This window comes from Pongo abelii, chromosome 2 (assembly GCF_028885655.2).
Source record: "Pongo abelii isolate AG06213 chromosome 2, NHGRI_mPonAbe1-v2.0_pri, whole genome shotgun sequence".
Classification (NCBI taxonomy): domain Eukaryota; kingdom Metazoa; phylum Chordata; class Mammalia; order Primates; family Hominidae; genus Pongo; species Pongo abelii.
In genome coordinates, this window is record NC_085928.1 from 143,410,973 (window position 1) to 143,554,683 (window position 143,711).

The 143,711-nt window shown below is 48.2% G+C and overlaps 2 protein-coding genes across 2 annotated transcripts; both read right to left on the reverse strand.

Moving 5' to 3' along the window:
• Nucleotides 1–2,566: 2,566 nt before the first annotated feature.
• Nucleotides 2,567–3,173, reverse strand: LOC100446304 (uncharacterized protein C3orf36). Its single transcript, XM_024245140.2, has one exon. It carries the CDS (start codon nucleotides 3,114–3,116, stop codon nucleotides 2,619–2,621), a length of 498 nt encoding a protein of 165 aa, XP_024100908.1. The 5' UTR covers nucleotides 3,117–3,173; the 3' UTR covers nucleotides 2,567–2,618.
• A 3,878-nt stretch (nucleotides 3,174–7,051) lies between these two features.
• Nucleotides 7,052–104,316, reverse strand: SLCO2A1 (solute carrier organic anion transporter family member 2A1). The gene is made up of 14 exons (XM_054552655.2): nucleotides 104,144–104,316; nucleotides 53,999–54,136; nucleotides 48,191–48,353; nucleotides 29,255–29,482; nucleotides 27,971–28,069; nucleotides 25,516–25,652; nucleotides 23,205–23,283; nucleotides 22,848–23,012; nucleotides 21,573–21,762; nucleotides 19,417–19,582; nucleotides 16,911–17,074; nucleotides 12,758–12,822; nucleotides 10,098–10,221; nucleotides 7,052–9,156 (listed from the first exon to the last, which is right to left on the reverse strand). The coding sequence occupies exons 1-14, from the start codon at nucleotides 104,237–104,239 to the stop codon at nucleotides 9,039–9,041; spliced, it is 1,932 nt and encodes a 643-aa protein (XP_054408630.1). The 5' UTR covers nucleotides 104,240–104,316; the 3' UTR covers nucleotides 7,052–9,038.
• Between the last annotated feature and the right edge of the window lie 39,395 nt (nucleotides 104,317–143,711).

Genomic DNA, 143,711 nt, shown 5'->3' on the forward strand with positions numbered 1-143,711 from the left:
GAAGACAAGGAGCTCAATGTTGGATTTGATTCTGTAGCAGGCCACAAGCAGTCACCTGGCGATCACCACTTGTTCCTCACATCTTCTGCCCATCCATCCTCAAGCACGGCCAGTCTTCCCTGGTCATTATTTCTCAAACAGCCTTTCTTTCCTTCTGGGCTTGTCTTTTCCAACATCCACCTGGATTTCTGGTGTTTTAACTTGACTCTTTGAGGGTGTGTGTGTGTGTGTGTGTGAAAGTTTTAAATACCTACAAGGGCCAGGCAGATGATGTGGGAACCGCAGCCACCCTGAGAGGACAGGGTCCATCTGAAGGACTGCCCTCTACTCAGCTCCAATCCATTGTTTTTGGGCTGGAATGCTGCAGCAGCGTTTTTCAAGAGAAAACCCGAGTCAAACTCTCCCAGTTTTTGGAGCTAACTTAAAGACATGCAAATATCTTGTAGGCCAACTAGAACCCTTGTGCTGGGCCCAGGCTCAGCCAGTTTCCAATGCCTGTTTTATAACAAGGCAAGTTCTGGTGCTGGGATGGGCTCCCGCATGGCCTTTTGCTAACCCTGCATTCTGCGCTGGCTCAGCCTGGCTGCCAGGAGCCTGTGGGTGCCTGGGATGCTCCTGCTGCTCGGCTCTGACAGTCCTGCCCTCGGCTCTGACGTCTCCCGCTCTAGTATCCCAGTGGCCATAATGACAAGTAGGCCTCCCTCCTAAGGACCTTTGCCAGCCAGGTTCCCTCTTCCAAGTACACATGTAGCCCCAGTGGCCTTTTACACCCTGAAATCTGGTTGCATCTTGCCTCTGTTAAAATTCTGTCAGCGACGCCCCATCATCCACCAGCAGCACCCTGCTGGTTACTAAAGGAGATGTACATGATACACTCTCCCTCTAGAATCCACCGCTCACCACGCTCTGCCTGAGGCACCTTGCAACTGGGGGCGCTACTTACACACTGCCCTCCAGGCAAACATGGTCCAGTTTTCTCATCTCTTGAGTCTTCACTCCTGCAGTCCCCTCCGCCCAGAACACCTTCTCTAAGGCCCCTGTCAACAAACTTACCCCATCCTTCAAGGCACAGTTAGAGCTCATCTCTGCTCCAGATCTCCAATCCCCTAGGGAACGGGCCTCTTTCACCTTTGTTAATCCACCACATACACCGGCTTCCCCCTGCATTTCCATGCAGGCATCTGTCTGTCTGTTTGCACTTCTCCTTCGTGGCACTATTGCACCCGTAATTGATCAGCCAATTGCAGCCACAGTTTGGATGTTTTCTTGGTTGTCTGTCTGCCTTCTGTTTGTCTTGTTCACCTCTATAGGCCTGGTGCCCGGCTTGCCCGGGTACCTGAGTCTGTGACGGGATGGGTACCTGCCCCTTCCTGGGGTGGACAGTGCCTGAAATGCTGACAACAGTTTCTTTCCGACATGCACGCCCATCTCAGGGCCAGGCCCCAGGAGGTGCTCTGGTGGTTTTGGGAATTGGAAGGAGGAAGCAGAGGCTACCTAGCCCCCTGCAGTGGCTGAATAATGGTTCCCAGATGGTGCCAGTGACGCAGTGGGGAGACTGACAGCTTCTGGGTGCGAATGGCCCCACAATACGGCCGGGGACCACCCTGCCCACGGCCGGTCAGAGAGCCTGAGGAAGCCGTGTGTGCCCGCGGGCCCTCTCGGTGCCTCGTGGCACCTTACCCTCTACTCCCCTTGTTCTCTAACGTGTTTAATACACTTTCGTGCAGAAAATATAAACAGACTAAACGGTGCTTTATCGCGGGGTGGCAGAGAGGAAGTTTTCTCGAGGCTGTGTCCCGTGAGCAGGCGCCGGTGGGCTCAGCCCCCGGGCCCTCCGGGTAGGGGGAGGCGTGCGTGCGGTGGGCACGGGGAGCCCCGCAGGCCCGAGGGCGCCCTGGCGGGGAAGCGGGCTGTCCGAGGCGCGCTGAGCCGGGTGGTGGAGTCCCGCCCGGCTCGCTGTGGCGCCGCGGGGGCGTCCCGTGGGCGGGCTGGGCGTGGCGCCTCCCCGGGTGGCTTCCCCGGGCCGCGGCGGAGGGGCGGCGCCCCCTGGTGACCGAATGCGACTCCAGGGCGCAAGGGGCCGCCCACCCCGCCTCGCCCACCCGGCGGGGGCCTCCGCGCCTTCTCTGAGAAAGCCGGAGGAAAGGAGCCGAGACCGCAGTCCTCTGGGCCCGTTTCCTCGTCTGTGGAATGGCATGATTATTGCATCTCACAGGGCTGTCGTGAAGATTCAAGGAGCAAATGTATGTAAGGCGCTTCGGATGTCTGGTACATTCTGAGCCTTCAACCCACCTGAGCTGTTGAAACTCTGGGATTCAAGCGGTTCGGGTCAAAGAGGAACGGTGTGACACCTGCCTCTGTCCTTTCCAATGTGGACTCAAGGGATTGCATGCGTCTCGTCCAGAACCCCCAGTCTCTCTTTTGTAAGCTGGCGGTCATGAGATGTAATGAGGAAAAGGTTTAAACAAATGTTGGTCCCTATCTGGGACCTCTGAAGTCACTTTTAATGGATTTAGGGATTTTACAGATTTAAAAAGGGGTGCCTACTGTGGCCCATTTATAGACCTGTAGAGCGAAGAGAAGTAGTCGTCACACTGGGGGCCGGAGTAGAAGCCGTTTTAAATTAGTTGCCCCGCTCTGCCTTGAGACTGAGACTTTCTGACTCTCAGTTTCACGCTTGGGTTCCAGCACCCAGATGAGAAGAGAGAGAAGGTGGAAGAGGAAGAGAGGGAGGGGATAGAGCAGCGGCCACCACCTCTCCCTGAGAGGGCGCAGAGTGGGTGGTTCCCCCCAGGTGAGCAAGGTGGGGGCCCCATGGGTGTGCTGGGCAGGGGTGGAGTGTGCTGGGAGTACGCGGGAGGACTGCGCCTCTGCTCCTCGGGGTGTGGCGCGGCCCACTCAGGAGCCCCTTCCAGTGTAGACTCCAGGAGGGTACTCTGAGCTAGGAATGCCTTCCTGAGCCTGGTTGGTGGGGGCTCTAAGGCCATTCCTCCAGGCCCTGAGTGGGCAGAGCGGCACGTGATCACTAACCCAGGAGCCGGGACTAGGCTGAGCCCACTACTCACAGCCTGGGGTAAGCCAGCCTCAAGACCCTCCAGGATGGTCTCAGCCTGCATCCGACTGCCTCTCCTGCCTGACCACTGCGCTCCTTCACAGGCCTCTGGCCGGCGAGTTCTCAGGATGTGCACAGGTTTCCTGCTTCCTTACCTTTGCACACCTTTGCTTATTCCTTTTGCCCAGAAAGTCGTTCCCAGCACATTTGACTCTTGAATTCCAGTCTCTCCCGCGTGGCTAGGATCAAGCCCCTTCTCCCATCGCTCATCAAATGAACTCAGAGCACTAGTATTTTGCCCTGTGTTAAGGTCTTGTCCTAGCTCTGGATTATATGTCCTTGAAGGGTAGGGACCATGTGTTTGTCACCGCTTGTCCTTATACACATCAGGTACTACATAAATCAAGGGAGGTGAGAGGGACAACTGGAAGGGGCCTCGTCTTCTCCATGTACAGGATGGGACTAGTCATAGCGGCCGCACAGGGCTGTGGGAACTCTGGTGCGATTCTGCCATGAGAGTCACCCCATCTCCTCCTTGCCCGCAGGGTCTCGCTCCATCAGCTGTCCTCTTGGACCCCGCAGCCTCCCCATCCTGTGGCCTTTTGCCCCAGCAAATCTCTCCCCTCTGAAGCCATCCTTTCCTTGACCCTGCATCTCTCTCAGCCACCACCCCATCTCTGCCTCCTCTGAGCAAAATCGTCTTTCCCACCTCCCCAGCCCTCTGCAGACTGCCTCGGCCTTGCCTGGGCATCATCCCCTCAGCTTCAGGGACCCACAATTGGTGCTTCCTCCATTGGGAAATCTTTCCAGACTGTGCTTCCCGACCCCAACAGCCCTGCAAAGCTGGTTTAAGTGTCCCGGTGAGCAACTGTGTCCACCTAGGTTCACTACCCACAGTAGAGGGTTTTAGTGCTCAACCATATCTGCTCTTTCTTCTTCTGAGCACACAGAATATTCTGTTCCACTCTTGTGGCAGCTAGGCTGGGAGCAGAGTGAAGGGTGTTACTTTGGGACAAAGCATTGCTTAGCAGTGCGGGATCTTCCAGGACTTTCTTTCCCTGCCCCATCCATCATGGCAGCTTGTAATGAAATGGAGGTACCTCAGGTTCCAAACAGTCTGGGTTACTGAGACACTGTTTGGGGGGGCTCTGAGGTCAATCCTCCAGGCCCTGAGCAGGTAGAGGGGCACTACTGAGCCACTGACCTGAGAGTCACCCAGATCACCGCAGGTTCTGTGAGCGAGATATCATCTTTTGTTGTGTCAAGTGACTAAGATTCGAGAGGTCTGTTACCACAGCATAGCCAAGCCTTTCCCCACCGATTTACTGATTAAAGAAGTGTTTTAAATGGGTTAATGGCTTGGTAAACTGTAAAGATCTGTGCACATTTTAGTTATTATTATTGCTGTCAAGTTGTAGCAGGGCTGGAGACACGATGTGGCTGGGAGAGTGGAGGAATGGCCAGGGTATGCCATGGAGAAAAACTTCCTCTCATTTTTGATTTGCCAAGGGCTTTTCCAGGATCTGTTTCCATATTTAATCTCTGATGAAAGGTTATAATGAATCTGGTATCTGGTGCTACTGGCAGGAGATGGACCTTTCTTCCAGGTATTTACTTCCTGTGGTTGTGAAAGATAGGATGTATTTCTTCTGGATTTGCTGCAATATAATATTTTAGTATCAATTTGATACTGACTGGCTTCAGCCTCCAGCTTAACTGTATCTCTCCATCTTTGAGAGTGGTTGAATAAAATCACAATATGGCTTTGTTTCTTGAGCAAGAATCTGCTAAGCAGTCACCAGATGGAGCTGTTCCCCTGAAGGTCTCTGTGCAGGATTCTCAGGGCCTTTTCTTCTCAAAACCCTTCCCTCTTTGTCTCTTTTCTCCACAACTCTCTTTAACTCATGGTGCTATAGGGATAAATTGGCCCTGTTTAATGAATAGTTGTGATGTTGTTGCTAGTTGAATAGAAGGTAAGTAAATGAACTGTTACCTGGTTCTTTTGCCTTTGTTACCCACCTTAATGGCCCTCAAGAGATTCCCCCACTTCCCTCCCATGGGCCAGTGAACATCAGTGGGAAAAGAGGGGCCTCCCCACCATTTTAGTCCATGCTGACTCTTCAGAATGACTCAGCTGGGGTGATTGGGCTGGACCAGAGAGAGGTGGACAGCCTGGTTTGAGTCTAGGCCTGGCCAGCTATTATCTATGTGAAATTGGCCACAATGGTTGCTTCCTCAGGATCAGATTCCTCACCTTTAAATGGGGCATCCATCATGGAGGATCACCCCAAAGGGCTTTGGGCCAAAGCATAATTGATAGAGATATGGTATTTAGTTATCACTGTATTTGTGCTTTTTCCAAGAAAGGCCAAAGAAGGATGGAATAAAAAAGGTTCCTGCACACTCTTCCTTTTCTGGCTTTTTTGTTCAGCCCTTGAGGGGCTGGATTCTGTAGGGAGATGGAGTGGTGCAGAGGAGTGGGCTTCCTAGGACTGGGGCCAGGAGAGGGCATAGCTGCGAGTCTGCACAGGGAGGTGGGCCTAACCCTGGGGTCTGGGCTTTGTAGGGTTTCCAGGCTCAGGTGAGAAGAAGGGCCATTAAACAGCCTCAAATGGGAAAGGGACCAAAGACCCACAATGGCACCCTTGAATGCGTAGGCATCCAAGGACCTTCAGATGGCTCTAGGAGCCAGACCCAAGCATGGTTGATATTGAATTTCCAGCCAGACAGCAGGATGGGGGGTTTGAAATCAATAACTGATGTAAAGAAATAAGTGATTTTTTTCTTTTTGCACATCCAAGCTTGTGAAGTGAGAATGTCTCTGTCAGTACTGATAAGGGCCTCATATAAATGTGAGCTCTTGGATTGTTTTTCATGCCCATTGACTCTTGGTTGCAGCCATCCAAAAAATCAGATTCACAGGCATCTCTTCACTTGTTATCCTTCACTCACCTTTGAACATACCAAAGGCCTATCAAGCCTATAAATTTCTCAGTGGCCTAAGCACAAATGGGCATACCCCAGGCTCTATTGCACTGACAGCCCACCTCACAGGATTTGGGAACCACCCACATCAATCTCATGAGGGGACCATTAAAAGAGCCATTCCTGGGTCCCCGTTAGACCCACAGAAGTAGACGCTGGGGCTGGGTGGAGGGTGTTGGTAATTTGCATTTTAGCAACAGCCTCTGTGAGTGTCACACACTCAAGAAAGTTTGTTAAGCTTTGCTCTAGAAGTGAAATGAAAGTGACACTATTATATTCCCTGCTGACAGCTGAGAAGAACGATTTTCTGGGGAGTAGTAGTACTGGTTGTGACCATGTGATCAATTTGATTATGATATTAATTCTGTCTTGTGCCACGGACTTAGCTGTTTGCGTCCAACTCCACTTCTGGATATAAACCCAAGAGCAGTGATCCGGCCTCCTCAGAGCCCAGCAGAACTTCACTGAAGGAATAAGCAGTGTCTGGTACCTGCCTGATACCAGGCTAATGGGTTGACAGTTGCATTACCTCTAATCCCCATGGCCATGGGCCCCTGGGGTCTATGTCATGAGCACTTCCTCTGTTTACAAGATGCAGGTGCTGGCAGGGCGCAGTGGCTCACGCCTGTAATCCCAACACTTTGGGAGGCTGAGACAGGAGGATCACTTGAGGTCAGGAGTTTGAGACCAGCCTGGCCAACATGGTGAAACCCTGTCTCTACTAAAAGTACAAAAATTAGCCAGGTGTGGTGGCACAGGCCTGTAATCCCAGTTACTCTGGAGGCTGAGGCAGGAGAATCGCTTGAACCCAGGAGGCAGAGGTTGCAGTAAGCCAAGATCGTGCCATTGCACTCCAGCCTGGGTGACAGAGCAAGACTCCATCTCAAAAATAAAATAAAATAAAATAAAAAAGTGTAGGCGCTGTCTGTTCTCTGACAGATGTATATGACAACATAAATTCATGACCAAGTTACCTCAATAGCAAAATTAGAATATTTTAATAGTAATATAATAGAATAAAGGTTTGGGAGTGCAACCAATCTTCTAGAACCTGAAGGTTGGCATTCATTGTTCATAAACTTAGCTGAAGGCAGTGCCTTCCAAATGTGGTTAAATTGCCGTGGGAAAGACCAGGGTTAGTTGCAGGGCATCATTTTCCAAGCAGAACCATTTCAAATGCTAAAACTGGCCCCTGAGGTTACATTGAGCCTCCCTTCCTGAGTGAGATGTTTGGAAATGAGGTGGCTTTGGAAATAAGCCTGTCTGTAACAGTGGTTTCCACAAAGACTTCAGTCTCATGGCATTGGACTTTGTTTGGACATTGACATAAATATTTTGGCATATCACCATATGAGGCCTTTCCAGAGGTGGCTTCCAGTATGCTTCTGGAGGGGGTCTTCCAAGAAGAGTGGCACTTAAGGGTCATGAATGGCCATGACCCATGCCCAGCTATTCCAGAGGACGTGGTAAGACAGAGCTGTCTGGCAAAGGGCCAGGTGCAGAGTCAGTCTGGGGGCCATGGATGGCATGGATAGTCAGGTCTGGATCCTTCATGCCAATCTGTGGCTTCTTACTGTCCCCACCTCTCCTCCTGCTCTCACTAACTCCCACACCCCGAGTCCCACACTGCCCACTGAGCACACCCCGGGAGAAGGCCCTAATGTAAATGGAGGGAGGTGAGGTACGAGCTGAGGGAAGCTTCATGGAGAACCCTGTATTAGCACTGCTTTGCACAAAGTCGGTCTCCGATAAATATATTTGTTGATGAATGGCCTCCTTCACTGGCTTCTGTCTCTCAACATCTATCACATAGCAGCTGCGTCTCTCAACCCAGGTACCCACCTCTCTGGAGGCAGTGAGAATAAAGGTTTGGGAGAGGCTGAGAAAATGGGAATGGTATGAGCGTGTCTGAAACCAGGAAAGCCAACCTGACTGGCTCTGTTTTGTGGGCCGCAGCTTGCCATCCAGCTTGGTGACAGTGGACATCCACTCTGCTTCATCACTTGCTTTGCTGACATCTCTTCTGCCTCTCTACTCCTCGGAATACAGGCTGAAGTCCAGACGGGGAGGTGCATGTGAAGCCACCTCATCTGCTGCCAGGGAGATGTGGGAGGTTCTTCCCATTACTCTGAGATGAGGGGGTCTCGTCCCCACATTGAAGGGGTGGGAGGTTGGGCATCGGGACCATTTCATAGGCCTTCCTTGGGTCTTCACTGTGTTGTAGCTTTCTCAGTTTGAAAAGTACCCCAGAAAGACAGGGATAACATGAGGATCTAAGGACAGAAAGTCCAGGGTTCATATGGACAGCACTTAGATGACCCATCCTCGGGGTTTCTCAGTCCCTGCTCTGGTGCCTGCGTGCAGGTAATGGGCAGAGACTGTACTTCCCAACATGGCAGCATCCAGAATGGCCTCTAGGTACAGGAAGTGAGGGTCTGAGGGGGAGGGAGCCAGCCCCTCCCATAGTCTGTGCTGATGCCAAACCCAGGTGCGAAGGGGGCTACAGCCAGTCTCCCCAGTCTCCCAGTGGCTCTGGCTATTAATAACTCAGCCACTTCCTTCTTCCTCTCACCCCTGCCGCTCTTCAGGGTATGGGCAGTCAGCGGGAGAGTGGAGCTGCCTGGCAAGAAGGGCAGATACCCTTTTTCTCTCTCCGTTTAGGATTCCCCCCAGGGCTGGTGAGGGGCCTGGCTGCCTCAGTGGGCATCCTCAATGGAGGACCCAGCACTGAAATGAGCCTGGGCATCTGGGGGCTTCTTCCAAGGGGCCAGGGAGGACTCAGCCCCCCAGCTCTGGCCCACACAGTCCAGGTGCACAGTGGCCCTTAGGAACTGTGGGGAGGACTCTGGGAGGAGGAGGTAGGGAAGGCAAATGAGGACTGGGGTTTTCTTTCTTGTTTAAAAATACAAAAAGGAAATGACGTGTTAACATTAGTGAATATAGGCAGGTGTGGAAGAGGCAAGGTCCACTCTCTGGAGCAGGGCAGTGGCCCGAGGTGGGGTCAGATGAGGCCTGCCGCCTTCTGCACGTTGTACTCCTTGTTCTTCTTCACCCTCCAGCTGATGAAGCAAAGCAGCAGCATGCCCAGCGCCTTGTAGCCCATCTGCAGGCCCAGGTACCTGTGGGCAGGAGGAGGCAGGACTGGTGAGGGAGGAGGCCCTGCAGCCCACATCCCAGGATCAGGATCACTGGGAAGAACCACGTCATTCCCACGCTGGCCCACGGAGGGTGTGGGCACCATCCAGGTGGGGATCACTTTCCTCATTTCTTTGACCCAAAAGGGAACAAAGCTGCAGGGAAGCAGGCAGGGAGTTGGCATGGGACTCCTAATCCAGGGCTCGTCATCCCTCCACTGGCTCTTTCCAGACGGCCAGAGGTGACCCAGCTGCCCCAGCCACCCCCGGACGGTCCTGTCCTCCAAGCACAGCCAGAAGGAGAGGGGCATCTTCTCACTGCCCTCTTGGCCTGTCCCTTTTGTGGTCTTCTCTGCCACTCCCTTACCATTTCCAGCCCCTGCCCAGTCCCCTCAAGCCCACCTTCTTGTGGTTTCTGGGCCATATGACGATGGCAGCCGGTGAGGTGGCTGGAAGGGGTGCAGAACCCAATAGCACTGCAGCTGGACTTGGCCCATTGAGGCAGATTGGTCCCCCTGCCCTGGACTCTGCCAGGAGCCATGATGTTGCCCCCTCTGTCTCTGAGCAGCAGGAGGCTGCCCCCCATTGTTCCACAGCCATGGCCTCTTCCTTGGGCTCCAGCCATCCCCGCCCCTTCTTTCTGCTGCTGCCCCTTCCAAAGGCTTTCGGGTCAGGGAAGTCCCTGGGTCTGCTGCCCCTTCCAAGGGCTTTCGGGTCATGGAAGTCCCTGGACATCTCCCTGTGAGCCCTGAAATGCCTGTTATAGTAGCTCCTGCTCCCTGTCCATGGCAGGGCCGCAGAGGTGGCACTTCATGTTCTCTTCCTCAGAAGCCTGATAGCCCCCACAGTAGCCACTGGGCATATGACTACTGTCATCTCAAGCCCAGGGACTGGCTCTGGGACACACATACATGATGGGCCCTCACCTGTCTCGGAGAGCATCGTTGTCGTAGTAGGCACAGGCCCCTCGCCTCCCCAAGCACAGCGAGTTCCACCGGATGCAGGAGTGGTCAATGGTGAGGCCATAGAGGGCTGGAGATGGCAGCCAGGCTGGAAGAGGGTTCAGAAAGCCCTGGTCAGGTGGAACTGCAGGCAGAGGTGTCCAGCAGGGATGTGGGAGCCAAGTCCCCGACACAGTTCACATATATGAGAACGGCTCTGCCATACCCATAGGACTCACAGTGACTCTGGAAAGCAGAATAGCTTTCAGTGAAGCCTGAATTTCTCTTTCACCAGAAGGCTTAGAAGAGAAAAGGGACCTGGGCCATTCTTTCAAGGCAGAGTAAGTCACAGGGATCACCTTGATGCCGGCTCAGACATCCAACATAGTTCTCCTGAGATCAGCTCAGAGTGGAGATACACGGGCCTCCACTGTGTGGCAGGAGGCTCTCCAGGCATCGACTTCTCAGGTCCTCACACTGGCCCCGAGGTGTGCGTGCCCACTTTTTAGTGAAGAGGAAGGGGTTCTTGGCTGGGACACTGTAACACAGCCAAGAGAAGTCAAGGCCAGACTTGGAACCCTGGTTTATGGAGGTTCGAATCCCATGTACTTCTACCACACCAAGCTGCCCTATTGGATTAGACAACACCCCTCTGCAGACCTCCCAATACCTGGCTTCTCAGAGCTTCTGCTCTGGGCCCCTGAACTTCCCAGCAGCTGAGTGTTAAGATTTGGCTCGGCAGGGGCTATGCCTTCCTGGCTGTCTAATATTCCGGACACCACACTACCTGTGGGTAGTGTACCACTAGCTACAGCTCTAGGCAGTTACTGGACTGGGGAGGCGCTTGTCCAGGATTTACACCAAGGCTGGCCCATCCCATTCTCAGCACTGTGGTGCTGAGAACAGCCTCCCAGACTTTGTTTAGGGCCCTGTGAGCAGCTGCTTCCAGAAGAAAGACAGACAATGTTCCACTTGTGGCGCTGCCCACAAGTGGGAAACTCCAAGAAGAAGCCTCTCTACTCAGATCCTGCTCACTCTCAAGTCTCCAGGTGAACAGGGGGATGAAAACTGGCCAGACAGAGTGATATATGACACTTCCTTATGTAGAAGCAAAGTCCAGAAACATTGTCAACCCAATCCCAATAGGTAATTTAAAACCTGTAATAGGAAGTCCTTTTTCCTACCCAAGGGTGGACTGTGTTCTTGGGTGATAAATGGAACCCCTCCAGGCCTGGGTTTTCTCATTGTGGTCCCACATTGAGTTATCTGAGCTCAAATGGAAAAACAAAAGCAGCGAGTCCTTCAAGCAGTACGAGAGAGTCCAAGAGAGTCCTTGTTTTCAACGTCATTTTCAAGGTTGCTGGAGGAAGCAGGAAAGGGCTCTTTAGAGCCTATACCTAGGTGCTGGATGGGCTGAGAGGAATGTGAGGTCTCTTTCCCAGCAGAAGTATTAGAGAAAATTAAGTTATAAATGAAAATAAGGAGCTCTGATGACAGCAGAGCCTCTGCTGGGAGGACAGGTAGATCCTGCCGCCCTGCTTCCTCTGTGTTTATAATGCAGGCAGCAGGAACAGGGTCTGAAGGGGCTCTGCAGGGACTAGAGGAACAAGAAATCCCACTGAAAATGCTGGTTCATTCCCATCATCCAAACACTTCTCCTAGCCTGCGGTTGGATTGGGCTCAGCAAGGGCTCCCGCTCACCTGGCCCCAGTAGAGACATCACCAACACATCTCAAAATGGGGATGGAAGCCACTGCAGGGTGTGGTGTTGACCTGGCCCCTGGGTAATGAGGCACAGTGGGCTATACATTATTTCAGCATTTATGGTCAGAAACGATACCTTATAGTAACTGAAGTTCCTCTTGCTGGAGTCTCCATATTCCCCTCTGTAGTTTGCACCCTTAATTAACACATCCTCAGTTCAATTAGGTCCCTTTACTACTGTGTGCCTGTCATTACAAGGATCTCCCTATTACTGCCTGTGTTAAGTCTAGTGCACAGATATGTCAAGAAGGAACAGCCAGTGTGAGCAGTTCAGGAACGGGCCTGCATTGTGCCCCCAGCCCTCAGCCCAGGCACCCCGGGAGAGCACCCCTGCTGCCTCAAGCAGCTCACTCTCCCCTGGGGCACTGCTGATCACTTGTGCACAGCTACATTCCTCTGGTGGGCTCTGGACTGCTTGAGGGCAGGCAGGACTCACCAGCAGAGGGCCCCACATGGAAGAAACTTTTGCTGAATAGTTTTAGGGGGAGTGAATTTTGTAAAATGGAAAGGAAGCCAGGGCTGGGCTCAGCCGCTGCTCTGGCTTGGCAGGAATGCAAAGTTTTGTTCCTACAGTGAGTTTTGGGAGAAGGATTTAAAAATACCTGCCTTTAACACTCTATTAGGTATTCTCAGCTGTGTTCACTTTTCATTTTTCTTACATAACTTAGTTAGGAATGAATGCCATAGATGGAGTCTTTCCTAACCTCAAGCAATCTGGGAAACCGTCCACATGGATTTTGGCATCTGCCGTTGATTATGCACAGCTTCTCTTCACCATGGAGATGAGATGGTGCTTCCTCCATCGCTACCCTGCACCCATAGCCCTCGGATGCCTCATTGCCTGCGGCCACTTTTTGGGAAGAGGGGTCTTAGACACTTACCCAGCAAGCGCATCAACAAGAACTGCACCCCAATGGCAAATGACTTTTCCTCCTGGTTCACCACACTGAAAAGACAGACAGGAAATCAGCAGTGGGAGGATTCAGGGCTGCACGATCCCTTGGGTAAGGGGCAGCCAGCCTCAGAGTGGGTCAGAACCAGCCCTCATGTGGCCTGACGAGCCCTCTAGTGACCGGGTTCACCTGGGCTGAATGCTCTAGTTCTTTACATCAGTGGCCTCAAAGTGTGGTCCCTGGATCATCAGCATCCCCTGGGAACTTGTTAGATATGCAGATTTTCAGGCCCACCCCAGACTTACTGAGTCAGAAAGTCTGGGGATGGGGCCCAGCAATCTGTATTTTACCTCCAGGAGATTCTGATGCACCACTGAGAACCACCGGTCTGTGTGATTTTCAGGGCTGCCCAGAGCCCCCTTCAAGAAGCAGAGGGCAGTAGAGGCTAGGAGTGGAGAGAAGGATGCTGCGGGTGTGTTGATAGCAGCAGGTCTGAACAACTCCCACAGAATGTCTTATACCAGTAAAAGACAGCCCTGCTGCAAAGTGTAATTAGGGCCCTTGGGCTGCAGGCTTCTGTGCACAGCTAAAAGCTCTGTGGGTGTGTGCATACAACTCCACCCTCAGAAAGGTCCCACGTTTGGCTTAATGCTCTGCTGCAGCTGTCTGGAAATTCTTAATTTTTGAGCCAGGGGCTTTACATTTTCATTTGCAATAGGTCCTGCGAATTAGGTAGCTGGTCCTGCCCCTAACCATCTTCCTTCAAGAGAGGAAAATGTGTTTGGCTGAGGAAGGAGATTCAGAGAGAGCAGGGGACGGCCCTGCCATCCCAGCTAGGGAGTGGAGAGAGGGAGGACACCTCCACACAAGGTGGGGAGCCAGCAGCTGGCCGGCAGAGGCACCTGATGAGTGACTTGACTCCAGGACTCTCTGTGCTCTGAGCACACACACTCCCGGTGGGTGCTTGTCAGGAAGAACCTTCAATACTAGGGGACAGTGAGGAAGGGAGCTCAGAAGTAATCCCCAGGCCTCTACCTATGGTTTGTTTCACCACCACCATCACAGTTCCTCTAGCAAACTGGAAAGGGACCTTTGCCCAGCCCTCCTGAGGGATGGCCCAGTGAGACAAATACTCATTGGGGCAGGGGAAGAGGCACCCCTTGGGACTCCCCAAATGCAAAGTGTCTCAAATCCTGTTGTGTCTACAGATCCCTCTGGTGGTCCAGTTCATAATAGATACCTGCCTTGTCTTGGCCCTTGCCCTGGGCAGACTCCCCTAGATTCTCAATGAAGTGGGACTTGGCCACCCCAATTTGGCTTTTGATTGAGATCTTGGGCCCCTTCTAGTCTCTGTCCCATGTGGCCCTGAATGAAAGCTGGCCTTCTGACCTCTCTTTCTTCTTCCACATTTTCAGCTAGCCTTCACTTCCAGCTTGTGTTCCCATGGCTAATTGGGGGCCAGGACTCATAAATAATGCTTGGGTCACCTACAAAGTCATCTTTTTTTTTTTTTTTTTCAGAGACAGAGTCTCATTCTGTCACCCAGGCTGGAGTGCAGTGGCTCAGTCTTGGCTCACTGCAACCTCCGCTTCCCAGGTTCAACCAATTCTCCTGCCTCAGCCTCCCAAGTAGCTGGGACTACAGGCGCCCATCACCACGCCCGGCTAACTTTTGTATTTTTAGTAGAGACAAGGTTTCGCCATGTTGGCCAGGCTGGTCTTGAACGCCTGACTTCAGGTGGTCCACCCACCTCGGCCTCCCAAAGTGCTGGGATTACAGGTGTGAGCCACCACACCCGGCCTACAAAGTCATCTTTAAGCCTCTCCTTCTTCACACTAAATAGCATCAATTCTGTCATCTTTCCTAGTGGGATTTATCTTTAAATCGTTGTGGGATCCTGGGGCCTCCTCTCCACCCCCTACCCCAACTCAACCTAGAAAGGAGAGATTTTCTAGAGAAGCCCATCCTGTGGTTGAAATGATGCTCTGTTCTTCATGACCTCCTTGTACCTAGGGTTTCACAGGAGTCCTCTGGGAGGTGATTTGACAGGGATTGCCCTTCTTCCTGCTGCATAGGGACTTGCCAGGGAGATTTTCCTACCCTGTGCCGTCTCCTCATCATGGCCTCATGTAGTTTTATGTCAGGGCTGGAGGGTCCACTGTGGTCCATCTGACCCAAGGTGCAAGAAGGGAAGCCCGCTGAAGAGTCTCAGGTGAAGGTGTCAGTGCTTTGAATGTGCAGGATGGGGAGTGGTAGAGAAGGGGGTGACAGTGGTGTCAAGGGAGGCAACACGCCGTGGGTTCCAAGCATCCCTGCACCTTCTTGCTGAGTAAGCTCAAAATGCAAGGTCCTGACTACTGTTTTCCTGCGCCATTTCTCAGGGTTGTAGTTGCAATGAGCAACTCTGAGGCATGAGTTAACGTTTCCTCTAAGACCAGGAGCAGCGGTGCTCACTGCTCACCATAGAAGTGGTGGCTCTTCTATGCTCAGTGTTCTTGCAAAGTGTACACCTGGGCCTCTCTGTGTCACCCCTGTAGGATTTGGGGGGCAAGGATAACTGACACACCCTAAGTTTTGTGCTGCTTTCTGTGCTGTAATAAAGTATTTTGTCTTTGACCCAGGAGTCTCACATCTTCTGCCAGCATCCTTGAAATAGTAGTTTGATTTGATAGCTTTCACGCTAACTTGATAGCTCACTTATAAATAGGGTAAAATCCCAGATCTCAACAAGTGGCTGCATCTGTTCCTTCCTTTTCTCCTAGACTTCTAGGGAAAATAGGTCACAGACACCTAGCTAGCTGTGAATTATTGTTATTATTATTTGATTAATAGTGATAATTAACCAATATGTAGAACACCTTATATTTACAAAGCAATTTACCATATAATCCTGACACCAACCCTTTGAGGTCGATATCATCATCATCATTTCATGAATAAGGAGACTGAGGCTCAATGAGGTTAGGCAACACCCTAACACAGCCAGTATGTGGCAGAGCAGGGACTTTGATCCTGGCACCGGGAGTCCAAATCCTGTGTCTTTGCCCTCTCTGCTTGCGAGGTGAGTGAGGACAGGAGGGAGGGCAGTGGGGGTGGGTTAGGTGAATTTGGTACAAATGTTGTTTTCTCCTTGCAGCCAGTGAGGTGAAGAGTGGGTCATTCCCAGTGAAAACCTCAGAGGCATTCATTGCCAGCTGCCAGCTGTAACGGGACACCCCGCTCCTCCCCTCCAGCTCTGGCCAGCCGCTCCCTTCCTGACCTGGGGACTTGGTCCTGGAGCCAATCATACTGGGATTTTCTCATTTTCATCCTTTTCCATAGCCCTCACTCTGACTCTGAAACTTTCCACATTTTCTTGCCTTGGTTTTATGCATCCAACTAAATTCTCTTTGCTCTTCTCATTTCTTTTAGGATTTTAAAATAAGCAAACCTACAGGCATTTCCATGGTGTGGAGCCAGGCAGCCTGGCTTCAGCACATGGCTCAGCCATTCACTGGCTCTGCCATACTAGGCTAGTGATTTTTTTTTTAATTATTATTATTTTTTGAGACGGAGTCTCACTCTGTCACCCAGGCTGGAGTGCAGTGGCACAATCTTGGCTCACTGCAAGCTCCGCCTCCCGGGTTCAAGTGATTCTTCTGCCTCAGCCTCCCAAGAAGCTGGGATTACAGGCACCAGCCACCACGCCCAGCTAATTTTTGTATTTTTAGTAGAGACGGAGTTTTGCCATGTTGGCCAGGCTGGTCTTGAACTCCTTACCTCAGGTGATCTGCCCGCCTTGGCCTCCCAAAGTGCTAGGGTCACAGGCATGAGCCACCGCGCCCAGCCTCGGCTTGTGATTTAACCTCCAATGTGCAGAGTGGAGGTGCCAACAGGGCCTGTGTCACATGGATGCTGTGGGACTGAATGAGGCCCTGCAATGAGGAGCTCAGCACAGAGCCTCCCCGGGCAGGGCTCCCAGCACTGTTGCCATTAGTATTATTTCCCCTCAGCAAAAGAACCTTGCACATTGTCATTCAAAGGACTCTGAGGGCCAGAAAATGGGGGGGAGAGATGAGAAACAGGCAACTAGGCGCCAAGTCAAAGGGAGATGTGGGGAAGGAGAAGCCACGCCCCAGACTCACAGAGGTTTGCCACTCACCGCAGAACCATCATGTAGAGGGGGTTGTGGGAGATGCAGGCTATCAGGGACACGAAGGAGATGAGGAAGATGGCTGGGAGCAGGAAGTGGGCACAGGGGACAGGGCACGAGCCTGTCTTTGCTGAAGCGGATCCCCCGGTCACACAGCTGCAGTTCAAATAGATCTTGAAGAGGAAGGGGAGAGAAAAAGGGGAAAATTTGTTATTATTTCACTTTCACACACTTCAGACATCTGCACCAGCTCTTGCTGGAGACTTAGGTTTCAACCCTTGTGTCCTCTGGGTCTGGTTCCCAGGGAAGCTGGGTGAGCCTGAGGCCAGGTGAGAGTTTCACGCTGCCCCAGGGGTCCCACCTCTGTCACTGGGCAACAGAAACCATCTTCTGGGATGGGCTGGGCTCCTCCAGAAGTCACATCTGCCTCTGGATGCCCAGGAACACTGCCAGGCTAGGCCTCCAACCCCCAGCTTGGAGCCAGGGGCCCAGGAGGGCTCTCCTTTGGGCCAGGCCCCCCGCGCCCAGCAGTGGTGGTTTTGCAGATTGTTGTTTTTGTTGTTTGTGTGTTTATTGCAGAGGGAGGCATAAGCAGTAGGAGGGCAGTGGGAACACGGTGGAATTCCCTGGGTTCTGATTCTGTCAGGCCTTTGCTGGAGCTCCCTGCCTGAAAGGAACTCCTGCCTAGAAGGGACTCCAGAGGAGGCCCCTGTCTCAAGTCTGCAAGTCCATATGGCTCAATACTGTTGTCCAACTCACTTTGGTGGCCACTGCCCTTGTCTGGTGGTCTTCACCTTCCTTTGCTGCCCTTGTCAGATGGCCCAGCCTGTGACAATTTCAGTGTCCAAGCAGTTACAGGACTAATATTGGAACTAATGGACTAGTATGTTTCCTTCTGCTGACAGTGGTAATTATGCACCCTCTTCACTTGGCCCCTAGGAAACTCCAAAGTTAGTTATATACAATATTGCTGTTACTTTCCTCAGTCTGGATTTTTTAAATAGAGATTTTTTTCTTTATAATTTACTGATTTTTTTTCTTGATATTTTGCTAATGGGTTTCTGTCTTGAGGTATGCATGCTGTTATGGGAAACTTGCCAAGATTATTTGTGGAAGTAGGTGACTCAGAGGTAAGTTAACAAAGATAAGAAAACCACGGAAGCCACCACAACTGGAAGGCAACTCAAAGAGCATCTTGTCCAAGTTCTTTGTCCTTCCTCTGCCTGGGAGCCACGCTCCTTTGCCCGCAGAGGTGGCAGTGGCAGCAGCCTTGCCCTGTCCTTTCAGAGGAGGTTGGTAAGTAGGCGCTAGCCTTGCCCATCCCCTCCATACAGGCTTAAGGGAATAAGGCATGTTCCTAGCTTACGCTAACTGCACAGTCTTCTCATTGCTCAGCAGTTCCTAAGCCTGGCCTGCCTGGCTGTGGCTCCTGCCTGCTCCCTGGCCAGCTGGGTGTGACACTCCTCCTACAGCACCAAGCCCGGCCTTTTCTCTTCTTTCCTACAGCATGCCCAGTACATTCATGCCCTTGGGACTTGTACTTGCTGCTCCCTTTATCTGGAATGCATTGCTCCTGGTGTGCATAGAATTCTGTTCTTCTGGTTGTTCAGTTCTAATGTCACCCTCTCCCGGAGGCCCCTGGGAACTCTCCATCCTATTAAGTCCTTCCATGGCATGGGTTACTTTCTAGAATTATCCTGTGTGTTGATTTGATAGAATGCACACTCCATGAGAACAGGGACCTTGTCTGATGGGTTCACCATCACATCCTCAGCACTCACGGCTGTGCCCAGTGTTCCGTTTATTGAATAACTAAACAAATGACTCAAGTCAGTTTGCTGCTGGCTGATCCTAGGAGGTGTGGAGCCACAGAAAAAAGGACTGTACTTTGCCAAGTGAGTCCAGTGAATGGAGGTTGCCCAAGTGGAAGGCTGGTGGCCAGAAGATACATGGCTTTGAATAGAAGTGCCCCAGACTGAGGCAGAGCCCTGGGTTCCAGTGCCAGGTCAGCCCGAAATAGCTGCATGACTTCAGGCCAGCCATGTGGCCACACTTGGGAGCTGAGGGGTTGAACCAAATGCCCTCAGCTACTGCTTCTGGCTCTACCTTTCCAGGTCCATGTCACAGAAGCCTAATGCCCTCGATTTATCTGGGCCACGGCCAGCCTGCAGGACCCAGAGATGCCCATGAGGATCCCTCAGGATGGGGCTCAAAGGCCTCAGCTGAAGGAGTGCTTTGACTGGTTTCTTCTCTGAGCAGTTAGGCCTCAAGAATGTGAATTTGTTGGACATCGGCCAGTCTTTAATTGACTGTGGGCTGTCAGCATCTGGTCATGACCCCAGGGTAGGGAGGTAGAGAGAAGTTGGATGTGGCTCAGAGAAGGCCAGGATGCTGGTAATGAGTGTGTGTGTGGAGCCCCGCCTATCCTGGAGCCGAGAAACAGTCTTTGAGGGCATGCACCGAGCTCCAAGATCCTGTGGGGCTCCTCTTGCCTCTGGACCCTGGCTGCCCTTACCAGTTGCTTGGAGGTTGCAGAGCTCATGTTGATGTTGCTGCAGCCGGCATGGCAAGGGGAGAGGTACTCGATTCCATTGTCCCCACAGACCGGGTGGAAGATAGAATCTGGGCACGAGCAGTCCCTGCGGCAGGCAGGAGACTGCGGATGTATAGAACTTGATGTGCTGCCAGCAAAAGAGGAAACGGGGAGTCAAACAAAGCAAGACCAAAGAAAAACCCTACACTCCAGCCCAGTGTGAGTTCCTGGCCTGGTGAGTGTGTCTGTGCATCTTTATTTCTTTTGGGCCAGTGCCACCCTGGGATCTGAATTATGCCTTGGAGCCAACAGTGAATTTGCCACTGTTTAGTGGTCACGGCATCTCTCCATTTCTTCTGCCACTGGGAGCCCAAATCCGCTAATTATGCGCTGGGAAGGCCTGGCTGGTGAATCCCCTGCCACAGTAGGCGTCAAGACAACCAACCAACCAGAAAGGGCAGCTGCAACGGGCAGGTCACAGACAATATTCGCCTTCCCTCTTCTTCAGCCTGAAAAACTGTGTCCGGGACTGCTGAGGCAATCCAGGATTTAGTTTGCTGTCTGTCTCCTGGCTTAATGTAGACCTTGTCCAGAGTTACTCCATCCCCTTGAGCTTCAACCAGAGGGATCTCACTGGTGGATCTCACTGGTTGATCTCACTGTTCCCACTGTTCCCCAGTATCTGATCTTCATGACCTTCTTTGGGGAGGGTTGGGAAAGGGGCTGACAAACCACTGTCCAGATATTTCACTAGTATAATTATACGAATGAGAGTTCATCTCATGTGCCAGGCACTGTGCCTGGGGGCTTTACATGCACAATCATCACAACGAGTCTACAGTGAATTATTTGCCTTTTGTGGATTAGAAAACCAAAGTAACTTCCCCCAACTAGTAAGGAGCACTGGTATACAGTCCAGGCCTGTCTGAGGACAAAGCCGTGTGCTAAACTCCCGGTGGATGCTGCCAAAAGGCCCAAAGGCTTCTCGGCTTTTCTCAATCCACAGTCAGCCTGCAGAAGTGCCGTACAGACCAGGGGTGAGCTCCCTACCCCGAGCAACCCTCCCTTCCTCCAAACCCCTTCTCTCCTTCACCCACCAAAGACAGAGGAGGTCATTTCAAAGAAAAAAAAAGAGAAAATACCGGGGCTGAAAGGTACAGCATCTCCAAATGTTGCAACTTCATTAGGCAAAGTCTAAAAAGAAGCTTGTTGACAGGTGGCACCCAGGAAAGAAAAAATGCCCCTTGGTTGGCCTCCTCCCCCTCACGGGGCTCTGAAGCTCTTCCTGAACATAAAGCCAAAGTTAACACTGTGACCCATATTGCTGTCTGCAAACCAACAGGCAGACTTTACCTGCCCTCCTCCTCACCTGCCCTAATTTTTCAAGTCTGCCATCACTCTCATTATTCTTCTCCCGATCTTTTCAAGTCTCCTTTCATCTCTCTTCAGCAGCTCAATGAAACTGAAATTCTAGCCAGCACAGAGCTGATGCTAAACATAGCTTATTTCCTGGTTCCTGTGGCTCACAGCCCTACAAATTCATCCTGAAATCAAACAAATTAGTTTTTGGTGCTTCTTAAGAAAACAGAACTCTAACCCTGATTGCTGGTGGCCCAGTAAGAGCCTTTGATCTCTTCTTATAATGGAGCAGACCATTCAAGACCTGATTTTCTAAGCTGCCACGTGAGAGATCAGATCAAAAGTAGGCCGGGCGGGGTGGCTCACGCCTGTAATTTCAGCACTTTGGGAGGCTGTGGCAGGCAGATCACTTGAGGTCAGGAGTTTATGACCAGCCTGGCCAACATGGTGAAACCCCGCCTCAACTAAAAATACAAAAATTAGCTGGGTGTGGTGGTGCACACCTGGAATCCCAGCTACTCGAGAGGCTGAGGCATGAGAATTGCTTGAACCTGGGAGAATCACTTGAACCTGGGAGGTGGAGTTCGAAGTGAGCCAAGATCATGCCACTGCACTACATCCTGGGTGACGGAGCGAGACTCTGTCTCAAAAAAAAAAAAAAAAAAAAAAAAGTGTACAGCAGAGAAGAGAGTTAAGGAAGCAGGAAGGAAGATGTATAACAGCCAGATCTAGGTCCTGGCCTTAGCAAAGGAGATCTCTCTACCCCTTATTCCCATTACCTAGGGGGGTAGACTTCAGCCACAGTTGGGGTGGAGCATCCCATGAAGAACAGAGGAACACAAAGGATCATGGAGATGGTGATGATGGTGGTAGCTACGCGGGGAATGGTTTGCAGAGAGAAAACAAAGCGCTTCATGAGGATTCCTCCAAACAGCATCCCCAAGGCTGCAGCAGGGAGGTTCACAGCACCTATAAGTGGAAAGAAGGAGGTGATCCAGGTGCACAGGCCTGGGACCGCATGTGGGCTACAAACACTGAGCTGGATCACTGAGAAGGAAGCATGGCTTCGGGAAGGAACATTTGGTATGTTAAATTGTAATCGAAATAGCTGACATTAATTGAGCATTTACTGCTTGCCAGGCACATCTAGAGAAATATCTTGAGACAGGATTGCCTTGCCTATACCAAAAATACAGAAGTGGGGTTCTTGCAGCTTAAGAGATGTGGGTTGAATATGCATTTATTAAGCACATTTCATTCCACGGGGCTTCTTTGCATGGGACTGCATGGGGTTAGCAACACAAGAGTGATGACCCCTATGTACCAGTCAGAGATGGAAGGCCAGAGGGTTAAAGCCACAGCCAAGGACCAGCCAGGGGGTGCATGGGAGTCAACCTCAAATCTCATGCACTGATCACCTTGCCAACTCCATGTGGTTAAACTCACCTGTGGGTTGGGCCCAGTGATTTCCTAGGGTACTTGATGGGACCACATCTGTAGTTCTCAACACAGTTGAAAAAATACTACTGCTGGGCCCCACCTCCAGAGATTCTGGTTTCGTTAACCTGGGGTAGGGCTGGGCATCTGTGTTTTGTAAAGCTCTCCAGAGGAGCCTCTGGTGCAGCCTGGGTTGAGAATCACTGGACCATATACTCTCTAACCAAAGCAAATATATTCAGGTCCCTGGGGAAGAAGAGAAAATCCAGGAGGCATTTTATCTAACCTCAAATTCAACCTTCCCTCTTTCCTGTGTTGTTCCTGATGATGTCAGGGCCTTTGGGAAGCTGTCAGACTTCCAGCCCCTTTACAGGGAGGAAGGCAGCCCCCAGCCTCCACCCACTCCTGACTGGAAGGATAGGAGTCAGAAATCTGCCAAGAACTTTCTAGATTGCCAACCAGGAAAACTGTCCTTAAAATTCTTTCTCCTGGGCAGTCCTCCTCCGGCCCCTGCCTGTGTCCGGTCTGGCCTGCACCCATCCCTGGATGGGTGGCTGGAGTGTCTGCCTCCTGGCCCAGGCAAGCCCTGCGGATCCTGCAGCACCCTCTGGGCTCACCAATGAGGAAGTTGGCGTAGGCTGCTGAGGTGCCATACTGCTTCTCTAGGAACTTGTTGAGGAAGGTGGAGAGGCCAGCAATGACAGAAGAGAAGGTGCACTGGGCCAGGACCACCAGGACGAAGAGCGGGTTCATCAGGAGCCTCAGAAAGATTCGGGGAAACCCTGTGAACAGACCGCCGTCAAGGCTCTGGCAGAACCCCTAGGCTGCAGGCACACCTAGGGGATGGGCCAGTTACAGGCCCTCTGCTTCTACTGCCCCTTACCACACACAACACCACAGGGGCTGGGGTCCCCCTGGCCACTATCCCCTCCCCCGCACTGTGCCAGCCCACCCAGGGCTGCAGGGTCAGTTACGTTTAATGAAATCCACCAGGGAGCCTCTTGACTTGGCCTCCTCCAACTTTCTTGCTTCATCTGCTGTGGCAGGAGCCCTCTGAAGGCAATAAAAGGGGTAAGTGTTCACGGCCCAGGCTCACTGTAGCCACCCTTCCCTGGGCCCTTGAGTCTCTGCCCTCGGAGGCTCAGGGCTGGGTGGAGGTGAGCCACCCCAGGCGTGTGTGCATGGGAGGGCATCCAGAGAATGCTCTCTTGAAGCAAACAGCACCTGCATTTCCATGAGCCTGGTGTTTTTGCTGACAATCAGAACACATCTATGCCAATGCCTCGCACGATACCTGTGGGCATATTATTTCATATCTAACTTTCCCATGACTGTTGCCAAAGGTGTCTTCCTGGACCCCACCCCCCACCCCCATCTGTCATGGCTACGCTTCTCCTCTATCCTCAGATTCCAGGGGATACTGGCTTCTGGGACACTCTGGTCTAGAATGCCATCTGTTTCCAGCCCCACCCTCCTCCCCTTTCTATCTCCTCTCTGGGATTCTTGCTTCCTCCTGAGCCTAAAGGTGAGTGCTGCTCAAGACTCTGTCCTAAACCTTTACCTGCACTTTCTTGGGTATACAACCCCAGGGAACCTTCCTACCTCTTCGGACCTTGTCAGCTCCAGCCTAAGGCCCTGCAGCTCTGAACTACCTTTCAGATGCAAGGCCCCTGGGCTCTGACAGCATTAGGATCCTGCTGAGAACTCATCGCTAGGAATAGGCTCTCCCGTTCACTGAGTGCTTACTCTCTGCTGGGCCCGTGCCCAGTATTCATATGCTTTGTCTCATTCCTCACAACTCTTTCCCATATCGCTAGTCTAATTAGCTGGAGCACTGTAAAGAAGAGGAAGCTTAGGAACAAAGAAACTTGGCGAAGATCACTCAGCTAGTTCATTGTTTTTAATTTTTAATTTTTATTTTTTTAGAGGCAGGGTCTCACTCTGTCACCCAGGCTGGTGTGCAGTGGTACAGTCATAGCTCACTGCAGCCTTGAACTCCTGGGCTCAAGTGATTCTCCCACCTCAGCCTCCCAAGTAGGTGGGACTACATGCACCCAACACCATGCTCAGCTAAGTTTTTAAAATAAATTTTTTGTAGAGATGGGGTCTCGCTATGTTGCCCAGGGTGGTCTTGAACTTCATTCCTTCCCTACCCACCAATCTCAACCTGGACTCAAGCAATCCTCCTGCCTTGGCCTCCTAAAGTGTGAGATTACACACCTGGCCAACTCAGCTGGTTTACGAGTAGCAGAGCTGCATTCAAACCCAGGTCTGCCTGACCCCAGCACCTGCATGATGTGTAGCCAACGTCTGAAATTCTTCCCCAAGACAAGCTGAGGTCCTCCCACCCCTGCCCCTCTCCCCCAGTCTGGGCCTAGATTTTATATACCTCATTGTCAAACATTGAGCTCTATTTTGGGACTTGAAGCCTAGGCATAAACTTCAGCTCCTTCTTCTCCTCCAAGCCAGCTCACTGCTGAGCACTTCTGGGCATCCATCCTAGGAATGTCTATCCTTATCTTTGCCCTGTCCCAGCTCTCCGACAACCATTGCTGCATTCCCCATCTCTCACCTGGTCTCTGCACTGGCCTCTTCAGATCTCCAGCCTCCATTCCTTCCCTACCCCCTAAACTCAACCTAGCTGCCATATTGCCATCCAAGTGGCCACCCAGTCACTGCAGTGCTCCAGAACTTCATGGAATTAGAACAATCTTTAGACCCTTCAGCTTAACATCAAGCCCCTACCCAGACTTCTCTTCCTTGCTCTCCATTCTCATCCTTCCCTGATTCCTTTCCCCAGTAGGTATGACTGGAAGATGCTTGGAAGGTCCTCTGCTCAAAATATGCTCCAATCTCAGCCACCCTCACACTCTTCAATGCTAGGAATCCCTTCCTACTCAGTTTTTCAGGTTCAAACACTAATAGGCCCTATTAAAAGTAAAAGTTGACTGTACCAGGTCGCAGACTTGGCTTTTATTGGCTCTTAATTCTTTAGCTCAATTTAGATAAGCTCAGTGTTTCCCAAACTGTTCCCTGGAGGTCTCCTGATCCTTGAGATGCTAACATGGCACGGGAACACATAGGAGATACCACCTTTTGGAAATTCACCAACACCCTCACCTCTCAAAGCCTCTGGGAAGTCCTGCATCATGAAATTTGTTTAGATTTCATCCTGAATTTGCTTAACATGCTGCAGCTTTTTAGCTCTATTTATTTTCTACCCCCACATCCTAGGAATGGTAGACATCCTAGGACAGGTAGAGTCATGGGCTCTTGGAACCTTACCTTTTCTCCTATGGGCATTGCTCGAGGGAAGAAAAAAAAGGGGAAAGAGGTGAGAACCAATAAGGCTGAAGAAATGAGCAGGCCTAGCCACCAGGCTCCAATCCATCGGGGGTCACCCGGGACCAAGTTAACTGCAGCTGAAGAGAAACCAAAGAGTGCAAGTGTTTGTTGAATGCATGATCTCACCTTACTGGAAACAGAACCTCTGATCAGGGGGAGTTTTACTGATTTTCTTCCCAGGATGGAGAAGAGGCAAGCCTTGAGCTAGATTCTTGGTCAAAACAACATTCCTTCTCCCAGCTATTGGTCTTCCCAGAGGACCGAGGCCACTGCACATGAAGCACAGCATCAGAAAGTCCCCGGGCAGGAGGGAGCAGTACCTTCACCTCCTTATTCACCTCCCAGCCCTTGGCAGGAGTAGTGAAGGAGGGAGCTGACTGTCACTCACAAGGGCACACCATGGGCCAGATCCTAGACCGCGTGCTTTCCATCTGTTTACCCCTGGGTTCTCCTAGCAAGTCTGCCCGCCTCCCACGAGTCAAGAAACTGAGGATAGAAGGGGTTAAGTCCCTTGCCTCAGGTTAAGGCTAGTAAGTGCCATTTCATTGGTCAATTTCAAGCCTGTGTCTTACTGGTATGCAAACCTGCCCTCTTAACCATTAAACTACTGCCTCCCAACTATATGGATCCCTAACAAAGGAGGCCCCATAATCTTTAGAAGCCTAAAGAAACAACCATCAACTGTGTGAGCTGCCTGGCTTCCAAAGGAGCAGCTTTCTCTTGGCAATTCTCTTGCACACGTGTAAAAGTCTGTCATTGTGTTTCTCTGTGTAAAGAAACTATCCAGGCATAAAGGGAAGGAGAAGACGGCAGAATGGTTCAGTCAAATCATGACAAGCTTCCCTGGGCACTGCCCTGAGTGGACTGGGTGCTCAGTTGCTGGTCTCTTTGGGCAACCAAGAGCCAGGAACCAATTCGGGGAGTGCCAGCAAAAGGACAGAGATGGCTTGATCCTGAGGCATAAGACACCCCCTGGCTTTCCACTTTCATTTGAAGTACAGCCAAATGACACCATGCAGACAGCACTGTGGTCTGACAGTCCTAGGGACGGGAGTCTAGGCTCTAGCAGCATGGTTGCAACTAGCACCTGCCAGATATCTGTGACGTGACTGTGTGCAGGGCACTGGTGGGGGTGCTCTTCCTGGAGTCTGGCTCAGTCCTGCCTTTCAGCCACCCCTTCAGCCGAGCTGGAACTTCATATCCCACCCACACACTCCCCACACTCTCCACCCTACAGCACTTTGCCTGTCCCTCTGTTATGGTGCTGACCTTCCCCATCTTGTGGGGGACTGGGTAGTGTGGGACACACTCTTAAAGGCAGGAAGCCCTTGCTCAATTCATCCTGGGGCTGGCTCCCTGAATGGTTAACTCAGAACTTATGCCGATGTCTAGGGACTATATCTTCTCATCCATACCACTTGTTGAAGAATACAAACTCATACTGTTGACTTCTTAATATACATCAGGCTTGTTCTGATCTTTACAACAACTTTATTTTACTATCATTAGCTCCATTTTACAGATGAGGAAGCCGAGGCACAGAAAGACAAAGTTACTTGCCTAAGATCACTTGGCTAGTAAGAGATGGAGCCAGGATGAGACCCAGGCAGTCCCATCCCAGCGCCCACACAGTCAAACACCATGTTATACCCTCTGGATGTGAGTCATCATCCATGTGTATATTTTATATGATGTTTCTTTTTTTTCCTCAAAAGAGCTCTTATTAAATCTTAAAGAACCAGCAACATCTTAGAATCAAAGAACCACAGAATTTTTTTTTTTTCTTTCAGACAGAGTCTCACTCTGTCACCCAGGCTGGAGTGCAGTGGCATGATCTCAGCTGACTGCAAGCTCTGCCTCCCAGGTTCATGCCATTCTTCTGCCTCAGCCTCCTGAGTAGCTGGGACTACAGGCGTCCGCCACCACGCCTGGCTAATTTTTTTGTATTTTTAGTAGAAACGGGGTTTCACCGTGTTAGCCAGGATGGTCTTGATCTCCTGACCTTGTTATCCACCCGCCTCGGCCTCCCAAAATGCTGGGATTACAGGATTGAGCCACCGCACCCGGCCCATAGAAATATTTTTAATGCCACCAAGATGGGCGCTGTGGTGGCAACACCTGAGGTCCTGCCCTGGGTCTCCAAACTTCTTAAGGGCAGAAAGTGAGTTTGCTTCAGCAGCTTGTTCCCCACAGTGGCCAGCGTGGGCCCTGAGAGAGGAGGCGCACACTGTCTGCTCCTGGCTGTCCGAGGGACTGCAGGGATGAGTGAGCGAGTGAGGAGGTGGCAGAGTGCATCTGGGCTGAAGCTTCATTCTCTGTTCTGATTGGATGAGGGGGCCGGGGGGCTGCTTTATTGAGCTGGGGATGGGAATGGGTGTCCTCTGCACAAACTCACCTGTGTTGACCCTGCCGTAGTCCACAAAGATCTGCAGCATGACAGAGCCCAGCAGGTACCCGAAAGCCGGTCCAAATACAGAGATGGCAAATAAGATGGCTGGAAATGGAAGTAAGGGGAAGGAGACTGAGAAAAATGGAGAGAGTTTGGCAGCCCTGGGCTCCCAAGCTGAGGGGGAGTCTTGAGATGTCACTTCATCTGTTCCCAAGCCTGATAAGCCCACACCTGTGGCATCTCCCACCAGCAAGGCCAGAACCACTCAAGATTCCAAGACATACAGAACCAAGGCTATTTCTACCTCCAGCCAACTTCCAAAGAGACCTGCTTGCCAGGAAGGAAACAGGCTCCAAGGCATTTAAAAATGCCAGGTGATGCTCCCTGTGGGTACGATGCTGGGGGCCCTCGGAGGAGCTCGTGGTACCACAGAGCCTGTGGGGGTGGTCCGTCTGGTCTGGAGTGTAGGCCCTGAGGATGCTCGAAGTGGCGTGTTCTTTTTTTTTTTCAGATGGAGTTTCGCTCTTGTTGCCCAGGCTGGAGAGCAATGGTGCAATCTTGGCTCACTGCAACCTCTGCCTCCTGGGTTCGAGTGATTCTCCTGCCTCAGCATCCCAAGTAGCTGGGACCACAGGTGTGCGCCACCATGTCCAGCTAATTTTGTATTTTTAGTAGAGACGGGGTTTCTCCATGTTGATCAGGCTGGTCTCGAACTCTCGGCCTCAGGTGATCCACCTGCCTTGGCCTCCCAAAGTGCTGGGATTACAGGCATGAGCCACCACGCCCGGCCCAAAGTGGCTTTTCCCAAGGGAAGGATTTGGGCATTCACGTGGTCATCTGCTATCTGCTTTGCATGGGCTTCTTTGAGGCCAACCTGCCCCTAAGTGGATGTCTCAGAGAAGACATGTGTGTCCTGGCCTGTGCCTGGAGGACTAGACAGCAACAGTAGCTGCTGTTGGTTTAGGGTCCATCCAGTGCCCAACACCAGCTAAGTGGTTACATATGTCATCTCATGTATCCCACAGCCATCCAGTGCACAGATAATATCAGCCTCATCCTGGAGGTGAGAAACCTGGGGCCCTGGGGTTCAGCCACTTGCCTCGCATCACACAGCTGGGAGGTAACGGAGCTGACATTCAGACCAAGTCTGTCTGATCCCCAGGCCTCTGAACTAATTTGCTGGGTTGTAAGCAAAGAGGGTGGGACCTCAGTTTAGTGCCCCAGGGCGTCATCAAGTGCTACATCAGGACCTCACCCCTCCCCAAAGCCCTCTTGAAGCCGGTGACTCACAGATGTACAGGGGCGAGTTGCTGGGCTCTGAGAAGTCATCCACATAGGAGATCCCAAATGGCTGAATAGGCACTGTCCCGATGCCAGCCAGCAGCTGGGCAACCACCATCAGGCCCCACATGCTGCTGGTCTCCTTCTGGGGGTTCTGGGTGGTGCTGTGGCACTTACTGGGAGGCAGGTCCTGCCAATGCTTCTGGCAGAGCTCGGCCTGCAAGCGGCTGTTGTTCCCTGCAACGAGAGTGCTTGCTGGTCTCCACCACCCTGGTCTCCTGGTTCCACTGGCTGGCCTCCAAACCCGGCCTTTCTCCCAGGCCCCTTGGGGAAGGACCAACTCTGGCCACAGGCTGTGCTAGCAAATGGGACACGGTTCCTAAGGACCACATCCTTCTGTCTGGCCAGCAGGAGGGACTCTAGAAACAAAGGTGTGAGAGAGAGGTGGAATGTGGGCTCCCCGGCCCCAGGAGCTGCTACTTCTCAGGTGGAGAGGAATCTTCCTCTCGTGAGTGTTCATGCCTTCTCCATGGGCACTGGTGGGGAGCTGAGCACGGAGAGGTCAGTACCTTCATCCTTGGAGGAAAGGGGCACCCAGCTGGAAAAGGGGGAGTCCAGGGTCAAAGCCCAGGCCCGTCGGCCTCCAGCACCTTATGCTCAGCCCTGGGGCCCTGGGCCCCCAGGGTTCTCTTCAGCAGGACAGAGGTCATGCTGTTGCACTGGGTTGGTGTCACCTATAACCTGGGTTGCATCCCTGGTTGTGACTTCCAGAGCCTTCACTTCTTAATGAGCCCAGCACCAAGTCACACTGGAAGACCTACTGCCAAAGACATTTAATATCCTTACCGTTCCGGGGAAGCTCCCAGAACTTCTGATGCTGGAGGGGCTTTAAGACCCTCTAGTTCAACCTCTCATATTACAGATGGGGTAGCTGAGGCTGCTTCTCGAAGCCCTTCTGTGAGGGTCCCAGACACCCTGGGTGAGGCCTGTGGGCACTGTGGTTCCTGTAGCTGTGGCCCTTGCCAGGCTGGGCCGCCGCTTCCATGCCTCTGTTTTTAATTTGGCCCACACTAAGCAATCAGCATTGTCAGCTCTCCAAGGCCTTAGGGGTTCTCGAGGGCTCCTTTCCATGAGATCCCCTTTTCCTGTCTCATTCAGGCTAATGGAAACCACTGACGTCATCGATCTCACTTGCTTAACACTAATGGGATTCCGTTTAACTCTCACTTGTGCTACCCTGAGCTAGGTGAGCCTAAGTCCCACAGAGAGGAAAACTGAGTGCCGTAGACTAGCCCTGCTCCTCACACCGGACTCTGCCGGTGCTGTTGGGCTCAGGGCTGCCCTGGATGGTGGGGCTGGGGAGAGGGGTCTGTGCTCTTCATTGCCCTTTCCCCTTTCCCCAGTCGCACAAGCCTCGTCCAGCCTGGCCCCACTGTTGTCTGCCCTCTATGGTGGTGGCTATGCAGGACAGATTTGAAAGTTGCTATCATGGGAGCTCCCCCATCAGTCAGGGAAGCCTGTCCCAGGAAAAGGAAAGGAAGCCAAGGCGTCTGTTTGGTCAGGGTCCTCTAGACCTTCAATAGTTGTGTCCGTGGAAGGAAGCATCCAGGCAAGCAGCCAGGGACTGTGGTCAGGGTCCCTCTGTACCTCCCTCTTCCCACTCCATGTTCATTATCCTGCCTTTCAATGCAGAATTCAAATAGAGTGGCCCGACCACATGGTGACATAATATGCAACCTTTCAGAATTGGGGTGAAAATATAGCCTTTTTTTACACGGAAAGATAGCTGGAACAGCTTGTTAGAATAAAAAAATAGTAACTAGTAGTTTGGAGAAGAATATGTTCCCTAATTTATAAAACGTTTGTGGACTACTTGAATATGCAGAGAAAACCTCTAGAAGATGATGGCTGTCTCAGGGTAACGAGATTGTGCTGATCTTTTTTTATTTGCCTCATTTATTTTGTAATTTGTCTGAAATGAACACATTTCTTTTGTGTTAAAAGAAATACTTTTGAAATAAAGCAACAAAGTTTTTAAATTCAAGGTTTTTGTAAATAAATATATCCAAAGCTTAACAACGTCTCTCCCATTTCTTCTTTGTCCCATTCCTATTGCCCTTCTTTCTGCTCTAGGTTCTAGGCCTGCAACAGTGGAGCTGAGTCTCTGCCCGTCCCCACCAACCACAACCCACTGCTGACATCACCGATCTCGCTCACTTAACACTGATGGCATTCAGTTTAATTCTCACTTGTCTGCCCTGAGCTAGGTGAGCCTAAGTCCCACCACAGTCCACCACCACCTCTCTCCCCTGTGGAGTGTTGGGCCTCTCTCTGATTTATAGGCTCTACTGTAGAGATCCAAGTCCTAGCACCAGAAATGTCAAACACCCATGTACTGACTGGGCCAGGCCCTGTGCCAAGGTTGTGATGTATGTGGTCTCCTGCTCACAGGGGTTATTGTGAGCAGGAGACTACATAAGACCATACCTAAGTGGCTGGTTTGGGGGTAGAGCTGGGATCCGAACCTGCATGTGTCTGACTCAAAGTCCAAACTGCAATCAAGTCTGATGGCAGTTTGAAAAGACAGAACACACATTTTTCAAGGATGGAAGAACATGACATGGGAAGATTTCCTCCATCCCTAGCCACCTTCAGACATATGAGCTCTCTGACCTTTGTAGGTGGCTGGGACCTTATACCTACTTCCTCTCAGGAAAGGGGCTGGCTGCTGGGATGTGTGCTAGAATCTCGGACAATAAGATGAAATAAACACTGTACAGGGAGTTAAGAAATTGGCTTTATCCCTAGGTAAGATAAAAATTGGTTTTATCCCTATGTATTCTTGAGCAAGTTTCTAAATGTCTCTGAGCCTTAGTTTCCCTTGGCTTAGAGGCCATAAGGTGGCTAGATAGATTCTCTGTGTCATTAAAGAGGTAGAAGACTATGGTTCCAAAAAGATGCCCACGCATGAGAAGTCAGACCCTGCCAGTCCCACACCAGGTCTAGTGGCTGTATCTGCCGTCTTGAAAGAAGGCTGGTGCAGCTCAGTGATGCTGCAAGGGTCCTGAAGCACAGAATTGTAAAATGCTACTGCTGAAAGACCACAGGGGCTGTCTGGCCCACCCTCCCACTCAGGAATCTGTATCAAATGGACCATTTCCAACACCCAGAAATGGGTGTGGCGCTGGCCGACTCCTGCAGATCCCAGGGTGAGGTCAGGGTGGCTCTGAGTGGGCAAGGCTAACAGAAGTTGGAAGGCCTGGGTTGGGAGCCTGGGACCCAGATTCCTATGACCCTGAATTTGTGGCTGTCTATGTTGGTGATTTTGACTTTGAAAGCTCTCAGAGGATTCCAGGGAAGGACCAAGCACAGCAGAGGGTGAGAGGCTGCTGGTGGATCTGGTGGGCAGAGTGTTAAGCCTCACTGGTCACTCCCCCAGTTCCCAGTGTAGCAGCCAGACAGGACACCCGGGGCTGCTGCCCCAGGTGGGTAAGAGTTTATATGCACAGGCTATGCTGGTCTTTCAAGGGAGCGAGGGACAGGTAACATGGCCCCATGCTCTTCTCAAGACCAAATAGGCATGTAGGGGAAAGAGAGCTAAGCCAGCTGCTCAGCTTGGGAAGTGTTCAAACATTTATACAAACCCACCTGACCTGGCATGGCTAACTGACTCAACGCAGCTGTGCAGTCACTCAAAGAAATCAACACGCACACTTCTCTGCTAACTTCTCTGTGCCGGCTTTGGCCAAACTGATGCATTTCTGAAGGACCAACACATACTTTGCGTCCATAAATAAAAGGGCTGCTGCTACATTTCCAAGTGGGTATTTATTTCTGAAGATTCAAACAAATCTTGGGTACACTGTGTATGGAGAAATGAACAAAGTCTGAGTTCCCTAAAACCTCAGGTTGTTGTCATTCACAAGTGTGCTTGGCTGAGCCATTCCCCTCGGTGTGACAGTGGCTCTCTGTGGCACATTGTCTCATAGGCTGCAGGGTGGCAGGACCAAGTCTAAGTTATATGGGAGCACGGTTTAAAGCAAATCACAGTACCTGGAAAGAGATGCAAAGAATCAGCCTCTGTTCCCAGTTCAGCCACTGAAGGACCATGCCTAGATGCCTAGGTCTGAGCGGCTGCCCCTCAGCAGCAGTATGAGTGATACCTGGGTCACAGGGGAAAAGGAGAACATGGAGTCCTGAAAAGGACCTGGACCCAGTTTCATTCATTCTTCAGTCACTCAGTTATTTAGTCGATAGTGGCTGTGGGTGGGCACTCTGCTTGGGTGGGAGATGTGGGCATGACTGAGAGGCACAGGTACTGTGCCTAACAAACTCTTTGGTCTACTGTGGTACCCAGAGCATCAAAAAAGCACCATAATATTGCTTTATCAAATCAAAACTACAATGAGATATCACTTCATACCCATCAGGATGGCTATTACCAAAAAAAACAGAAAACGAGTGTTGGCAAGGGTGTGGAGCAATTAGAACCCTGTGCATTGCTGGTGAGAATGTAAAATGGTGTAGCCAACGTGGGAAGCAGAAGGGTGGTTCCTCAAAAACTGAAAAATAGAATAATCAACGCTGGGCGCAATAGCTTGCACCTGTAATCCCAACACTTTGGGAGGCCGAGGGGGGCAGATCGCTTAAGCCCAGGAGTTCGAGACCAGCCTGGGTAACATGGCAAAACCCTGTCTCTACTAAAAATACAAAAAATTAGCTGGGCATGGTGGTACGTGTCTTAGTCCTACTATTTGGGAGGCTGAGGTGAGAGGTTGGCTTGAACCCAGGAGGCAGAGACTGCAGTGAGCCAAGATCGTGCCACTGCCTGGGCGACAGAGTGAGATATTGTCTCAAAAAAAAATAAATACTAATGGGCTGGGCGCGGTGGCTCATACCTGTAATCCCAGCACTTTGGGAGGCTGAGGCGGGCAGATCACGAGGTCAGGAGATCGAGACCATCCTGGCTAACACGGTGAAACCCCGTCTCTATTAAAAATACAAAAAATTAGCCGGGCATGGTGGCGGGCGCCTGTAGTCCCAGCTACTCAGGAGGCTGAGGCAGGAGAATGGGGTGAACCCGGGAAGCGGAGCTTGCAGTGAGCTGAGATTGCACCACTGCTCTCCAGCCTGGGCGACAGAGCAAGACTCCATCTCAAAAAAAATAATAATAATAAATAAATAAACACTAATAAAGATAGAATCATCATATGATGTGGCAATTCCACTTCTGAGTATATACCCCCAAAAACTGAAAGCAAGGACTTAAAGAGATACTTGTACCCCCATATTCAGAGCACCATATTCCTGATAGCCAAAAGGTAGAAACAGCCCAAATATTCATCAACAGATGAATGGGTAAACAAAATGTGGTATATGCAATGGAATATTACACAGCTGTAAAAAGGAAGAGAATCCTGACACATGCTACAGCACAGATGAGCCTTGAGGACATTATGCTAAGTGAAATATGCCAGACATGGAAAGACAAATGCTGTGTGATTTCACTGAGATGAGGGATCTAAGAAGTCAAATTCATAGAAAAAGAAAGTAGAATGGTGGTTGCCAGGGACTGGGGGAGATGGGAATGAAGAGTTAGTGTTTAACAGATACAGAATTTCAGTTTGAGAAGATGAAAAAGTTCTAGGTGTGGATGATGATGATGGTTGCACAGCATTGTGAATGTACCTTAATGCAACTGAACTACACACTTAAAAGTGGTTAAACAGTAAACTTTATGTTATATATATTTTGCCACAATTTAAAAATATTGCCCAGGACATGTGAAGCTGGGACAGGGTGCCAGGGAACATATGAGAGAGGCAGCAGACCCAGTGTTGTAGGAGAGGACATTCTGGAAAAGGTTTCTGGAGAAAGTGGCCTCTGAACTGAGAAGAATCGACAGGCATAGATAGAAGATAAGGGTGGGGAGTGGGGAGGTGAGGAGGAGAGAAAGAGCGTGTGGAAGGTTTCAGAGGTGGGGGTGGTACATTCCACAACATGAATAATGTTCAGTGAGGCTGGCGCTCAAATACAAGTCCTCCAGGGTGAGGCCTGGCTGCCCCTGGAGGGCTTGTGCATGACGGGAAGGGGCCTGGATTGTATCCTAAGGAAAACCCCAGAAGGGTGAAAATCATGAGGGGGCAGTGCAATGAACACACTAGAGGGCTTAGGAGTAATGTGCAAGGCCCTGTCAACTGAGACGGGTAAGGAGGGGAGTTGATTCCATCAAGAAGCAACCGGTGCATACTATGAGGGGCAGGGCTTAGTGACTGCGAGGATAGTGAATGCATAGCCCAGAGGGTGTGTGCGTAGACACACAAGGCCAGGCTGCTGTAGGATAGCAGGGGCATGACATGAGAAACATCACCGGGGAAAGAAAGGGCCAGAGAATGTGTGGGTTTTTTGAATGCTAGTTCTTGATTCTACTGATTCTCATTAATTTACTTAAGACACATTTATTTGAACATTGTTGCTGACTTGACTAGCAAAATCATTTTTTGCAAGGTATTTAATGGTCATCAAAGATGGCAAAAACATGAATGGCTTATTAAGTCTTCATACGGCATGTTGCCTGCTGCACCACGGCCACAAAAATCCTCATGAAGTTCATCTCATGCAGTGTTCAGGAGGTGAAACTTTCTGGGGATTGTTTAACTGCTACCACTAACTTTAAAAATGTCAGATTACATGTCAGAAACTGCCTTTATTAAAATATGTATTTAAAAATAATCAATGGGCCCCAATTACATCCAAGTCTACTGAGTTCCTCTTGGCTTATTCTACATTCCAAATCGATTCAAGATCTTCCAAATAACTTTCTTCCTTATGCCAACTCAATAGGGCCCAAACCCATCCCACATCCCAGATCAAGTTCTGACACATGTAAAAAGGAAACAGCAGTTAAATGCAACCCCGAGGTCAGTGCTGTCAGAGAAGCAGTGGCCCACTAACAGAACTGGCCTTATGCGGGGACAGGTGTTTATGTCAGAGACAGATGTAGTGTGGGCTTCCCAGACAATCAAGCCTGAGATACCCTTGGCAGTGGGCGGCCCTGGCTAGCTCACTCTGGTCAGAATAGAGTCTTCTAGAATTTATTTTTATTTTATTTTATTTTATTTTATTTTTTGAGACGGAGTCTCGCTCTATCGCCCAGGCTAGAGTGCAATGGCATGATCTTGGCTCACTGAAACGTCTGCCTCCTGGGTTCAAGCGATTCTCCTGCCTCAGCCTCCCAAGTAGCTGAGATTACAGGCACACGCTACCACGCCCAGCAAATTTTTGTATTTTTAGTACAGACAGTGTTTCACCATGTTGGCCAGGCTGGTCTTGAACTCCTGACCTCAGGTGATCCACCCTCCTCGGCCTCCCAAAGTGCTGGGATTACAGGCGTGAGCCACCGCGCCCAGTCAAGTCTTCTAGAATTTAGAACATTAAGCTCTTCCCTTATAAAAATAAGAGGACACACATTTTTAAAAAGAAAAAAAAAAAGGAGGACAGGGATAGGCGTTCAAGGGGCAGGAAGAAGGGGAAGAAAAAGACCTTGTATGAGCACCAACCCTGTGGGCAGCCTCTGATCTAGTGACATTGATAATGGACAGCCTCTGGCAGACAGAATGGGGGACTTGAGTCTCTTTGCACCACTTCACACCTCTCCTCCCTGGAGCAAAAACTCCAGCCTTTTCAGGAACTCGGGCACACATTAGGAAGAAGCAGCAACCTCTCATTGCTTCACAAGCACTCTAGTAAAGGCTGGAACACAGCTACTCCATGTAACTTATAGAAGCATGGCAGGTTAGAGGTTGCTAACTCTGACCTTTCCACCAAGTCAAATCCTGTGGTAAGGTCAGGAACATGCCTGCCTTTTCCTGCTACCACAACCTCCAGAGACTGCCTGCCCAAACACAGCCACCTGCCCCTATCTTGGAGGGGTCTGGAGGAGGGAGGGGAGTCTATTTCTTAGCCAGATGTCAGTCTGTTTCTCATCTTCCCCCAGGCAACCTTCTGGAAGGCTCAAGTTCATCGGAGCACATTTTTTCCCATAGGACACCAGAGGCCTGGCTTTGCCAGTCTAGTTTTCACAGGGCTGTGAAATGTTAACTAGAAACAGGCCGGATCTCTTCCCTCCTCCAGCTCCCCCAGCCCCACCCCACCAGCACGTGAGTCAATCCTCTGACTCACTCCACCATTTAAATATGCAGAATTTCAGTTCTAAATTCTGGAGCCTCAGCAGTTTTAGAAATGTAGGAGTCTCTGTCAGGAAGGTCTACTTCCCTAGAAAGGAACCTCCAGAGATGGGGTAGATCTGGGGCAGGCCAAGGTCTAGCCATGCTGGTGTTCAAAGCCACATGTTTCAGCGCTCCGTCCCACCCCTCAGGATGGCCAGGCTGAGGCCAGCCTTCCAGCTGTCAAGGGAATAAATAGTAAGAGGGCTTTGCACCAAGATCTAGAGCTGGTGTAGGGAGAGGACCCTAGAAGGACCAAGCAACAAGAGAAGGCCATGGCAAGAGGGGCTTTCCTTTGACTAGTCATTCTCATCATTCTAATAAAGCAAAGAGAGGAGACTGCTGCCAGGAAAGAGGAGGGCTCCTTCAAGTCACGGCTCTTAAGAGCCACCCATCCCCTCCCTGCTCAGAAGGAGACAGCTGTCATCTGGGAGTGTGTGGGTGAGTAGGGTCAAATGGGGAAGAAGTTAGCAAGCCCCAAACTTCAGAAGCAATCCATAAGAGAACAACAGAGAAAGGCAGGGGTGTTTCCAGAGAGTTATCTGGAAGCATGGCCAAGGTGCCAAGCCCTTAAACTATCAGCACGACTCCTGGAACCTCATTCAGAATGTTCCACTCTGAAGGACTTATTTCCTCATCTCCTAAATTCAGCTACTCTACAGTTCCTCCTGAAACTCTGGCAACACCCACTGGCAGGCTTGGAACAGGCTGTCCCACACTCACTCATGATCTGAGATCTCAAAGTCGATTGTAAATTGGGTTGTTTGAAAATCATAAATGATTGGGTTTCCAGTGTAGTCCACAAAGCCTAGTTAATCCATAATGCTCCAGTAATAACACGTGTTCTACTCCAGCTAAACTAAGCCTCCATTTATATAAAATGATTCCTATGGGCAAATGCACTCAGTTTCATCTTGGAAAACTAGGAGAACACAGTCTTCTGCCCCAGCGGAAAAAATGAGTTGACGTTGACAGTCTGGGGCACATTGTGGGGCAATGGAAGAAATTCACACCTTGAAGCCAGACAGATCAGGTTCCAATCTTGGCTCTACTGCTTGATAGTCAGAGGCCTCTCGGAATGAACCTCAGTGTCCTTGTCTTCAAAACAGATATAATACCTGTCTTACAATATTCTTATGAGAATTAAAAATAATGAGTATATTATAACCTGGGACATAGTGATTATACGATGAGATCGATTTTCATCCAAAGAGATGAGTAACTGTGAGAAACTCAAATAGATAAGGGAAATGGGAGGAGCTTGGAGACAGGCAATGTTGCCCAGGCCTTTAAGAACTTGGAAACTGGGTCCAGAAACTAGATACCAGTAAGATCAATGCTGGTCACCAGCAATGGATGGATTATAATAAAGTAGTTACAGGACAAGTGAGTGTGCTTGGAGAGGTTCACATCTGTGGAGGAAAAGGAGCTCAGGGCAGTGGAAGGAGGAACTGCTCTGCTTCTCTCTCAAGACTGGGTTTCCAAGACTAGTTCTGAGGCTGAGGTTGGATGTCCCTTCCCATACTGCCACCTTGGCACTAGAGGGGGCCTTAGGGAAAATGCCTACTTGTATTGAGGAGGCTGTGCTATGAATGAGCTGGGCACAAGACTGTAGGCTCACTGTGCACGCCCAACAAGGCAGGGTGCTATATTGCTGGCCAGGGGCTTTCTCTTCCACTGCCCACACCCCTACACCCTGGCCCAGCACATGGTCTGGCACCAGCACCTGGCTCGGCTCATCATCAGAGCTGGTTCTTTAGTGGATGAAGGGAAGGAAGACATACCTGAGGGAGCAGGATGCAGCTCAGAGCCATTTAATTTTAACATTCAAACAAATGTGAGTTTAATTAGTACTCCCCTACCCTGATGGGTGTGAGGTAGAATTTATTGTTCACAGATTTATTCAGTAAGCTGATGAGAAGCTCTTTGAAGGGGGGAAAAAAAACCATTAGCGGAGCCAACATGAGCTCATCAAAAGCCAGTCTTGCCAAACCAACCTCATTTCCTTTGTTAATGGGGCTCCTGACCCAGCAGGAAGCCATAACATGGTGTTACTTGATTGGAAGAAGGCTTTTGACAAAGCCTGTCATGACATCCTGCTAGACAATATGAGGACACACGGCTGGGGAGTCCTCAGGGAAAACTGGCTCAAAGCATGCCCGGCTAGGGTCCCCTTGGGCCAGCGTCACCCAGAAAGAAGCTGCTCTAAGTGCATGCCACTCAACACTTGTCACGGACTTTGGAGAAAGAAGGAAACTGCTTAAAAATGTGTGAATGACGTGGATGACACGAAGCTGGGAGGATTGGACAGTCCAAAGGCTGATAACTCAAAATTAGACCCACGGCTATAAGAAGGGACTCCAACCAAGGAGAATGATTCCTACAGGAAGAAAATATGAAGCTTGACCATAGCTTAAAGGAATTCAGCTAGTCAGCAGTTGGAAGGGTGATACCTGGCTTGGCACAATGTATGGGGACAAGTCCCTGGTGTTCACAATTCCAGCCTGTGAGGAGGACCCTCAGATTCAGATGTGAGCCTCCCTCTGTCTTCTTCTCAGGGAGACCACCCTGACAGCACCGCACTGGGCCCAGGCAGCTTGGGCCCCCAGAGGGCTGGAAGCCTTATTTTGTGGGAAAGAGTGGAGACCAGCAGCTCAGGAAGCAAAGGCTCTGGGCTATGTGATGGCTGTTTCCACCACGGCGGACTGATGGGCTGGTTCTGCGTGATTCCAGAACACTGACCTGGGCCTGATGGAGTGGAGTATAGGAAGACAGAATTCAGGAAAATCTAGGAAAATGAGTGACATGGGAGAGAGGGAGGGGCCTGCTCCCACAAACCATGACTGTCCACATCCAGGCAGCCTTGCAGTCCCCATCCTTGAGCTTCAGCTCCAGATGCCTGAGGGCAGTAGTGGGCCTGGCAGAGAGAACTGTCTGGTCCAGAGATTGGCAAACCACAGCCTTTGGGCTGCGTTCAGTTCCCAGCCTGTGTCTATCAATAAGTTTTATGGGGACACAGCCACGCCCACTTGCTTATCTATTGCGAAGAGGAACTTTCGTGCCGCTACAGCAAGGTTGAATAATTTCAGCACAGACCTTATGGTCCACAAGTCTGACATATTTACTACGTGGCCCTTTACAGAAAATGTCTGTTGACCCCTGGTCTAGTCCCATGGTGTTCAAACACATCAGCCACCAAATCTTCTGCAACCAATGCTTCTGGAGAAGCACAATGTATGAGACAGACAAAAGCAGGTGTCATCAGCACAAGACAACGAGAGGGGAGTATGGAGTCCCCTGCTCACACCTCTCCGCACTCCAGCCCCAGGCCAAGAAAAGGCCAGGAAGGAGCTCTCCAGAACATTCCAGAGTACCAGCCAGCCCCCTTAGGTCCTGGTTTGTGGGTCAGTCCTCTGTCACACTAACTTCTCTTTGCTGTTTCCCTCTTTTAGATTTCTGAGCCTCACATCCTCTCTGACTGTGTCCAGTCCAAGCTCTCAATCCTGAAAAGTCCTTTTGTTCCTGAAAGAAAGAAACTCTCCTTGTTGTTTCCAACCTCCTAGTGGGTAGCACGCTGCCCATTTGGGCCCAGTGGTTCCCATTTCAAGGCTTCAGGGCCACAGGAGATGCCTGTGCACACAGTCAGTGTCCCAGCTCTCCAGCTCTACTAAGTGTGGCAGGAAGAGCAGAAAGTTCCTCCCTGTCTCCCCTGGGGATGCTTGGGGCGCTCAAGGCATCTTGCAGGGAGGATCAATGGTTTCTTTGAACCACATTTCCCTTTTTTTGTGGGGCTTTCCCTCATTCTCAACACTGTTCCCGGGATGCCCAAAGCCACTGGAACAGTAGCCTGCTTTCCTTTTTACCCTGGATACTAACTCCCAAGGAGGCCATCCTCCTGCTATAGGTGGGCCCAAGACACGGTCTGCCAGCCTTCCTGGAGAAGCAACTCTCAGCGGAGCAGGCTGCAGCTTGCCTCCTGGACCCTTCCCCCAAGCAGACCTGTCACTCAGCTTCATTCCTGAGCAAGGGAAACGACCAGGCATGCCTGAGGGGCCACACTCAGGTCTCCACCAAGCCTGTGCTAGAGACGCAGAACAAGGGGTCCAGTTTCCAGGCAAGTCAAGGGGAGTTGTGCCTTGCCCAAAAAACACATGATAGAAAAGCCTGACAGAGAGTCAGCTACTTTTATGTCACGGCTCAGGCTCAGGCCTTCAGAGAGGCTGCGGCACCATCACCATGGAGCCCAGAGCTCTCCCACCAGTTTCCAGCCTCGCTCCTTCCTGGGCCTTCTCCACCGCAGTCTAGTGTTTTCTATCATTTCTCCATGTTTATTTCTATTCTTTCCTACACCACGCATTTTAAAAATGTTCCACATCAACTCTCATTAAGTTTTGTTCTGCTCATCTGTTCAGGGCTCTATTTCTCTCAGTCGAATTAATAACACCCATGTGTTTTGTGATTTTCTCTGTTGTTTATTTTCTCTTTCTTTTTGAGTTAAATAGATCCACTGGCCAGGTTGTGCAACTCCCACAAGGATGGTCCACTCCACCCTCCACCAACACATACACCCTTTCTCCTCCTTCCTTGCACATCTGCCCATCCCCACCCTCCAATCACCTACCACCCCACATGCTTCCCCTCACAGGCACCCCACCCCACCTCCATACCCCCACACACATGAACACACGCTTCCCCCTCACAGGCACCCCACCCCACCTCCATACCCCCACACACATGTGAACACACACTTCCCCCTCACAGGCACCCCACCCCACCTCCATACCCCCACACACTTCCCCCAACATGTACCCCACCCCACCTCCATACCACCACGCACACAAGTGAACACACACTTCCCCTCACAGGCACCCCACCCCACCTCCATACCCCCACACACTTCCCCCAACATGTACCCCACCCCACCTCCATACCACCACACACACATGTGAACACATGCTTCCCTGTCACAGGCACCCCACCCCACCTCCATACCCCCCACACACGCATACACACTTCCCCCGACGTGGACCCCTCCTCACCTCCACACCCCCCCACACATGTACACACACTTCCCCATCACAGGCACCCCACCCCACCTCCATACATTTCCCCCACACCACCTCTTCCCTCACACCTTCCCCTTCACATACACCCCAACCCTCACCCCACAACTCCACTCACACATCCACATACTTTACTCTCCTCTGCCTCCTACCCCAGTCCTTCCCATCCCCACCCACCCCCCACATCTCCACAGACACCTACCTCCCCTCCTCAGCTTCCTACTCATAGACATGCCTCCCTCACATACACACCTATACACAATTACCCACAAACAAACTCAGGCTGCCCAAACCACGGGTGCCCCTCTCGTTCCTCCAGGGCTTCCTAGCACACCCATCTTACAGCATAGGTGGGTGTTCACTGTGGAAAGGCTGAGCTCCCTGTCCTGACCAGTTCACTCAGGATCCCGAGGCTCCCCCGCCCTGTGCCTTCCCACCACCTTCTTTCCCAAGGACACCCTTGGGATATGCAAGCCCAGGTTGGGGATGGCAACTTCATGAATAAAGGACTGGAAAGTGACTCTTCCCTTTCTTTTTCTTGTCTGCTCCAAAAATACAGTCCTCCCCCGCCCCTCCTTAACTTCCAGGAAGCTTCCTGCCTGCGGCATCCATTGTCTGCGTGTGGGCAGACTTCCCTCTGGACTTGGCTGAAGGATCATTCACAGGTTACACCTAGTCCTACCAGACACTGGTTTCCGAAGCCCCTTCTCTTATCTCCTGGGAGGACTGGTCTCACGTTGGCCCGTTTCCCATAGAGGAAAACCTCTCCGTGCCTTCCAGACGTGCTCTTAGAGGCTTTGGCTGGATAGCTCGTCTTTTCTCTAAAGGCGCCAGGGCACATTTCCGGACCCCACTGACATTTAGAAAATCTAAATATCCATAAATGTCTTCATGGCCTTTTAAAAATTAGCAATTAGTTGTTAAAGGTCTCTGTGATTCCCAAAATGTTTAGCCCTTCTTTAGCTTTTTTTTCCTAAAACACATTGCTACTCTTCATTTCCCATGTTCGTTTCTGGAGCAGCTTTACTCCAAGAGGAAGGAATCAGTAATCAACACAAGTAATAGGTCTGAGTAGCAGATTTCAAATACCACAACAAGGGCAGGCAAATAGAAATATGCTGAGCAGGCCAGGCGCGGTGGCTCATGCCTATAATCCCAGCACTTTGGGAGGCCGAGGTGGGTGGATCACAAGGTCAGGAGTTCGAGATCAACCTGGCCAACATGGTGAAACCCCGTAGCTACTAAAATACAAAAAATCAGCTGGGCCTGGTGGTAGGCACCTGTAGTCCCAGCTACTCGGGAGGCTGAGGCAGGGAAATCACTTGAACCTGGGAGGCAGAGGTTGCAGTGAGCCGAGATTGCAGCACTTCATTCCAGCCTGGTGACAGAGCCTTGATTGCTGCCCAGGCTGGAGTGGAGTAGCATGATCATAACTCATTAAAGCCTCAAACTTCTGGGCTCAAGTGATCCTCCCACCCCAGCCTCCCAAGTAGCTGGGACTACAGGCATGTGCCATAATGCCTGGCTAACTTTTTTTTCTTCTTTTTTTGAGAGATGGGGTCTCACTGTGTTGCCCAGTCTGGTCTTGAACTCTTGGCCTCAAGCAATCTTCCTGCCTCAGCCTCCAGAAGTGATGGGATTACAGCATACCTGGCTTATTTCATTTTAATTTTACTCTCAGAACACACTGAAAGTCAAGGTATTCTTGCTCCCATTTTACAGGTAAGGAAACTAAGGTTCAGAAAGGTGAGGTAGCTTGCCTAAGAAGACTTGGCAGGTAAGTGACTGAGCTAGGATTCAAATGTTGAAGTCCATATAGAGTGGGGTGGGGTGCATGTCTACCCATCATACCAGGCCACACCAACACGAGGATCTGGGAAGAGAGCACAACAGCAACCTAAGCTTCCACCAACAGAAATCCTGAGGACTCACATGTGAGGATGCAGCAGGGACTGTGCCAAGGGAGGCGCCCTGCTCCAGAACAGAGCAGAGGACCTATGATGTAGACCAGAAAGAAGCTGCCTTCAGATGCCCCCAGGCCACCCAGCCCATAAGCTGTCACACTCTTCACAGGAAGTAAGATGCTTTCTCCTTTGGGATCCAGAAAGTCTACTAGTTTACACAACATCACATATGTATTGTCCCTACCATCGTGGGGACAAAAGCCACCACTTAGTGATTACTGCATGTGACAGCCACCGGGCTAAATTCTGAACAGGCATCTTCTCAGCCCCTGCAGTTCTACGAGGGCTATAAAATAGACACTCAGGGATGAACTGAAACTCAGAGCAGGGAGGAGGTGGCTCGAGCCCACTTGGGAGTTCCAAAACTCAGATTCAGACTGAGGACTGCCTGGTTCCAGTAGACCATTCAGATTCACACCCCCACTCAGAGTGGTACATTTAATGAAATGCATTTGTTCCTGACAATCTTGCATGATTCAAAACTAAAATTCCCATAAGAATACATTTGAAGTAGGAGTCACATTTTAAGCTATTCCCATGAAGTAAGACTTTATAAATATTTTATTTGCACATATTAGCATAGCACACTGACATGGTGCACTGGCACCCAGTGTGCAGCCCCAGCTAGATCGCATGGACGAGGTTCCTGGGCCAAAGTCCTTCTCATCCCACCCCCTAGCACCAGGAAGATGCCCGAAGGTAGCTCAGCTCTGAGCACTTCCAGCATCTGCTTCTATCCCAGCCAGACTGAGGGAGACTGCTGTGCCCTATTGTTGCAATTAGAATTTGCACCAATGAACAAGAACTACAAAACAGCCCACTCTTCTGGCCTATGGTGCCCCCCTGCAGCCTTGAGAGGCAAGGTGTGGTCTTTTCAGAGCCCCTCTGTGCTCTATCAGAAGATTTTGTCTTAGAGCACTGAGATCAAGGCTGGAACAGCACAGTGTTTCCTTCTGAGCTGAGAGGGTCATGGTGGGCTGAACCCAAACTCACTGATTATTCCTAACAAGGAGCAGAGTGAAGTTGTCTTAACCAGTCTCCCGTGGCTGCTCAGTGTGAGGCAAATGCCACTGGGATGTGGGCCCAGGCCATGGGAGCCGACTTGCCAGGCTGAGCAGGCCACGATGTGTGGCGCCTGGCAGGAGGCCCTCCCCTCGGCCTGGCCACAGTGCCCCAGGCTCCCTTGCTGATTTCATTATCCCAGTCTTCACGTGACGAGGAAGGGCAGGGATTGTGGCTCTGGAAAGAAGACAGTGCAGCCAGCCTGGCCACACTGCTCTCCAAGAAGATGGCCAGCAACTCCTGACTCGCTTCAGAGCTGGCCTCAAGCTCTCATTAGATCAAGGGGGAGAAAGTGTATGGCAGGAGCCTGGGGCTCGGATCTGTCCTCATCCTCTGCCCACCTGAAGCAGGATTCGGCCCCACAGAATCCATATATTTATGAGAAATGACCAGTTCACTGGCGATTTATAAAAAGGTGGGGGAAAGAGTTCCATGACCAGAACCCAGCAGACATTTCATCATTAGACACCCCCGTTCTTGCCCTATTCTTTTCCTGTTCCAGGCACTTCGTTCTCTCCATCATTGGCCTCACAATCTTAAGGGCTGCCCTCTATTATTCTAAGTGGTTCATCTCTCAAACCTGGTCTACATATCTGATTGAAAAAATAGCCTGATTTCTAAGCAAACTGGAATCGATTATTCCCTCAGCACCTCCCTGGGTGGCTCATTTAACCTCAACTCCAACACAGTGGACTAAGGGTGAGCATCTATGAACTAGGCCTCTCACAAATGTGCATCAGAAAACCACAGCCACTTTCCACAGTCCTTAAAACAAGTGCAAATTCATCCTAAGTCAACACATTAACATAAAATTAGTTCCAAAGCAGTGATCGTCCTGGGTGCTGAGTAAATGTAAATGCCAAACCACTCTGTAGGGCTATTTCCTTACCCAGGCCACATACAATTTCCACAGGGAAAAAAAGCCCACTGCAAAAGGCTCATGGTCAATCATAAGGAGGTAATCCACCATGAACAAGAGCAAGCAGACATAAAACAATGGGAGGATTAACATTCTTAAAACTTGAGCTAATAGAATGATCTGAGAAAGAGTATAATATAAATATATTTTAAATAGCTGAAGACATCAATAACAACACAAAAGAAATCATAAGGAAACACCAAAAAATTGTGTCATAGGGCAGAGAGATTTGAACAACTATTATAAGAACTTCAGGAATTAGCAAAATATGTAGTGCCATTCAAATTTATAATGTAAAAAATGGGTTTGACACCAATTAACAAAGCTGGAGAGAGACTAAGTGAACAGAAAGTCATACTTAAGGAAATTACCCAGAATGCAGCATAAAGCACTGAAAACTATGAAAGAGAGGTTAAGAGACAAGGAGGCCAGAAATGAAAATGTGAAGCCATATGTAAAAGGAGTTCCAGAAAAAAGGATGGAGAAAATAGGGATGTGCAATATCAGGAATGTTTTTGGCAGAAAATTTTTCAAAATTAAAGAAAAACTCTTAATTTTCAAAAGAAATAGCACATCGAACTTTCTAACAGATAAGTGAAAATTAAGCCATACTCAGATACCTTATGGTAGACATACAGAACAACAAAGAAAAGAAAAGAACAAATATTAAATAGAACTAGAGAAAAAACAGGATACCTAAGAAGGTATGACAATCAGACTAATGGAAAAGTCCCAATACCAGAAGACAGAGGCATGGTACCTTCAAAGTGTTGAGAAGAAATAACTATTGATTTAAAATCTTGTTTGTAGCTAAACTATAATTCAAGAGCAAGGGTAAAATAGAGGCATTTTCAGACAAAGACTTAGAGATTTTCTTATTCATAGGCCTACTGAAAGTAACACTAAAGGATATCCTTCAGGAAAAAAAAAATTAATCAACAGCGTGGGTGAAATGCAAGAAGCAATCAATGGTGAACAAAGAAACCAGTAAAATTGTGAGTACATAAATAACCACTCACTTATTTATAAATAACAGTATAGTAACAATTTATAATAATGACCACTGTGGGGAGGTTAAAGACAGGTAGAACAAAAATATGGGTCAACCATAAGTGGAAGATGAGAGAGGATGGTGGGCAAAAAAGCATCTATGATCCTTATTTTGCTTTCTTAGAGAATAGAGACATTAATGAACTTCAGTGGTTGTTAAATCATATGTCAATGTTAAATATAAGGGTAATAGTGAGCATCCTATGTTCATAGACTGGCAAACTCAACATAGTAAACATGATCAAATGAGATCATCATACAAGTGCACTGTCACCTAAAGACAGAAGAATGTACAAATGTCACAAAGTGCTATGATTAAACATGGACAAAATCCACAGACTTAGTCATGATTTAATGCTTTGATCCTCCTACTGCCAAGCCCCATTGCAGAAACTGCTCACAGTGTCCCCAGGGAGGTGGAGCTTGGGTCATTCCTGGCATGAAGCACAGCGAATCACAGCAGGAGGTGAGCCATGCACTGCACACTTTCCTGAACAAACCAGAGTTCAGCTGCTCCATAGCTCTACATACTTCAGTATATTCTGAGCTTCATATGCCCTCTTCCTGGAGTGGTATCCACTGCCCTAGGAGTATCCCCACTAACTTTGTGAGATGTTCACCCATTCCTTACCCCCTTGAGGCAGGGGTTGGAGGCCACTCACCAGTGCTGGCCAAGGTGTACTGGTAGGGCTCGGAGAGGAAGTGTGGGAGGGTGAGGATGAAGGCACCTGCAGCCAGGAAGAGACCTCCAATGCCAATCAGACGTGGACGGTGCACCCGGCTGCCAAAGTAGCTGACAAAGATGATGAGGATGGCATTGCTGATCTGAGAAGAGAGCAGAAGGGCTGAGTGAGACAAGAGGCCCTGTCCTCACCCACCCACAGAGAAGACCCGACCACACCTCATCCAGGAAAACTGGAAAGGGAGGGGGCTGTCCAGTGTCAGCTGGGGCCCAGACAGAGTTACAGTGTCAGCTTTTCCCAGAGAGCTTCACAAGTGGCAAGCATAAGCAATTTTGGTTTTCCCTCTGTTATCAGAAACCCTTCTGGGTCTCCATCTCCTAGACCAGACCAAAGGAAGTATCTGGAGATTATGAAAAGCTCAAAACCTAAACTTTAACCATCTTAGAACCAAACCTTTTTGGGAAAAAGCCAAAGAAACCTCCAATCCTGGCTGGCTCCTACGAATAAAACACATTCCCTAATTAAGCTTGAGAGTTTGTACCTAAAGTTTAGGCAAAATCCCAAGTTTAATTAGGTACAAATTAAAGGACCCAAGGACCTTGGCTTGGTGGCCAGAATAACAAGCAAGCAACATGCTTATCTCATTTAATCATGAAACAATTCTCATTTTACCTGACAAAACTGGGGCTCAGAATATTAAGTAACATGCCCGTCACCATGAGGTTAGGGCGTGGCTAGAACCAGTCTTGCCTGACTCTGAAACACCAAGGCTTAACTAGAGTTGTCTGTCACCTCCTGGAGAAGAGGGTTTCTGCCCAAGCAGCTCTGCTACTATCCTGCCCCTTCCCCTGCCTTGGTCTGTTTTCAATTCTGTGAAATGAAGGATGAGAACTAGAGCACCCCTAAAGCCCTTCCAGCTGGAAACATGGGTAACTCCATGCTCCTGGTGCTCGCTGGAAGATGTGCTCTCTGAGCCCCACCCAGAACCAGGGAAGGGAACTGAAGGCTCCAGCATGGGGAGTAAGGTCTTCAGTGGTAAAGGGATGCTGCCAGGCCTTCTGACCACGTCTCCACCAAAGATGGTCCTCTCCTCAGAGCACAGTTCACCTGGACTGGAGGAGCTCTGTAAATCTGCAGCCATAGCCCTGCCTTGTTACACCCCAGTTTCCTCCTGGCTGGAGAAACGGGTACTCCTATGTCAGGAAAGAGAGGCCAGAGCCTCAGAACACGGCTGTCACTAAGGTCACCAGTGGCCTCCTCGTTGGCAAATGTACTGGTCAATGCTCAGTTCCATTTGACTCAGTTGACCATTTCTTTTTTCCTGAAACACTTCTTTAGGAGTTCCCACGTCACCATCCTCTCCTGCTTCCCTTCCCCTGTCTACTCCTTCTTGGTCTTCTTGGCTTATTCCTCTTTATCTCCTTGGACTCTCAACATTGGGCCCAGAGCTCTGCCCCTAAGTGTGTCCAGTTCCATGGCTATTTATGCTCTGTGTGTGCTTCTAAGTCCCACAGTCTCAGCTCATCTAAACTCTCACTCTTCTTCCTTCCTCCAAAACCCCAGTCCCCTGTCCTGGTCCTCCTTGTCTCAGTAAACGGCACCTCCATCCTCCCAGTGGCTCACACAAAACACTCGAACATCATCTTGACTTCTCTCACGCTCATATCTAATCCATCAGCAAATCCCCTTGGCAGGACCTTCCACAGCCACCTGGAAGCCAGCGACCCCTCAACCTCCAATCCTGTCTGAATTACTGTGGTAGCCTCCTAATGGGACCCTGCCTTCACCCATGTCCTGCTACTGTTCATTCTCCACCCAGCAGCCAGAAGGGTCCTGCTGAACTGTCAGACCATGTTCCCTCAGCTCAAACCCTCCAGTGGAAAAAGGCAAAGGCTGTCCCAGAGCCTCCCGAGCCCTACACAGCCTGCCCCCAGTCACCTCTCAGGTCTGCACTCTTCTGCTCCTCTCCCTCCCTCCATCCAGCCATACTGCCCCCAGCTGTTCTTTGACCACACTAAAGAACAAAGGCATTCCCCCATCCCCCTTTGGTTCTTGCTGCTCCTTCTGACTTTACGTTCTCAGGACTCCGTTCTTAACCAGATTCAGGCCTCTGCTCAGATCGAATCATCTCATGAGGCCTTTCTCTGACCTCTTCATTTAAAATACACCTACATCCCCACCACTGAGGCCCCGTATACCTTTTCCCATCCGTGACTCTCTCTCTTCATTGTACTCATCATAACCTGATCTATAGTATGTTTTATTTCCATAAATATTATATTTATCCTTAGAATGATATATGAGCAGAGATTTTTGTCTGTTCATTCCTGTTTCCCCAGCACCTAGAGCAGTGCCTAACATATACTTGGTGCTCGTTAAATATTGTTGAACAAATGAATGAATGAGTAAATGGTAGACTTTTTCAAGAGGAGGGCATAGTTGCCCAGGAGACCCCTCCGGCGTGGCCAAGAGTGAGATGGTTTATGATCTACAAAGAAAGAGGATGTGAAGGTGTGTGAGGGGCAGCCCGTCAAAGGTGGATCTAGGACATCCTGAAACCCGCACCTGGAAAGAGAGCTTTATTCTTATGCTCCCTAGATTTCGTTTATTTCCTTCCTGTTTCCGTATGGCTTTTCATAAAATGATTGTAAATGTCAGATCATATCAGCTATGCTGACTGTGGCTGACTTTAGAAGGCCTGGGTGAGGGTCAGTGGAGGGCCCCGAAGGGGATCTCAGGGAGGAGGGACAGAGGAGAAGCTCTTCCGCACTCTCCAGGGGCCTGCACTTGTTTCTCTGTGGGAAACTGAACCTCCACAGGTGTTACAGCTAATGCTGGCTTAAGACCTTGTTCTCAAACTTTTCTTCAGCCACAGAGTCCCTTTGAAAAAACTGTTTTTCCCTAATATAAAACAACCCCCCAAATGCTGCTGTTCTGGCTGAGAAGAGGGCCTCAAGACCTCAGTCTCCTCAGCCCTGGAGCAGCCCCTAAAACACTACCATGGACTTGCTGTGAGACCCTTTGAAAGCTGTTACAATGCCCATCGTGACATGCCCCTGCCCTTCAACGTCTCAAACCAAAGGGCCGCGGGGACCACTGGTGGGTGGCGTGAAGGGCAGGGAGCCTCTAGGGCTCAGCCCTGGCCTTTCATAGTGGACAAGAGAAGCTGCTGCTTCAAGCCAAGTTGCTCCACGTCTTCCCTTCTTAACTAAGTTCCTCCTGCTGCTGCTGGCCTTTTACGCCCAGCCTGTCAAAAGCTTCACCTCACCTACTGGGCCCCTAGAAGGCTCTCTGAGACTGGAAGCTGTAGACTGCAGGTTCATGCTTCCTGGAGGTTCACTGCACACTCCACGACCCAGGCAGCTTCACCTTCCCCTTGCACCAGGCTGGGCTCTCTTCTCACATCCCCCCCAGGCTTCAGGCATATACCGTACACAGACAGACACATAGAGAGTTGCACACAAATACTCAGACATACACAGACACAGATACACACACACAGAGGGTTATAAGGTCAGAGGAGTGAACTATCTGATGATATTTGCTTCAAATCATGCCCACAGGCATGAGCTGAATTCAGATTCTTGAAAAGTTCATCTGAGACTAGGAAAGATTTTAATGGGTGAATTATTTTTATTTCTGATTGAACTCTATCCCTGGGAAAATATTAAGCTCTTTCATTGCCTAATCAACCTCCTGTCTTACGCAGATCCTGCTACAAGTCCTAGCTAGCTACTCCCAGCCCATTGAGGAATCCAATTGTTTCTGGGCCCAGGTTTTTGTTCCAAGCATAGGGTCAACATGAATGAAAATTTAACCATGGGAGATTACAGATTTGGCTACCACCTGGGCTGAGGTGAAAGAGAAGATTCACCTCACATGCCAGCTCTGACTTTGATTAGTAGCAGGGCCTAGAATATTGTGTTGAGAAGGATTCTGAGGTTGTGCATGAACTCAGCAGGAAAAGGACGGGGTGGGTAATTAGTGATGCCTGCCAGGGCCGTGAAACAAGACTGTGGTGACGCAAATGTCAGAGATTTGTTTTCCCTGATATCCATCATGAGTGAGGACAACATGTGCCAGGGGCATTACCGAAGTCACAGGTCAACATCGATGAGGGTCATTCTGTGTGAAAGCAGGGCAGGGACACCAGGGTGCTGTCCTGGAGGAGGAGGCAACCACACAGTCAGGCAGACCCAGTCACCAGGCATCACCAGGAAGCTCAGGATAGCAATACAAGCAGACAGACAGAGACACAGGCACACACACAGACAGGTACACAGACACACACCTGGCACAGAAAGCAGGGAAGGCACACACATAGGCCTGGAAGCTCAGAGGAGGAGGTCTCAGGCCAGCAGGGATGACTTAAACAGGCTGCAGGACTGTGCGTGTATATGTGCATGCATGTCATATATGTGAGGAAAGAGCCCATGGAGGGGGGCCCATGAAGCGAGGGGCACCAGTGAAGATTCCAGCGATGTGTGTGGAGGTTGAGACTGGCTGGAGCAGTGCTTGTGAGCAAGAGACTGGAGGGACGGTAGAGAAGACAGTTAGGAATTCACAGAGGAGGCCTTAGCATGCAGCTCTCAGCCCCGGGCTCAGACCCTGGCTGCACCATGCCCATGGCAGGGGGCTGACCTGGATGGAGTACTCAGGATTTCTGATGCCGGGTTCCTTGTCTGAGAAACGTGACTGTGAAGAGCGCCTCCCTCCTAGGACCGTAGAAGGGACTGGCACAGGAAAGTGGTCCTGGGGTCACTGCTATGTGGACCATCAAGGAAGGGGAGGGGTGAAAGGGAAAGCCTTGTTTCAGCAGGAGAAGGCTGGGGAGAGGAGATATCTGCCTTCTTTCACGGTTCTGTTTTGGCCAGAAGCTGCCACGGGACAGGGGCCCGGGCTCTAAGTGACTGCACTGACTTGAATTTCACTAAGTCAAGGGAAGACCTCATGATGCTCCAGAGGAGCAACCCGGCTCTGGGGAAGGGGCCACTGCCTGCCTCCATCCAGGAAGAGTGGCCCTGGGGAGAAGATGGAAGCCAGCCCAGGAGCCCTGTCTCCAGACTATGGAGACAGGATGAAGGGGTTCTGCTGCCTCCGCTCACTCTCTCTCCCCAGCTTCCAGTGGCTCCTGGCAGGCCCTGCCCTCTAACCTCCCACCTCCTCTGGCTTCTCGGCCCACCTTGTCTTCCTCTAACTTTGATATGCAGTCACTGAGGGATGGCGGGAGATGCTAGGAGGCCATAGAGCCCTGATCTCATCAGGAAGTCAAGGCCATTAAGAGCTCTGGCTCTTGTGGCCCTCATAAGACAGGAGATGCCTGGGCCCAGGGCTGCTGACCCCCCTGCATGCCTGAGGCTTATCCTCCCTAGACTATGTATGGGGCAGGGGTCCCACAGGCTGGCAGATTGCACGGAACTCAATTAGAAGCACAGAGTTTGAAGGCAGACAGCCCTGCATACCTGGAGCAAGCCACTTGTACTCCTGAGCCTCAGTATCCTTATCTGTGAAGTGGGCATGAACATAGTACCTGTTGGCAAGGCTGCCATGAAGAGGCCCCCAGGTCAGGGGTGGGAGGCTTTCAGCTCAGTACCTGGCACAAGTCAGGCCTCAGGAAATCTAGCTGCTCTCACTGTGCCCACTTTGCTGTTTCCTTTGCTGTTACCTGGCAGAAAGAGGCATTGCACCTATGTGCACATCTCAGCCCCTTGTTCCTCTGCTTCTCCTGGATCTTGTGGTCAGAGTGGTGCACAAGTGGAGTCTGATGGACCAGAACCTCCTGCTCACCTCATTCAGGCTGGAAATGAGACCCGACGAAGAACTGGAGAGCCCAAAGCGCTTCTCAATGGTGGTGAGGCTGCTCTTGAAGTAGGCGCTGTACAGGAGTTGGCAGAGCTGCAGGAGGCCTTGGCAGAGCACGAACACCTGGGGGAAGAGTGATGGGCCCGTGAGGTTTCTGGACGACAAGCCCTGGCGCCCTCCCAGCCATCTGTTAGGGGCCCCAGCAGGCTGACCTCTGTTTCCTCGCCTGTTATCTAGGAGCAGTTACTTCCCAGGGTCTCCAGGATGAAACGTCATCATTGCAACATTGTGTTGCACCCTGCAGGAAGCACTCCCAAAGTGCTAGCCATTCCTGTTATTACTGCATTCTTATCACTGTTGTGATATGTGGCCCAGTGAAACCACAAGGTGTTGAAGATATGACAGGGTTGGGGACTCACCCCCAAGGGAAGGGCCTAACTGCTCAGCTGAGCATCTTGGATTATTCCCCAACAGCACCGCAGTGCTCCACAGGCTGCACGTCTGCCCTCCTCCTGTGCCCTGTGAGGGCTGAAGGCCACTCCCCATCCAATTCAAACCACTCTTGGGAGATGAACAAGCCCGGGTCACATGGATCCACCTCTCTTGACCTGTCTTCCATTCCCAACACCTGTCCTCTGAGGCCCACCTCTGATGCCTCCCAGTAAGGCACCATGATGCAATCCCCAAAGCACCTGGTTTGAATGAATGTTCCCATCCATGTCCTCATCTCTTATCAGGACTATCTTGGCCTCTCATCAGGAATGTCTGTGACTGACTGTGCTTGCTGCCTGCTCAATGGATGATCAAGTCCCCAGGGAAGGGGCCAAGGCCATTTATCTCTGTATCTCATCTGGCCTCATACCTGGTCCTGGGGTACTGAGTAAATGTGAGTTCCATGGTGGATGGGAACAGATAACACATCAGGGAGGGTAGGAGAAGGGTTTCATGATGTCCCTAGTTGGCTCCAGGCTGAGCTCTGGGCTCCCCCAGGTTCTCAGCTGTTGCGCTGGTGCCAAACAGACTCTGAGCCAGGAGTCCTATTCTCAAGCATCTCCTGGAAGGCGCCCTTCTGGGTGAGGTTTTCCTCCAGGGAAGGGTGAGTGTTGTGCCATTTCACAGTCTTCCAAAGCTCTTTCCATGAATGAATGGCTGGCATCACAGGAGAGCAACCGGGGCTCCACCTTCATTTCCATTTCCTTCCGAAGCTGAGCCTTCCTCTATAGGTGCCCTTGCTCCAGGCTGTGGGGTTTCCTTCCTGCCAGGGCAGAACCTTTGCGAGGCTAGCTTGGGATGTCAGACAGAGCCCAGAACTCACTGCCTATCCATGTGTCCATGCTCACAGCCTCCAGGTCTGGAGAGGTCTTTATACCCACAAAACCAGACACCTCTCCTGACTGCCACCTGAACCTGTGTGGCCACCCCACTCCTCCCAGGTGGTAGAAGGAAGCCTGCCTGTCTGGGGGCATGGTGGCATTCCACCCCTGCCATGCTAGAGAGGCGCCACTGGGCTTTCTTTCATATTCTGAAATTCTTCTTAATATTTTATAATAATGTCATCCCACTCTATTTTCACAAATGGGGAAACCGAAGTCCAGCAAGGGGTAACCCAAGTGCCCAACCCGTGCCCTGTATGCAGTAGGCATTTTGGGGCTTAGATGCTAGTCACCCGATGCTTGGCGTGGACCAGATCTGGACCTACCGCTCATTCAACAGAGCAAGCTTAGCCAGAAAGGGTCATGTCTCTGTCTAGAGACAGAGTCTGGGGGGCATTAGTCTTTAGGGAATGGTCAGAGGAGGAGGATCTGGTGAGGCATCTGAGGTCAAATTGCCTCTTTCCTAGGTCTGGCCTGGACCAGGGAACAATCTGGGTTCGTGTGTGATTTTCCCCCTTCTGTGCACTGGGTTTTCCTAACTGTGAGGTAACTGGGCTAAGTCAATTGTTCATAACTCAGCTTTGATTCAAAATCACATGGACGGGGAGGCGGGAGTGCCTTTGAAATATAGAGGCTAGGCCCAAGCTCAGACCTACTGAATCAAAATCAGCAGGAGTGAAGCCTCAAATGCGTTATTTGGAAAACTTCTACCAGCAGAGTCTGGGGGGCAACGTGGTTTCCAGTCACTGGACTAGAAGACTCTTTCTGGCTCTGACCATCCATGTAAAGGGTAAGATGTGAAAGACTAGAAAAAGAAAAGCAAGGGCGGGCACGGTGGCTCATGCCTGTAATCCCAGCACTTTGGGACGTCGAAGCGCGCGGATCATGAGGTCAGGAGTTCGAGACCAGCCTGACCAACGTGGTGAAGCCCAGTCTCTACTAAAAATACAAAAATTAACCAGGCGTGGTGGCACATGCCTGTAATCCCAGCTACTCAAGAGGCTGAGGCAGGAGAATCGCTTGAACATGGGAGGTGGAGGTTGCAGTGAGCTGAGATTGTGCCACTGCATTCCATCCTGGGCGACAGAGCAAGACTGTCTCAAAAAAAAAAAAAAAAAAAAGGAAAAAGAAAAACAAACAATCATAGAAATTCCCTAATCCATAGGAATTGCCACTATAAGGTTGAAGGAAAGACAAGAGCCACATTATAGGTTATAGGTTATAAGAAAGCAGCACAAGACCATGACAGTGATGGGGATGGGATTTGTCAACGTTCTGTCATTTTCCATGGAAACAGGGCACTAAAGCTCACTTGAACCCAGATTGTTCCCTGGTCCAGGCCAGACCTAGGAAAGAAACAATTTGACTTCAGATGCCTTGCCAGATCCTCCTCCTCTAACCACTCCCTAAAGACTAATGCCCCCAAAGCCTGCCTGTATACCCCTTCTCTGGACACGATCCATTCTGCACCTGCTCACAGGCAATCCCATTTGCCATAGGATGATGGCCTCCAATCTCAGTTCTGTACCCAGAACTTTCCCCAGAGTTTTGCAAGCAGGTCCACTCCACTGTCTGCTGGATGTATCCACCTGGACACTCCTAGGCCCCTCAAACTAATCACTTCCCAAATAGGACTCATCATCTTCCCCTATAAACTGCTCCCCTTTTTCCTTCATTCCCCATCACCTTCACTCAGTTTCCCAAGCCAGAAACCAATAATCCTTCTTGATGTCCCTCCTCCTCACCCTCTGGTGTTTGCCCCATCCCTCAGCCCCGTGGTCTCTTCTTGGTGTCTCCCACATTGGAGCCCTGCCTCTTCTACAGGTGTAAGCCTTGGCTCAGGCCCTCACCATCCCTCTTCAGATCACTGCAACAGCCTCTCACAGGTCCCCTGCTTGCTCCTCTCAAATCTTCCACCACACCACCCCAGGGGGAGCTTTTTCAAGCACAAACATGAGCAGGTCATGCCTGAATTGGCCTCTCTCACTGGCGTCCCATTTTCTATAAGGTAAAAACCAACACCGCTGTTAGCCAAACAGCTGTGTTGGTTTGTGAGGGGTGATAGCCAAGATGCTACAGTCCTGGACCCAGCCTGCCTCCATATTTTCTGCTGAGACTGATCATATTTTGCAAAGATGGCCACACCAATCTCTCCCATCCACATACACCTCTTACAATGACACTCTATCAAGGGGTGGGTTCTGTGTTCTCTCCCTCTGAATATGGGCCAATCTTAGCTCCTTGCTTCTAATGAAGAGAAGTGATGCTATGTGACTTCCGAGGCTGGATCCTAAAAGTGGACAAAGAATCTGGCTGGCTCTTTCTCCCTTGGGACCCTTAGTACCCCGACATTACATTGTAAGGAAGCCCAGTCTTCCTTGCTCGTAGTGAGGCCACATGTTAATGTTCCACTGATAACTCGGTTCAGATTTTGGTCCTCAGCCAGCATCAACCACCAGACATGTTACTGAGCCAGCTTTCAGATGATTCCAGTCCCAGCCCTCGATGCCAAGTGAAGCAGAAATGAGCTATCCCCAATGAGCCCTGTGCAGATTGAAGATTTGTCAGATTTGTCAGCAACCTAAATGTGGCCATTGTTTTAAGCACCAAGTTTTGGATTGTTCTGGTATGCAGCATTAGACAGCTACAGCACCTGCTGCCACCTTGCCCTTCAAACACATCAAGGTCACACTCTCAGAGTTCCCTGAAGGCACTATGTCAGTGCCTTTGCTCACAGTCTTCCCCTTCTTTGTCTGGATAACTTCCCCTGCCCTTCAGGAGCAGTATGGGGCCCAGCATGGGGATCAGTTGTGTGTCTAGTTCAAGGTTGCTTCTAAAAATCCCAGCACCCTGGGCTGACTCCTGAAGGCTTGGCACATGGCTGGTGGCAAGAGTAGCATCTAGCAGAGGAATGAGGGCTGTCATAACAGCTTTGGGAGAGACGAGGGCTGGCTGGGGTAGTGGGTCTGGAGAGGCACCAAATTAGAGGCTCTTGCAAAGGCTGGCTTGACACGGCTGTCACTGATTCAACGTGAAAGAAGAGACGGGGCTACATTTCCAGCCTGAGGGCCAGGAAGAGGTCAAAGGCATGGATGCATGGAAACGGGAGGTCCAGAAGGAGGAGCACATAAGGAGATCACGGACTGTGAGTTCAGTTATGGAGCACTTGAGTTTCTGAGCATGAGGCTTAGAAAAAAACAGTCTCCCTCCATCCAAATTAGTAATGAATTAACAGGAGTGACTAATCATCACCAACTTCCCCAGTTGTCTCATGAGAGGAAGATGGGGATGGTGGGAGAGGAAATTTGTCTCAGATCTTTTCCTGAAAGACATGCCTCTAAGTACAGAAATTCCCCCACTTTCTCCCCCTAGCTACTGGGTGAAAGACTCCAGCCAGAGCTGGCTCCTTTCCACATCCCCCACCCCCTCACAGAGCCATCTCGCCACCAGCTATTGGCCCCTGCAAGCCCTGTCAGGTCTGGGTGCCTCCTGGGGGCCCTGGCAGAGGTGTTTGTATATATCTGGACCCCTTCGTTCCAGTGGATATGGAGAGGGATCAGACTGATGGCTGCAAGGTAGAAAAGGGCAGGGAGAAAAGGCAGGGAAAAGGGAAGGAAGTCGATGGATGGTTCTGTCAGGGCCACTCAGGGTCACAGCCATCTGGCCCCACATACTAAGCTTATGTGATGGGACCATGACCTCGGCTGCTCGAACTTACCAAGTACCTCCTATATGGCCAGCATGTGACAGAGCAAGCAACACTTGACACCGTGCAGATAAAACACAAGCCCATCCCTTGAGGAGGACACGGGTTCAAGAGTACATGGAGATGCATTGGTGGGAGTAGGAAAAGGTTTGCTAGTTGGGTTGCAACCTACCCTTCCCCATTATTTAGGCAATATAGTGTTATAGTTTTTGATGATTTGAGTTTTGGAGTCAAACAGGCCTAGGTTCAGATCTTGACTTTGTAAGCCATGGTGTGACCTTTGGCTACAAACTGGGTCTCCTTGAGCAGCAGGTTTTCCCATTAGCAAATGAAAACTATGATAACACCTGAGTTGTGAGGCTTCCACCACAGAATGTTGCAGGCACCTGCCACCTGCCCGGCCCACACCCTGCCTGGTGAGTGCTCCACATCCTGGAGGGATATTCAGTAACTTGAGGCTACCTCCACTCCCTCCTCTTGCCCTCCGAGTAATTTAACTTCCCGGTTGCTTTCAGTTCTCCTGTAGTCTGAGAACCCTAGAATAGAATTTCCCACAATGTGTTACCAGAACATCACTTGCTTAAGATGCTCTAGGCCAAAACAACTCCCTGGAGAAAACAAATTGGAAAACATAACATACTACAATCCTCCCTCACGAATATGTGCAGTCACATTCGCATATTAAAGGTTCTGAGTTCCGTAGTAAAGAATTGGTTAAGTTGTTTAAGCCAACTTTCCCGTGCTTCTTTCACTATGTAACTCCCCATCCACACACACATCACCACTACTTTATAATAGATGCTAGCACTCTCCAGAATATTCTTTATGGAAAGATAACATGTGCCTTTTATAAAACACCTTTGGTAGAATTTGAGTCTTGTGATTTCTTCACAAAAGGAAAAGAAAATGAAGATGAATTACATGGGCTGCATCATCTTCTTTAAAATGGTGTATACCATCATTTTCTATCTCCTCACTCGACTTTTTTTCTTTTCTTGGCATGTATTGCTTCCCCAAATTACATCATGCGTTTGATTTCTCATTTATTGACATTTCCTCCCACCAGAATATAGACTTCATGGTGGAAATACAATGTGTGTTTTTTAGAACAAATCCACAGTGCATGAAATGATGCCCAGTTCAAAATTGGGGCTCAACCTTTGTCAAATGAACAATATGTCTGTAAAGTACTCTAACTGATAAGTCCAAGCTCCAGAATATACATCCACCACAGTAGTCATTCTGGGAGGCTACAGACTTATTCCAATGGTCTGTCTTCAATCATTTATACATTTGCCCCTTTGGTGCTGCTTCTGATCAATCTACCAGTCACACAACTTACAAGGCACAAAACAGCATTTGTCAGTTCAGCTGCCCTACTTACTTACTTGGCTAAACCCAAACTGAAATAAGATTTGCAGCCATGTATGAAGGGACTTTCTACCGTGGTGGAAATATTCTACTTTTAAATTTTGTGGTGGTATTTATACAGGTTTATACATTTGTCAAAACTCAACAAATATTTAAAGTGTGTGCATTTTATTATATGTAAACTAGATACCTCAATAAAGTTGGCTAAAGAAGAAATTCATTTGAAAAAAGATTTGCAACCATGAGGTATTCAAAATAATGTTCTGGGGCTTTGAAGGGAATTCGACAAACAGTTTTTTGTTTTTTGTTTTTTTAAATCATGAGCATTGGCAATGTCATTGGAATACCTTTGTTTATTCAAGAGGCCTATTTTGACAGGTTCAAAACCCAGGCAAATATCTAGGTTTGTGTGTGTGTGCTAATCTAAACATCTAGGTTGACAAGGGCTGTGCGTGTGTGTTAAGGTAAACACAACACTTGAGACACATCTTATAGAAGGAAGCTGGCAGAGAAACCCCACGGAGGACGAACAACATTCTTGCAGGGCAGGGAGGGCAAGAGGCACTCAGGCTTCTAACTGTCAAGGCCACACTCATGACGGCCTCATTCATTCTCCAATCCTAACAAACATATAAAGAGGAAGGAAGTGGGGAAACTGGAGCGGCCACGAAGTTCTTTAATAAAGAGAGAACTTTTTACCACCTGTGTCAAAGAGCTAAGAAGGCTCAAAAGCTACTGAGATGCAAGGTAAATTTGGGGGTGTGGGGGACTTAGCCCAAGCCATGCTTCAGTGACATAAGTGAAATGACCATGGTGGATAAGCCACAAGACAAGGAGGGAGGCCCCCACAGCTCAGGATGAAGGAGAAAGCATCAAAGGACAGTCTAGACATGGCTTTTTTTGATCTACATGTTCATGCCTCTGTTTTCCAAACTAAACATCGGAACTACGATCTAACCATTGTTAGATCACAGTGGCATCTAACCGTGGTTATAGGAACACCAGCAGAAGGTCTGAAATGTGATCCCCATGGGGTTATTACCTATTTAATGACTGACTGTGCTGTCAACCCACTCTGATGTTTTCCACACAAACCCCAGGGAAGGAAGACTAGAAAATTCAACTGATGTCTTATGTCCACGTAAATCAAAAATAAAATTCAAAGGCCCCCCGCCCCGCCACCCCCACCCATCCCCATTGTGAATGGACTTCCTCCTCAGCCAGAGTACTCTTAAAATTTAACCTGAAAGACTGGTTCAGGTCTCGACAGGAAGTGGGGGTCAGACAGACCTCATTATACCTCTCTTGCATTAACGTCAACACAGACCTGAAGTCTGATAAGAAACATGTAGAATCTATTCTCTCTGAAGCCGACCAGCTACCTGGAGGCTTCATCTGTCTGACAAAACTCTGGTCTCCACAACCTCTTATCACAACCCAGACATTTCCTTTCTATTGTTCCCAGGTCTTTAGATAAACTCAACCAATGTCAATCAGAAAATTTTAAATCTACCTATAAACTGAAGTCCTCCCCCAACCCCACTTTGAGTTGTCTCACCTTTCTGGACCAAACCAATGTATTTCTTAAATGTATTTGATTGATGTCTCCTGTCTCCCTAAAATGTACAAAACCAAGCTGCACCCTGACCACCTTGGGAACATGTTCTCAGGCCCTCCTGAGGGCTGTGTCACAGGCCATGGTCACTCATATTTGGCTCAGAATAAATCTCTTCAAATATCTTACAGAGTTTGACTCTTTTCATCGATATCCACTAAGACACGACTTCTCTGAGGTGATTCAATGTACTGAAAGAGTCCAGGAGTTGGAGGAAAACCATCCAGGGCAGGAGATGTGGCTGGACTGAGACACACAGCCGGTGACCTCCCAGTTTGAAACAACTACTTCTGTCCCTAAATGGCAGCTATCTGCTTTCCCAAACAGGACTCTGACAGGGCAATCTGAATGAAACAGTTCTTCTAAAGGAAGGAAGAAAGGAGGGAGGAAAAGGGAGAAGAAAAGAACGCACAGAAAAACCTTATTCTCACCCTCACCAAGTGTAAACCAAAAAGAAAATTCTAAGTATTCCTCCTCACTGCCCCAAGCATCTGAATGGACTTCCTCCTGGTCAGGGCACTCTTAAAATTTAACCTGAGAGACTTTTTCAGGCCACGACGGGAAGTGAGAGTATAATGAGGTGACATGCCTCATTATATCTCTCCAGCATTAACATTGATACAGTCTGTAAGCCTGATAAGAAACATTTTACAACCTATTCCCTCTGAAGCCCACTACTTAAAGGCTTCCTCTGCAAATAAGAACTTGGGTCTCCATAATCCTTTATTTTAACTTTACCCAGACTTTCCTTTCTATTGATCCCAGGTCTTTGGATAAACCCGACCAATTGTCAATCAGAAAATTTTTGAATCTAAACTATAGGCTGGAAGCCCCCCCTGCAAGTTGTGCCACCTTTCTGGACCAAACCAATGTATTCCTTGAATGTATTTGATCGAAGTCTCATGTCTCCCTAAAATGTATAAAACCAAGCTGCACCCCGACCACCTTGGCACACGTTCTCAGGACTTACTGAAGGCTGTGTCACAGGCCATGGTCACTCATGTTTGTAAAATATTTGAAAAGATGTATCCGGAGCCAGAGTTTGACTCTTTTCATCGACAACAGGATGCAGGGAGGGAGAGTTCGGGGTGCTGAGGACCATGCTGCAGTTCTCTGAAAGAGGGAGGGGACATCCAGGTGCTGCTGGCTTTAGTCCCTCCCAACCTCTGAAAGTCAATTTGGCCTCAGGGAACATTCTGCTCCTCTGCTCTCTAGGCCGAGCTGACTGCATACCAGACAGGTGGGAACACCTGAGACAGGAGAACAGAGTCTGGAGACAAGGAACTTAAGGCCACTTTGTGCTAACTTCCTAAAAGAGAAAACATCAAGTTCTGGGGGCAGGGAATCTAATGCCAATTAGCACAAACTTCCTAAAGCTAAAGCAAAAGGGAAAACCCCATCTCCCCACTCTGAGTAACAAAGGATCAAAGGCTACTCTCCTTGCAACCCTCCCCCTTCCACCGCGTCTCAGATGGAAAAGGAGAGTGCCTTAGATTGGCCGGCGGGCCCTGCAGGGACCTTCCCTTTATCTGCATACGGCACCAATTCACCTCAGCCTTTAATTAGCCACAGGCCAAATCCTCCATCCAGATAAAGGGAAGAACCTCAAATGGTTACTTAGAGCCCAGAAAACTTTATAACTGGGCCTTTGAGCTGCTTGCTAGGGCCCACTCCCACCCTGCGGAGTTCTTTCTTGCTTTAATAAATTCCTGTTTTCACTGCTTCATTCCTGCATTTCATTCCTTTGGTACTTTGTTTCTGCATTTTGTTCAATTCTTTGTTCAAAATGCCAAGGACCTGGAAAACTCATAGTCAAGACCCTCCTGTGGTAACACCCCTCTGAGACTTCCCTCTCTTGGGAAGAAGCATAACTGCACAACCACACTGACAACCCCCCCGGATTTGAGCAACACTGGACAGGCATCCAGTCCTCCCATTCCACAGTTAACTGGAACCCACCTATGGAATTAAAATCAATTTACATTTCTTTCCACATTTTATTTTTTTGAATCAGTGTAACACGTGCATATGTTTAAAATATCAAGTAGTGTGGAAGGGCTTAGAATGACAAAGCCCAGCTCTACACTTAAGCCAGCCCACCACCAGTACTGCAGGTTGGGAATAACCCCCTCTGCTTTTAGTTTTTAGTTTTTCTGTTGATGACATCCACACATCTCAAAATAATACACTTGTTCTGCAGTTTCTTGACTTACCATTTTATGGTACCTGTTACTACAGAAGAGGATTTAGCACACTTATACTTGCAATGCCCCCTTCTCCCTACTCCTCTCAACTTTTAATAGTTCTATCAGTATTTTTATTATCAGATCACTTTGTGGGAAGCAAACTGGGAGCCAGAGGAGCAGGGCTTCCCTCCTGGGCACAAACCTTCACACTGTCTGATAGTTCCATTAATTCTAGGAGAAAAGGTTTCTCGTGTTTTCCGTGGGGTAAAGGGCTGTTCTATCTTAATCCCTTAATCCCACTTCTCCTTCTGCCACGTTCGCCAATTCTAAATCTGTTGCCTCTCTGGGCTGTGCCAAGCCCGTGGGCTCCCGCTACTGCAGGCCCCGTGCACGCAGTTGACCACTTGTCTTCCTCCATTCTATTTCATCCATCAACACTTCCCAACCACTTTCCACCTTGCTGAAATTATTGAAATCTTTCATCCACTCATACTCTCCCTCCTTCTTCAGTTTTTTGTCATTGATTTTTCTCCTTTTTCTTCACTAGTTTCATTATAATGAAGGTGTCAGAGAGGAGGGGAGACAAATGTGTTCAGTCAGCAATCTTGAATCATAAACCAATCTATTTCCTGGTGCTAAACCTAGCAGACAAATCATTCTGTCTCCAGTTTTTCAATGGGAAAAAGAAAGGCTTCAAGAAATATGTACTTGTCAGTGGACTAGGCTGTCAAACCAAAAAATATACCAAACCCTTCCTCTCCTCCCACTACACTCGTGAGTCCTGATACCACCTTTACTTGACTAAGTCTTCCAAAATGCCTGGTGTGTCTCCAACAGATGGCAGGTGGCCTGAGAGTGGTGCTGGCTCTGGGTGTATGCCCATCTCCACTTCTCCATTGCACTGTCTCCATTCACACAACTCATTCTTGGTCCTGGCTGGCAGTTCTCCTCACCTGGGAGGTGAGGCTTGGGGCTTAAGAGGCCAATAAGGATAAAGAAGTGAACTCAGAAGGGTGACTCCTGGCTGCTTCCCAGTGTCATCAGACATGCAGGCATCTGGCCAAGCATAGTGGCTCACTTCTGTAATCCCAGCACTTTGAGAGGCTGAAGCGGGCAGACCACCTGAGGTCAGGAGTTCAAGACCAGCCTCGCCAACATGGTAAAACCCCATCTCTACTAAAAATACAAAAATTAGCCAGGTGTGGTGGCAAGGGCCTGTAATACCAGCTACTCAGGAAGCTGAGGCAGGAGAATCGCTTAAACCTGGGAGGCAGAGACTGCAGTGAGCCAAGATCGCACCACAGCACTCCAGCCCGGGTGACAGAGCAAGACTCCATCTCAAAAAAACAAAACAAAACAAAAAACAAAACAAAACAAAGAAACAAAACAAACAAAAAACAAAACTGCAGGCATGTGAAGGTGGGCAGGCTTCTAGGTTGGCTCCTCTGAGGTGCATCTGAAAGACCCTCGGAGCTGAAGCAGGGAGTAGCATCCTTCTCCCTGCCCCCAACCCCTAAAATGAAGGAAGCAAAGCAAGAGTCCAATGCATTCTAGAATAAAAGCCCTCCATCAGCCGTTGGCCTGCTCACCCCTCCTGTCCCTTCTGCAGGGTGTGGCTGTGAATCTAAACCATGGCCCAATGCCCCAAAGGGGAATGACTCTTTCAAGAAGTGATTCAGGAAATCCAATATTTTCCCAGGCAGGAAGAATGCCTGCACAAGATAAAGTTCAGAGATTTAAAATAGCCAGCCTGGGGTCAAAGTTGGTGATATTCCTCATAGCAACGACAAAAGGTATCTTTAGTATTATTCATTTTATTATGAATTAGAAAAAGCCTTTGATAAGACATGGTCCTGTGGGTCATTGGAGATATAAAAATCAGAACAATCTAGGAAGAAACACATAGATTTCCATCATAGCTTCCTTGTTCCTTAAGAGGGGAGTGGCCAGGCTGTGGAGCTGGGCCTGAGACCCTGCCTGGAAGGGGAGGCTGCAGGGGGCCGGAGGAGCCAGGCCTCCAACAGATCTCTCACTGCTCAGTGTAACTCTTCCCCTTTCTTCTCTCCAGGGTCCCCTTGCCAGACTTTACTGCCCACAAAGTTAACCTTACTGTTTGGCAGAGTTCCCCAATATGACTGAGCAAAGGCACCCTCTGAGGCCTGTGAGAACAGCTTCTAGGAGGACTGGCACATCTGTCCTCAGTGGAGGCCATAGGAAACCACAACAGGCACAGAGAAGCAAACTGCAAGGTGGATTCTCTTTCCACCTTTAACACTGCCTGGGGAACCCTGGTTAAGGGAACTCTGAGCAAAGCCCTGACTGAATCGGACTTGGCCAGGATCTCTTGACCACTTTTTTAGTTTAGTACACTCAACTTCAACAAAAATCACTTGAAGGTCATCATATAAGATACAATTTAAATGGACACTGGAAATCCCAATCTGCATAATTCTGTAGTGTTTGTTGTTATTTTGTATTTTTGCACCTCATGTTATTATGAGCTTAAAAAAGCCTTTGATAAGACAGGCTCCTGGGGGCCCTTGAAAGGACAAAGGTCAGGATAATCTGAAAAAGAAACAGATTTCTACTGCAGGGGCATTGTTTGAAGGAAGATAGAGCACAAGAAAGGGAGGTAGACAAACTTCTTAGCTCCTAATAACACCAGTCATCCTAAAAAGCTTTGTATTGTGGTTGTGATAGGGTCAGGAGGCAGAAAAATTCCAGGCAGGCAGAAGAGGGCAGGTCTCTGGCGAGGGCTCCACCCTCAAGCCTGGAGCTGTGGCCCAAAGTGAAAACTCACATTCCTGTTTTCCGGCTTGAATGTTGCCTTTTCCATAACCACACATGGCCCGCCCTGCACCCCCATCCTGAGCCCATAAAAACCCCAGGCTCTGCCAGCAGAGGGAGGAGAAACAGCTGGACATCAGAGACTACGGCTGGATGTTGGACAGAAGCATCTTGACTTCAGAGGGACAGTTTGACAGCGTAGCTTTGGAAAGGTGTCCGTCCAGGGACAGCTGGACTCCAGGGAAGATTACCTTCCTGTTCCCTTTTCAGCTCCCCTTCCAGCTGAGCCACTTTCGTTGGCTGTTAAATCCCCTGCATTTACCATCTTCAATCCATTCGTGCAACCTTATTCATCTTGGATGCCAGACAAGAATTCAGATGTCATGAGTGTGGGTGCAAAAGGCTGTCACACTGACCCTCCACTAAGCTGTGAACACTTAAGCCGTCCATGGACGGGCTAAAAGGGCACTGTAACATTCCTTCTGGGGCTTCAGTGGTCATGGGCACCCCACCTCCAGATGCTGCCATGGGGCCCACAAGGAGTTTTGCTCCCACTGGAGCCCAAAAGCACTAGCCCCAGCTCTTGCACCCGCTGACCTGTGCTCCCCCTCCACAAGGAGTAGAACACAGTGGACTTGAGTGAGTGGAATTCATCCTTGCCACTGCCGAAGCGACCAGCTAGGTCCAGTGCCTGTGCACTCCAGTTCCCACCTGTGAAGGGGTAAGGGAAATACCCTGCTTCAGTTGTTTTGTGTTGTGTTTCTTTTCTAATGGTGCCCTGTTCAAAGCTCAGTAGTAGGAATGGAGCACGTGGATAGCTGGAGTGGTGAGGTCTGTGAAAGAAGGTGAAAGGGAAGCTCACAAGTGAAAGATTGCCCCACGGCAGGGGGCCAGGGGTCTGGGCTTTAGATACCATAGATTGAAAAAATATTCTGGAAGAGATGAAACATAAGCATGTGAGACAAGATGAATTTTCCAGGTCAGCTGGAAGCCTGGTTTCCCAGGAAAAAAAAAAAAAACACTTCAAAACATAATTATCACGGATATTTATGTAAATATGTGTCCAATTTCTTCTTTAGAAATTCTCCAATTAATTTTTTTTTTTAAGCCAGAAACATTTTCATCAAGTGCCATCTTGTCTTTCTGGGAACTTGGCAGTAATTTGTTAGGTTGAAAAGAACCTGCTTTTCATCCATTTATGGCAGGAATAGGACATTCAGACCTATTAGATATTATTCAAACATCCATATGGAAACTTTACTATGTTATATTCTTCCTACTCTTCGTTCTAATAATAGGATGGGATATCAATATTTTTTCTTGCATCCTGGAAGAGTTTGAAGATTAAGCCCTTCTCTTCCTGCCTTCAAGGAAAGAGAAGCTAGTTTTTCAGAGTGAGAAAGTGGGGCTTGAGCACGTGGTATCAGAAGAGCTAGGATCTTAGGAGCTGACCCCAAGGAATCCAGTCAGGAAAGGAGGGGCCCTGCAGTCCAAGAAGGCTGGGTGGTGGCTGCAGGGAAGCATGGGGGGCATTTATTTTCTTCACATCAACTCATTGATTTATTTATTTCTGTCTCCCCACTTGTCACTCTTGGTCACTCTGTATTTTCTGTGTCTGGCTGACTATCTGGGATATAATAAATGTTTAATAAATATTTGCTGAATAAAGTTAATCCTCATATCAGCCCTGAGAGGTACATGTGATCCCTTTTGTTTACAGTTGAGGACACTGAGGCTCAGGGCAGAGTTGGCAAATAGTAGCAGGCTACTGATGCCAAATCAATCACCTTGCTCCACCATGCTGCCTGGGGTGAGCGGGAATGTGCTACCGAATTGTTTTTACCAAGACTGCCAGTTATCTGAGTGCCACATCCAGTGGGCCCTCCAACAATGGCTTTACCTTGTTGAATGTCACATTCAACATACCTGCAGAAGGGGAATGTTCTGCAGGGTTCCTCTTGCCATTTGTGATGTCACTTGCTGTCCCCATGTTCTAGCTCTGTCTCTCTGACTGTTCCTTCTCTGAAATCCTTGAGGCAGCCCTCTTCCTTCTCCCTACCTGATGTTGATGGTGTCTGGGTTCTGTCATTAGCCCTGTGCCCAACTTCCCCCATGTATCCCATGGGCACCCTGCTCATGCACCCTTGGGGGGATCCTGGGCTTCACACTGAAGTCTTCCAGGCCTTGTATCAAACTGCATCTTACACATTTCAACTCTGACTTCCCCTCAGTTCCTCAAATCCATGCCCCCAACCATTGTTGGGACCTCACACTGTCTCCTCCCCATTCCAGTTCTTGCCCTGCTTCTTCCAACTCCAAACCAAGTTCCACGTCCACTCTGCACGCTCCACCTGCTTGGCCACCTCCAGTCCAGGTCCCAGTCAGCTCTCATCTGGCCAACTATCATGACTTCCTACCCGTTTCTTACACCCACTCTTTTCTTCTGATCTATTCTTTAACCAACTGCCAGAGTAATCTTTCAAGAACTTTACTGATGTATAACACTCATCTTTTAAAAATGCATAAATCATAAGAGTACAGCTTGAAACATTTCACAAGCTAGGTGCACCCGAGGGACTGGTACCCAGATCAAGAAAGAGATCATCATCGGCTTCCCAGAAACCCCTAGAGCCCCTCTCAGTCACCACACACCTCCACTTCCAGGGGAGCCAGTCTTTTGACTTCTAACAGCAAAGATGAGTTTGCCTGTTTTGTACTTTATATAAATAGAATCATATAGTATGTCAGCATGATCTTCAAAAATGGAGATCAGAGCCTGTCACAGCCCTGTAAAAATCCTCCAATGGATTCCCCCCACCTCAGATTAAAATTCAGGCAAAGCACCCCTACTCCTCCCCCTGTCGCTGAGCTCCCCACCACCATGGCCGCCTCTCCGTACCAAGCTACCTACATCATTGCTTGAAAATAAGCAGTAGAAATCTGTAGCTGAGTGGAAAATGCACGGCCCTCCTCAGGTGATGTTTTGTCTCAGAGTCTTTGTGGGTAGGGGCCATCCCCACTGCCTGGGGTGAGCTTCTACTTATCCGTCTTCCTGGTAGTAAAGAATGTCCCTCCTGTTACTCGGTCTGTATTGTTCCTTCAGGGCACTGAGCCCAGATTGCAATTACAACCACCATGAGTGCTTAGGGCCCCATATCAATTCTGTCACCCAGGACACACCTGTTGTGCCAGCAAGGCAGAGGGAAATGACCAAAGAAGCAGGGAGTAATCTTCTCCACAAACAATGACGAATGATTTCAGAAGAAAAGAATAAATGTCAGCGAATGACCCCACTGGTTACCTAGGCACTCATATGCCATAAGCGAGTGAATATAAAATTAACAAATTGGGTTGTAAATTCATTGTAGAAACAGGTATTTTCCTTCTATTGTATCCATTTATCTCCCCCCAAATTTCTGCAGCCCTTGTCGATATTTTAGGGCCAGCTCCATACCAGAGCTCCCAATACAACCATCTCCATTTGGAGAATTGGAGCCAGTTTTGACTCTTGGCCTTTTCAAGGTTTTTCTGTAGCAGGCAAGAGACTGGAGACTCACTCCTCTTTGCAATGAGGAGGAGAGGGTGTCCTTGGGGCTGGTGGTGAACAGCCCGAGGAGGTTTCATCAAGAACAAGTTAGTGCCCTGGCAGGATGGGGAAGGAGCCCTCATCTGGGGGAACCTCTGCCTGGGGGTGGCCTAGGCCCACCCACCACCTTTGGCAGCAGCCACTCCAAGAAGACCTCGCAACAAACCACAACACACTCAGCCTGTTCAAAGCCACAGTGGGGGTCTAAGAACAAAGCTTCAAGAGTCTGTAATCAGACCCAAAACAACAGATGCTTAGAAGCAGGGCGGGCAGGCTGCCCACTCCATGAGAGCAGAAGGTAGGACGGATGTGCATGGACACCTGTCGGCTCTCCCCAGTGCTCCGCTCTGACAGTGGAGTTGCTCCTGAGGCTACGGCATTCCGGAGTCACACATGCTACAGACAGGCTAGCTTAGCCTCCCGCTGAACCTCATGACACTGGCAGAGGCGGTGGCTCCCCTGTAACAGCCTGCTGCTGACAGACACACCTTCTGGCATGGGAACATTTCCACACCCCAGTCTGGTCACCCTGGCATTCCCCTGCCTGCTGAGAGATCTGGGATTCATGACCACAGGCTATCTTCCAAGACCTCATCATTCCAAAAGTGATGACCAGCCCCCTGAAAACTGCGTCCCGTATACAGCAAGTCTTTGGCAGCCAGGATAAAGTGGTCAAATAAACAAAAGAAAAACCCAGTGTGCAACACAGTAGGTTCCCTCCACACAGGAAAATTGCACACTTCTATGGTCACTCGTCCCAGTTTTTCTGGTGGCAGGTAGAAGTATGGCAGCAGGAGAAGGCTTTGTCCAACATTCAAATCTCTCTGTCCTATAGGATACTTCCAGAGAAAGTCCTCCCTAAGTGCTAAGCTCTGAGCACAATTCCAGATTCCACTTGACCTCCTGTGGATCATAAGAGGGTCACATAACCCACTGTCTTGGCTTACCAATGATCAAGAACAAAGTACCAAAGACACAGACCTGAAGGGCCGCATCTCCTGGAGATGTCCGTCCTCACCACACCCTGGGGATCTCCACTTCCCTCCCCAGAGTGCCTCTCACCTCCAGCCCCGAAAGCCGCCCCAGCACTCTTTGCTATGATCCCCACGACTGGTCTCACACCTCTCTCCACCCTACTCCCTCTGCCTCTGCAACTCAAAGCAAAATGCTGAGGACATTCTCCGCCCCCAGTCTCCTTGCTAGGTATCACAGGTCAAATCATGCCTCCCATAAAGATATGTGGCGGGTTTAACCCCCGGTACTCATGAATGTGACATTATTTGGAAATAATAGGGTTTTCACAGTTGTAATCAAGTTAACATGAGACCATGCTGAAATCAAGTGGGCTCTAATCCATTGCCTGGCATTCTTACAAAAAGAGGAAATTTGGATACAAAGACACACAGGGAAGAATACCATTTGACAATCGAGGCAGAAGCTGGAGTGGGGTGTCTGCAAGCCAAGGAACACCACAAGTTTCCAACAACTGTTAGAAGTGAGGAGAGAGTCCTGGAATGAGTTCCCCCTCAGAAGGAACCAACTCTGCCAACACCTTGCCTTGTACCTCGAGTCTCCAGAACTGTGAGAGAATACGTCTCTGTTGTTTTAAGCCACCAAGTTTGTGGTATTTTTTAAATGGCAGCTCTAAGAAATGAATACCTTGGCCAGAGGTTTGGCCTGAAGGCAAGGGTAAGGGCATGAGCTTTGTTGAGAGACCTGAATTTGATTCTTGACTTTGCCCAGTATTACAGACCGTAAAATGACGGGCAAGTTACACTATTTATGTTAAGCTTCAGTATTCTCACGTGTGAGGTGGTAATAACAGTAGTGACTGTCTAGGAGTGTTTGGAGACATTGTAAAGCCCTAGCTCACAGCCTTGCTCACAGTGCCGGGGAGGTGCTGGCTGTCTTATGCCAGGGATCGCTCATCAGAAAACCTGCCTTCAGCAAGAGCCGCCTCCTGCTCTATACGGGCAGGCTCCAGGAGGTGCACAGCTGCAGCAGGAGACATGCCATGGGATCCCCTTGGTTCCGTGGCAGAATCCTGTCCCTTCCAGCACAGACTTCCCGTTTCATCTTTCCTAGGCCCACCACACATTTCCTCCTCCAGCTCTGGGGAGAGTCTGCTCATCCTTTTCTGGCTCTCAGGTGACTTAGGAAGCAGTCACTTTATTTTTAAATTCTTCAAGTCCCTCCAAATTTGCTCGCTATTTCCTTAATTCATTTGTTACTCAGTTAGTGTCTGCTGGGGACAGACATGGGGACAGCCAGGCCTCCTGTGCCTGCTGCCCATGTCCTGCCTCCCCCTGCTCCCACCCCTTGACCTGTCTTGCCTTTGGGCTCCACTCCCCTGTCTGGGCATCCTCTTTTCTCATTCCCAGGCCCTTCTGTCCACATTGGCCTTTTGTCCCCACCTGGAGGGTTCTGACTGTTCATGTCCCGTGAGCATCTTCCTCAAATGCACAGACCTCTCCTCTGTGTGAGCCATGTAGCTACAAGAAGCCCACACAAACTGAAGGGGGCCTTCCTTTTCCCCATAAGTCAAACCTTTTCCTCTCCTTCCTCTCGAAGCTGTCGTGCAGAATGGCGCCCTGCCTTCTCTGCTGATGGCAAATTCTTGTAACCACCGGAGTGGGTCTACAGACATTTCTCCACCGACCAGTGAATGGCTATTCACCGATTCTTCCAGATCCTATAAAGGACAAGGCTCCAGAATGATTTGCTTTTCCAGACTCATTCTAAACCTGTGCCTCCCAGCACACATCCCTGGAAGAGGCCTCTTCCCCTGGCATGGCCGGCTCAGGAAGGCGGTGGCAGCTGTCACACTGACGTTTTGCCATACCTCCATATCTGGATCCTGACTCCTTGTGTATTCTATCCCTCTGCCTAGAGCACTCTCTTGCCCCTCTCTGGCCTTCTTGCCAGTCCTAGCTCTGACTCTGTTGGAACACCGCCTCACCAGGACGCCTTTCCTGATCCCTTCTCTAGGTTACTCCTCGGCTTACAGGCTCCCCCAGGGACCTGCGAGCCTCTGTCTACCATCACACCTGCGATTCCAGGCCAGCCGTGGCTTACATGGAGATACACTCCTGAAGATCGCAGTTCAAAACACACACTGTTCAAGACTTATCAGGAAATGGATGCTGGGTCTCCCTGTGATGACTGAAATGGTGCTTTCCTCTGGCAACGATGCACACAGTTTACAATTCCCCTGGCCTGCCAGCTTGGAGACATTTTATCAGGGGCTGTGTGTGAGTATGGGTGGGTGTACTATTGCTAATTTTGCCCAGAAGGAACATTTGAAATTATATGGTAAGCAAATATTTATTGATTATTATTCTAGACCAAGCACATTCACGGGAGACCAAGGGCTGAGCAGGGCTGCCTCCCCCAGCCCCCCAGGGGCATACTATTACTAAGATGAGGCACATGCACAAAATAGTGACAGCTACTCTCAGGGTGATATGGCAGATGCCAAGGAGCGGTACAAGTAGTGGTGTCAGAGGGGCTCAGAACACAGGAAGATGAGGAGAGATCCCTGGAAAAGTGAGGCTGGAGCTGGGGTTTTGAAGATGAGGAGAATTTCAGAAAGTGGGTAGGAAAAAAGGGGTCATCCCTAGTCCTAGGAGACGAGATGAGGAGTGGAAAAATGTAAGGGTGATTAGAGATCTGAAAAAGATCGAGTTAGTCTGAGACAGTTCCAGGTAGGTGAGAAGAGAAAACCGAGTCAGAAAAAGAGTTAGTACCTGAGAGAAGCTACAGAATTTTATCTCTATCTGGCCATCACCAAAGACTTCTGAGCAGAGATAATGCATGTCAAACACTTTAGAAAGAGGAATCTGTCACAGGCTAGAGGCACAGAGGCCACGCAAGGTCTTGGGACAAGGCAGAAAAAAAAAAAAAAACCCTCCAGTCAGGCGGTGGCAGTGGCCAGGGGACAGCAGCGGGAGAGACACTGAGGGGAGGCAATGGCCTATGACTAGGAGATGTGGGGGATGACGAGTGCATATCTGAGTCCAAGAGAAGGGAGGTTGACATCAGGGAAGCAAGGAACTCAAGGTGCCAGGGGGAGCCGGGCGAGTGCGGGGAGGCAGCTTGAGGCCGTGGGGCTGGGAGACCAAGTAGAGATGTCCAGGGAGGCACTGGGAGTGTGGGAGCAGATGCAGATGCAGTCAGGCCAGGGACACAGGTCTGAGTGGTCCAGTCTTCAATTCCACAGAGAGGAGGTCACTGAGGAGAGGAGTCAGGGAAGTAGGGATGGGGGTGCATACAGCAAAGGGAAAAGGGCCGATGGGAGGTGTTGAGGGAGAAGCTAGGCACTTTCTGACTACCTAGGGCAATAAGACCAGTTCTCTCCAGCCTTGTAAACAGATTGTGACAATTTGAGTCACACACCTGAGGAAGGCGGTGCAGGGAGCTGACTAGCAGGAGCATTAGGAATAGATCACTGGGTTTCAGCCTAAGGAAACTCTAACTCTAGGGAAACTAACTCTAGGAAAAGGTGGCCTCACTTCTGCCAACTATTCAACCTCACACCCTGGAGAAAAGATAAGGTCCCTTCTGGTGCACATGGAATCCAAGACCAATCCCCAATTTAAAATGGCAACCCAGTCGCAACATTTGGGATTTTGAAATAAACTCCCCTTGGGCTTTACACAATGTTGGAGCTCCCTGAGCCAGACTGTAGCTAAGGAAAATGTCTTGTCTTATTATGTCTGCTACCTTTTGCTTCTGCTCCCCGAGACCAGAGCTTCGTGCCTTGTTAAACTCTGCACATCTGCACATTTCCCTTGCTAAGATGGAGGGCTTGCCTGAAATACAGCCACAAGGATACCTGTTCCTAACAGAACTTCACTTGCTAAATTAGCAAGAAAGCAGGAGGACAAAGGCCTCATCACTTGGCATATGTTCTAATACATCTGATCTCTGGCTTCTGAGAAAGCAAGGATCTGGAGCCCCACGGGGGCTGTTGGTGGGTGGGTCCACATGGAGTCTTTGGTCTTTTTTTTTTTTTTCTGAGGCAGAGTCTCGCTGTGTCTTCCAGGCTCGAGTGCAATGGCACGATCTCAGCTCACTGCAACCTCTGTGTTCAAGGGATTCTCCTGCCTCAGCATCCCAAGTAGCTGGGACTACAGACCCACGCCACCGTGCCCAGCTAATTTTTGTATTTTCAGTAGAGGTGGGGTCTCACCATGTTTGGCCAGGCTGGTCTCAAACTCCTGGCCTCAGGTGATCCACCCACCTCAGCCTCCCAAAGTGCTGGGATTACAGATGTGAGCCACCGCATCCAGCCTTGTCTAGTCTTTAGATGGGAGGAGTCTGCTTTACCACTGGAGGCTGCACCAGGACTGGACTTTTCTCAACAGAGGGCTGGCTGCTCCTTCTGTGACCTCACCTCTTTGACTTTTCCCTATGTCTCCCAAGGCATTTTCTCCTCCCTTTCCCCTCTGTTTGCCTTCCCCATCTCTCTACTCCTCAGATCAGCAAAGACAGGGAAAGAGGGTGAGAAACATCTGCAGGGTCTGGGTAAGGAAAGGTGGGAGAAACGGAATGAAAGGTGAGAGTGAGGGGCTTCAGTCAATGCCACAGAAAATACCCAAATCCCTTCTCAGAAAATCTCCCTCAGGTTCCAGGCTGATGTGAGAGAGGAAAGGAAACTGTTACATGTAGAGGTCAAGGCAGGAGATCAAGAGAGGCATGCTTGCTCCTCTCCTATCAGAAAACCATGTTTAGATGATAGCAACAAGAACTTCCTCTCTTCCACCCCACCGCCATGACCCCAGGGAACAAGGCGAGTAGACCACAGCAATCACCACCTTCATGAAAGGGATTGGTCACTCAGGACATCAAGGTCTTCTCTGCACCATGAAATGTTTAGTTAAGGCATGGAAGATAAGGGCAAGAGTAGCCACAAAGGGGACCCCCACCAGCCAATTTCTCAAATTCCTTGCTTACCTACAGTATTTAACTTGAACCTATAAACATCATTAGTGAGAACACTCCTGACTTCAGCCTCCCAAAACATTTGCCATTTCCAAACTATCTGGGGGCAAAAAGACAGAAATGGAACTCAGCCTAGCACAGCAAGCCTGTGTGCTGTGAGCACTCCTACAGACTCTCCAAATTCCAATATGTGGTGGTCTCTCCTTGCTGAGAAGGCTGTGTCCTCAGCACCCTCCTGCCTCCTGGCCCAAGGGTTCTCAGGGACTGAGGTTCACAGCCCTCAGCTTTTGCCCCAGGCCACAGCAGAAAGCTCTGGGAGGCCTTCCCTGGTAAACCTAGGATGCTCCTGAAGTTCCTCCCATCAATGACAGCTCCTACATTAGAAGCTCATGTTCCCTGGCAACCATTTGAGTTGAATATCCATTACTTCCCACCAATCACTTTAATGAATAACTTGGCCACCAGAATATCACAGCCACCTCAGTGAGTGCTGCATATGAATCACTGTCCTGAGATGTGTTTGCCTCAGAGCAGCTGTTCTTGAACTTTAGGGTATATTAGAATTACCTAGAGGGCTTGTTGGAACAGTTTTCTGGGCCCCACCTCCAGTTTTTCATTCAGTAGGTCTGGGATGGAGCCCAAGAATTTGCATTTATAATAAACTCTCATGTGATGCTAACACTGCTACTCCAGGCACCGTACTTTAAGAACAACCACCTTAGACTCAAGTAGGTCTTCCTGAGCTCTAACCTAAATCTTTCCTTGTTGATAACTCTTTCTTGGAAACAAGGCTAAACCTCTTGTGCAAATCTATTGCATAAAACAGGGCAGCTAAAAAAAAAAGTCTTTCTCTGGGGTAAAATTGATTCAATTCCTTTATTTCTCTGTACTCCCCTTGGCCATCTGCCCATCTGGGCATGGGAACTCCACACGGAGGGTCTGGCAGCACTGTCGGTGTGGGCCAGGAACATTCCAGGACTGATCCGCTTCCCAACTACTTTGAACATTCCACTTCCCTCACCTGGAGTTCTCAAAGGCAAGTGCAAGGGAATGTGGTTTCATCATCTACACCTGGTTTGTTTTGGCTGGGACTTCTACCTGTAGGTTTCAAGACTCCTGAATGAAATCATCAATAAGCATCTTTAGATGAGGAAAGATTAGCTAAGCAAACACTTGACACCTACCAGTTGCAGCCCTAGGAGAAGCAGACATGAGCTCACCTACCTTTCCAGCACATGGGTGGATTCACGTCTGCAGCCCAGGGGCCTGTGACCTTAGCAGTAGGTCACAGAACACGTACTGGTAAGCCACATAAGGAACAAACATCTACACACTGGTGATACGCTGGGCGTCTGATCTTTATGGCTCTGGCAGAATTTGTGTATAGGAGAGAAGCAGACCCCTCATGGGATTTTCAAACTGTGGGAAGGCATGGACAGAATGCCCCATTCCAGGTCTGCTTGCCGAAGCTTACTCCAAGCATGCCTTCTTCCTCCCATCAGTGACTTCAACAAAATACCTGTGGCTCCCTGCATCCTCCATTTGGGGTTTCCTATTGCTCAATGATGCTTGCCATTCCTGGAGCCCTTGGCCTGCTGCTGCCACATTGTCCTATACCTGTCTTGAGTGTCACTGCCCTTGGCCCCCATGGCAGTGTTTTTGATGTGGCAACTCGACTAGGCCACAGTCTGCAGTTATTCAAATACCAATCTGGGTGTTGCTGTGAAGGGAGTTTGCAGATGTAATTAAAATACATAATCAGTTGACACTGGGTAAGGGAGATTATCCTAGATAATTTGGGTGGGCCAGACTCAATCAGTTGGAAGGCCTTTAAAGCACAGGTTGAGAGATGGACAGAAGGAGAGGGAAAAAAAGAGAGAGAAACTCCCCCTGTGTACAGCAGCTTTTGCGCTTGTGAGCTCCAGCCTGACTGGGATCATCCCTTCCTGACTGCCTGCCCTGTGAATTTTGAATCTGCTTAGCCAGCTCCTCAAATTATGTAAGCCAAATTTTGTAATGAATCTCTTCGTGTGTGTGTGTGTGTGTGTGTGTGTGTGTGTGTGTGTGTGTATCTTCTACTGTCTCTGGTTTGGTTGCACCCTGTGTTAGACAAAATAATGGCCTCCCCAAATGTCTACATCCTAATCCCTAGAACCTGTAAATAAATGCCTTACATGAAAAAAGGGATTTTGTATATGTGATTAAGGATTTTAAATTGGGAAATTACCCCGGATTAGCTGGGCGGTCTCAAATTAATCACAAGAGTTTTTTTTTGTTTTGTTTTTGTTTTTGTTTTAGACAGAGTTTTGCTCTTGTCGCCCAGGCTGGAGTGCAATAGCATGATCTCAGCTCACTGCAACCTCCGCCTCCCAGGTTCAGGCAATTCTCCTGCCTCAGCATCCTGAGTAGCTGGGACTACAGTCATGCACCACCATGCCTGGCTAATTTTGTACTTTTAGTAGAGACAGGGTTTCGCCATGTTGGCCAGGCTGGGCTCAAACTCCTGACCTCAGGTGAACCACCCGCCTTGGCCTCCTAAAGTGTTGGGATTACAGGTGTAAGCCACCATGCCCAGCCACAAGGATTCTTAAAATAAGGAGGCAAGAGTCCAAAAAAAAAAAAAAAAAAAAGGTGAAAAGGAGAGCGATTCAGATGGTGAGATGCTAGTTTTTTTTGAGGATGGAGGAAGGGGCCACAAGCCAAGGAATGTGGGTGACTAGAAAGTGAAAAAGGCCAGGAAACAGAGATCCTTCACTAAAGCCTCCAGAAGGAACACAGCCCCACCAACACCTTAAGAAATCAAGGACTTCCGAACTCCAGAACCATTAGATAATAAATTTGTGTTGTTTAAGCCACTCCATTGTGATAATTTGTTACAGCAGCAATAGGAGACTAACAGCAAATTTGTCAAATTGGGGGCTTTCCAGTGAAGGAAAACAGGCACTTTATAGTTGCCAAGCAAGACTCAGCCATGGAGAAGACAGACGTTTACAGTGGAAAACAATGACCGTGACATTCAGAGAAAAGTATAGAGGGTAGGGCAAGCCCAGCTGGCATGCCAGTCCACCTGTCCAAATCCTTCACACATTTCCTAGGTTTCTTGTAGATTATCAAGATTCCTTGTGCATTCTATATATTCGTCCCTAGTCAGTTTTAGACATTGCAAACATCTCACATTCTGGCATTCTTTTTGCTTTAAACACTCTTATTTTAAACATTCTTATCTGTTATTAAAGTAGATAAATCATCTTTCTTTAGCTGGCATTCTTCTGTTATATCTTCTTCTGTTTCTTGATTTTCAATCTTTCTGTGTCATATTGTTTTAGATGTCTCTTTTAAAGAGCATATAACTAGATTTTATCTCTATTTTTTATCCAATCTGAGATGCTGTAGCTTTGAAATAATGAGTAGTCCATTTTCATGTATTATAATTTTTTTTTTTTTTTTTTTAGATGGAGTCTCACTCTGTTGCCCAGGCTGGAGTGCAGTGATGCAATCTCGGCTCACTGCAAGCTCCGCCTCCTGGTTTCACGCCATTCTCCTGTCTCAGCCTCCCGAGTAGCTGGGACTACAGGCGCCTGCCACCACACCTGGTTAATTTTTTGTATTTTTAGTAGAAACGGGGTTTCACCATGTTAGCCAGGATGGTCTCGATCTCCTGACCTCGTGATCCACCCTCCTCGGCCTCCCGAAGTGGTAGGATTACAGGCGTGAGCCACCGTGCCCGGCCCATGTATTATAATTTTTGATAAATCTAGATTTGTATCAACCTGATTATATTTATATTGTGTTCCTATTTACCATGAAGTTTATTTTTGGCTGTTTATTTTATTTATTTATTTATTTTTTACCATTTCCCCCCTCCTTTTCTAGGCTTTTGTTGTTTAATTAGGTTTCTTTATTCTTTACTCTCTTTTGTTTTAGAAGGTATATTCAATGTCTTTTGTCTTAATGATTACCCACATATTTTAAAAATTGTGATAAAATGTGTGTAACACAAAACTTGCCACCTTACCCTTTTTTATTAATATTATTTTTTGAGACAGAGTCTTGCCTGGGCTGGAGTGCAGTGGTGCAATCATGGCTAAAAGCATCCTTGACCTCCAAGGCTCAAGCAATCCTCCCACCTCAGCTGGCACATGCCACCATGCCTGGCTAATTTTTTTATTTCTATTTTTTTTAATTTTTTGTGGAGATAAGGTCTCACTTTGTTGCCCAGGCTGGTCTCAAAATTCTGGGCTTAAGCAATCTTCCTGCCTCAGCCTCCCAAAGTGCTGGGATTACAGGCATAAGCCACCACTGCCCAGCCTATCTCAAGTTCAGTGGCATTAAGTACATTCACGTGTTGTGCGACCATCACCATCATCCATTTCTAGAGCTCTTTTCATCTTGCAAAACTGAGACTCTATACCTCTTGAACAATAACTCCCCATTTCCCCTTACCCCTAGCTCCTGGCAACCACCATTCTGTTTTCTGTCTCTATGAATTTTACTATTCTAGGTATCTCATGTAAATGGAATCATACAGTATTTTGTCTTTCTGTGACTGGCTTATTTCATTTAGAGTAATGTTGTCAAGTTTCATCCATATTGTAGCATGTGTCAGAATTTCCTTTCTTTTTAAGGCTGAATAATATTCCATTGTATGTATATACACATTTTGTTTACCCATTTATCTATTGATGGACATCTGGGTTGTGTCCACCTTTTGGCTATCGTGAATGGTGCTGCTAGAAACATAACTGCACAAATATCTCTTTGAGACCCTGCTTTCAATGTTTTTGGATATATACCCAGAAGCAAAACTGCTAGATCTATCATGACTCTACTTTTAATTTGTTCAGGAACTGCCATACTGTTTTCCACAGCAGCTGCATCATTTTACATTCCCACCAATAGTGCACAAGGGTTCCAATTTCTCTCCATCCTCAGAAACACTTGTTATATTCTGTTTTGTTTTTTTATAGTAGCCATCCTAATGGGTGTGATGTCACATTGTGGTTTTGATTTGTATTTCCCTAATGATTTGCAACGTTGAGCATCTTTTCATGTGCCTTTTGGCCACTTGTGTATCATTTTTAGAGAAATTTCTATTCAAGTCCTTTGCCAATTTTTAAATTGGGTTTGTTGTTGTTGAGTTGTAAGAACTCTTTATATATTCTGGATATTCATCTTTCATCAGATATATGATTTGCAAACATTTTCTCCCATTCTGTAGATTGCCTTCTCATTCTCTTGATTGTGTCACTTGATGCACAGAAGTTTTAAATTTTGATGTAATACAATTTATCTATTTTAACTTTTGTTGCCTGTACTTTCAGTATCATATCCAAGAAATCCTTGCCAAATCCAATGGTATAAATCTTTCCCTGTGTTTTCCTCTAAGAGTTTTATAGTTTTAGGTCTTACATTTAGATCTTTTATTCATTTGAAGTTAATTTCTATATAGGGCATAAGGTAAGCATCACTATACCATACGGATGGCATAAATTCTGTTTCCGATTCTATGTGATATAGCCTTGGGGTTTTAGTTTCTCAGAGAAATTTTTTTACCCAGACATCTTGTTAGAGACAAACCCCTGCTGACTCTGGAGTAGTGGGCAGGGTTTTATTAGTTCCCTTTTCACCAAGGCACCTAGCTTTATGAAGGGGTCTGAGTTTCAACTCCCCAATCATCTTTGGGTACCTGTATGAGTACTATATTCCGGCATTCATTAGGAGTTCCTTTAGCATCTCTTTACTGGTCTAATCACACCACACATATTTCTTCCTTATTCCTTGTGCAGGGTCAACTGATGTCCTTATTGTTCCTGTGTTCAATTCATTCTTCATGTCTTTCACCTAAAGATTTCACTTTCTTTCTTGCAAGTTCTGCCATGTATTTAACTCTCTGGTGCTGTTCTATTTTATGTGGTGTTTGTAGTAGGAGGGATTCCATGTGAACCTGTCATGTTGATGGAAACCATAATTCACAATAGCTGCTTATGGTTCATCTTACCCCACCTAACCACAGCCTTTGGAAGGAAGATAGGGACCTTGTCTGATTCACAGTCGTGTTCCCCATATGGAGGTTCTGTATGAGAACCATGAAGGTGACTTGTTAAAATTCAGTCCATGACCCCAGATGCATTAAATATAATCCAGTTATGTCTCTACCCCATTCTCTCTCACAAAACCAAATCCTTTTTGCTCTCATATGATGTGCTTTGTAACTTTGTATTTATTTGTGCTCTGTCCACTGTCTATCTCACTCATATGGGCATAGTTCACTCTGTTTTATTCATTATTGGACCTCCAGTGGTTGATGACAGGAGGTCGATAAGAATAAATGAATGAATAAATGGGTCTCCGGCATCCATCCCAACACCACTCTTGGCCTCAGAATTCAGAAACCCCTGCTGTTTACACTAGTAGAGTTTTACCTTTCAAACAGTGGATGGTCAATAAACTCTCACCAACGACTGGGTGAAAACCCACCCAGGAATGTCCTCTACCTCCTCCCAGGCAGCAAACCCCAGGCTCAGGAACAAACCCCTAGTTAGCACCTAGCAGATCCCATCCTGGCTTCTGTCCTCACCACCTCACCCTCAGGCCTACTCTTCCTACATGGCAAGGAGCCAATCAGATACATTTGTTCTCTAAGATGTTTGGCCAAACCTTAGGGCTGAATTCCTACCCTCTGAGCCAGCCCCTGGGAGTGGGCACCAGAAGAGCAGAGAGAGCAGATTCCTGGACAGAATCACTTCTTGATCTTCCCAGAAAAGGCTCCACATTCTTGCCTCCGTTTAAGACTTCAAGTACTGTTATCTGACTTTGCCTCAATTTCTGGAAAGCCATGACTCAACTGTGACAACAGATGGAAAAATGCAGTGGGAACAGTGATGGCACTGCAGGGGTCAGTCCTTCTAAACAACCCCATCCTCTTGGCTGCAATCCCAGCTGCATCCTTGGTCCACCCTCAGGTAATCAGAGAAGAGCCACTTCCATCGTACGTCACATTTTACATACTACAATGAGATGTCTTGGTACACCTGCCAAAAGAAGCTGGGGCATGACCACAGACTGTAGGGCTTTTCAATGGATAGATTTTTCTAAGTATAAATACAGGACATGTTTACTGTAGAAAATGGAAAACACTGAAATTCACAAAGACAAAAAACAAAACCATTTATAGGTTTCACACACAGTATAGGCACATGCCCTTCAAGTCTTCTTTCTCTGTATACTGTGATTTTGACAAATTTGGATCATCTCTACATATGCTTATCCATCCTGCCTTCTTTATTTAACATTAGAGAATGAACTCTTCCCCCAAATTTCAACTATTTTCCATAAGACTTTTTAAAAATTGATTTGTATGTATTTTATAGATGGTTATCCCATGATTTATTTATTGACTCTCTGATTGCTGGATATACAAGTCACCTCCTCACTGTAAGTTTCTGAGAAGGTGAGTCATATGATAAAGCATTGTGCAGCTGACTGGGTTTCCATTTATTCTTTCACTTAGAAATCAACAGTTTAAGCCACTTGATTGCCCCACACCCATGAAGGGTGTAAATGCTCATGTGCCATACAGCTGGAGTGTGCGTCTAGGCTCACAACCATGGGTTAGGGAACGTGCAAAGAAAGAGGAAACTGAGGAATGAAGACCTTCAGGACCACCATTGATGAATTTGGCTTGGGAAAATACAACAATAGATATAAATAGGCAGTTCTGCTGTGTCCATTGTTATAAAGCAATCAAATAGCAAAGTCAGGCTCAACAGTCTGTGGTTTGTGGTGAAGTACATAGAGGAAAAAATCTTAAGACGGGGACTCCCAGACAGCCCCAATTCCAGCTCTGTCACTGTGGAATGTGGCAATTCCCATGGGCTGCCTCCCAATGTCCTCCACTATAAAATATGGGCAATGCATACCTCACAGTATGGCAGGGAGGGTTTAGTCAGATAGTGTTTCTGAAAGGACCTACCCTTGTCCATATTATCTCAGTAAATTTGGTACATAATGGGTACTCCCAGCAAGAGGCCTCAAGTGTATTTGCATTCACAACTAAATATCCATACACCACCCTATGTTTCACCACGTGTGTCCTAATGAAATGTGCCCATATTTGTGATAGTAGCTCAGAAAATTATAATTGCTGCTAAAAATGTGTTGGTGCGAAGGGTGGTGTATTAGTCCGTTTCACACTGCTATAAAGATACTACCTGAGACTTGGTAATTTATAAACAAAAGGGATTTCATTGACTCACAGTTCCACATGACTGGGGAGGCCTCAGGAAACTTTCAATCATGGCGGATGGTGAAGGGGAGGCAAGGCATGTCTTCATAAGGCAGCAGGAGAGAGAGAGGGAGAGAGAGCAAGAGCGAGAGTGCAAAGGGGCATCTGCCAAACACCTTAAAGGCATAGATCTCGGCCAGGCGCGGTGGCTTACGCCTGTAATCCCAGCACTTTGGGAGGCCAAGGTGGGCGGATCACGAGGTCAGGACTTCAAGACCAGCCTGATCAACATGGTTAAACCCTGTCTCTACTAAAAAAATACAAAAATTAGCTGGGTGTGGTGGCACGCGCCTGTAATTCCAGCTACTGAAGGGGACTGAGGCAGGAGAATCGCTTGAACCTGGGAGGCGGAGGTTGCAGTGAGCCGAGATCACACCACTGCACTCCAGCCTGGGTGACAGAGTAAGACTCTGTCAAAAAAAAAAAAAAGCACTAGATCTCCTGAGAACTCACTCACTATCACAAAAACAGCATGGGGGAAACTGCCCCCATGATCCAATCACCTCCCACCAGGTCCCTCCTCGGACATGTGGGGCTTACAATTCATGATGAGATTTGGGTGGGGACACAGAGTCAAACCATATCAGGTGGGAATTCTAAATATTTGTGATTTTAAGGCAATCAAAACAGGTTTGACTAATGCCCAACCCCAGTCCTTATAAATTTTACACATTTATACATTAAATTTTGTCTGTTTTTTTTTTTTTTTTTGGTTTTTTTTTTTTTGAGATGGAGTCTCGCTCTGCTGTTGCCCAGGCTGGAGTGCAATGGCGCAATCTCGGCTCACTGCAACCTCCGCCTCCTGGGTTCAAGCAGCTCTCCTGCCTCAGCCTCCCAAGTAGCTGGGATTACAGGTATGCACCACCACGCCCGGCTAATTTTTTTATCTTTAGTAGAGATGGGGTTTCACCATATTGGCTAGGCTGGTCTTGAACTCCTGACCTTGTGATCTGCCCACGTCGGTCTCCCAAAGTGCTGGAATTACAGGCGTGAGCCACTGTGCCAGCCTACACATTAAATTTACACATGGATTCAGTGGGCCCATGATGTGGGAGTCCTGGGACTCTGAGGACTGAAGAAGAAGGAGGCTTGAGCTGCTGTGAGGAAGATCTCAGCTGTGTGGAAGGCAGCATCCTGATATCAATGGCAATTTGAAAATGAAGTTGAGAACCACAGCCCCGTGAGTTCACTTTCCAAGTCAGGGACACGTTCCAAAGGTGGAGTAGGTGCCATATACAAGGCTGGTTCTTCATTAACTTGGACCTGACACATACCACCCTGGTGTATGTGGGGTGCAGCCCTGGAGCACAGGCTGGGATCCGTAAGACCCGTTCCCACTAGCATTGGGTAAGATGCCCTGTGTGAGGGGTCTCTGTTAGCCCTCTGGCAATGAAGCCAGGGAATGTTGTCTCCAGTGAGCCCCTTTTCTACTTCCTCCAGAGAGATGTTGTCCATTTAGAGGCTGAAGGGTGGAGTCAATGACCTGTCTAGGATACTCCATGAAAGCTTCCAAAGTTGGTGAGCAGTGAGAGCTGGGGCATGAGAACAGAGGGAGGCGGGGGTAAGAAGGAGGAGTGTGAGAGATGACGTGGGCATAGATCTGGGGGCTGATGAGGGCATCACAAACTTGCAAGGCCTAGTGCAGGGGGCATCATGGGAGGGTCTCTGCTGGGCCACTTTCCAGCTGCTGCCACAAAGCCTGAGACACTCACATGAGTGGTGACCAGGCTTCCGTCAGTAACCAGAACCAGCCACGAAACCTTTGTGATCTGGGACATCAGGAGTTGGGGGCCACACATGTCCCAGCAATGCCCACCTTCAAAGCCTAGTTTGGCTTTCAGAGGAGGGTGGCCCTGACTACCTGGTTTTCTATTTCAACCCTGCTGAGCAGTCCACAGTTAGAGGGGCTTCTGGGAGAAGGGAGACAGTATTCTACTAGAAATAGTGAAGCAAATGGCCAGGAAGTAATGGGTTCTGCTAGCTTCACTCTGGGGAACACACATGGAAGGGCAGGTCAAGATTTCAGCTCCACACAGGAGAAACCTGGTACATGCCTGGGGTGCTACAATGTTCTGGGTCTGCCTTGTGCTACAGTGAGCTCCCCATCAGAACTCTGCAAGCAGAGGCAAGGACATCAAGAGGATTCCTGCATCTTTGAGCAGATGAGCTTTCTCATCATTGTCTAGTCTGAAAGTCAATAATTCCATAAGCCAGGAAGCACCGTCTTTCAATAGCTCAGCTTTATCATCATTTATATAGATTCTATACAATAAGATGTTGAAAAACACGTAAAAATCATGGCCGGTAATGAAGGTGGGAAGCTAGGTGGGAGGACTTCTACATAGAAACCAGAGAGGGAAATGAGCTCCACCGCTGTGCAGAAGCCCAGCAACTGCCATCCTGGCTCTCACTTGCCTGCTCTCTGGGAGCCCCCATTTTTTCTCCTTATAGGTCCCTAAGGTTCATTTCCATTCTTGGACACCATCCCTGACTCTCCTTGGCACTTCCCCTGCACCACAGTCAGAAGGTGCATGTTTGTTCTTGTAAAATGTCATAGCAAGGGAGGCAGTGAGGTGACCAACTCGTTCCAATTTGCCCACAACTTTCCCAGTTTCAAAACTGAAAGTCTGGTGTCTTAACCCCCTCAGTCCTGGGCAAATGAAAACATTTGGTCACCTTGGGAGGCAGGGAACTTACAGGCAATTTTTTCTTGGAAACTTGGGAGACTTTCAGGGAGCCAGGTATAAACAGCAACACCTAGTAAAGAGCTTCACCCAGTAGATACTCAATAAATGCTTACAAAGTAGACACTCAATAGATGCTTACAGTAGACACTCAATAAACGCTCACTGAGTGAGTGAGGTCCTGGCTCCATATCAGTCTCAGCTCCCAGACACATACCCCAAATACACTGTAAATCAAAGGTACAGGAGGAAGTTTTCAAAAGGGCCTGTGGCACAAGTGAAGAATGACTTGTAAAACATTTTGAGAAACAGATCAGTTTAATCCTATTCTGCAATCTCTTTGGCAGCCAAACGAGCAGCAGGAGTGTGACTCTGGAAGCCTGCTTTCTCCCCACCCTTCCCTTCCACTGCTGTCCTTTTGCCCCCCGCCAATAGGGCCTCACTGTGCTCTCTAGCTGGTTCCGTCTGGTGGTGTCCCACGGGGCCCAGCCCAGGAATTTTCTGATGTCCACACCTCACACACCTGTCCCACTTAAATTGTCTAGGTACCATTCCCTCTGCATCTGACAAGCTGGCTGGGTAAGCCAACCAGATAAACTAGTTCCAATGTGAGGTCTGCCTGTGTTGTATTTCCCAAACTCAATTCACTCCACCTGGGAGTCCATATCTGGGAGAGCCAAGTTAGACACACACACCTTCCTAGAGCATCAATGTTACTCCAAGGTTTGGAGAGAAATATGACATATTATTTGGAAACACATAGATTGTGGAGGACAATATATCATTCATTTGATTTTAAGATAAAGTATAAAAATATATCAAAGAAATGTAATACTCAGGAGTAAAGCCACATCCCCAGACATCTCCCCTCATCCACCTTGTCCTACCCCTACACGGAAACTTCTTCATTCCCTTCTAGAATTCAGGGCCTCTTGGTGGGGCAGTTTGAGAAACAGTAGGTCAAGGTAGCCCTCTCTGATAACACAGGCATTTTAACTGAGGCTGTCTGTGCTCTAGGCCAGCATTTCTCAAGGGTGTTGGATGGAGCAGTTTTTAGACAAACAAGTATGACTGATGTTTGCGTAAACAAAATGAAACTTGTCATCAGGACTCTCAGGTTCCTACAGGATTCCGGTAGTTTGCCACATTTCTGAAGGTAGGGGTCTGCCCTGTTTGGGGGTGGGAGACAGTGCCAAATGCTGACCAGACTGGGTGTTCCGAAGGTCACAAGTCCTGGGGTTACTGCTCTGGCTGTGCCAGAGCCTCCAGTGTATCCCTGTGAGCCTCCATAGCTTTTCCCTTCAGCAGGGCAAAAAGGCTGGAAAGACAGGCTCAGGAAGAGAGCTGCTGGCTGCAGAGTATCATCCCATCCTTCAACCCCTCAGTGCAGTCTCAGACTTCCTGCCTCGGTTTCATCTCCACCCCTCGGCAAATTTAATCCATCCCAAACAGTAAGACACACCCAGGGAATTAAGGTCCTCTCAACTGAAAGGGCTGGGGATTACTCAAAGACAATCCGGGTGCTTTTGCCAGGTTTCATAACAGGTCTCCTAGAAGAGTCCAGACCTAACTGGCCCTGCTCCTAGTCTCATCTCAATCAGCAACTTAACATCATGAGATAAGAATCTGAGAGTCTGAAAGGACCTCAGAGATCACTGAGCTCAGGCCCAAATGCTGGTGGGTGAGAGAATCCAGAGCTGAGAGGCATTCTGTGGTCATGGGAAGAAGAGGAGTAAGATGACCAGGTGGGAATCCCTGCTTTGCCAGTTACTGGATATGCGGCCTTGGATGAGCCTTGGTTTCCTCAACTGTGACATGGAGACGTTGATACCTCTTTGCAGGGCTGTCATTAAGATTAGAAAAAATTTAGGAACATAGACTTGAAAATCAACTTCGAGGGAAAAAAACATACCAATCAGCTAAGGGCAGAAGAAAAGCTGGAGCACGTAAATACATAAGATCCCCTCACTTACCAAAAGCAAGCGTTAAACCTGTCCTTAAATCTTCCTAAAAGCCAGAATAGAAGGGAAACTGAACAGGTAATAAAATTTGGTATCCATAAGATAAACACATACCATTGCCCAATAAAACCAAGCTTTTATCCAACTTCAGGACTTGCTCTACATTATTCACAATAGCCAAGATATGGAATCAACCTCAGCATCCATCAGTGGATGAATAGGTAAGGAAAAATGTGGCATGTATACATATGGAATATTATTCAGCCTTTTAAAAGGGGGAAATCTTGTCAGTTGCTACAACATGGATATATCTAGAGGACATTACGCTAAGTGAAATAAGACAGGCACAGAAAGACAAATACCTCATGATCTGACTTAAATGCAGAATCTAATAAAGCTGAACTCGTAGAAGTAAAAAGTAGAATGATGGTTACCAGAGGCTGGGGGTGGGGTGGGAGGGGGGAAATGGGGAGTTGTTGATCCAAGGTACAAAGTTTCAGAGAGATGGGAGGAATAGATTTTGAGATCTGTTGCATAGCAGAGTGACTATAGTCAACAATAATGTAATATATATTTCAAAATAATAAAGAGAGTAAATTTCCAATGTCTCACCATAAAAAATGATAGATAAGCAAGGTCAAGATACATTAATTAGCTTGATTTAATCATGCCACATTGCACACATAGATTAAAACATCACATTGTACTCCATAATGTATACAATTATGCCAATCAAAAACTTGTCAATCAAAAATAATAATTTTTTAAAGAAAATAAAGATGGATGGGCTCATCAACTAAAAATAAAGACTTGCTCTAGCTTCAGTAATGAAGACAGACTGGTATCAGCAGAAACAACGAAACAAAATAAAAAACCCAGAATAGATCCACACAAGTACAGCCAACTGATTTTTGACAAAGGTGCAATGGCAACTCAATAAAGGATAGTCTTTTCAAAAAAATGGTGGAGAAACAACTGGATAGCAATAGGTAAAAAAACAAAACAAAACAAAACAAACAAACAAAACACCTTAACCTAAACCTTACACCCATTCAAAAATTAACTTAAAATAGAAAATAAGTTTAAAGGTAAATGAGAAAACTTTTAGAATGAAACATAGAAGAAATCATTCAGAAACTAAGGTTTGGTGAAGAGTTCTTAGACATGACACCAAAAGCAGGATTCAGAAAATTGAAAATTGATAAATTAAAATTCATCAAAATTAAACATTTTCTCTGTAAAATATCTTGTTAAGGGGATGAAAAAATAAGCTATAGTCTAGAAGAAAATCATTTCAGACTGCATACCGAACAAGGGACTTGTGCCTAACATATATAAAGAACTCTCAAAATTCAACCGTTAAAAAAAAAGATTACAATTAGAAGATGGGCAAAATGTAGGAAAAAACATTTCAATGAAGAGGAAATACAAATGGTAAATAAACACATGAAAAGATGTTCAATATTACGAGCCATTAGGGAAATGCAAAACAAGACCATGATGAGGTGTCACTATTCATATCTATTAGAATCGCTGAAATAAAAATTTGTAACAATACCAAATACTGATGAGGTGTCACAGCAACTGGGTCTCTCACATATGGCTGGTGAAAATGTAAACTGGTGTGATCACTCCAGAAAACAGTTCAGCAGTTTTTTAAAAAGTATTTCACCATGCAACTAACATATAACCCAGCAAACACACTTGAGCATTTACCCTAGAGAAATGAAAATGTCCACACAAAAACTTTACACAATTGTTCATAACAGATTTATTTGTAATAGCCCCCAAATGGAAACAATCCAAACGTCCTTCAATAAGTGAATGTTTAAACAAATTATGGTACGGTCATACCATGGAATATTTCTCAGCAATTAAAAGGAACAAACTATTGATACACAAAACAACTTGGATGGATCTCAAGGGCATAATGCTGAATGAAAAAAGCCAATCTCAAAAGGTCACAGATTGTATGATTCCATTTATATAACATTGTCAAAGTGACAAAATTATACAGGTGGAGGACAGATTAGTGGTTACCAGGGGTTAGAGACGGTAGTCACGGAAGCAAGGGGACATGACTATAAACGGGCCAGCACAGGAGAAATCCTTGTGGTGACGGAATAGTTCTGTATCTTGAAGTGGTGGGGTGGTGGTTACACAAATCTTCATGTGTGATGCAATGGCACAGAACTATATACACACTTGATAGCAATGTCAATGTTCTGCTTTTGATATTATACTGAAATTATATAAGATGCAACCACTGGCAGAAACTAGGTGAAGACTACACAGGACCTCTAAGCACTATTTTTCCTATGAATCTGTAATTGCTATAAAATAAAAAGTTTTTTTTTCAATTCTAAATCAATCATTTTGTCTGGCACTAGGAGCTCAGCTGACTTTCTCTATGGTGGCTCATGAGGCCCCAGGTTCCGCAGTGATAACCATCTGTGTTGATCCTCTGGGATACAGACAGGTGCAGATTCACACAGCTGTGTCTTCATGTCCTTCCTCAACAGAAACAAAATGGGAAGGCCAAGCACATGTTAGTGAACTTAACTTCAGAACAGGGGCCAAACTAGCCTGGCCCTGTGCAGGCTTCCTGATGGGCTCATTTGCCCTGGAAGTATCCTTGGCTGCTTAATTCCACCATCACTGGCTCTCAGGCTCTGGCACATAAATGGTCTGAAGGCCAGCGCCGCCACAGGCAGAAAGGGGATTGAAGTGAGTGCTGGGGCTGGTTAAAGACATGGGGCAGGATAAAACTAAGTGGGGGTTGAGAAGAGGGAGAATGAAGAGGGGCGAGGCCAGGGGACCCCCTCCATTCCTCTGCATACACCCTGGTCTGTTACACAAGCAAGAGAAAAGAAGGCAAAGCGAAGCAACGTGCCCATCTCAACGTTCCAACGTCACTTCTGGATCTCTCAGAATGGAAAAAACAGATAGTCACTGTCACAACAAAAGACAGTGATCAGAAAGAGGTGAGGTGAAATGAGCTATGTATACTGCGAAACATACAACACTCTTCCATTTGTTCCATGTGAGTACCACCAGAAGACAAACTGAAAGCTAAGGAGGGCTTTCAGCATCATCCAGGAAGAGGAGGTCTGAGTGACCCATGGCCCACCTGACCCTACCCGTTCCCGTTGTTCTCTCTTCCTTTCTCCCTACAAGCAGGGGAAGCAGGCCTCTCAGGAGGCAGATGCTTAGGAACAGAACAATGTTGTCCTCAATGTTAGAGAAACACCACCCCTGGGGAGGAGTGGGCATATCTTAACTCACTGGGTGGGTGAAGGAATTCTTGGGTTCCGGGGATTTTCTTGAGAGTGTTTTCCTGAGCATGAATCTGGTTGCTGGGATAGAGCACTTTGCTCTGTAAACTGATTAGTTAAGCAAGCCCAAGATGCCTCCCCATTGCTGGGGGTCAGAAGCCTCAGGAAGTGATGGGCATAGGCCAAGACAAAGTAATTCTCCCCCATTTTTTGGTCCTCCCAGGCCAGAAGTCACCAGGGCCACTGAAGCCAAGCTGTGAGGTTTGCCTTTCCCTTCTTCCCACTATTCTCCAGCCCTCAGTCTCCACCGGGATGTTCCCTCACTGATTGGATATACATTACTTCACTACACTGGAGCTCTGGGTGTGTGATTTCCTGAAATTTAGCAGCAGTCATCAAGCACTCCTTCTATAAGATAACCTCAGTTTGGTCCCAAGGGCAAGTTTTATTTTAAGGAGAAACAGAACTTCCTGAAGCCGCCAGGATAAGTCAGCTGCAAAAGCTGCTGCCCACCCCCACCCTCAGGATTACTAAATGAACCTGTTTAATTTAGCATTCTGGACACCGAATGCTGAACAGTGATTGTAGAGCAGATCTCTGCTTCTTAAGATTCCTGTAAGCCAGAGGCAACAGAGACTCTAGATTAAATCTGGTTTACTACTGCAGGAGCAGGCACATAAAACCCACCTGAGAGCTGCCACACTCTGGAGATGAGAGGGAAAGGGTATCAGCCCGTTAGCCACTGGGAGCATCCATCCTGCAGCCACTGCTGCTCCCCTTGGTCACAGCTGGGATGTGTGTGTCAACAGGGCCCAGAGAAACCACTGGCCACTGGGAATAAGCACACCCCTGCTAAACCAGTGTTAAAGAGCATAGTGTTGATGGTGAGGGCCAGCTTGAACAGGGGTTTGGGTCTTTGACTCTGAAGTCTCACATACCTGGTTCCTCTATAGTCCACCCCTTTCTGGTTATGTGAACAATTTCACAATGCCTTGTTTTCCTCATTATTAATGAGGACAATAATAGTATCCACCTGATAGGGTTGTAATGAGGATTAAATATGGATAAAGTACTTCCATAGTTCCTGGTACATTCATACAGCTCAAATACTGTTAGCCACTATTACTATTATTTTAATCATCATTATTTATTATTAAATGTGGTTTTTCTTAACTAATAACTATGCCTCACAGAATTTGGTGGAACAATTGTTCCTAAATGCTTGAATGTGAAAAAATCCTATTTGTTGAAGCAAGAATTGATCTCAGATGGGTACTGATCCTGACAGCACAGCATGGTTTACAAAGCCTTTTTCCTATGCCTCATTCCACATAATCCTTTTTGAGCCCCATGAGCTGGATATTGGTCAATTACCAGCTCTTGCAGGTAAGGACGCTGAGGCCCTGAAAAGGTGAGAAATGCTTCCCTGCATCATCCCATTGGTAGGTGGCTGGGATGGGGCCTTAAATCTGAGTCTTCTGGCTTTATCTGCTTCCCCTAAACTAAATGGTATGTGGGTTTTTGCAGGAATGTCCAAAGTGGATTGGTTAGTCTGTCCAGCAACAAGGAACCTAGACAAATGACAGACCCTCTCATTGAGTGTCCCCTGCTCCCGCTAAGGGAGGAGACCACCCCTCATATTGTCTTATGCCCAATTTCTGCCTCCAAAGAAAGAAAAAGTAAAAACTAAAAGGCAGAAATGAAATCCACAAGCAGACAGCCCGGCACCATACCCTAGGCCATACCCTAGGCCATAGGAAGTTAAAGATCGACCCCTGACCTAATCGGTTATGTTATCTGTAGATTACAGACATTGTATAGAAAAGCACTGTGAAAATCCCTATCCTGTTTTGTTCTGATCTAATTACTGGTGCATGCAGCCTCCAGTCATGCACCCCCTGCTTGCTCAATCGATCACGACCCTCTCACGCGCACCCCCTTAGAGTTGTCAGCCCTTAAAAAGGACAGGAATTGCTCACTCAGGGAGCTCGGCTCTTAAGACAGGAGTCTTGCCGATGCACCCAGCCAAATAAACCCCTTCCTTCTTTAACTCGGTGTCTGAGGAGTTTTGTCTGTGGCTCATCCTGCTACATTTCTTGGTTCCCTGACCAGGAAGCAAGGTGATTGGCGGATGGTCGAGGCAGCTCCTTAGGCGGCTTAAGCCTGCCCTGTGCAACATCTCTGCGGGGGACTCCGACCAGCCCAAACGAGGCAGATCCTGAGAGCACTCCGGGATAGGCATTTGCCCCGGTGGGACGCCTTCCCAGGGCAGTGTGTGGCAGGCCCCCATGGAGGAGCGACGCAGTGGCTGAACACCGGGAAGGTTTTCACTGGTCTGGACATCTAAAACTTAGTAAGACTAGTCTTTAAAACTTGCCCACTCCGTTTGAGTGGAAGCGTGGCCTGATCACCCATGGCGTGCCTTTATCGGCACTTTGGCTTTGGTTTTGGTTTTGACTTGGTTTGAATTGCTTGACAGGACTGGTCTTGAGAACTTGCCCATTCCATTTGAGTGGAAGCTTGGCCTGATCACTCATGGTGTGCCTTTATTGGCACTTTGGTTTGGTTTTGACTTGGTTTGAATTGCTTGACAGGATTGGTCTTGGGAACTTGCCCACTCCATTTGAGTGGAAGCGTGGCCTCATTACCCACGGCATGCCTATACCGGCACTTTGGTTTTTGTTTTTGACTTGACTTGGATTGCTTGATACTTTGGTTTTGGTTTTGACCTGGCTTGGATTCCTGGATACTCTGATTTTGGTTTTGATTTTGGTTTGGTGCAAACTGCAAAAGTGTGTGTATGCCCTTTTTACCTGTTCTTTGTTTTGTGGTGTGCATGTGGTATGAGCGTGGTGTTTTGTCTCGAAGAAGCATAGGTCAGGCACAAATAAGCCCACCCTACTAGGAACTATGTTGAAAAATTTCAAAAAAGAATTTAAGGAGACTATGGAGTACTGTGACACTAGGAAAACTTAAAACTTTGTGTAAGATAGACTGGCCAGCATTAGAGGTAAGTTGGCCATTAGAAGGAAGCCTGGACAGGTCCCTTGTTTCAAAGGTGTGGCACAAGGTAACCTGTAAGCCAGGGAACGCAGACCAGTTCCCATACACAGACACTTGGTTACAGCTGGTTTTAGACCGCCTGCCCCCAACACACAGTGGTCGAGAGAACAGCAGCATAAGTGGCTGGCAGAGGCAAGGAAAGACCAGCAGAGAGAGAGAGAAAGGAAAGAGAGGGAAAAGAGGCAAAGAGAGAGAGGAAGAGACAGACAAAGAGGGAGTCAAGGAGAGAGAGAGAGAGAGAGAGAGAAAGAGAAAGGCAGAGAAAGAGAAGAAGAGACAGAGGCAAAAGGAAAGTCAAAGAGAGAGAGACAAAGTCAAAGAGAGAAAGAAAGAGATATACAAGTAGTTAAGAAAAAAAAAGTGTACCCTATAAAAGCCAAGGTAAATTTAAAACCTATAATTGATAATTGAAGGTATTCTCTGTAACCTATCACACTCCAATACCACTTTGTTGTCAGTGTAAACAAGGGCGTATCCCGAAAGCACTGAGGCCTTCCTATCAAAAATCCTTAACCCAGTAACCCGCGGATGGCCCAAATGCATTCAATCTATAGCTGCAACTGCTTTGCTAACAAAAGAAAAGTAAAAAAAAAAATAACTTTTAGAGGAAACCTCACTGTGAGCACACCTCACCAGTTCAGAAGTATCCTAAAGGAAAAGAAAAAAAGAAAAAAAGAGGAGGGGCAGAATTTATATAAAAAGAGTATTATATGGTAAATTCTTGTCCTGAAATAAATTAACCGGTTGTTTAAAGAAGGAAATATTTGTAATAAGTCAAAAAGTTGAGGCATGTTGAAGAATTATCTGCGAAAGTCATGAAAGAAAAAAAGTTATAAAAAAGAATTTATGCAAAAAATGTGGTATAATTTAAAAGTAACTAGGCCTCCTGAATTTAAAACTATTACAAAAAAAAAACAGTTTGTATGCAAGGTGTATAAGAAAAGTAAAATATACCTTTGGTAGAAAGATTATAAGGAGGCATAAGAATGTACATTTTTACCTACATTAAAAAGTTAAAAAAAAATTATTGTTTTGAAGGTTTAAGCAAGTTTTAAAATGTTAATTGTAAAGAAAATTCTGTGTGTAAACATATTAGCTAAAGTTAAAGAAGTATCATCCAGTTTTTCTGTGAACTGGACATTAAAGTAAAAGCATAACAGGTTTTTCTTAAAGCACCAACCCACTCTTTAGCAAAAATTATAAAAGGTTAAAGAGTCTATAAAATCTTACTTTATGGTCAAACATCAAAAATTAGATAAATATGTCTAGAAGGTTTTATTAAAATTAGGTTTAACATTAATAACACACTAATATAAAGGTAAAATTTAGCTTATCTGGTGTAAAAATCATACGAGAAGCACTGTTAAATGTAAAATGGTATTTGGCTTTCTTTGGTTTAAAAACTAATAAAAATAGGTGCTAAAGGAAATTTCTCAGTAAAAAGGCACCAAGGACTATAAAGTCTACTGCCAAGGTCCCCACATTTAAAACAAAAGGTCGATGTCTTAAAAATTATATACTTGGTTTATCTTCCACTTTCCTTTCTCTCAAAAACTAAAAGTCTTTTAGCACATGTATCACCCCTAGAATTTCCGGTAAACCAGTACCAGCCTGAAGATCACGTTCTCATCAAAGGGTGGAAAGAAGAAAAACTCAAGCCAGCCTGGGAAGGACCCTACCTTGTGCTGCTAACCACCAAGACTGCTGTTCATACAGCAAAAAAAAAAAAAAAAAAAAAAGAATGGACTCATCACACCAGAGTCAAGAAAGCGCCACCCGCTCCAGAATCGTGGGCCATAGTCCCAGGGGAAAACCCTATCAAACTAAAGCTAAGAAAAATTTAACTCTTTTCATCTATTCTGTTACTCTTTCTTCTTTCCTCATTCTATTGCTGACCACCTAGTTATTAACATAACCAAGTCAATTTCTCCTCAAACTATTGCATTTAATGCTTGCCTTGCTATATATACCCTGTGAGGACTTGCCAAGTCAAAGACAGCTTTCTGCTTCAGAAAAGTACTTCTGTCCCTCTTGACTCTCCTCAGACTGGGCATTAGTAAACTAGGACCATTTAATCCGGGGAGATTTCGATAAAGACCCCAGTGCCAACCAGAAGTCTTGCCCCCCGATGTAAAGCTTTCATGCCATAGTTGGTCCAACATTCTGTGGACCACTAAAGAGCAAGGATGGACTGCCCCAACCAGTTTTTGTAATTTCCTAAAATCATACATTCATTTTACTAGAGGATCATGGAAGTTAAAGACTTAAAACAAACTTTAGCAATTAAGACAGGATAACAAGATGCAAATGCCTGGTTAAAATGGATCAAATATTCCATCTGCACGTTAAACAAAAGCAATTGTTATGCTTGTGCACATGGCAGGCCAGAGGCCCAGAGTGTCCCCTTTCCACTAAGGTGGTCCTCCAGTTGACCAGGTGTAGGCTGCATGGCTTTTTTCCAGGATTCTACAGCCTGGAGTAATAAGTCATGTCAAGCTCTCTCTGCTATATCCCAAAGTCTGGCACCCTGCGGGTCAGCCCCCGAAGGCCATCCAGCCTCCGTTTCCCAACACTAAGTCACTTCGTGTCTCTCACGACAGGGAGGAAACTTAGCGTTCCTTGGAGACCTGAAAGGATGCAGTTAGCTTAAGAATTTTCAAGAGCCTATCAATCAGTCAGCCCTTGTTCATCCCCGAGCAGATGTGTGGTGGTATTGTGGTAGACCTTTACTGGGCACTCTGCTGAATAAATGGAGTGGCACTTGTACTTTAGTCCAATTGGCTATCCCTTTCACCCTGGCATTTCATCAACCAGAAGGAAAAAAATAAGACATTGTAAAGTGAGAGAAGCCCCTTATAGGTCTTTCGACTCTCATGTCTGTTTAGACACAATTGGAGTCCCATGAGGAATACCATATCAATTTAAAGCTTGAAATCAAATAGCTGCAGGATTTGAGTCAATATTTTAGTGGGTGACAGTTAATAAAAATGTAGATTAGATAAACTACATCGATTACAACCAACAGCAACGAGCTTTTCATGAGTTAAAAGAAAAACTCATGTTGGCCCCAGACCTCAGGCTACATGACCTGACAAAACTCTTTACACTCTATGTGTCAGAAAGAGAAAAAATGGCAGTTGGAGTTTTAACCCAGACTGTGGGGCTCTGGCCAAGGCCAGTGGCCTATCTCTGAAAACAACTAGACAGGGTTTCCAAAGCCTGGCCCCCAGGTCTAAGGGCCCTAGCAGCAACAAGGGCCTTCTTGTCCCGTTAGCACAAGAAGCAGATAAACTAACCCTTAGGCAAAACCTGAATATAAACACGCCCCATGCTGTGGTAACTTTAATGACTACCAAAGGACATCATTAGTTAACAAATGCTAGATTAACCAAGTACCAAAGCTTGCTATGTGAAAATCCCCACATAACCATTGAAGTTTGCAACACCCTAAACCCCACCACCTTGCTCCCGGTATCAGAGAGCCCAGTTGAACATAACTGTGTAGAGGTGCTGGACTCAGTTTATTCCAGCAGGCCCAAGCTCCGAGACCATCCTTAAACATCAGTAGACTGTGAGCAGTATGTGGACGGGAGCAGCTTCGCCAACCCCTGCAAAGTGACTCTGAAGAAGACGACAAGCCCTGATCTAGTCACACCCGGAAGCTGACTGGTCCATGCACGGCTGAAGCATGAGAAAACTCATCGCAGGACTCATTTTCCTTAAAATTTGGACTTTTACAATAAGGACTTCAACTGACCTTCCTCAGACTGAGGACAGTTCCCAGTGTATACATCAAGTCACTGAGGTAGGACAAAAGGTTGCTAGGGTCCTATTATTTTATGGTTATTATAAGTGTACTGGAACTCTAAAAAGAACTTGTTGTATAATGTTATTCTATACAAGGTATGTAGCCCAGGAAATGACCAACCTGATGTGTGTTATGACCCACCTGAGCCTCCCATGACCGCAGTTTTTAAAATTAGATTGAGGACTGAGGACTGGTGAGGGCTCATAAACGATACGAGTAAAGTGCTAGCCAAAACAGAAGAAAAAGGGGTGCCCAAACAAGTCACCTTAAAATTTGATGCCTGTGCTGTCATTAATAGTAATAAGTTAGGAATAAGATGTGGTTTTCTTAATTAGAAAAGAGGGTATATAGCAGAAAATAAGTACATCTGTCATAAATTAAGACTGTTTGGAAATAAATGTAAATACTGGTCTTGTGTCATTTAGGCCACTTGGATAAAAAAAAATGAAAAAGATCCAGTCCACCTTCAGAAAGGAAAAAATGGCCCTTCCTGTACTAAGGGACAATGTAACCCCTTAGAGCTAGTAATAACCAATCCCCTTGATCCTCGCTGGAAAAAAGAGGAGCGTGTGACCTTAGGAATCGACGGGGCCGGACTGGATCCTCGAGTAAATATCTTGGTTTGAAGAGAAGTTTACAAACACTCTCCTAAGCCAGTGTTTCAAACTTTCTATGATGAACTAAATGTGCCAGTACCAGAAATTCCAGGAAAAACAAGAAATTTGTTTTTGCAATTAGCTGAGCATGTAGCCCAGTCTCTCAACGTCACTTCATGTTATGTATGTGGAGGAACTGTAATAGGAGATCAATGGCCATGGGAAGCCCGAGAATTAGTACCTACAGACCCAGTTCCTGATGAATTCCCGGCTCAGAAGAATCACCCTGATAATTTCTGGGTCCTAAAAGCCTCAATTATTGGACAATATTGCATAGCTAGAGAAGGAAAAGAATTTACTCACCCCATAGGACGACTTATTTGTCTAGGACAGAAACTTATAATGGTATCACAAAAACAGTCATTTGGTGGAGTTCAAATCACACAGAGAGAAATCCATTTAGTAAATTCCCAAAGTTGCAAACCGTGTGGACCCACCCGGAGTCCCACCAGGACTAGACAGCCCCCACTGGATTATACTGGATATGTAGGCATAGAGCTTATGCCAGATTACCTGACCAGTAGGCAGGTAGATGTGTTATTGGCACTATTAAATCATCTTTTTCCTACTGCCCATAAAAACAGGCGAACTCCTGGGCTTCCCTGTCTATGCTTCCCGCGAAGAGAGAAGCATAGCTATAGGAAATTGAAAAAATGATAAATGGCCCCCTGAGAAAATCATATAATATTATAGGCCTGCTACTTAGGCACAAGATGGCTCGTGAGGATACCAGACCCCCATTTACATGATCAACTGAATCATACGGTTACAAGCTGTCTTAAAAATAATCACTAATAAAACCGGCAGAGCCTTGACTATTCTGGCCCAGCAAGAAACTCAGATGAGAAATGCTATCTATCAAAATAGATTAGCTCTTGACTACTTGCTAGCAGCTGAAGGAGAGGTCTGTAGGAAATTTAACCTTACTAATTGCTGCCTACACATAGATAATCAAGGGCAAGTAGTTGAAGACACAGTTAAGAGATATGACAAAACTGGCACACGTGACTGTGCAAGTGTGGCACGGATTTGATCCTGGGGCCATGTTTAGAAAATGGTTCCCAGCGCTAAGAGAATTTAAAACTCTAATAATAAGAGTTATAATAGTAATAGGAACCTGCTTACTGCTCCCTTGTTTGCTACCTATACTTCTTCAAATGATAAAAAGCTTCATCGCTACCTTAGTTCACCAAAATGCTTCAGCACAAGTGTACTATATGAATCACTATCAATCTGTCTTGCAAGAAGACACAGGTAGTAAAATGAAAGTGAGAACTCCCACTATTGAGTGAGAGTCTCAAAGGAGGGGAATAAGGGAGGAGACCACCCCTCATATTGTTTTATGCCCAATTTCTGCCTCCAAAGAAAGAAAAAGTAAAAACTAAAAGGCAGAAATGAAATCCACGAGCAGACAGCCCGGCACCATACCCTAGGCCTGGTAGTTAAAGATCAACCCCTGACCTAATCGGTTATGTTATCTGTAGATTACAGATAGAAAAGCACTGTGAAAATCCCTATTCTGTTTTGTTCCGATCTAATTACTGATGCATGCAGCCCCCAGTCACATACCCCCTGCTTGCTCAATCGATCACGACCCTCTCACGTGCACCCCCTTAGAGTTGTGAGCCCTTAAAAAGGACAGGAATTGCTCACTCGGGGAGCTCGGCTCTTGAGACAGCAGTCTTGCCGATGCCCCTGGCTGAATAAACCCCTTCCTTCTTTAACTCGGTGTCTGAGGAGTTTTGTCTGTGGCTCGTCCTGCTACACCACCATGTCATATATGTCCCAAGATATGTGCAACCCATCCTCCACTGCAAAGTGGCAGGGCTATTACAAGCACTCTCATTGGGAGGAAATATCCCCTCAAAGAGCAGAGCTCCCAGTTATTGCCCCAGGAGGGAAAGGTGCAAGTGACTTTAACTGATGGAATTTGAGATTCAAAATTTACCTTAAGCTATCCAACCTCATACCTGGTTTCAGGCTGATAAGTGGAGTTAAGTGGAAGTCCTCCAAACTCTGGTCTTGCAATTAGTGTGGATCAAAGGAGGTGATGACTAACAGAATCTCATTTTTAGAGTCAAGAAAAACTCTTAGCCAGTATGAGTACTTAACTCCTTTAGGAGGCCAATTGGCCTGAGCCCAGCCCTCAGGTACGTGTGGTTAAATCATCAACACATGAGAAATCATCTTATTTATATAGATCTCCAAATAAATTGCTGCCATAAACACTTATTTTAGGGAATCAGGGTGGGTCTAAATGGATCAATCTCATTCAGCCTTACCCTCACTGTCAGGAATCTGTTCCGGACACCCGTCCCTCCTGCCCTTCTTGGTGAAAATGAAGGGAGGTTGCCCCACCCTGGTTCCTGCAGAGGCCCCTTTCTTTAGACCATCTAATCCTAGTCCCCACCCTTTCCTCTCAATTCCTAATTTATAAATACCAAAGGTTCCAAAATTCCTGATGAAATTTCTCCAAAATGGTGGAACCAAAACTGCACACATTTCCATCCAGGTCTGGCCAAAAATGAGGAGATTTGGAGATTATTTTAAACTATCTCAAAATTTCTGTTGCTTACCCATATACAACTACAAAATCAATTCAGCCTGTATTTATTGCGGTGCGGAAAGATCAGAAGCAGGAGTGGAGATCCCAGCTGAGTAAGTATGCAGGTGAGATCCACTCTGACCTCCAGATCCCTTTCTGTTGGACACCTATAACCAGTCCACGGACACCCCCATCATCCCTTTGTGTAATCTGGCTTCCCCTTAATTGCACCACCGGAGGCTTTACTCAGCCCATCTGACTGTATGGTTGTGGGAAACAACCTCTCTACACCATGATCCCACCCTGACCAGAAGGGGCCTTGATGCAGTCTTTGCAGTCTCCCACATCCTCACCGCAGCAGCTTTGGCCTCTCAGGAGGTATCTTCCATTGTTACTTCTGCCTAGCCAGAATGGGCAAAAGAGCCCCAGTGTGGAATGAACCATTCCAAGTCCTCCTGGACCTGTGAGGGAGTGGAAAGCATTTCCGACCCCCTGGGAAAGGTACTCTCATCCTAACAGCTGCCAACACCCTATCTTCTCACCCGCTCCCCTTAACTTGCCTGGTGAGTGGCACCTGTTTAGCCCTTACTGAATCGTGAGAGCTGTGACCTTCCCGGGGCCATTTCCAGACCAGGGAAGCCAATCTGAGCACGCGGGTTGGTTGCCAGCCTGGGGAAGCCACCCGCTTGAGAAGGAATTCTCAACGCAACCGCGAGCGGCACAGCCAGGTAGCAGAGCCCCTCGCCCCCGTTGGCGGGAGAAGAAAGCCTGGGGAAGGAGAACATCCCTTAGGCCACCCACCCCAAGACGAGGGGGCTCGGACGAGACACAGTCTGTCCCCCAAGGCGAGGGGGTCCCCCTGGCACCTCCAAGCCCATCCCATTGACGAAGTAACCGCCCGCTGGAGGCCGAAAAAGGGTTCCTCGAGATGATCTTTTTCAATCATCGAGGACAATTCTCTCGCTTATAACTCTGCCTGGAGTTGTCCGAGTAAGCAGTAAGCAGGTACTTCCATTGTCCCATTACTTACTCCGATGAAGGCGTGTGAACACACACACACACACTTGCACACACACGCACACAAGCGCGCGCGCACACCCACACGCTCACACACACACTCGCACACACACGCCCAGCACGCGTCGCCCGAGGATGAGATCGGAGCGCGGCACAGGAGGGAGCCCGGGGCTCCCGGAGCCTCCTGGCTCCGGCAGACAGACGCGGGTGCCCAGCCGAAGGTGCGCCTGGCGCGGCTCCGGCCCGGACGACCCCGCGGACTCCGCTCACCTTAATGTTGCCGAAGACCGAGCGGGCACAGCGGCCGGCTCGGCTAGTAGAGGCGTCGCTGCCCTGGGACGCGCCGAGCTTGGGCAGGAGCCCCATGGCTGCGGGCGGCTGGCCGGGCGCGGAGCGGCGCGGGGGCGGCGGGCCCCGGGGCTGGGGACCTGGCGCGCGGGGTCGGGGCGCCTCGGGCTGGAGCGGCCGGGCGGGTGAGAGGCGACCGCGGCGGCAGTGGCCGGAGGAGATTCGCGGAGCGGAGACTGAGCCAGCGAGTGCGCGCCCAGAAGTTTTTATAAGTGGCCGCCGCCGATGATGAAACGCGCTCTCCCTCCTCCCTCTTTTCCTCGGGTGTCAAAGGCGCTGCGAGCCCCCGCCCCGCCGCCGCCGCCGCCGCCCCCTCAGACAGGTGTGACGCCGCAGCGACCCGCGAGGCTTGACTGCCCTGGAGAAGATCCCGCCTGCCGGGAGGCGGGAGGGAAGGAAGGAGGTGGCGGGCCCGGAGAGGGGAGGTGAGGGCTGTGGGGGGGCAGGAGGCTGCAAGGGGGTGGAGGCTCCTGGGGACTGGCGAAGAGAGGGTGGGCGAAGCGAAGGTGGGTGAGTGGAGGGGATGGAGAAGGAGGTTGGCAGGGCTGGGGGGCACGAAGCCTAGGATATGAGGGGGCCCGAGGCGGGCGCTGGAGGGGCCAACGTCAGCCGGGGGGTGGAGGGGAGCCCCAGCACCCCTCCCGACGCTCTTGGGGAGATTTACGGAGCCAGTCTCTGCTTGTTTGCACTCGCAGAAAACCTGGGCCCTCAGTTCCGGTGATGGCTCTGAGACTCGCTGCAGCTCTGTTTGTGTTGAGGACTGATTTATATTTAAACTGCTCTTTGCGCTGGAGAGGGGGCTGGGTAACAAGGTGAAAAGGTGGGGGCTGGGCCCGAAGTCTCTGGACCTGAGCCAAGGTAAACTGCAGGGGCTGTCAAGTGTCAGCATGGCTGGGTCTGGCATGGGGTGCTGGGGGGAGGGGTAGAAGGGGTGGGGTGGGGGGTGTGGACAAACAGGACGCACCCCACTGACCTCCTTCTCAGTGCTGGAATGAATAGTGGGTTATTTTTTCCCCAAGATTTTCTACCACCAGGATTCCAAGTGCCGAGAAGAGACAGTGAGGCTTCTCAAGGGAAGGATAAGAAGGTTCTTCCAAAAGCAGATGCAGTGAGGAATCCAGCTCTGGAGGCATTTTTCCAGCTCCCTCATTCCTGTAGTCCCGTGCAGAGGGAACCTCTCCAAGCCCACCCCAAACCCAGGAAAAGATGCCGTCAATATCCAGGAGGCTTTGGCTAAGACAAAGGCCACAGGATAGATAGACCACATAGGCTTCTTATTTCTACCCAAGACCTGATACCTTTCTGGGCCAGGTCTGGCCTGGCCTGGGCTTGGGGGCTTCTATCCACCTGCGACCCAAGGTCCCTGGACACGGCAGCATTCCAAAGATGTTGAACAGTGGGCAGCCTCTGGCCACTTCACTCAACCACAGAGCGAGGTACATCCTGACAGGCTTTCCACAGCCCTGTAGCAGCCCCAGCCCCAGAGCAGGCATGAATTCCAGGTCCCATCTGTCCACTGGGAGAACATGGCACACAAGGACAGATACCAGCGTGGAGCACTTGGTGTGTGCTGGGCATACCAGGCCCTCTGCTGAGCACCCACGTGCATGATTTCATGAAGCCCCAACGTTAGCCCTACAGGTATGGGTACTGATGGAGTCTGGACTCCACAAACAAGGATGCTAGAGCAGTCAGCTAAGAAAGCTGTCTGAAAGCCACACAGCTAGCAAGTGGTGGAGCTGGACCCTGAATTCAGCCTTGTCTGACTCCAAAGCCCAGACTTGAAGCACTATGCCTTCTGATAAGTTGTCTAGTCCAACAGCCCCCTTTTGCAAGTTGAACCAAACAGGGACCAGAAAACCCCCAGGCCAAGATCACAGGCACCTTAGGGCTACCATGCCTGGAGCTTCTTTCTCAAACCCTGAGGCCTCACTATGATCCTCTGGTAGAACCCCTGGGAGGATCAGCCTCTCCAGCCCTCACCTAGTCCTGTTCCATTAACCTGGCCCTCTGCCTCCTGTCAGCGCCAGCATCATCTCCAAAGGAAAAGCCTATTCAGAAATGCTCACAGATGCTTATCTTCCTTCATTGACCTTTACTGGGTGGAGTTCAGCTAAATGTAATGGAGAGCCAACCAAAATGACTTAAATGAGATTTATTTGTCTCTCAATAATTAGAAGTCTGCTAGTAGGTAGTCCAGGGGTCATGACCTAGACCCTTCAAGATTCCTTAGCCTGTGGTTCCCATCCCTATGGCTGGCTCATTGTCACAAGATGGCTGCTCCATCTCCAGCCTCCTCTCCTAATTCCAGGAAAGATGTGGAAGACAGGAAACAGGAAGGGGCCATGCTTACATCAAGGGAGCAAATTTCTCCCTTGCGTGCACAGTTGCTTTTCCTTAAGTCTTCTTGGCCAAACCTGGGTCACATAGCTACCCCCTACAAAGGATGCTAAGAAGTATAATTAACACTATTGCTGTCCTCTGAACAAAATTGGGGTTTTATTAGGGAAAAAGGGAGAAATAATATTGTGTTTTACATTTTCAACACCTACACATGGAGTAACCCATTTCCTTTCAAGAGCACTCCCAGAGTTGGTCTCCCAGACTTTCCATCCTTAAATTTCAGTAAATATTTCCTAGCACTGAAAAAATACAAAAAAACAGGCTGGGCACAGTGGCTCATGCCTCTAATCCCAGCACTTGAGGAGGCTGAGGCAGACGGATCACTTGAGGTCAGGAAATTGAGACCATCCTGGCCAACATGGTGAAACCCCTTCTCTACTAAAAATACAACATTAGTCAGGCATGGTGGCAGGTGTCTGTAGTCCCAGCTGCTTGGGAGGCTGAAGCAGGAGAATTGCTTGAACCTGGGAGGCAGAGGCTGCAGTGAGCCAAGGTCGTGCCAGTGCACTCCAGCCTGGGCTACAGAGGAAGACTCTGTCTCAAAAAAATAAATAATAAATAAATAAATAATAATTTTTAAAAAAAGCTAAACCACAAGAACGCTTCCTGACCTCAAAGACTCTATGGTCTCAGGGTGGGAAACAAGAAGAGAAAGTGTGGCTGTGATGTAGGAAGAAAGCTATTGTGCACAGCTGCTATCGGAGCATAGAAGTGGGGCCCTAATTCACCTTGGACAGCAGGAAGACTTCTAGGAGGAGGTGACTGTCAAGCTGAGCCCGAAGAACTAGTAGGATTGAGAGGATTAGGGTAAAGAGGGTAAACCTACTCCATGGTTTCAGTCTGGCTGGAGCTCAAGACCAAGCGCAGTGTGTATGTGGGTGTGAAGCAAAGAGGCTGGGAGTTTAGGTTTTCTCCCCAGCACAATGGGGAGCCGTTAAAGGCTTCTAACCAAGGGTGACCTGGGCTAATTTGCATTTCACATGGACCTCTCTGGCAGCCAGAGTGGAATTGTGTAGTCTGTGGAAGGAATCCCAGGAGCTATGATAAAAGCCGGCATGGCAGCAGTGGGATGGTGGTAGGAAGGAGAGAAAAGCTTAAGAAATGTCAAAGGGAGGTGGCACCCACATATCAGCGAGAGGAGAGATGTTAGTGATGACTCCCCAGGATCTGGCTTGGGCAACTAGCATTGGTGATGCCCACTCCTGACAGAGGGGGCCCAGAAGGAGCAGTCACTATTGAAGGAAGCCGGTGAGTATCCTGGTCGCATTTTGAATTCAAATTTCCCAGACTACACCCAAGTAAAGATCTTCAGGAGTCAGATGGGTATATAGGTCCAGCACTCGGTGGACACTGGGCTAGAGATATGGGCTTGGAAATCCCACGTGGAGGTGGTGGTTAAGCCTCAAGAAGGGATGGGTCTCCTAGGGAGACTGTGTTGATGAGAAGTAGGTCCAGGATGGGCCATAGCAATATCAAGGTGGCACAAGGGACGGAGACAGAGTAGAGGAAAGTAAACCAGGGGAGGAGGTGTTGATAGAGTTGAGGGTACTCTTTCAAAAGGGAGGAGGGCGGGCGCATGGCCAGGCTGCTGGGGAGGCAAGAGAAGGCCTGAGGAGTGGCCACCAGGCTGGCAACGCTGGCATTGAGGAACTTGGCAAGAGTATCTGCAGTGGGTGATGTGGGCAGAAGGAATTGGAAAGGAGAAAATGCAAATAGAACCCATCAACAACTTTCTCAAGGTTGCGGAGGGAAGGAAAAAGATAGGGAGCAGCTGAGCAGCTCCGGGCTCTCCTGTCTGCCTGAATTGTCTCCAGCTGTCTTGGGCCTCCTGCTGGGGCAGTTAAATTCATCCCCACCTCTGGTTTTTGCTCATGCTGTTCCCCTGACTTCACTGCCGGCCTCACAATGCTTGGCTTCTACTCTTCAAGGAGTGGTTCATGTTATTATTGCACAGACCTTGTAGTCAGACAAAATTGCTGACTACCTTCGATAGCTTGCTTAACCCATTGGATCTACGGTGCCTTCTCTTCATGATGAGCTGTTATGAAGTGCATATGAGATGATGCATGGAATGCCTGGAGCATAGTGAGGTCTCAATGCTGGGAAGCTGCTGTTGCTGTGGGGGTTGGTGGTTTGATGTTAGTAAACTGCACTCTAGGTCTCTTCCTCCAACTCAGCTGTGGGCTCTTCAAGGGCAAAGGTTCTGTGTCAATTCTCTTTATATCCCCCATTTGACCTAACATATCCCGTTGCTCAAAAATGTTTATTAAGTGCTATTAAGCAGAAATGAATTCTAAAAGGTCCCTCGTGACTGGCCTCGTGACTGGCCTCATTGCTCCTAGACCTCCATGCCATTGTTCTCTCTGCCCAAACCCCGCTCCTTCTGCCCCCTGGAGGCCTCTGGGTTGTCTCTGGGTCTCAGCCTCGTCTCTTCTCACTGGTGGCTGGCCATGAACTTGGTGGGCCACACTGCCCACTCCCGCAGCAGCTGATGAAGCTTCCTTGGCAATTTAGATACCCAAGTGTGATCATGGATTAACTCTCAACAGTGACTGCCTCTCTTGAGTCAGAGGCCATGTTTGCAGCAAGTGCTCCACTGCTTTGTTACTGTCACTGGTGGGGCAGCCTGTTCCTCTGCAAGTCACCCTGACCACTATTTTATATTTTTATTTAACAGTGCCAACAGTCTGTGCCAGGTTCTAGTATAAGGTTGATTCTTTTTTTTTTTTTTTTGAGATGGAGTCTCGCTCTGTTGCCCAGGCTGGAGTGTAGTGGCGCCATATCGGCTCACTGGAACCTCTACCTCCCAGGTTCAAAAGATTCTCTTGCCTCAGCCTCCCGAGTAGCTGGGATTACAGGTGCCTGCCACCACACCCGGCTAATTTTTTTGTATTTTTAGTAGAGATGGGGTTTCACTATGTTGGCCAGGCTGGTCTCAAACTCCTGACCTCAAGGGTTCCACCCTCCTCGATCTCTCAAAGCACTGGGATTGCGGGCATGAGTCACCGCGCCCTGCCAAGGTTGATTCTTTTAATCTTCAAAACCACCGAATGAGGAAGGTTATTTTCATTAGTTCCATTTTACATGAATTTCAGCAAATATTTCCTAGCACTGAGAGAATACAAAAAAAAAAAAAAAAAAAAAAACCCAAAAAAGAAAAAAATTAGCCACAAGAACATCTCCTGACCTCAAAAACTCTACGGTCTCAGAGTGGAGAACAAAAAGAGAAAATGTGGCTGTGATGTAGGAAGAAAGCTATTGTGCACAGCTGCTATGGTAGCATGGAAGAGGGGCCCTAATTCACCTTGGGCAGCAGGAAGACTTCTGGAGGAGGAGACTGTCAAGCTGGGCCTTAAGAATTAGTAGGACTGAGAAGATTAAGATTAGAGGCACAGAGAGGTAAAATAACTTGGTCAGGCCACATGTGTAGTAAGTGACAGAGCCAGGATTAAAGCCCAGGCAGCCCAGGTACAGAATCTAAGCTGCTGGGAAACTCTTGCTCAAAGGGACTGAGCCACAACCTGTGGGCAGACCAAGTCCACCGCCCACCCACAGCATGACCCTTCAGGGTCAGAAGCCTACTTTAGTGCCTCGCCCATCCCTGCCCCCTTGGAAAGCCCTCCCTTTCTCTTCCCCGGGATGCCATCTCAGGAATCGAGGCCACACCCAGCCTGGTGAGTTCTCCCTAAATGAAGGCCTGAGCACAGACTGGGGTCACTGGTGGGCCCTCACTAGATCCAGCCCCGAGAACCTCTTTTCTGCTCTTGCTGACTGCTGACTGCACATTCCATTCCTCCAGCATGGCTTTCCATGGCACATACTGCGTGCCATTCTACCTCCCACCTCATCTTCCCGCTCAGGACCTGAGGCAGACTTTGCCCTCCTGCCCCGGCCGGAGAAAATGCAGTGTGGCAAGGGAGGGGCACCACAGCACCAGAGTGTCCTCCTGGGACCCCAGCTGCTCTGCATTTTCCCTGGGGTCCACCCTCTGCGCACAGCGCCTGGCACACGACGATGGAGTTTCTATTGTCTTCCATGAATGACTCACTCAAAGCCTGGTCTGGCTGTCTGTTCCACTTCCTGGTCTCACCCAGTAGAAGACATTCTATGCTTTTGGGGGAACATGGGAAACCCCAACAGGCCTCACCGTGCACCCCTTCCCATCTAGTCCCTCAGCAGCCTCCTCCCTGGGGGTAGGAGCCCCAGCCTGGCCCTGTCTGCAGACCACCCACCTGGATTCAGGTCATACCCTCCCCCAAGGGGTGTTTATCACAGCCCGTGTGCCTACTCATCAGCACTCCTGTGTGATAACCAGCCACTCCTGGGGAGCAGGGATTCCATCTCTGCTTCTGGAACCTGCATGTATAGCACAACACATGTTCAGTGAGCACCTATAATGTCCTCAGTCCTGTGCTGGGCTGGGGACCCAGAGGATCCTGCCATCTTGATGTTGCCAAGCAAATAGAGAACCATACTTTGTCTCTCTGCCTTGATGCTTGTTTTTAAACTGCCTGCTAATTTTTATATTATACTCTTTCAAAAATAACTGTGTTTTGACTCTACTGGGGGAGATAGAATATTTGTTTCATTCACCTATCATTCCATACCACTACTTAAATTTTACTGAATTTTCTACTTTTTCCAGTTTTTCCCATAAACATGTTTTTACCAAGAAAAATCATGGTATGCCATTAGTATCCTACCTTTTACAGTAAACATTGTTCCGTGTTGAGAGGAGCTCTTCACCATCTCTTGAATGGCTACATGGACAGCCATGGGCAACCAGGAATTATTAAAAGATTTAAACCCTCTGCTGGTGTTGAAAGTTAAGGATGCCTCTAACTTTCATCCTTCACAAATAGTGACTTGATGGATAACATTTTGCAAATAGTTCTTTGCCTTAGGACTGACTGACAGTAGTATAATTACTAAGCCCCATGGGTTTGAACACTTCTAGATATTTTTCTCTATGACATTGAAACTATTTCGTCACGCTGCATTTCCATCCCTTAGGCCCCTTCTTCCTCACAGTGACACCTCTCCTGGCCTCTATAGAGCAAGGGGAGCGCTCCAAGGAGAATGGCATGACAATACCAGCTGTAGAGCTCCACCCCACTCCCTCCCCACAGACCTTGGGCACTCCCTGGGGCCTTCCTTGTCTCCTGCAGTCCAGACAAACCTCATGAGCTCTGAGAGCCTCGTCGCTTTCACCGCCCTGGCCAACTTGGGGCTCACCCAAGGATGCAGTGGAGTGTGGCTGCCTTGACCCAGCACCCCCACCACCCCCAGTTCTGGAGAAGGAACGCGGCACCCAGGATTATAGTCCAGAGATCTTATGTGGGTGCCTTCCCAGCAAGAACTGGATTCCTCACCGGCATAACCAAAGTGTTGGATTTTAGGTCCAAAGCCAGGCTGTTCTCTTAGTCTGTCCCAGCACTGTCGGCTTATTAGCTATGTGACCTCAGGCAAGTCACCTAACTTCTTCTCTGTGCAGTGCTTAATTCACAGAGGTGTTTGTGAGGAGTGAATTGGTCTCACAGCCCTCAATAATGGCCACCATTATTACTATCATATTTTTCTTCTGAATTTAGCAGCGCTTCCCTCGTGGTCCCCTGTTCCCTCACCAGTTGTTCCTCACTTTTCTCTACAGGAGGCCCTGCTTTCTCTGGGGCCTGGGTGGCTCTACAGTTAGTATCGTATATACAGCTCATGGAAAGAGGCTCAGGACCCTGCTCTCCCGTCTCCTCCCGGAAACTTTCCTGCTATGTGCATCTGAGACAAGCTGGGAGTCCCAGTGCCAGCCCTGGAACTCCCTCCCTCTGCCTTAGGAGCCTAAACCCTGGGAGCTGTCAAGAGGCTGCAGCAGGACACACACACACACACAGGCACACACACAGGCACACGTAGGCACACACATGCACACATACACACAGGCACAAACATGCACATGCACACACACACAGGCGTGAGCACACACACAGGCACATGCACGCACATAGGCACACACACAGGTACACATGCACATACACACAGGCAATACACACACAGGCACACGCACACACACAGGCACACATGCACACAGGCATGCACATGCACACACATACACACATGCACACGCATACACACACACACACGCACACGCATACACACACACACTTGGCAGGCAGGCTTCCTTAATGCTGTCTTGGCATTTCCTGGTTAGAAGTGCTCTGCTTGTGTCCTCACCTTGCTCATAGCAGGGTCAGCCCGTGGAAGCTCTAATGAAGAGGTTCCCTGCACATCCTTATTTGTTTTCTGGATTCCCCACAGTGCCTGTATCACTTGTATGATCACTCTGGGGCTCGTGTATCCTGCTCTGAGTCCAGCCCCTGGTCTGGGCCCACACTCCCACCTGCCCTGGCCTCACTTCTGGGAGGGATCTCTTTTTTCCTCAGTCTTGCTTCTTGGGCCCCTTCTCTCCCCTTTCTTTATTTGCCCAGGTCTGTGGCTTCCTCATTTATTGAAAGGCCCCAGGCTCCCGATTTCCTGCCTTCCTGCACCTCCACAGAGCCCAAAGAATACATATTGAGCCCTGTTTTTCTCTCACCTGGGAAAGGGAGCGGGTGCCCTACATTGCCATGCACACGCCCTCTCTGCACTATTTGGACTGACCCCATATCAGGTAGATTGTGAGCCTTCAGGGCAGGGACCAAGTACAAACACAAGTGCAGATAGCAGGATGCCACCACCGGAGACACAGCAGGGCTGATCTGTCAGAAGAGCTTGCCTCTCCCCACCACTCCTGCGCGAGGGGCTGATGGGAGATGCATGTAGTGCATACCTTATTTCCCAACTGAACAAAGAAAGTGCCAAGAGCACTGGGGGTGGGCAGCGGCTCCTGGCTCCTGGACCACAGCCTCTTCCTGTGCTTGAGCCCCTGCCCTAGGCCAGCCTGGCTCTCCCAGGCAGCGTCAGTTCTCCCTTCTCTGCTGTAAACATCAGGGCCAATAAAAGCTCAATGAGACCCTTTACCTGGGCCCTGGTCTGCAACACACCCTGGGCCCAATATGGTGCTCTGAGTCACCTGGAGAGGTCACTAGAAGTCAGGCCTCCTCCCTGTTCATGGTCACAGGGAGGGAGTGCCTGGAGGTGTGGCTCCATTGCAGGGCACCCAGGAAGAGAATGCTCATTGCTTCCCTGTGCAGGCGGCAGGCTAGGAGGCAGAGGAGAGTGACCAGGGAGGACTCTGACCTGAGGACAGTAAGCCTATGTCTCTCTCACACCAGGGTGTGGAGACTAAATGCACGCAGGGGCTCCTGGCCTCACTGGCTCTGGGAACCTCTCTCCAGCGACAGTAGTAGGAATGATGGTCAGCAAGGTAGACCTCTGCTCTTTACTCCTCTCCAAATCTATCCCTCTTCTCGTGAAAGTTCCCTGACCTTCCTTCAGGGTCCCAGCCCTCCCTACTCTCAGGTTTTGAGGCCTAGGTAAGCTGACACTCACTGGGGCAGCAGGGCATGGGGCCTAGGCCTGGCCACTTGGGCCCCCTGCTAGACCGACCAGGACAGTGTGCTCTCTCCTAGGGCCAGGGTCAGGGCAGAGGGCCTTCTCCCTCAGTGTCAAGGTCTAGGGAGCAATGGGGAGAATCTGCCCCAGGATGTGGCCACCGAAGGAACAGGAGTGTGGGCCAGAGGTCACCGGGGCCCATGGCCACATCCTTCAGGCTCTAGGTCTCAATGGGCCATTGCATCTGGTCTTGGCAGTTCTGTGAGCCAATAAATTCTTTTTATAGTTTAAGTTTTGTTGAGCTGGATTTCCTGTTGCTGGCATCTGAAGAGTTCTATTGAATCCAATAAACCAAGTTTTCAACAACACCGGGCAATTCACACAGCAGCCTCAGAGCCAGCATCTCACTTAACCCATGCAGCTACCATGGGAAGTGGGTCCGGTTGTTGTAATCTATGTTTCAAAGAACAGGAACTAAGGCTTGGTTATTAAGGGCTCCCCAGTCCCTGTGAAAGGTTAGTGTGACCTGGCACCCCCGCTGTGAGAGGTCATTGTGACCTGGCACCTGGGACTTCTGAATACAGACCTTGTCTTCCTGCTGGGTCTCAAGGAGCTACTGTCCCTGCTGGGATCAGGCCCTGGTGGCTAAGAAGGTACTCAGGGTGGAGGTGGGACTACCCAGCACCTTGGGGAGATGGTGGATCTGCCATCCCAGTTGACTCTGCCTTTGGGGGGGTTCCTCCCAGTCGAACTTGGCTGGTCTGTAAGGTTTTGTGGGGAGGCTCACACTAAGGGCATTGGAAGGGACATTTTCATCAGGCCAGTGCAGTGGATAACCCACATTTTAAGATTCCCCTGCTGATCAGCCACCTTCCGGCACTGCTTCTCTCCTGCTGGCCTTATGAGCAAATATTATGGTCCATGGAATTGTAATTGGCTAAGTCTTTGGATAAAAACTACTTAGGATAATCTTAAACTTTGCTGGCAAAAATGGGGGCTCCTTTGAAACTCCAAACTTGCCTATTTGCGTGCGCAATTGGAACAAAGAAAATACTGAGCCTCCCAGAGAAAATGGGAAGGAAGCCTAATTCTCAGTTGGCCCTTCGAAAGTTCTAAATTGAATCAAGAGGCTACCATTGCCTCCCTTAGAGAAATAATTCGAAACTGAATGAGTGCCTTAATGAAACAGAAAGAGATAGTGCTTGCAAGATTGAAATTAAAACTGTTAAAACACCTTTGAAAGACCCTTATTCCACTAGCCCCCTTGCCCACCTCTGCATGACTTCTGCACCTTTTTCACCATCTCTGGTCTATTGTTCACCCTCTCCTTCCTCTTTCACTCTTTCAGCTGGTTATCTTGAAAAGGTTCCTACATTTTCTCTAGGCTCATCTGCATGTTTCTTTGTAAAATTGTGTGATAAATTCCTATGATTTATGTTACCTTGGCATGCATTTTAATCCTCCTCTAGCACACCCAAACTCCTTCTTGAGAAAACTTAAATTCTCTCTGTGCTTGAGATATGAATTTGTACGCTGTTTTATCTGAAATTCGGTAAGGGCTTTGGCCACGGGGGACAGGTAAATTTCAGCCTATTACATTTACAGAAACACAGTTTTGAATCCAACTGTGCTTTTAAACTAGTGAGTTTTAAAATTAAAGCTGTAAAATCTTTGTGCCTTTTTGTATTTTTGTGTATATATGTGTAAACATATCTGTTTGTATATTGTATATGCTACCAAATTGGTTTATAAATTAATGGGTACCCGTAAATTAAGCAAATAAGCCCAAATGCTTTCCAAGTTCATGTAACTTAGTAATCTTTTGGTGGGTGGGACTAATCTAATATTGTTGGTTTGGTGGGAATCACTATGTCTTCTGAGTTATTAGAAAAATATGCATGTATTTAACTTTAGGGTTCTTGCTTTTATGATACTTGCCTGGCATGCAATAATGTAAATTTGGCTGATGAAAAAATTTAGCTTAAGATGGTAGCTAGATTTGTCTAGTGTGTCATGAAGTTTTCCAAATATAATTTTTAAAAGTGTACGAATTGGATGGATGTAAATGAAATAAAAGTTCATAAATGAATTGTGGATAATGGTTATGTTTTATATGTTTACTTGAGAAGATTTCTCAAATGTCTTTAGTAATGATATGCTTAGGGTTTGCTAAGCTAAATTAAATGATGGATATACATTGAATGTCTAGATCATTTTCAGATAAGATGTAATACTGAGACATTTGCTGCTGAATATTATGGGTTTAGGTTCATATACTTTTGGCTTCTTGTTTCTGAGAAACATAAGTGGATCTTCTAGTAAAAATATCCTGTTCCATATTAAAGAGCTGGTTCTGTTAGAAAGCATGTGTTCCTGGAAATTGTAAAATGTGTATTCTTGGATTGTTGGTACATGATTGATAGTTAAAAGCTGCTTGCTTTCTAGGTTTTTACTGAAAATTAGGGTCACCAAGAGTTAACATTGTAATTAATGTGTGTGACTAAACCACTATTGATGAGAAAGAGTTCTGTGTGCAAGCATATAAGGAGGGTAAGATGTATATTTGGTAAGAAAGAGAAAAGACAAGAAAAGAAAAAAGAAAAAGAAAAAGAAAAGAAAAGAAAAGAAAATTTTTATGAGAAAAAATCTTGGGTGGTAAATTTCCGTTCTAGATTAAATGACTGATTATTCATGAAAGAGGAAGTATAGGACAAACCAGAAAGTCCAAGCATGTTGTTAATGATCTAAGTAAATCATGATAATGTTGTGAAAAGACAATTTATGAAAGGAATTTTCTGTGTGATCAAGTGAGTTACAATTGGAAGGAACTTGTGTATGAGCCTTTCTAGAGATCAAACTTTGATGTTAAAAACACACTAATACAGAACTTAAAATGTTGATCCCCTATGTTAGAACAATGAGGTGTTTCATAAAATGTTGATTTGCTTTTAATAAAATTGTAAGAAGTTTTGATTTTTGGTTCTGAAATCTGTTTCTTAGCAGTAATCTTCTAAACTACAAACAGTTTCTATTTCTGCCACATTTCTTCCTGAGCTCTATCAAATTTCCCTAGTTTCAGGTTGGAAATGCAACTCTCCTTTCTACCCTTGAAAAGGTCTATCTTTTTGCTTGGCTGGGTTGATTACCCTCTCCTTCAACATTTTTGCCAAGTCCTGTAACTTTTTCCCTGGTTTTAGCACAGCCATTACAATTTGTCACTAAAGTGTTTATCTTTTTTTGTTTTTGTTTTTGTTTTTGAGACAGAGACTTGCTCTGTCACCCAGGCTGGAGTGCAGTGGTGTAATCTTGGCTCACTGCAACCTTCACCTCCTGAGTTCAAGTGATTCTCTTGCCTCAGCCTCCCGAGTAGCTGGGATTATAGGCATATGCCACCATGCCTAGCTAATTTTTGTATAAGTGTTTATCTTGAAGGTCTAGGAAAGCAGTGTTTCCTCCATTACAACTTGATTCTGTACTTTTTTTTTTTGAGATGCAGACTTGCTCTGTTGCCCAGGCTGGAATGCAGTGGTGTGATCTTGGCTCACTGCAACCTCTGACTCCCAGGTTCAAGCAATTCTCATGCCTCAGCCTCCTGAGTAGCTGGTATTACATGTGCCTGCCACCATGCCTGGCTAATTTTTGTACTGTTAGTAGAGACGGAGTTTCACCATGTTGGAGAGGCTGGTCTTGAACTCCCGACCTCAGGTGATCCACCTGCCTTGGCCTCCCAAAGTGCTGGGATTATAGGCATGAGCCACCATGCCCAGCCTGATTCTGTACTTTTGACTTTTCCTGATATGTCTGAATTGTTCCATGTAACCAGGAAATTTCCTATGTTATTACTAAGAGCCAGACACTCTCCTACGCAAGGTGCCAGTTTTCTTGCTTACATTTCTCTGTAACATAGAGTATATTCATAACCCTGGATGAACTTCTCCTGTGCCTGATTAAATTCAAGTACTCTTTTTGTTAGGCTTAACTTACAAGTTATCTAAAGGGACATTGTATAAATAAAAGCAATCACACTACAGGCAGTTTTCTTTTTTCTTTGCCTTTTAGGTAACTGGCCTAGGAAACAAAGATTCTATGCTTTACCAAGATAATTTCCTGTGTTTCATGTTATCTTTATTGAGTTTTTGATATTTAGGAAAATTGAACTTTAAAAGGATTAAAGTTTTTACATCCATGTAACTTTCTGTAGTGCTTTTGAAGTCTTTTGATTACCGCTCTAGTTAAATGAATAACTATTATTTAGCAATGACCTATGATTCTGTTCAATCAAGTACCTTAGACTTTTTGACATCTTTGGTAGATTTCCCCTGCATCAAAATCCAAAATTAAATCTTTTTGGCCTAAAATTAACTTTGGGATTTTCCAGGTGGGCTCCTGGAGAGCCTCAAAGAATGTATCTCTCATCTTGTATAAAGATTAAATGATTAGGCTTATTGAGAAATCATAGGGGAAGCATTATCAATTAAGAAATGATGTCCAACTTCCTTTAAGTTATATTTGTATACATGTGGTATTAAAATATGTTCCAAAATTGTGTGAGCGTTCTAAAACTCTGATATGTCATGACATGTACTATCAGTCATGATTAGGCTATTATGTTAAATTTTTATATACACAAATATAACTAAATTTCCTCATCCACTGTGAACTTTCATCAGATGTTTGAGCTCGGCTGTTCTAGGTTTTTGTTACCCACAGTTATTGTTTTCAATTTTTCTCTGGAAGCATTTGCAACCATTTATAGTCCAAAATTGCTTTTCCTGGAACTGCTAATCAAAATTGAGCAAAACAACAGCAAAATTAATTACATGAAATTAAATAGTTGATAATTGATAAAGTTGATTTTTTCCCCTAGTGCTTACATAAGGACACAAGAATGGTTAGTTCTTTACTTATGTGCTCTATTTTTCAGATTCAGGGAAATTTTCTTTCATAAACGATTTATAGTTTGCAATAATTTAGTGAAATATCTTTTCATGAGCAAAAGTGGAAGCGTTTGATTTTTATACCTACTTGATTCCTCCAAAATTCAGAAATTATTTGTGAGTATTCTTATTTGTATTTATGTAAGTTCAATAAAAATCTGCTCTCTCTTTATATGCAAGATAAATTTGGAAACCTTGGTTATATTATAAAGGTTTTGGTGGAAATATCATATTTAAGAATGTGCATAAAATGACTGGCTTCAAGAGTTTCTGACCTTACAGTGAATGCGTAAAAACTGTCACTTTAAGAACCTGAAGATTGTAAGCAAAATCTAAAGCCTCCCTTGGTCTGGCTTCTTAGCCTTAAGAGTTTTTTTAAAATCTGAGATTTCTATATGATCAGTGTGGAGAGAAAAAGTTATGTTTCTGGGGAAAAAAAACACTAAAGCATATCTCTTATTAGATTGTAGGCCAGTCCATTGTTTTCAAGTTGTAGACTGGACTAGATCATGAATTCTTCTAATTTCCTCCAATAGTTGGCTATGACTAAATGTTGATAAAGCTCCTGCCTCTCTTCTCTCATGCAAAACTAGAGATGCTTCAAGGACATTCAAGGGACATTTTTCCCTACTCAAAATTAACCAACCAGGAGAATTGGATATTAAAATTGGAGACAAACTAATCAGAGCTATGGTCAACACTGGAGCTATCTTGTCCATCCATCCTTAACCCTGATATGCTTTCAATGAGCCCTCCTCCCCACAGTTCTGAATTCATCCAGATGGTCAAGGTGGCCAATCAGGTTATGATGGTCCCTAAATCTCTACCTACCCCCTTCCAACTAGACCCCTCACTGGCAGTCATTGCCTTTTGCTTGTCCTGTTGGTCCCCATGCACTTCCTGGAAAAGACTTCTAAGAAAGTTACCAGGCTCGTATTTCCTTCTTCCCAAAAGGGGAAATAATGCTGAAATTATCCTCATCAGGAGATTTTGCCACAGAAATGGCTTTTACCCAAATTTCCATCTTTTCAGTTAGCCTCACCAATGCTACCTGCCACCCTGCTCTCCAAGAGCTAGCTAAGTCTTTGGGCATAATCCAACACCAATGATAACCCTTCAGATCATGAAGATAATAGTTGTGTGGACACTCTCAAGGACACTCTCATTTACCTGGGAGTGATGTGGAGATTAACCCTAGTGAAGAAACTAAATGGGCTTGGCTTGAACTAGGCCCTGCTTGGAATGAATATATATGGTCAGAAACCTTTCCCACACTATTAACAGAATTGCTTGCCCTGCTGCCTGCACCATAAGGCCAAAACAGAGGTCCCTCAGATTCCCTTGCTTATGTGGTCATAGATAACCACATTGCTTTAGACTATCACCTCACCACACTGGGTGGTGTTTGTGCTGTCACTAACACTTCTTACAGTACCTGGATAAATACTTCCAGTTATGTTGAATTGGAAACATCTAAGAGCCTAAATCTGGTTAAATCTCTAAAAGGGACATCTTCAGAAAGCCTTCTGGCTGGACTTACTGGACTAGATTTCCAATTTCCAGATATTTTTCAACTGGCTTTGCCCTGGTATAGAATCCCTTCTGCTTTCCACCCTAATGATCCTCTTCATATTTGGGCTAAGCATTTGGCTCCTCTTTAAAATTGTTCTAGCCTGTTTTAACCTCCACTAGGATTGTGCTAACTTGACACCATGAGACTTTAAACTTGCTCCATCCAGACCAGAGCCAACTTAACCCAAGAGGCTTTATTCAAATTTGGCAGGTACATGAGTGCCTCTTATAAGTGGCTCTAATTGCTCAGTTGGTCACTGTCCTGCCATTAGAATTCCTGAACAGGACTAGATGAACCTGGGGCATGTAGCCAACCACTCCAGTGCCACAATGATTGGTTGAACCATCACTGATGATTGAACCAACCTATTCAATCATCAGCATGTCTGCCAACAGGTTTTGATCAAAATGGGGGAATATGAACAAATGTGAACCTGGAAGAGCCATTTCTTCAAGATGGATTCCAAGTGGCTAACAGGGCCTAAATTTTAAATAGAGCTAAGTGACCATTTGCTGACTAGAGGTCATACTACTCTGAGTTCCCTGAAAACCCACATCTCTGTGTAACTCTGGGACTTTAGGATCTCAGCTGTATCAACCAATCAGGGCTCAGTTGTATTGACCAAACAGAACTCAGGTATGTTGACTTACCAATATTCATACTTGTGAGAATTTATACTTTATATTGGAATTGGAACTTCCAATTGAGGGTATGAATTGAATTATCAAGAATCCAATTGAGAATAGCTCAATATTCATACTGAGATAGAATATCAAGTGTGAGTCTCACTGTCCAGACTGTGAAGATGCCCCCTTGGTGGATATTACATGACCCGGAGGGGAATGGCCCACATGGGACCCCTCTGTACCTCATGACACCCCCAATCACTCTCCCTTCTGTCTTTTAGAAACTCATTCCAGGCCCGGTGTGGTGGCTCACACCTGTAATCCCAGCAATTTGGGAGGCCAAGGTAGGCAGATCACTTGAGGTCAGGAGTTTGAGACCAGCCTAGCCGGCATGTTAAAACTCTGTCTCTACTAGAAATACAAAAAAATTAGCTGGGCATGGTGACAGGTGCCTGTAGTCCCAGCTACTCAGGAGGCTGAGGCACAAGAATTGCTTGAACCCAGAAGGCAGAGGTTGCAGTGAGCTGAGATCACACCACTGCACTCCAGCCTGGGTGACAGAGTGAGGCTCTGTCTCAAAAAAAAAAAAAAAAAAAACCCAACCAAACAAAAAAATTCATTCCATCGAAGTCTGCACTTCCCCAGAAGTTAGCAAGTTCACATTTTCCTGCTCCTTATAAACTTCCACAGACTCTGCTGTGGGGTTTGAGTTTTCACCATTCTCTCTTTGTACAGAAGCTTCATTAGCATAGACGGAAGGAGACATCAACTCCTAATGATGGAAGATGGTGGAAAGCTGTCAGAATATCTACTCCAGCTGCAATTTGCTTCTCCCCCTTTTGCTGTGCCTGAAGACCTAAAATATATTAGGGGTAGCTCTTGTGCCAGAGGTAATTCTTTCCAAATTACAGGAGATTCATACCCTCAAGTCAGCTAACTTTGATCTTACTATGCAATCAGGCCATCTGTCTTTCCTCTGACCTCGGTTTAGCTTGCAAAGCTCTCCTTCTACCAGTCCCTTAGAGAAAGCATCATGGTTCTATGGAAGGTGGGCCCATCTGGTCGCTAGAGGAGCACATCTTGGGTTCCGATTGTCTCTGCTGCTCTGTGTTCCTCATTTCCATGGAATTTCAGTAAACATTGGTGAAGAGAGAAGCCCGTGGGCAGCAGCAGGGCCCTGGTGAGTTCAGAGACTCAGGCCACTGGCTGAACCTGGGGATCTGTGTATTCTGCCCTGGAAAGTCTGTGTGGAAACACTTGTGTGGCCTGGCGTAGGTGGCTGTGGAGAGATGTAAGCAGGGTGCCCATGGAGAGCGTTGGTGCTCATACTTGGGTGTGCATCAGAAACCCTGGAGCTTATTCAAACACATGGCATGGGGCCCTGCCCTGGGGTTTCTGATTCAGTAGGACTGGAGTAGGGCCTGAGATTCTCCATTTCTTTTTTTTTTCTTTCTTTCTTTCTTTCTTTCTTCCTTCCTTCCTTTCTTTCTTTCTTTTTTCTTTCTTTCTTTCTTTCTTTCTTTCTTTCTTTCTTTCTTTCTTTCTTTCTTTCTTTCTTTCTTTCTTTCTTCTTTCTTTCCTTTTCTTTCTTTCTTCTCTCTCTCTCTCTCCCTTTCCTTTCCTTTCTTTTCTTTTCTTTTCTTTCATTCTTCAAGGTCTGACTCTGTTGCCCAGGCTGGAGTAATGCAGTAGCATGATCTTGGCTCACTGCAACCTCTGCCTCCTGAGTTCTAGCGATTCTTGTGCTTCAGGCTCCTGAGTAGCTGGGACTACAGGCGTGTATCACAACGCTGGCTAATTTTTGTATTTTTTGTTGTTGTTGTTTTAGTAGAGATGGGGTTTCGCCATTTTGGCCAGGCTGGTCTCGATCTCCTGTCTCAAGCGATCCACCCACCTCTGCCACCCAAAGTGCTGGGATTATAGGCATGAGCCACTGCACCCAGCCTCTGCATTCCTTTCTAACAAGTCCTCAGGTGTAGCTGCTGCTGCTGGCCCAGTGACCATGCTTTCAGAACCTCTGTTTTAGAGGAAAGCACCTTGTTCTGCCCCCACTCAATGCATACAGCGGGCTCATACACAAGAGGGCCCACTCCAGCCTGAGCTGGAGGGATGGTATTGGCTTACTGGCAATGGCGAGTCCCTTAACACTGGCTTGCTTCTGTGCCTGGACTTTCTTGGCTCATTTTCTAATTTATTCTTGGTCATTGTTGCTGTGGCTGAAGAGCAGAAAAAGGAATTAATGGTGTGCAAGGCCTAGGTAAATGGCAGCGATGGCCATCAGAAGGGCGATCTCCCTGCACCACCCTCTCACCCTCTTCTCCCTCAGCATCAGACATTCCTTTTATGATTGTTCTATTTTTCTCCACGCCCCATTCATGTGTGTTTTAGAGGACACAAAGCCACATTTCTGCAAAGGCCTAAAAATGTTATGAATTACATCCAGAATACTTTTTCAGTTTCCTTTATGCTCCCTGAGCTCCCCCCCAGCACCCACATTCCGGACTGAGAGTCAGAAGGACTTTCCACATAGGGAAGATGCCAGCCCTGGAGAGGAAACGGAATAAACACATTTGCTGATGTAGAAGCAGGAGGACAGCCTCCAAACTGAGGTCAGCATCACTCCCCAGGGGCACAGCCTCAGAGCCACCCTGGCTCCTTCCTCCCTGCCTTTCGTCTGCCCCAGGGCCTAAATAGATGGCTTTTACCTTGAGCTCCTTGCCAAATGTCTGCCCTGTTTTCCATAGTCGGCTAGGGCTGATCATATCTGCACAGGAAGAAGGGGGCTCATTCTCAGAGGGCTGAAGACATATATATGCATGACTGTGTGAAGCGGTGGAAGAAGGGGTTGCGTTTCTGTGGACAAAGCCTAAAAATATTATATATTTTTTTATATATATAAAACACTGTAATAAAATGGTCCTCACTTTTCTACCAAGACCCGGATCAGATTTAATCATTGAAAACTGCTATACTTTAACAAAGTCGTTGGCGCAGGGCCTGGATCACTGCCTGGCCCTCCAAAGGTGTTCATAAATATTTGTTGAATGAATGAATGTGTTCATCCCAGGATTATCAATCCTGATTTGAGAGGATCTGATATGATGCTGGCTAATCTCATTTAAACTGAGTTCCTGTTTCTTTTAAGGTTCTCAGATGAGGCATTAAACAAACCATCTTTCATCCTGCAGCTGGCTGCCAGGGGACAATGGAGTGGTCACTCAGCAATGCAGAAATTTCAAAATTCCCCAAGCATGGGCTTCCTGCCCATTTGAAACCCAATCAGCCCTCCACTCCATTGCATCCTGATATGGTCTGGCTCTGTTTCCCCACCCAAATCTTATCTTGAATTATAATCTCCACATGTCAGGGGAGGGACTTCATTGGAAGTGATTAGATCATGGAGGCGATCCCCTCATGCTGTTCTTGTGACAGTCAGTGAGTTCTCATGAGATCAGATGGTTTTTATAAGGGACTTTTCCCCCTTTGCTCAGCTCTCATTCTCTCTCCTGCTGCCCTGTGAAGAGGTACCTTCCGCCATGATTCTAAGTTTCCTGAGGCCTCCCCAGTCATGTGGAACTGTGAGTCCGTTAAACCTCTTTTCTTTGTAAATTACCCAGTCTCAGGCATTTCTTCATAGCAGTGTGAGAACAGACTAATACACCCCGAGCCCTACCCCACCTTCTGATGGCTCCCCAGTGGGATGCAAGCATCCAGGGCTACCTGCCCTTCTCTGGATGTTTATGTGTCCAGGAATCTGCAAGGGGAGGGCTGTCCTGTAATGACTGTGAAAGCATCCCTACCCTTGTAGGTTCCTGAGTCTAGGGTCCCCTGCCAGTCCCCAGGCCTCAGAAGATTTGGGGTTTGGAAGACAACTAAAGAAGGGCCAAGGATGGAGGCCAGGGGTCAATAAAGAGCAGATGAAAGATGTTTTTAAAAGATTGATTTGAGCACCAATATGTAAAAACCAACCTGCCTTGTCCAGGGCCAAGAGTTGAAAAGATGCACTTCCAGCTATGTTTCTTTTCATGCCTGGTTCACCTTGTTTATTGAGCTCTCTATGCCAGACCCAAGGGGATGCCACAGAAGTTTAGGGATAGGTCATTTCCTTAAGGAATTCACCATATCCCTGGGGAGGTAAAGCCATGTTACTTAAAATGGCTAAATAATATGATGATGTGGCATAGGCTGAACAAATCACTCTGCAATATACCATGATATAATAAATTATTGTTGATATTAATGTCACATTTTTCTAGTTTACATTAGAATAAACTCATAACCATTCACAAAAATACTACAGTTTGTTTGTGTATGTTAAACCATGTCAGTTACACTCCCCCTGCCCCCATGGGATGTACTCTTTCTTTGTGAGATGTTGTTACAGGCCAATGGCCCTGGAAGGATTTCCATGTGTTGCTCCAGCAGATGACTATTGTCTCCCAGGTCCAGCCAGGCAGAGCAGAGTAAAGGGAACAGCTCATGCTAGATGGGGTTGGGCTGTGCTACCTGTCTGGATTATATGGCCTAAAGGCACAGCCCCAGGCTTCCCTCTCTTTTTTTTTTTTCTCTTGAGACAAAGTCTTGCTCTGTTGCCCAGGCTGGAGTGCAGTGGCACAATCTTGGCTCACTGCAGCCTCTGCCTCCTGAGTAGCTGGGACTACAGGCACATGCCACCATGCCCAGCTAATTTTTTGTGGTTTTAGTAAGAGGCGGAGTTTCACCATGTTGGTCAGGCTGGTCTTAAACTCTTGACCTCAAACGATCCACCCATCTCAGCCTCCCAAAGTGCTGGGATTACATGCATGAACCATTGCGTCTGGCCTCCCTCTCTGAACTCAGATGCCAAAGTCATTTCTCAGGGCAGAGCCCCAAGGGCAGAGTAGACAGGTAGTCCATTCGTCAAGTCTACCAAAGCTGGGGTCCACCTGCTGCCCTCCCGTTCTGACCCTTTGCCTGCACAAATAAAAGGCATTGCAACCCCTTTATTCTCTACTGGCTCTTTCACCATCTGATCTAGCTCATGGCCCAGCTTCCTTGGGGAAACCAAGTCAAAAAGAAATGCGAGGCTCCCGCAGGTTTCTAAGTCAAACAGCCAAGGCTGCTGTGGAGGGAAATTGTGGCTGCTGACCTGCTCCAAGCTGAGGAGTGGGAAGCCCACAGCAGACTCTCTGAATCAAGGGTAGGAGCTCACATCCATGACCCCCTCCCAGGGCCAACCCAGGTATCGACACATCCCCCTAAAATACTGTACAGGCAAACAGGACAGAGTGTGCTACAAACATTGTATTATGAAGCAATATCCATCCCAAAGAATTTCACAAGCATGTAAGTAAACAAATCAGTCAAAAATTTGACACTTTATAGGATCAATGAACAAGGTTAATCTAAGTTCTCAAATGTTGAACATTTTTCAATAAATATTGATTTTGTTTATATATCTTCAATCCACAAGTAGTATTAACAAGTCTCAGAGGTGTTATTGAAGTCTAAGAATCAATACATTTTATTTATTATTTAATTGACCGATGTGTACCAAGGTGTCATTAACCTGAATAATGTTATGCAAAAGTCCAGCTCTGCCCTTTCAAAGATGGTCATGGTGTCATCCTTGCTTGCGTGCAATGTCAAAAGGTGGATGCTCTCCTCGTGCTGTCTTCACTGGGCTTGCCTTCTTCCTTTCCAAAAATGTATTCATGGGCCAAGAAGAGAAAGAAAAACACTAGCGACTATGGAAGTGTAAGCTCAAAGTACCATCTAGCTAGAAACTGTCCTATAAGGCCCTGCAATGACCGTTTGGGGCCTGAGGGCTGGGTATCAGTGGGGTTGACCAGAGGTAATCCCACTCTCTAAAACCTGAGACAGCAGGGTTACTGCCAGGAGAAGCCCTAGTCCGCACTCTAGTGTAGACCATTGACAAACTCAGCTCTTTGCTATGGGGGTTGCAAGTTCCTTGCAGAGCCTATGATGTATGATGGCTCATGCCAGTGGGTGTAAGCACTGGGTTAGGACCACCAGGTCAAACGTTGATGCCTGGTTCAATTTGAATTTTAGATAAACAACCATTTCTTAGCATAAGGATTCCATACTTAGCAAATATTCCATACTTGGGATATACTTATGCTAAAAAATTATTTATTGTTTATCTAGTATTGTTTATTACGTTGAGCTGAGTGCCTTGTATATTTTCACTTGCTAAATCTGGGGCCCATTTAATTCATTCCACGAGTGAGATGTCATCGTGCTGGCATTTCATTTCAGACACACGAAGCATTTCAGTTGGATAAAAGTAAGCACCAGCTAAATTTAATGTGAAGATTAAGGTTGGTAAACTGAGTCTAGGTGCTTTATATCAAATGTGTGATTGTTTCTCGGTTTGAGGCCGCAGATGTGAAACATTGAATAGAAGGACTTAAAGAGAAAGAATTCTTACTATTAACTTGATTTCTCCTGTGAATTGGGAAAGACTACCATTATTTTATCTGAAATGCAGAACATACTCATTCTAACTGGAAGAATGTCAAGAACCCACCAGGACACATCTTGTTAACACAGGCTGGAAACGCAGATGGTGGCCCAGGAGGGCAGCCTGGGGCAGCCAGCAGGGCAAGCTTCAGGCAGAACTGAACAGTTTACAATGGCCATGAGACAGGGCAGTCCGTGGGGGAGGGGAAGGCTGAGGATGCACAGCACCTATAAAAGGTGGGAGAGTGTGAGAGTGTGTGTGAGCATGTGAGTGTGTGTGAGCATGTGTGAGAATGTGAGTGGGTGTGTGGGGATGTGTGTGAGAGAGAGAACAAGAGAGTGTGTATGTGAGCGTGTGAGTGAGTGTGTGTGTTTGAGAGAGTGAAAGTGTGTGTGTGAGAGAGACAGAAAACGAGAGTGTGAGCATGTGAGTGTGTGAGAGTGTGAGTGTGTGAGTGTGAGTATGTGTTTGAGAGTGTGAGTGTGTGAGAGAGAGAAAGAGAGCGAGAGAGCGTGTGTGTGTGTGTGTGTGTGTGTGGTGTTGGCACTCTGGAGCATGCAGAGTCCATTATGAGTGTGCAGCAGGGTCCAGGCACTCTCAGACTTGGGAGCAGGGGGAGCTGGGGATCCATAACCCAGGGGAAAGCTGGGTCTGCTGCCATGGCCTGTGCAGGAGGGACCCTACAGGGAGCAGGCAGGGCCTTTCTGAAGGGTTGAAGTCTCAGGCTGAGAAGCAGGGGTTGATTACCCTGGGAGAAGCCTGTCAGATGATTGGGGCCCAATTGGAAGTGGCTGGGGCCTGTCCGGTTGGCTGGGGCCTGCCTGGCACCTGACCAGGCATGAAGGGACAGTGAGGGCAGGAATGAAGTGGCCAGGGAGGGCCAGGAAGGCATCTCTGGGTGAACAGAGGTGCTGGGAGCTATGCTGTCTGGCATAGGATGTTATTATGTAGGATGGAAATTTAGCTCCTACCTCTACCTGCTGTTGGCCAATCAGCCAGATGTCTCCCATCAATACTAGGCCTGACAGCTGGCTCTCACACGAATCATGTCTCTTTGGATGAATCATGTCTGTCCTCGGAAGCTGCTTTCTCATCAGCTCAAATGACAGGACCCAGAGAGTTACAGTTTGGTGTGCTTGGGGAAGTCACAGCCTCTCTCCTGGACGGGCTGGCTGATCACAGCAATTGGCATGGATCCACAGGCAGTCCCTGAGTCTAGAATGTCTCCATGCAGGATCACCTGCCTTGGCCCTGCACCCTCATGATAGTGCCTGAGACTCGGGCACACATCACACCAGTCCTGCCTCACCTTTCTCAGTGTTTAATCAAGGGAGTCTGAAAGTGAAAATAACTGGCAAGAAAAGTGAAACTGCTTCTCCTCCCTGCCTGGGGGAAGGGACAAGGAGCAAGCAGCAAGCCTAAGTGGCGGAGGAGGCAAAGGTCACTTTGTGCCCCTTGAAATGGAAACCCAGAAGAACCTTTGCTACTTCCTCATTCCTAGTCTCATCAGCTGTTCCTGAATGGCTCTGGTTCCTGGAACACAGCAAGCCCCAAAGGCTATCATTAGAGCCCTGTCAGCCAGGTGACCCTGGTGGCCTGCCCTGCCCATTCCAACGTGAAGGCCAGCTGAGCTGCTGAAGGTAAAGAGAGTGGCTGCACACACGAGCCACAGGCAGAATCACATACACACTTGGGCATGCGTGGCCATGCACAGGATCAAACACGCCTGTGTACATGCATCCATTCTCAGGTGTACACAGCTGGAGACACCCTCACCCACAGCTCTCCAACACCACACACACACACACACACACACACACACACACACACAGAGCTCTCCCTAGGTACAAGCCCACACAGACACACATAAACATGCTTCCCCCCAGCCCTGCCTGCGTAGCATCTCTCCTGGCACAAACACACAGGCGCCCATGGCCACGGGATATAGCGCACTCTTGCAGGTAAACCTTTTCCTGTCCACACACGTGCCCAGTAGCCCAGTTCATAGACACAGAGCCAGCTGTGCAGCTTCACTGCTGACATCAAGCCACAGGGGTGCTTCTGTGACTTGATGTCAGCAGTGAAACTGCACAGCTGGCTGTGTGTCCTCTGGACAAGAACACCAGCTTCCCCCTCCCCTCCAGTCTGGAAATGGCCTCCACCACTTCTCCATTGGGCAGCAGAGCAGTGCCCTATAACTGCGTTTTGTCCAGTTTGCACTGACCCAAAGGGCACTTGAGATCCAGGCCCTTCAAAGCTCAAGCCAACCATTTGCCGGCTGCTTTTCCCATGTGGGTTTAAATGCAGAGTGGCTACCTGGGCTCTCTGGTATTGAGAAAGTTTTCATTTCCATGCTAGAGAGGCTCTTCCAAGCTGCAATAAACACAGGCACACTCCAGTGACTTTGAGTCATGAACGTTTATTGTAAAGGAGAAAGGATAGACAGATGGGCAGGACACTATCAGTGCAGTTAAGACATAGGGTTTAGGATTCATTGAAAGGCAGCCTTAACAATGATGATGGCTGGCAACTGTTGAGCATTTCCTCTTCCTGAGTGCTGGGCATGGCCCCAGATACTCTGTGTGCTTTATCCTGGATGCTGGCAACAGTCTAATGGAACAAGTTGTCATCAGCATCCCGATTTGAGGAGGAGGACGTTGTGGCTTACAGAGGTTTGTAACTTGCCCAAGTCCCACAGCTAGTAAGTTCAGATCTAGGGTGCAAACCTAGCTGTCAGGAGCCCATCAATGTACCCCAGGAAAACCACTCTGCAGAGGAGACCCCTCTATTTTGCTACTGCCCAGACACTCGCATCCATGGCTCCTGCCCTGGGGGATCTGTCATTCTTATGACACGGCTTCCCTCTGTGTCTCTCTCTGCTTCCCACTTTCCTTCTCTGCTTCTCACTCTGCGTGTCCCCAGTTCAAAACTCCCTGAGAAGACCTTCAAGGTCAGTTGGATTCCAGCAAGTGTAGAACTACTCTGAGGCAAAGGAAAGTAAACACTTGCCTAGCTAAACCCACGTGCCTGGGGCTGCCTCACCAGCTAGTGGCTGCCTTTGGGTGGGACAGTCAGCTGCCATTCGGGGAGCAGGTCACAGTCCATATAGGACCCCTGTGGGTGGAACAGACATCTACAGACCACAGAATGTCTGGTGTGCTTTCAAATGCTGTTATTGAAAATCTTTACTGAACATGTTTCTTATATTCCTGACTTTGTAAGATTTATCTAGTACACATAATTGAACTTTTAAAAATTGGTCCGGATTGTATGACTCCCAGGATATCATTCTGAATTCCAACTGGATCAGGCTACAAAAGTAGGAGGTATGGAGAGCTATTTTGTGGTGACAACCAGGAAATTCCCTAAACATCTTTTAAAAATACATTCCTGCTTGGTTATTTGCCCTCATTTTAATGTGGAGGCAACAATGAGAAGGAAAAGTCCCTGGCAATGGGCTCCAGGGAACTTCAGCTTCATGGTGGAAGCTGCAAATGCAGGCAGGTCCCAGCAGATGTGGCTCCCTTCTCCCAGGTGCTTCCAGGCAGGCTGCTCAGAACCATCTGCCCTGGGGGTCCTCCAGGGACTCCTCAGACATGTGGGCTCCAGGCCAGCTCCCTTGTTGCCTCCCTACCCTGGAGCTGCCTCCACTGATAGAGGACAGAAGATGGATGTCTCTGGTCGCTCCAGCCCCACAACACCCAAACACAGGCTGCTAATCCACTCTTGGAACTGTCAGGAAAAGACCATTTTCATTTGATCCCTCGCACAAATAGATTAGAGGCCACAGACCCTGACGTCTGAGCATTGTTCAGCTTCTGTTAGAAAACATCCATATTTAGGGCAGTCTGGAGAGGCACGAAGGAGGGAGCAAAGGTCCAAAACACTCACTGAGAAGACTCGACAAGGACTGAACATTCACACCCAAAGCTAAAGTCTGAACTCTGAGCGCCATCCTATGTCAAAAACGATTCCCTGTGGACCTGAAACACCCCAAAGCCAGCAGCTACTGGGGAATGAATGCTTTTCCAGGATCATCAGCTCCTTTTGGGCTCGTCTCCTCCATGCTGACTGAGCTTGGGTGGCTGACCTTTTGTTTTCTTATATGTGGGAGGCAATTGAGAGCAAGGCTGTGGGGCCGGAATTCAAACCCCTCTCCCCATGTCCCCAGGGTGTGTCCATGTGGGGCTGCCAGATACACAGGAAAGGAGAGAAGAGCTGGGGAATGTTGACTCTGGATTTTAGGCAGCCTGGGTCCTCCCTTTTTCCTAAATCAGGACCCAGTCAAATAAGGAGATGATTGCCTCTGACCATGTGCTGCAGCTTGACAGTAACATGACAATAGACCAAAACCCACAGTTACTCCAGGCAAACCTAGATTTTTAAGGGGAGTGTATGTGGGTGGCCTTATTTTACTGAGAAAAACCTTGTTTTGTTTATATTTTTCCCCTTACTTTGCAGAAGAAATAAGATCCCTTCTATCAAGGTTGCACATGATTTCTTTTTTTTTTTTTTACTTCATTACTTGACTTGGAAACTCTCCCAAGAGGGTAGATATTCACAGTGTTGACATGTCGGTCTTGTTCTCCTGACCTTTAGCCTATATTGTTGACCAAAGCTGTTTAAAGGGTTCCCTGTGTGAAAGGAAGCTGGGGTCGGGCGATTCTCAGGGAGGCAAGAGGACAACACCCCATCTCATGACTAAATCAAAACTCAGCTCAGGATAGGAGGATCTAGGGCTGAGTGGCTGCAGCAGAGAGATGATCCCTAAGTGGAGAAGCGAGTCTGGCCCTGGCCAGCAGCCTCCCAGAGCCCTCTGCCCTCACACGGGTGATCTGAGCATCTGTGGCTCAGAGGTGATCACTTGACACAAGCAGATCTCCCAACCCAAGGAAGCCAGCGTGTCCATACACGACATCCAGAGTGCGAGGAAGGATGAGGGAGTTTGGGCCCTGGGCCCTGGGTGCCTGCCCAGCTGTATTCAGAGAATTCAGCCTTCTTCTCTCTTCTGCCAATGGTAAAAAGGAGAGAAGAGGCTAAACTTTTCCTCTCAATCAATGCGACCAAGGGCCTTCCAGAAAGCTCCTGCTTGTGCAACATGGTGTGTTCCTGAGGGTCTCTGCTTAGGGACAGCCTAAGGCGCTATAGGGACTCGTTTTGAGCTACCAGATCTTTCAGGCTGAGAGAGCTTAGCTGGAAATCTCCAGGACGAGGGAGGCAGGGGCTGGATGGCAGGGGCTGGATGTTTGAAGCAAATGTGTATGCAGAAGGGTCTGAGTGGGAGAGAAGTGAGCAGCGTGGTTCTCTGGGCGTGCTGACATCTGTTGCATTCTGTCCAGGCGTACTGTCTTAGTTTCCCAGGGCTGCCATAATGAAGTACTTCCAACTGCATGGCTTCAAAGAGAAATTTCTGTCTCACAGTTCTGGAGGCTGCAAGTCCAAGATCGGGGTGTTGGCAGGATCTGTTTCTTTTGCGCCCTCCCTCTTTGACTGGTCGATGATCACTTTCTTCCTATTTCTTCATGTTATCTTCCTTCTGAATGTGTCTGTGTCCAAAATTTCTCTCCTTATAAGGACATCAGCCATATTGGATTAGAGCCCACCCTAATGACCTCATTTTAACTTAATTACCTCTGTAAAGATCCTGTCTTCAAATATGGTCACCTTCTAAGGTGTACTGCAGGTTAGGACTTCAATGTATGCATTTCGGGGGAACACAATTCGGCCTGTAACATCTACCTAGAGCAGAAAGCTTCTTATCCCAAATGAGCAGTTTTGCAGCCCTGCTGCCAACCGAAGCCATTTCACCCATAAAGGCACAGTCCTATACTGCTCACAAAGCATTTGCACTTGTGATTTCTCCTTCAATCTCTCTGACCCTTCTGAAGTCAGCAGAGAAGACATTCTTGTCCCATTTCACAGATAAGAAGAAAGAGTTCCTGAGAGGTGAAGTATGTGGCCTTGAGCCCCACTGCCAGGAAGTGAGAGAGCTGAGCTGAGACGTGGTATCTCAGTCTGTTATCTTGCGCTACAACAGAGTACCAGGCTGGGTAATTCATAAAGAAAAGAAATTTATTTCTTACAGTTCTGGAGGCTGGGAAGTCTAAGAGCATGATGCCAGCATCTGGTGAGGTGCATCCCATGGCAGAAGGGCAGAAGGTGGAAGTGGGCATGTGAGACAGAGAAAGGAAATTGGCTGAATTCATCCTTTTTATCAGGAACCCATAACTGTAATAATCAGCATTAATCCATTCAACCTCATGACTTAATCTCTTAAAGGTCCCGCCTCTCAACACAGCTGCTTTGAGGATTATGCTTCCAACACATGAATCTTGCGGACACAGTCGGACTGTAGCACCCAGCCTCCTCACTCCTCCTGCAGAGCTCTTTCAAACTCACTGGGTCTGGTCCAGAACATTCCCCCTGAAGGAGGGAAGAAAATATTTCATCTGAGAGCTTCCCATCCAAATCAAGAGTGGTGACACTCTGCTTGTCCTGTTTAATTTGCCAGAGCTTTACCACAACATTTGTTTGTTAAATAAAGTTGCTGCTCTCTGATGTTAGCCCGAGTCCGCTGCTGTAGGCCAGTCACTGTTCCAGGCACTTCATCTGCATTATGTCTCATAGCAGTCCAGTGAAATCATATTTGTGGATGAGAAAGTGAGAACATAAGGAGGTAAAATAAAGCAGCTAGTCAGTGCTGGAGGGGTAAACTGAACTCAGATAAGAGTAAGTTAGAATCCCTTGTTCTTTGCAGGGTAGTGGTCTCTGATAAATTTATTGATTCAATAAGTATCTATTAAAGATAGCTTTATGCTAAGCACTGTTGAAGGCTACTCCAGATGCTTAGGATCCATCAGTTTACAAAACACACACTGGTCCCTAGCCTTGGGGAGCTTATATTCTACCAGGAGGAGACAAATAATAAATATAATAAATGAGTAAATTATGTTACATACTAGAAAGTGAAAAGTGCTATGGAGAATACAGGTGCAAGGCAGGGGTGATCAGAAATACCGGGGCTGAGGGAAAGTTGCAATATGAAACAGGGTGGCCAGGAAGTCCTCAAGGAGAAGGTGACATTTAAGTAGTGGATTAGGAGTCCAGCAACTGGCATTCCTGCATCAACTCCAGCTTGGTTTCTCAGTGTACTTCAGCCAGGCGTGGTGGCTCATGCCTGTAATCCTAGCATTTTGGGAGGCCAAGGCAGGTGGATCGCTTGAGACCAGAAGTTCAAGATCTACCTGACCAACATGGCGAAACCCCGTCTCTACTGAAAATACAAAAATTAGCCAGGTGTCGTGGTGTGTGCCGGTGGTCCCAGCTACTCAGGAGACTGAGGCAGAGATCACTTGAACCCAGTAGATGGAGATATCAGTGAGCTGAGATCGCAGCACTGCACTCCAGCCTGGGTGACAGAGCGAGACCCTGTCAAAGAAAGAGAGAAAGAACGAAAGAAAGAAAGAGAGAAAGAAAGACAGAAAGAAAGAAAGAAAGAAAGAAAGAAAGAAAGAAAGAAAGAAAGAAAGAAAGAAAGAAAGAAAGAAAGAAAGAAAGAAAGAAAGAAAGAAGGAAAGAAAGAAAGAAGGAAGGAAGGAAGGAAAGAAAAAGAGAGAGAAAGAAAGAAAAGAAAGACTACTCCTGGGCCTCAGTTTCCCCACCTGTCAAATGTAGGGCAAGATCCCTGTGCTCCTCTCCAGCTCCCTGGAGGTTTTCGGTGCCTGAAGAGAAGCCCATGCAGTGTGGGGCCACGGGTTTACTCACCTACTTATTTTTCCTATAGGATTTAGCCCGATTTCCTGGCATCCCCCTCTCCCCAGCTAACCTCTCAACTTGGTCTGAGCCACTTCTGCAGAAAGGCTGTTGGGTTGAGCTGAGCTCAGAAGAGTGCTGGAAGAAATCTGGGTCACACAGTACCACTGCCCCCCACCCCAGGAGGGGAGCTCCTTCTGAGATGTGGGGAGCACGGTCATGGTGGGCATACACAGACCCTACTGGAAGGTCCCTTACAGACCCCTGTTTCACTAATTGGGCAGCTGAGGCTAAAAGAGGGGAATGGACTAGTCCAGGGTTTCACAGAGGTCACTGAAAATATCTGACTTAAAAAAAAAATAAAAAACAGTTTTATTGAGGCATAACTAGCACATATTAAACCACACATATAGTGTACAATTTAATGTATTTTGACACACATATACACCCACTCAACCATCTCCACAGTCAAGATACTTCACATTCCCATCAGCTTCCAAATTTTCTCCTGTTCTTTTGTCTCCCCCTTATTCCACACTTGGATCTATTTTCTACCACTATGGTTTAGTTTCTGCATATATTTTAAAATAGAGCTGACAGGACTGGCTGATAGATTGGGTGTACCTTTTGAAAGAGAAGGGTCTAGAATGGCTCTAAGAGTTTGGCCTGAGTAACCAAAAGCTGAAGTTGTCATTATTTGAGTTAAGGGTAGAAGGAACCTCAAGCAGCTCCCATGTGGAAAAGGCATTAGTGGCAGCTTCCAGAAGAGCCTGGAGTTGCAGAGACAGCTTGTCCTGGAGAACAGAGATGGAATTGAAAGCCAGGGCTAAGCCAGGCATGGTAGCTCATGCCTGTAATCCCAGCACTTTGGGAGGCCGGGGTGGGTGGATCACTTTAGCCCAGGAGTTCGAGACCTCACTATGTAAAGACATAGCGAGACCCTGTATTTACAAAAAATAAAAAAGTTCTATGGGTCTGGTGGTGTGTGCCTGTGGTCTCAGCTACTTGAGAGGCTGAGGCAGGTGGAATGCTTGAGCCCAGGAGGTGGAGGCGGCAGTAAGCCATGATCAGTCTACTGCCCTCCAGCCTGGGGAACAGAGTGAGACCCTGAATCCAAAAAGAAAGCCAGGACCTGAGGGAGGTCTCCAAGGATTAAGGGTACCTGGAGACAGAGCCTGGCCTCCCATTCTTGTGGACCATCTCTCTAGAAAAATGCACTCTTGTCCATAACTCTGCTCCCCAAAAGGAGTCACAGAGTCCCTGAGCCCTGGAAAGGAGCCCTTCCAGGGCAGACCTGTGTCATTCCATCTTAATGTTTCTGGTGCCCACACAGTGCCTGGCCCTGGTAATAGCTTGTACATGCTTATTGAACCACGTGGCTGGAAGAATAAAGGGAAACTTTTCCCTTCTACAGTTAGGAACCCTCTTCTGCTTTCTTCCCAGAAGGCACACCAGAGGCCCTGAGTCACATGAATAGGATTTGCAGTCCTTTACCATCAGGTGGAGGGCGATTTTCCAGTCTGTAATGACCACTCCCAGGGACTGGGAGAGTTTGCCTTTCCCCAGCTCTCACCTCTGGCCTGTGATTCTGCGAGAAGGAAAAAGCAAAATGACGTTTGATTCAGTAACACCTTTCAAGAACTTTCCCTCAGCTGACCACCCAATAACTTTGCCAGTTAGCTCTTACCATCCCCACTTCACAGATGAGGGAAGGGGGGCTACAGAGAGAAGACAGGAGCAGGTTTGAACCCACCACCTCTGACACCACTGCAGCCTCCCTGCAAGGAGGAAGTTCTGTTGAAGAAGGGGCGGCACGCTTGGTGGCATTGTACAAAGGCTTGAGGGATTCTGCCCCTCGTTTGAGGGTCCCCTCACTGGGCACTGCCCCTGCACAGGTCTCTTTTCACCCCTGCAAACATATATAAGACATTGTGTCCCAGGTGGACGACTGCCCCTCTGATCCACCTGCCCAGCACCCCATCCTGGCCTGTTCTCTCATGTCAGCCCCATATTGCCCAGGCCCTAAACTGCCTCCTCCTAACCCAGCTGTATGCAGGACCTCATGGAAGTACCTTCTGAAGACCCCAATCCTGCTAAAACATTCCATTGTCTCTGCTTCCCCAGTAAGCACGGGTGGGCACTCCCACTGTGTCTGGCCAGCACACAGGCAGCAGGCACTGTCCCAGCCCTCCTGCAGCTGGAGTGAGTCAACGGATCACCCCCAGGAGAGTCACAGTGGCCATGAGGAGTGCTGCAGAGAAGTCCAGGGTGTGGGACAGAAGGACCAGCCCTCTGGGGGGTCCATACGGGCATCACAGGGATTGATGGGAGAGCTGGGGCTGAGGGATGAGGAGAAAGCGGTCCAGGCAGAGGAGAGAAGGGACAGAGGCTTATAAGGGGAGGAGAGGCCTGTGTGCCGGAGGGTAGACTAGGAAGACCAGAGAGGATGTCTGGAGGGAAAGCAGAACAGGAACTGGGAACAGGCCGTGGTCTGGGGTCTAGCAGTGGCCTTGTTTTGTGTGTGTGTTGGCAGGGAGTCCAGGCTGGGTGGTCACACGGCAGGCCCCAAGAGCTTTGCCCGTCAGAGAGGAGGCTGCTGATGTCCCCACCCAGTTTATCTCACAGTTTATCTGTGGAGAAGAATTTCTGCCTTGGTCAAAAACTCTCAGTGGACTGTAGTCCAGGCCTTTGGTCTGCTGAGAGTTTTTGACTGAGGCGGAAAGGCTGAGCCCTGGAATGTGCTGACCTCTGACTCCTGCAAGGCTCAGGAGCTGAAGCTCATTCTTTCCAGTGCCAAAGCCCCGCTGAAGATGAGGGCGGGCAAAGCCCAGAGCCGGGCAGGGCTGCTCAGAAGCATCCACTTCCCTTAGGATGGTTCCCACAAAGGCCTGGACTCTCCCCAGCGCCTCCTCCCTCCCCCTTGGCATCCTTTCCTGATAAGGAGAGGAAGGCCTCTGAGGCCAGGGTCAGCTATAAGCACACAGCCAGGAAAGTGCCAGCTCATTTCTTCCTGGGCAGAGCCCTGCCAAGAGTCCTGGAAGCCGGAGCCTTTCAGGAAACTTTGCCGTTGGTTTTTGGAAACCTGTCCTGCCGCCACATAGGAACAGGGCACGCATGGCCTGCATTGGGAGGGAAGTCCCAGTGGCTGAAGGGAGCGGGGTCTTGGGGGAAAGCTGCCAGGCAGGGCCCCGGGTGTGGGGAAGGCACCAGCCTCAGAGAGACCTCACCCTTGAGCACCATTTGCCCTCAAGCCTCTGGGGCCTCATCTGTAGGATGAAAACCACAGCAGCTCTGCCAATGCCCATGGAGAGGTTTCAGACAGTAGGAGTAACCAAGGTGCTTTCCAACTGTGAAGGGAGACTCCCCTAGTCCTGTTATCCTGGGCAGAGACACTGAGGTCAGCCAGGAACCACAAGCATCCATGGGAAGCAGAGAATTGGTGAGCTGTCTGGGGCCCTCAGGTACCCACAGCGCCAGGAGTCAGGTGAGGGCTGATGGGGACTTCCTCCGCACTAGTGCCCTTGATTCTGAAACCCAGTGCCTGGGATTCTTCTCCACAGATAAACTGTGAGCACTGAATGCCCCTGTCACGCCAAGACTTGGGCTTGCGTTTGGGCTGGTGGCTCTTAGCTGGATCCGTTGAGAGTCTTCTGCAGGGGCAGGGGATGCACACATGCGCATTCTTGGAATTCAGACTCTCCCCAGGGTGAGGAAGGCACAGGGAGCCTGGCCGCAGAGCCCGGGGAGGTCAGTGTGTGGGTGTGAGGACACAATTGAGAACAATTCCCAGGCGGTTCCCATTGCTCTCTGCACTCCGTTCTGGGTCTGCCTCCGTGGACTCTTACCTGTGGTCAGTGAGTTCTCAAGGGTGTGGGTGTGGGTGTGTTTCCTTCTCTTTAGAGCTCAGAGTGTGGGTCACAGAGCAGGACCTCTGCATCTGCTGGGAAGATGAACAGAACACACTCATGAAGAACTCTCAACTCAAGCCTCTTTGTCTCTAGCACCTAGCACAGCATCTGCCATATAGCAAGTGCTCAATAAGTACCTGCTAGCTATTTGCTCCCCCAATAAACCCTGCTCCACAGACAGTCTATTACTATTGGACATTTCCCAAACATGCTTCTTGTTTTCCAGCTTCCCAGCCCTGTTCTTTCTGCCTGGGGAAAGCCCCTCTTCCAATGAACATTTGGAGTGTCCTTCATGGGCCTCCTTTTCTGGGCTGACTTCTCTGACCTGTCTGACCCAGACTCAACACCACCCCCAGTCAAAGACCCCCAAGGACATTCCTCAGTCTTACTGACAACTTCCTGAATCTCAGTGCTCACTCATGCCCCCCAACCCCAGCCTTTTCCCTGGCCCTCACTCTAGTCTCAGCACCTAACTAGGGTACGTACCAGCAGATGATGTCCAGCAGTTTGCAAAGACGCGTAGGTGAGCAGATGCCCCTGACTTGCAGGGGTACATATCATCAGTGCACACATGTACATGCTCGCTGCTTTTCAGGAGACACCAGGCTGGCTAATAGAGGTGAGAGGCGCTCGACACGTCACCTCCCTCCATTGGAAAGTAAGTGGTGGTTTTAGAAGAACACAGAGCTGGCTCCAGGAAGCCTAGGCAGGTGACCTTGGAAAAATCACCTCCCTGAGCCTCGGTTCCCCCATCTGTAAAATGAAGGTGTGGGATCAGGTGATCTCTAAGGTCTGTCTTGGCACCAGAGGTCTGACACAGGGACACTGGGTGATCACATCATAAGAATGGGATTCCCCAGGCCGGGAGCAGTGGCTCACGCCTGTAATCCCAGCACTTTGGGAGGCCGAGGCGGGTGGATCACCTGAAGTCAGGAGTCTGAGACCAGCCTGGCTAACATGGTGAAACCCCGTCTCTACTAAAAATACAAAATTAGCTGGGCGTGGTGGCACGTGCCTGTAATCCCAGCTACTTGGGAGACTGAGGCAGGAGAATCGCTTGAACCCTAGAGGCAGAGGTTGCAATGAGAGCCGAGATTGGGCCATTGCACTCTAGCCTGGGCAACAGAATGAGACTCCATCTCCAAAAAAAAAAAAAAGAAAAAAAAAAAAAGAAAAAGAAAAGAAAAGAATGGGATTCCCCAGAGTGACTGTGTGGGGAAGGGGAGGAGAGAAAGGTGAAAGGCAGCCAGCAGCGTCCCTGCACTCCATGCTCCCTGGGCCCTTCCATCCTGTTAGTCCCAAGCCAGGCACCCGCCGAGAACCACCCCAGCAGCTGAAGAGACAGACAGCAGATAGCCAGGCCCCCTGTGAGGCCTTTGCCTCGTTTTACTGTGTCTATTATAGATCCCCTGGGGTGTGGTGAAGAGGGGCCTGTGGTCAGCTGTCCCACTGCATTTCAGGCAGATTTCCTGAGGAGCAAGCCCTGGAGTCAGCTTCTAATTTCAGAGAAGAGAGAACAAATGGATTCCAGTGAAGGGCTGCTCTTTCAAGAACTTGAAAGCCAGCTGTTGCTTCTGCAGCCTGTAGACTGCCCCCCTCCCCTGGCAGCTGCTCCCCTGAGGGGGCCGGCACCCCTCACCCTGTCCTTAGAAGCCGGGTCCCAGAACGCCCTCTCAGTTCCAACCAGCAGCACTTCCGGCTGGGATTCTCCATCTTGGACTTGCTCCCGGGAATTTCTGGAAGCATCCAATGGTGCAAACAGATTGTTTTCATTATGATTATTCTGGGTTTAACCTACTGGCCTTGCATCACCAAGATCATGGGCTCGCTCTTAGCACTGCGTGAGGCCAGGAGCCTTTCTTTCCTTCTGCTCACCACCTGAATTAGTCTTTATTTTCCTCAATCCAACCCCGGCCCCTGTCTTGAGAGGTCTCCAGCCTTCCACACACCCTCTTTGCCTCCTCTAGGCTATGTCTGAGGAAGTTGAAAGGCCTGGGGACGGCAGAGAGGCCTCCAAGGCCCTGCCCTCCTGCCCTAACCTGTGACCCTGATGAAATCCTCTCTCTTTCTCTCCAAGCCTCTTCCCAAAGGGCTTCCAGGGGCTGTGCCAACATTTACTTTGAATGTTTTTTACTATGAAGATTTTCCTATTCAAAATTGTAATAAAAACAACACACCCACACAAATGTGTTATGTATAAATTTTAGTATATTGAAAACTACCAACACATTAACTTGGGCCACTGCATTAATTTTTTTTTTTTTTTTTTTTTTTTTAGCAGAACTTTGAATAAAACTCCTATTTAATTAGAGGTGGTCCTGGGAACATCAGGAGAGCGGATAAAAAATAAAACTAGGGGCTGGGCGTGGTGGCTCATGCCTGTAATCTCAGCACTTTGGGAGGCCAAGGCAGGCGGATCATGAAGTCAGGAGCTCGAGACCAGCCTGGCCAACATGGTGAAACCCTGTCTCTACTAAAGATACAAAAAATTAGCTGGGCGTGGCGGCAGGTGCCTGTAATCACAGCTACTCGAAAGGCTGAGGCAGGAGAATAGCTTGAACCTTGAACCTAGGAGGCGGAGGTTACAGTGAGCCGAGATGGCGCCAATGCACTCCAGCCTGGGTGACAGGGTGAGACTCCATCTCAAAAATTATAATAATAATAATAAAATAAAAATAAAACTAGGCCAGGCGCAGTGGCTCACGCCTGTAATCCCAGCACTTTGGGAGGCTGAGGCAGGTGAATCACCTGAGGTTAGGAATTTGAAACCAACCTGACCAACATGGTGAGACCCCCATCTCTACTAAAAATACAAAAGTTATCCAGGCATGATGGTGGTCACCTGTAATCCCAGCTACTTGGGAGGCTGAGACAGGAGAATTGCTTGAACCTAAGAGGCGGAGGTTGCAGTGAGCCAAGATCGCACCACTGCACTGCAGCCTGGGCTACAGAGTGAGACGCTATCTCAAAAATAAATAAATAAATAAATAATAAAAATAAAAGCATCTTACCAATTGAAAGTACTTCACCAGACAAAACAGGATTTCTTGATATTGCACAGTGGAGGTAGACAGCAGTGGTTCTCAAGGGGGCGATTTTGTTCCCATACCCCCACCCCCAGGGACATTTGGGTGTCTGGAGATGTCTTTTTGGTTTTCACAAGTGAAGTTGTTACTAATTGCATGAGGTGGGTAGAAATCAGGGATGCTGCTACACATCCTTCAGGGCACAGAGCAGCCCCACGACAGAGAATTATCTGGCCCCAATAGTAATAATGCCAAGGCTGAGTACCCTGATATATGGGAAGGCACCAGATGCCTGGGATTGGCACGAGACTCTGTTCATCAAAACTGCCTTATTGTCCTCACCAATTACTTTAATAAGTCAAGGTGACAAATGGCAGCAAATAACGGTATGTAATAAAACACTGTTTATATGGGATTCCAGGTAAGATTCCTTTAAAAAAAATCAGTAACTGAGAAAGTGTGACTGGCTGAGCCGGTTGCGATTCAAGGCACTCCTGACAGCCTGATCCCCCGTGTGTCCACTCAGCCACTCCCTCGGCTGCAGGGGAGACACAGCCCCTTAGGGTGAGCCTTCCGTGTGGACAGAAGAAGTGGGTTTCTCCTATCACTAGAGTGTGCACTGCACAGGGGCAGAGGTTTTGGTCTGCTCTGTGCCTGGTCCAAAGCAGGCGTTCATTAAATACTCTTTGAATGGAAGCGAAACGTATTCCCAATGCTTCCAGGGCCTGGAGGTTCTCCCTCCATTTGAACGGTGGGAAAGGGGTTAGGCTATCCTGGGAAGCTCTCTCCTCTGCCACCCGGCTGCTCTTGGCCCAGCTGGGCATGTCAGCTGTGCACGGGAGACTTGCTGCTTCACAGGAACTTCTTGACATCACAGGCACCTTGCCTTCTCCAAGTCCTCTGGTCAGGGAGTGTCAGCATGGACACCTCCAGGAGTGTGCCTTGAGGCCTCCCATTCATCTTTGAAGGCTCCTCCCAGAATCCCATGCACTGTGAAAACCCACTCCACACCTCAAGAGCCTCAGTCTGGTGGGCTTGGGGCTGTGCTCAGGGGCACATTAGTCCACAGAGTCTAAAGGTAAGCAATAAAAATGTCTAAGGTGCCTTCCCTTTCCAGGGCAGAGGACAGGGCCCTGGCAAGTCATGGACAGAATCTACCTGTTATTTTTGGAGCCTTCTAGAGTGACCGTCTTATCACAGCTGCCATGGTGACCATGCAGCGGCCTCTTTCGCCCAGTGTGCCAAGCCCCTGCTAGGCACCACTAGCACAACAGTCAATGCACTCATGGCTCACCCCACTGAAGTTCACCATTAACC

Bases quoted from the DNA above. Each gene is read 5' to 3' on its own strand.
- LOC100446304 (XM_024245140.2), bottom strand. From the start codon at position 3,116: ATGCAGGCTGAGACCATCCTGGAGGGTCTTGAGGCTGGCTTACCCCAG.
- SLCO2A1 (XM_054552655.2), bottom strand. From the start codon at position 104,239: ATGGGGCTCCTGCCCAAGCTCGGCGCGTCCCAGGGCAGCGACGCCTCT. The intron at 29,483-48,190 runs GTGAGTGGCCTC...CTCTCGTTGCAG, and splicing joins GTACACCTTGGCCAGCACTG to GGAACAACAGCCGCTTGCAG. The intron at 28,070-29,254 runs GTGAGTCACCGG...TTCCATTTCCAG, and splicing joins CAACTCGCCCCTGTACATCT to CCATCTTATTTGCCATCTCT.